This window comes from Lactuca virosa, chromosome 5, assembly GCF_052849685.1.
Source record: "Lactuca virosa cultivar CGN04683 chromosome 5, Lactuca_virosa_CGN04683_v6, whole genome shotgun sequence".
Classification (NCBI taxonomy): domain Eukaryota; kingdom Viridiplantae; phylum Streptophyta; class Magnoliopsida; order Asterales; family Asteraceae; genus Lactuca; species Lactuca virosa.
In genome coordinates this window covers 299,793,817-299,937,995 of record NC_136430.1, presented here as the reverse complement: position 1 = coordinate 299,937,995, position 144,179 = coordinate 299,793,817, and the positions used below count along the sequence as shown (strand labels likewise).

Below are 144,179 nucleotides of genomic sequence, written 5' to 3'. Positions count from 1 at the left end.
GTAGACATGTACTACCCGAGCTTTTGAGAAGACGGATCTGTTTTGAATCATGTCTTCTATCTTTTGCTATAACTATTTTGGTGTCAGTATACAATGATTGAACACATGTAAAAACTTATACTTATTAATGCAATGGTTGTTTATACTTTGATTACTATAATGCATGTGTTGTGATACTACAAATGAAGTAATCCACCCCCGGACGTTTCCGCCGTCTGGTTTTGGGGTGTGACAGATTGGTATCAGAGCATTGTTTATAGTGAACTCAGTATATCAATTCATAAAAGATATACAAACTATAAATACATAGGGGCTGAGAGCTCTGACTATAAGTATACTTTTAAAATTTAAACATTTTTACCAAAAGTATACTAACACTCATTCATACAAGAACAGTGTCACAGTCATAACAACATAAAAGTATTTGGATGTTGGACACTACAGTCAAACCTGGGCAGTTATGTAATCATATCTGAGATTAATATAGCCTGATCAACTATGTTGATTTGAGATACGGACAACATGTGCTTGGGAGTGATGGTAGTGTTGCAGCAAGTCTAAAACTTACCAACTACATATCCAGAAGAACCCTAGAACAGAACATAAAGTTAAAATACTATAGGAGTATTTTAGGCATTGTATACTAAAAACAAACTACATGAAAACAAAGGACTCCTGCAGGTAAATATATAAATACTAAGTGTATATATTACGATTATGTATAATTAAGGTTATATATAGACCTAGAATGTGTGATTTAGCTTAACTTCCATTTTCCTTGTTTGGATGGGGGGTAGAGTAGAATCAGTTATTCGAAGGTCTATTTGACCCAAATTATATATAATTAGTATATACTTTGTAGTTATAAATGGACCCAGTATGAGTTATACCATACAAATTACATTACCTGTTAACAGTAAGTTTCTTTTATGGAAACTTGAAACTATTTACTTGCTTTTATTTATATCAGATATTTCTTATATCCCTATTCTCATTTAGATAACAATGGATGGATTCCATCTACCCGGAGACCCGTACTTTCCCAATCAGGGAAATGGAGGATGGCTCGATGCAAAGCCAGAAGAGAATCCTGAAATTCCCTTAGATGAGGATTTTGAAGAAGATTTTCCTGAAGATACCGACTCAGGATCAGAAGCCTACAATCCCCCAACGGTTGTCCAGAGTCCCAATCCACGACAAAACTTCCAAGGCCCGACGCCTCTGTGGGCGGTAAACTTAGACAAGTGGAGTATCGAACAGGGTCAGAACCACCCTTAACAAGGAGACTAAAGCTTCTACAATCTGGACACAGGAGGCTCAATAGACAGAGCCCTCCCGGTGTTAGTTCGTCGTGTGGTGCGTAACGATGAACAAGGAAGAGTTGCTATCGACCAAGTCATGTAGGTTGATGCTGCTACTGGAGTCAACACTGTTCACATTCGCAACCTAGAAGACAGTCATTATGAGAGAAGGGATCATACTAATTTCTTACTAAGAGAACTGGCGTCATCCTAAGCCACAATTAGAGAACTGCGAGAACAACAAATAACATAAGAAAGGCGTATGTACGAAATAGAACGCCAGTTAGCCAAATCCAGGGACGGATCTAGTAGGAAGTAGATCATACTCTACTCATTCACTACTTACTCTTTTGGTTATAGTCTAAGTGTACGGATATGTCCTAGCGTTATTTTTCATGTTTTTCTCAGTACGACCGCGAAAATTTCATTTTCGGTAGGTCGGTTTGATGTCGATGTTTTCCCAGTACTTTGGTATATTGTAGACCTGCGTTAAGGTTAAATTTTCCAAACTCTATGTACTTAATATGCCAATACAATCGACATGCATTTTCATACTCTTTGAAAAATAACCACTCAAATTCATAATATCCTGTTGCAAGTTGTACTTATAGTAGACTTCTATTGCCAATTCTTTACAAGATTTATGTTGAACTAAGTGTTTTAGTTCAGAGTTATCAAAATTCCTATTCACTCTTGATATCTTACCATCTTTTCATCTTTTAACTTTTAATAGTGAAAGATGCCTCCACGGAGAAAACCAAGGCATGTCAATGTTAATGAAGCGCCAACACCACTTCCACAACCACCTCCTCAATTTGACGTTGCTATGTTTCAGGCAGCGGTCACTGCAGCTGTTGCAGCTGCTATGTCAGAAATCAACACTACTGGTGCTAGTGGGTCAGGAGTTGGTGCGCATCCCTCCAACCATGACGAAAGTCATGGGAACTCACGAGATTGTACCTACAAGGACTTTTCAAACGCCAAACCCAGGACCTTTAACGGGACTGGGGGAGTTATGGCGTTAAGGCAATGGATTGAGAAAACAGAGGCAGTCTTCGAGATCTGCTCCTGCCCGGAGGGTAGCAAAGTTAAATTCGCTGTCTGTACCTTTGCGGATAGAGCCCTAACGTGGTGGAACGGCCATGTTAAGTCACTGAACTTAGTAGTGGCTAACTCAATAAGTTGGGAGAACTTGAAGACAGTGCTGATGCGGGAGTACTGCCGTGGGGTGAAATTCAGAAGCTCGAGAAAGAGATCTAGGGTCTTACTATGGTTGGTTCAGACATAACAACCTCCACTAATAGGTTCTACGACTTAGCGATCCTATGTCCAGAAATGGTTGCTCTGGAGAGCAAAAAGATTGAAAGGTACATCTGGGGGCTGTTACCCTAGATTCATGGAAGTATTATTGTTTCCAGGCCTGTTACCTTTCACAGTGCCAAAGAGTTGGCACAGTCACTTATTGACCATGGAGCCCGTCAAAACTTAGTGGTTGCTACTCCAGAACAACCCAAGGGAAACAACAACAAGAAGAAAGCCTGGAATAAAAGGAAGGGAAAATCTTCTCAGGAAGCCTCGAAAAAGAAATAGTTAGTGGCAGTCCATGCTGCTACTATACCTGCTGCTGTTCCTGCTAACCCCACACAAACTAAGCCTTATGATGGTAATCTCCCTAAATGTAACAAGTGTAATTTCCACCACTACGGAAATTGCTGAGAAATGCAGTGTCAGAACTGCAACAGAAAAGGTCCAACTGCCCGATTCTGGAAATCACCACCCCAACCGATTAACCAAGTACCTTCCGCTGGAGTAGGTCAAGCGTGTTATGGATGCGGTGAAGTTGGAAATTACAAAAAGAATTGTCCAAAAGCTAACAATGCTGGTGTTGATGGAAGGCTACTAGAAATTGGTCACGACGAAGCTGTGGCAGACCCTACGGTGGTCAAGGGTATGTTTCTTCTCAACAATATTTATGCATGCATTCTATTTGAGAGTGGTGCTGAGAAGAGATTCGTGAGCCATAAATTCGAACACCTGCTAAAACAAAACTCCCAACCACTAAATGAAACCTTCACAGTAGAAATGGCTAACGGGAAGTCTGAATACACTAACAATATATACATAGGATGTACCCTTACCTTGAATAACTTTTCTTTCCCAATAGACCTTATGTCGGTCTCTATCAAAAGTTTTGACGTCATTATTGGTATGGATTGGTTGTGCTCTAACCATGCCGACATCCTATGTTATGAAAGAGCCATTCGCCTAAACTTGCCAACTAACGAATCTCTTATCATCTACGCTGACAAACCCGGAACGAACCTTCAGATCATTTCTTGTATAAAGGCTCAAAAGTACCTTCGCAAGGAGTACTGTGATTTCTTAGCTCATGTGGTAGACAAAAAGCAAGAAGTGAAAGACATCGCGAGCATTCCTGAGGTCTGCAACTTTCCTGACATACTTCCTGACGATCTCCCAGGAGTGCCGCCCGAACGACAAGTCGAATTCAGAATCGACTTAATCCCTGGGGCTACCCCTGTAGCCAAATACCCCTATCGTCTTGCACCTATGAAATGCAGGAATTATCCAGCCAGCTGAACGAACTCCTTAGCAAAGGCTTCATAAGACAAAGCTTCTCACCATGGGGAGCAGCGGTTTTGTTCGTGAAGAAGAAGGATGGATCATTCCGTATGTGCATAGACTATCGTGAGCTGAATAAACTTACTATAAAGAACCGATATCCTTTGCCTCGCATTGACGATCTGTTTGACCAACTTCAAGGTGCGAGCTACTTCTCGAAAATAGACTTAAGATCCGGGTATCACCAATTACGAATTTTGGAAGAGGGTGTTTCCAAAACAGCCTTCAGAACTCGTTATGGTCATTACGAGTTTGTAGTGATGCCATTCGGATTGACGAATGCACCTGCTGTGTTCATAGACTTGATGAACAGAGTGTGTCGTCCGTACCTGGAAAAATTCGCCATAGTCTTGATTGACGACATTCTTATCTACTGAAGAAGCAAAGAAGAGAATGGTCAACATCTTCGTCAAGTCTTGAAAACACTGAGAATAAAGAAATTATATGCGAAGTTCTCAAAATGTGAATTTTGGATTAGGGAGGTAGATTTCCTGGGTCACGTGATAAGTTCGGAAGGAATACACGTGGACCCTTCCAAAATCAAGGCAATCGAGAACTGGCCAGCACCCAAAACACCTACAGAAATCCGACAATTCTTAGGTCTTGCTGGCTACTATTGCAAATTTATTCAAATTTTCTCTCGAGTTGCTAAACCACTTACCACCTTGACACAAAAGAATGTAACTTTTAGCTAGGGATAGAAGCAAGAAACAACATTCCAAACGCTGAAGCGAGCCCTATGTAGTGCACCGGTCTTGTCTCTTCCTGAAGGGACATAAGACGTTGTAGTATACTGTGATGTTTCTAATCAAGGGCTTGGATGCGTTCTTATACAACGAGGAAAGGTTATATCCTATGCCTTGAGATAGCTAAAGACACCTGAGGTTAACTATACAACACATGATCTTGTGCTTGGAGCAGTCGTATTTTCTCTGAAGATATGGAAACATTACCTCTATGGCACGAAATGCACAATATTCACGGACCATAAAAGTATCCAACATATCTTTGATCAGAAAGAACTGAACACGAGACAACGACGGTGGGTACAGCTACTAAACGATTACAAATGCGAGATTCATTATCACCCTGGTAAAGCCAATGTAGTAGCTGACACCCTTAGCAGAAAATAATACTCGGGACGCCGAGTAAAGTCGTTGACCATGACAATCCATTCACATCTGTCCACACAGATCGGAGAGGATCAACTCGAGGCCTTAAAACCCGAAAATGTGGCAGGTGAAACCCTGAGAGGAATGGATAAGAACTTCGAAATCAGGAATGATGGAGTCTATTGTTTCATGAACCGGATCTGAACACCAAAGTTCGGTGGTTACAAAGACGTGGTTATGAATGAAGCTCACAAAACCCGATACACCAATCATCCAGGTTCAGACAAGATGTATCTGGACGTCAAGAAACTGTATTGGTGGCCTAACATGAAGGCCGAAATTGCTACCTTTGTGGCCAAGTGCCTTACTTGTGCCATAGTCAAGGTAGAGTACCAGAAACCTTCAGGTTTATTGCAAAAACCTGAAATCCCTGAATGGAAGTGGGAGCAGATTACGATGGATTTCATAACTATGTTACCCAAGACAGCGAGTGGTTATGATACTATTTGGGTAATCGTCGATAGATTGACCAAATCCACACACTTCTTGCCAATAAAAGAAAACGACAAGATGTAGAAGCTAACGAGAACATACCTCAGGGAGATAGTTAGACTGCACGGTGTGCCAATATCTATTATCTCAAACCGAGATAGCATATTCACCTCTCATTTCTAGCAGTCTTTACAAAACTCTCTGGGAACTAGGCCGGATATGAGTACAGCCGACCATCCACAAACTGACGGACAGAGTGAGAGGACGATTCAAACTCTAGAAGATATGTTGCGAGCCAGCATGATAGACTTTGGAAAGGCATGGGATACTCATTTACCCCTTGTCGAGTTCGCTTACAACAACAGTTATCACACTAGCATAAAGGCTGCTCCATTCGAAGCCCTCTATGACCGCAAGTGCAGATAACCTCTGTGTTGGGCTGAAGTGGGTGACACACAACTAGCTAGAGGTCAAGTTCCTGACAGTACTCTCACTGGTCCGGAAATCATTCGTGAAACTACGGAGAAAATCATACAATTCGGGAGAGACTTAAAGCTTCCAGAGATAGACAGAAAAGCTACGCTGACAAAAGGAGAAAACCTTTAGAATTACAGGTTGGTGACCGCGTCTTGTTGAAGGTCTCACCCTGGAAGGTCATGATACGCTTTGGAAAGCATGACAAGCTAAACCCAAGGTACATAGGACCATTTGAGATTCTTGCTAGAATCGGTCCAGTAGCTTACAAACTCCGATTACCTCAAGAACTAAGTAACATACATCTTATCTTCCATGTCTCTAACTTGAAAAAGTGCTTATCCGACGGGACTCTTGTTATCCCACTCGACGATATCGAGGTAAATGAGAGCCTCAACTTTGTAGGAGAACCCATAGATATCCTAGACATGGAAGTCAAGAGAACCAAACAAAGCCGTATCCCGATAGTGAAGGTTCGCTGGAATGCAAAACGGGGACCTGAATTCACTAGGGAGCGGGAGGATCAAATGCAACAGAAGTATCCACATCTGTTTCCCTAGTCTTTCTGTAACACAATAGTCCTAATTTCGGGATGAAATTCTCTCTAACGGGGGGATAATGTAACATCCCGTTACTTTCTTCTTGTAAAGTCAACCATAGTCAATCAAAGTCAAGCTTGGGTCTACTAAAGTCAACTTAAATCTTATTTTATCTTAAATAAGTTAGAATGATGTTTTATAAAGTGTTAATTGTTCAAGAAAGGAATTATAAGAGTCGAGAAACTTCACATTCTTTTTCTTTCTTCTCCCTTCGGATTGTACACTTCGGGCCGCAAAAGGTTCGCGGCCGTAAACTCCTCTGACTGTGAACCCTAGCAGTCGTAATCACCTTCTCGGTCGTAGCCGACTTCGGACCGTAAACGAGGTTCACGGCCATGAACCCTCGGATCGTGAACCCTCGCGTATATAAGGATTTCAGCTGACTTTTTACTCATTTCTTCACTTTCAAACACAATTTCAATCCTTTTCTCTCAAGTATCATCAAGCAAGAACACCCTCTCTCTTCAAGAACATTCTTGGATCATCCTTTCTCATCATATTCAGGTGTTAATGACTAGTTCTTCACAAGATCTAACAGGTATCAATTCTTGATCTTCTTATCACTTCAAGAACACCCTTCCATCTTCTTATACTAAGCTAAAATCCATTGATTTCACTAGCTTTCACGGAGAATGCGAAGAACACGAAGAACACCCGTTGGAAAACCTTTAAATCTCCTTAGGAACTTGTTTAGGATCATCAAGTGTTCATCTTTCATCAAGAACTCAGGGCCGTGAACACCTTCAGGGTCGTGAACGCTTCATGAGCCATTTGCCGTGAACGCCCCTCCTGATCGTGAACACATATCAACTTCCATTTTAGCTTCTGACACTCCTATTTGTAAGTTATACTTACAAATTTGTCCAATTTCTAAACATTCCTATGATTATATTAGCTAATTGGTTACATATATGCTATACAAATTACTATATAGGACTTGTTTTGCTACAGGATTATACTTGTGGAACAAAACATCCTATATCAAATCATCATTTGAATCACCCTCCAAAAGGTGAGTTCATACCCCCGTATTTTCATAGTTTTTACTGTTTTAAGGGGGGGGGGGGGAATACAAGTCTAACACAAGAATTTTGTGTTACAAGCAAATGGTTTCAAAATATCTTACCAAAATGGATTTCAATTGTTATTAAATCAAATGATTTTAAATTGTGTTTAATGTGACATCAAGTCATCAAAAGTATTTCAAAATGTTAAATTCTTTAAATGATTTTATAAACTTATATTTTTCCCCAAAAATCATATATATATATATATATATATATATATATATAGATATATATATATATATATATATATATATATATATATATATATATATATATAAGATTTAAAAGGTTTAGGAGTGATAAGTCACTTTGGTTCCTTTTCCTTGTTTGGATGTGGGCTTATAGTATCGGTTATTTGTCCGAATGTCGTTTAAATTTTACTTATATATATATATATATATATATATATATTTGTATATGTATATAAATATAAAAAATTCATTTCATTCAGTTTAAATACCCTTTGTAACATGTTAAGCAAGGGGTTGCATTCATGAACAGTTAGTACCAATTCAGAAATTACATATAAATTATAATAGGTATAATTTATGATACATAGAACATTAATTCACGATTCAAGTATACTAGAGTACAATACTTTACAAGAATAAAGGTTTGATTCAAAACTAATCAAGGGTATACATCTTTCAAGTACATGTTAAGTATACTAATTCAGGGGCATACTATCAATCATTTATTTCAGAATGATTGGGTTTTCATAACTATTATACATGTAACGTCTATATGGTTTTTATGAGTCAACAGATTCAGGTTGTTTATTCATTTAAACAATATAGTTAAAGTCCTGATATTATAACCAGAATCTCCATTCGGGGATCGAAACAAGTGTGTATAGATCTATATTGGGATTGACAACCCCACACTCAGACTGCTAGCTACAGCCGGGCATACACTCCTATGAGTGACAATTGTTATCAATAGTTTTTGATGCCTTCAAAGCATTGTTTCAGGCCATCTAGTCTCAGTATGGTTATAATAACTCATTAAAAAGATATTAACAGTAAGTTAGTGTATAATTAACTAAACATAAGTACATCTTCAAAGTACTAGTTTACAAGATACAATATTACATTACAGTTTACAATAACAGCTGGTGGAACCAGCCACACTCACAGTTATAGATTTTTACTAAAGGAATACAAATACAAAACATTGGTTTACATGCCACACAAACAGAACAATTTTATGTGATTAAAACCACTTTTCATATACAGCAGAAAATATAGGATTTTCTGGAACAGTTTACATATTCATAGAACAGAAAACATACTTTCAAACATAAATACTTATGCACTCATTCAACTTTATGTTGATACTCTCTTTTCATATTACTTGTATTCTCAGGGAATCAGTACCCCGAGCTTTTGAGAAGATGGAGCTATTTTGAGTCATGTCTTTTTCTTTTGTATAACTATTTTGGTGTCAATATACAATGATTGAACACATGTAAAATCTTGTACATATTAATGCAATGGTTGTTTGTACTTTGATTACTATAATGCATGTGTTGTGATACTACAAATGAAGTCATCTACCCCCCGGACGTTTCTGTCGTCTGGTTTGGGGGTGTGACATATTAAACTTAATTCATTATGGTGTTAACAAATTTTATTTGGTTTAAAACATTCCAAGATATTCTACATCCATTGTGATATTCCAAAATGCCCAAACATTATAATAAGTGTCAAAATTTTACATATATCATGAGATCTAAATTATATTATGGACAATAATTTATAAACATTAGCTAATTTATGAGCATAGGAGCCAAAATGTCATAAAATTCAATACAAGATTTTATATTTCACAAACATAACCCCTAAACCTTATAAATTATATAAATAAAAAAATAAATGCAAGAAAATACTCCTTCTGTCGTCAAAATCACGTTCACATCTCTTCCCCCAAGTCACCTCTTCCCTAACCCTAATCATTTTACTCATTCCTTCACTCCACCTATCTCTTTCTCTCTCTAAAATCTTCCCTCTTCATTTCCTCTTCAAATGACGGACCTAGAAGCAACATAACTAGGAGAGATTTGACATTCAATTCTTATTGAGTTCATAAGCATCTCTTTATTTTGGTGGACGATTTTGGTGTAGTATAACCCTAAAGAGATGACGAGAGAGATGAGCTATCCAGAGAGATAAAATCTCTCTTTTCTCTCTGTTCTTCTCTTTAAAACTCCCACTCTTTAACTCTATGAATTAGCTTCAAAATCCATGAAATTTCCAGCAAATATTCCTCATTTTATTCAAGAATATTCATCATTTGAAGTTGATCTTCAAGGAAAAATTAATTTCCTTGCATTTTGTTCACTTTCCTTTCAAAAATATCAAGTTTTCTTGTATTTTTCTTCTCCATAAACACTTTTCTTCGAGATTATTCACATGCATGTTCATTTATGTTGACTTTGATGATGATGGTGGTAGGATTTCACCCAAAAACAACATGCATGTTGTTAGAAGGTGAAATCCAATGATCAAAACCTAAATCAAAACCATCAACTTGAGTTTCACAAGTTTTAAAGATTCAAAACCACATGCATTCAAGTTTTTCATTTAGAATCATCATTTTGAGACAAATAAGTTCATTCATGGTCTTCAAATCATAATGCATGTGTTGAACATCAAGTTTAAAGGGTTGATTATCAAAGTACATTGTTAAGAATGCTCATAAAGGATTTATTCATAAATATCTAAAACTTCTTTCCCAGAATCTAAACAACAAAATAAGATGATTTGGAAATTTTTAGAAAATAAATCATTTTCTCGATTTATTGTAATTTTTGTCAAAAAATAGATCAAGAATTCACATAAAATATTTTTTATGGTCAATAAATTCTGGTAAATGTTTGAAATGACTTATACACTGATTAAAGACATTTCATGAATATTGGGGAGTTTTTGAAACTGTTTTCTATTTATCACCATTTTGAGAGAATAAATACACAAAAAATTAGAAAAATCGTGTTATACTGTTTGAAAATACATTTTATTATTTTTCCCAGATTATATATGTTGCATATCAGTAGTGCACAAATTTTGGGGGATTTTGTTAACTGATTGATATTTTTCATGAATTTATATCTGTCTAGAGAATTAAATATTGGAAAAATGGTTATACATATCTAAACTCCATGAAACCTTATCTGCAAATCCTTTAATATTCTTAGAACCAAAATCCGAAGTTTGGTAATTTTTATTAAATGTTTAGTATTTTTCATGATTTTATGATTATTCAAGAAATTAAAATGGTGGAAAATAGTTAGACAAATCGAAAATTCAAGAAAATTTATATTGGGATCTTTGACTTCAGTTAGAATTAAAATACAAAGTTTGGAAAATTTTGGAACTAAATTGATATAGTTTTTGAATAATTAATCATTGAAACACCACCTGAAATGTTAAATTTTGACATTTCAAAAATGGGGATTTCCACTTCAATTTGTTATACAACAAATTGATTCATAGAAATCTAAATTTCATAGAAAAATGTTTGTAAATTATCAATATCAAAATTTTGACACAATATTGGCGTAATTCTATTGTACAAGTTAAGTATGTTAGTGTTAGATTTCGATTAGACACTCACTAGTGTATACCATTATTGTAGGAATTGGTAGTGGTACAAGTGGAACTTAGATCAAGACATCATTTGCATCATCTCAATGCATTGTGAGTATTCACGCATCTCCCTATTTTTGGTTTTTATGTTTTGGGGTTGAAAAGCATGTCCGAAAAATTATTTATTGATCGTTGTACTTAAATTGATTTGTATCAAACTTAATTGTTATATTTTGCTATGCACGACTATGCAACTTGAAACATGAGGCCTTATCGTCTTAAGTCCCTTCCCTTACACTTTACTCCAACCATTAATTCTTTGAGCCAATGGTCATTATGGATAACACTATGAGGAATTGACAACTCCTCACTCGCCCGATTGCTGGAGTGCATGATACCATATTAATCTATGGAACGATAAGAATAGATATTGATAGGGCATAAGTCATAGGCTTGGTTGTGAACTCATTGTTTGCTCATATACATACAAACTTGTTACTTATTATAGCAATAAACTTTGTTTCTCATTATAACAACAAAGTTTTATTACTGGAAACTTATTTAGTTGTCTTAGCAACAAATTTGTTTGCTCCTTGTAGCAACAAACTTGATGCTCATTATAGCAATGAAACTTATTTACTCGTTTTAGTAACAAACTTTATTTCCCATGAGAATATGAATGTTGCATCTCATTTGGGCAACATACTATATCTCTCATGATGACAACGAATTTTGTTTATGAAAACTTATTTATGTTGAGAGAAAAACTTAAGTAACACACTTGAACAAACGTTAGAACAAGTAATAATGCGGAATGAAGTTTCAGTCAGTGGATCATAAAGCTCAATAATAATAATAAGTTAGAGTTAGATAGTTAGATTGTTAGATGCGGAAATATAAGGATATATAAATGACAACAAGTATTATATCAAGAAGACACTATAAGCTGATTCTTAAAAAGGATTACAGACAATCCAAGTTAGTAAATGAGATCAAGCTTAGTGATTAAGTCAAGCTGACTTGCTCCAAAGAGATAACGAACTTAATATTAGAATTTGAAGATCTTTTAGATGAGAGAGTGATAGAGAATGCGATATTTCAAGATAGAGATAGAAATGATCGATTGCTTGTTTCATTAAGAATGAGAGAACTCTATTTATAGAGTCTCAAAGATTACAAAGTTGAATCTATCTACTGGTTGCCATGCAAGGCACACTAGACAAAGAAGTGTAAAGACATAAAACAGATAAAACTAAAACTAAGGTTAATGACTTCAACTGCGGATGAAGTTCTTGATAGCGGTGTGGAGCTTGATTGCGGATCTAGTTGATAGCTTCGGATATCTTCAAGTTTAAGAGGGTCACTTTTATGTTTTAACAATTTCCCCTAAGTGACCTCTTCAACTTTCTGTTCATTTGTCGAGTTTGAGGAATTTGATGAGAATCCACCAAAACTTCCTGACTTCCCTAGCCAAACAATTCTCCTTGAGATTTCAAACTTTACTTCAGCAGTTGTGTGTTTTGACCTGTTGACTGTAGTTTGAGTGATCTCTGATTGCTTCCGGGTCATGCGGTTCAAGGCAATCATTGGAATGAAGTATTTTGTATCATCATTTAAACGTTTGAAAATGACTCCAAGATCTGAGAAGTTAGTTGCTCCAAGGGATCTTTCTTGGAAGCCTTCAGTTAGGACCGGAGCTGGTTCAAGAGGAGGGAGGTTGAACTTCTGAGCAAGTGCTGGGTAGATGTCCGCGTAAATTCTTGCAAAGTCACACAGTCTCTTTTAGAAAGGTATAGGCCCTTTCATACGCAGTCTTCATCTTTGGGTGCTTCTCACATTTGTTCTGAAATACCTTTGCAACCAGGAAGATTTCCTCTCGGTTCATGCAAGGGAAATCAAGTTGGGTTCGATGTAGTCTAAATTTCTTCTGGTGAGAGTATACTGGATGAATTCTGCTTTTATAAACTTTCTGGGCTTGTAGTTCTTGACTGCAGTGGGTCTGTCATTCGACCATATTTTCTCAATGGTAGATCCATGTTTGGCATGGAATCTGTTGAGTCTTTCAAATTCTAGTGGCAACCTCTGATCATCTGGGAGGTTGCGGTCAAACGATTCAAAGACGGTAAAGTACTTTGCATTGGGAGAGATGGGAATGTCCCAATAACCATCTGATGGAGGTTCCACAAAGGTGAGATATGGCTTGTAGTCATCATCGAGTAATCTTCGGATAGGATTAACCAGGGAATTAATAAGGGATTCATCCATAGTGATGTCGAATCCGTTATCTCTCCAAATCATTTCTGCTAACTTAGCTGTTCTCCAGTCAGCTTTCTTTTGTTTGGTTTTTGGAGAGTCGTATGAGTTTTCAGATGACATTTCTGGGGCTAAGTTTCTGAGATGAGGGAGAGTCTCCGGATGCTAGGAAGAAGGATGTTGAACATCTTTTTGAGGAGATTGAATTGGACTTATCTGAGGGGAGGGCACAGGAGTCTTTTGCGGGGTAGGAACTTTTTGTTGAGTGATGAGATTTGATAGGATTTGATGTTGACCGAAGTGAATGGGAGTTTGTAAGTGTTGATGCGGATGTGAATGTTGAGGTGAGATGTGGTATGAGCCATGGTCTTCACTTCCCCCTCTTGCGGGGTAGGAACACCGCGTTCCTCCTCAATCCATTGCTTAAGACCATCAATTTTGGCACAAACTTCAGTGAACTGAGCTTTGATAGCCTCACTGAGTTGTTGATTGGTGGGGATTGCATTGTTGAATAGCAGTTTGTGGATCTCCTTGGTAAATCTGAGAATCTCCTGGCCATGGAAGTTTGAGGATAAGGAGCGTCGGAGGTTGTTGATGGTTGATTGCAATACTGAAATAGCGGAATCATAAGCATTGTGAGTTTCCTCAACAAGCTTCTTTGAATGAGCATCATGACCCGCAATGACAGATTGAAGCTCAGTTTTGATTGTGGTCACTTCTGTGATGAGTCGCTCCACAGTGGTAATAAACTGTTGATGATCTACCTTCCGACTTGTATCCAAGGCTCGGATACCCATTTCAACCTTGAGAGAGATTCTCTCAGCAGCAAGTCGTTCTCTTGCTTCCAGACGTTCTATTCTGTCATTCGGAGATTGCGGTCCAGGCATATCTTCCGGTTGCGGTTGGCTGGATTTCACTGCGGCTAAGATCTGATCGATCTTGTTTTGCAGGCTTAGAAACTCTTTCCTGGAAACAACCATTTTCTTCTTCTTCTTCTTTTCCTTGGGCTTTGAAGTAGAATGATGGGATCCACTTGATTCTTCTTCTTCGTCAAAGATCATCATCACATCATCTGATCGTTCCATTTGGGTGACTTCATTCATATCAAAGTCATCAAGACCAAATGTAGGCCCGAAACTGACTTCGATTGCGGTTCCGTCATCTTGAGAGTCATGATCAACATTTTTTGGAGGGGGCTGGGATGAACCTGCACCATCTGGAATGGACTGAGCTTTGCGGATGGTCTCAACCATTGCATTCATCCATTCCTGAACTTTGACAATGTTGGTTACGGTGTTCGCGTTGTTGATTGCATCTGCCCAGTACTTAGCCACCATTTGAATTTCATTTTCTTTTTGCTGAAGCTGCTGTGTTTGCCTATCTTTTCGAGCCTGAAAAGGCATGCGAAAAGCTTCATATTTCTTGATACCAGACTCGGTAGTGGGACGATCCCGAGTGAAGGTATCATCAGATTCATAACCGTAAAAACCTTGATTTCGCACCGAGGTGTCCCTCGGGTTCACGGATCCTTACATATTTATGCTCACCATGCCTAAACACCTGTATGTAAGGTAAGCAGAGTAGGATTTCCTGAGCTTCCTCGGTCTCCTTGACCTGTAGTCAAGTTTGGCCTCAGCTCAGTTCTGGAAAGCACTAAAGAATTGTCCTGCGGTTGGGAAGGTGTATCAAGTGTTTGGAGTACAAAGTCAAGTATGGAGCACAAATCCTGTTCCTGCAAGAAATGAAGTTTGGAAGCCCTGGAGACCTTAGGGCGAGAAGAACCAATTAATTCCTCTTGGGATTTAGCTGGGGGAGAGTCTCCACGTTTTGATGAAGCATACACACTTACTGTGTCTGAGTGGCTAGGAAGGGTTGAAGCAACTGGGCCTGCGGAGACCCCAAAGATTACTGGAGTCTTTTGAGAGACTTCAGTATTAGTCCGGTCATGCATTTGGCTAGAACTTTGGTTGGTTTTGCGTTTCTTGAGAACAAGGATGGGGACTGATTCATCATCAGACTCATCTTCAACATTGACCACAGGGGTCTGAACTGGATCAGAGTCTTCATCTGAAGAGACAACGTGTCTGAGTTTACATTTCTTGGATGGTTCGACTTCTTTGGATGGAGTGTTTCTCTTGGACTTCTCTCGTGAGGTTTTTCTAAAAGAAAGCTTCTTGAGTCTTTTGGCTAAAGGAAGGTTAGAGAGAGTAGTGGAAGATAGAGCTGCGGTATGTTCAGGATCACGGGGTACTGTAGGGGCATGTATATTCTGGTTGGGTAGAGGCGCGGTAGAAAGGTATGGGTCAATACCTTCCGTAGCCTCAATGTGATCACTGACTATTTTTGTCTCAAGGCCAACAGTAGTCAAGTTATGTATGGGTAAACGTCTTAAAGGTCCAAAAACAGATTGATCTTTGGAGGGAGGGTACCTTTTGAGATCACGAGTGACGAAGAAATTGATGTCACTGCCCATGCTGATTTTCGCATCGCGGTGAAGGTCTGAAATACACAAGGACCAAAACCATGCAAAAGTTAGCTCTGTAGGAATTGCCCTCGGAGTTTCCTTAGGGATTACTGAAGGAAGTCATCCCATAAGATCTGACCGTAGTTGACGTCGTGGCCTGTGAAGATACTGCAGACGAGCTCCAACAGTTTGAGGCCCATGTTATCAGTGCCTCCAGTTCTTCCTGACAGATTGCGGATCACATAGTGACAGACGAACTGCCAGACCGCAGGGAGTTGGTTTTTCTTGAACTCTCCTATCCATTTGAGCTTCTTCTGGTAGCCCATTTGGTAGAGTGAGGAGATGACGTCCGTCACGCTGGGGGAGATGAACTTGGTAGAGGAATGAACCAGTAGATTGATTGCATTCAGAAACTTGTCTTTGGTCAAGATTACCAGGGTATCATCCATTAAGTTCAGATGAACTTCTTGCAGATTGTTGAGGGGACGGTACGCCGAGAATGCACATTTAAAGAGTGTTGAAATTGGAACCACATCAGTGAAGTAATCAAAGGGTCCAAACAGTGGGTGATTGGTGATGTAATTGATCATGAGTCGAATAGACTCATTGTAGGAGGAATGATCTTTAAAGATTGCCCTAAAGTTGCTTGAGGCAATGGATGGCGATTAGTTCCTTGTGGCGGAATCAGAACCAACAGGTTGAACGGAACCAGAAGCTTTGGATTGCTTCTTTGAGATGCCAGACTTCAGCATTTTGAAAAAGATTTTGTATAACTTGTAGAGAACGTGAGTGCAAGAAGGTGAAGAAGATGAAGATCGTCTTAAGAGGGTTCAGAAAGCGTAAAGCTCTCTTGGATGAGAGAAAAAGGTTTTATAGGGGCGGATTTCAAAAGTTTATTATTTTTACCCTATTGTGGCGGTTAACGATAAAAACCCTTGAGTTTTTATTTTTAATGAAAAGATTAATTTCAGCCACAAAAACGAGTGAAAACAGAAAAGATTAAATGTTTTTGATTTTCCAAAAATGTAGCATTTAATGAAGTGTCAGGCTCATTATCACACGTTTGAGGATCGTGTGGTGAAAGGCTTAAGTCCGTTGAATAAAGGTGGAATTGGAACATATTTGACAGTTTGGGGTAAGGTGGGTAAGACAGTTTAATGAAAAAGATTTCTTAAAGATTTCTTTTATTGGGAAACTGTTTTATTTGATTTCAAACCGAAAATAGGTCTGACAAAAGGATCATTTGAAAATGAGAACTGAAATGGTGATGTGCTATAGAAAGGATGTTTTTCTAATTTAATGAATGATGATTAAATATCACACAACGTCCTTTGGAATTTATGAAGTAGTTGAGAGTTCATTCAATGTGACTGCGGATTGGTCAGTCATTGCAGATTGATACATCAATGCTGAGAGATTTTTCATTGCGGTGGATGGTTTTCAGACTGCGGTAGAATGAACTGAGATAAACACTAGAACAAGATCAGAAATAACAAATAGTAAGGACCGTAGAAATATAGGTATGATATATGGTTGCGGTACACTAGGTATATTGCGGTATACAAAGTATACTGAATACATGTATGATAGATATATTTTGTTAGGACCGCATCGGGGACCAGAGATGGTCTACGATACCTATCAATTCAAAAAGAATTGCGGGTCCGAATTCATCATTCCTAACATTTGTAAGAAACTGTTGAGTTTTGTAGAGTCAAGTGCTTTTGTGAATACATCAGCAATCTCTTGATGAGTGTTAACAAAAATTAGTTCAATGTTACCTTTCAGAATGTGGTCTTTGATGAAATGATACCATAGTTCAATATGCTTTGTCTTAGAGTGATGAATTGGATTGTGGGAAATTGCTATTGCACTCTCTGAGTCACAGTAAATCGGTATCCACAGCATCCTGTATCCGTAGTCCATAAGTTGTGTTTTCATCCACAAGACTTGTGAACAATAGTTGGCTGCGACCACATATTCAACTTCTGCGATAGACAATGAGACACGGTTTTGTTTCCTTGATGACCAGCTGATGAGTCTTCCACCAAGAAATTGACAGCCACCTGAAGTGCTTTTTCTATCCAATCTACATCCAGCATGACCCGCATCAGTGAAAGCTTGAAGGCTGAAGTCATCCCCTGCAGGATACCAGAGGCTAAGTTCCTTGCTGCCCTTTAAGTATATGAGAATTTGCTTAAGTGCGATCATGCGAGATACTTTCGGATCGGCTTGGTATCTTTCATATACACCTGTTGCAAATACGATGTCTGGTCGGCTTGCGGTGAGGTACATCAAAGAGCCAATTATTCATCTATAAGTTTTGTAGTCTACTGATTCACCAGAAGAATCAGTAGAAATCTTATATCCGAAGGCCATAGGGACCTTGGCAGAGGAACAGTTGTCCATTGAGTATTTCTTCAGTAGTTCAGAGATGTATTTCTCTTGATGAATGAATATCCCTTTAGGGACTTGTTTCACTTGAAGTCCTAGAAAGAAGTTAATCTCTCTATTCATGCTCATTTGGAACTTGTTGGTCACGAGCTTTGCAAATTCATCCACCATCCCCTGATCAGTTGATCCGAAGATGATATCATCCACATATATTTGTATAGGCATAAGGTGATTACCATTTGCCTTTCTAAATAAAGTGGGATCAATTACTCCTCTTTTGTACCCGGACGAGACATGAAATTCGGAGAGAGTCTCGTACCACACTCTTGGTGCTTGCTTTAGACCATAAACTGTTTTCTCAAGCTTGTAACAGTGATCTGGGAATTCAAGACATTCAAAGTCCGGAGGTTGCTGAAGATAAACCTCCTCTTTCAATTCACCATTCAGGAAGGCACTCTTTACATCCATTTGATGTACATTGATATTATTATGAGCAGCATACACTAAGAAAATGTGTATGGCCTCCATCCTGGCTACTGGGGCGTATGTTTCATCATAATCAACACCTTTAAGTTTACTATACCCCTTAGCGACTAACCTCGCTTTGTTTCAGACAACTGCATCGGATTCATCCAATTTATTCTTGTACACCCATCTGGTACCAACAACAGTGTGACCTTTTGGCTTCGGAACGAGTTGCCACACTTTGCTTCTTTTAAACTCTTCCAGTTCCTCTTTCATCACAACTATCCAATCAGGCTCCATTAATGCTTCTTTGTTGGTTCTGGGATCGACCGAAGATATAAATGCTGCATAGTGACAATGATCAGATAAATTTACTGAGGATCGAGTTTGAATACCAGCAGATGGGTTGCCGATGATTTGACCTGGTGGGTGGTCCTTCGTCCATATATGTAGACGCGGTTGAAGATGATCAGCAGCTGCGGTGGATGGAATGTCTTCAATATCTGAAGAGTCTGCGACAGAAGAAGGCAGTTCCCCCTAGACTTATGAGCAGCCCGCTGAATTATCTTGGTCTAGGAAAGTGGGATTAGAGTTTTTTTGATCAAGTGAGAGAGGTTCCCCCTGGATTGCAAATGGGAGTTCCCCTTGAACCTGAGAAGGTTCCCCCTAGATTGTTGATAGAGTGATAACCCTTGGATCGGTTTTTGTGTCAATGTTTTCTATATCTTCGTCATCTGAATCTGAGGAGACATTTGATGGAAGAGTAATTCTACGGAGAGGGAGCGGAGCTGCTTCCTCAGGTACTGGAACCTCGATGGTTGTTACTTAATCCGGAGTGGAGCTTTCCCCCTCAACCGGCAAGGTGGAAGTATTGAGTGACACACCATCGGATAAAGTAGGTCCATGATTTCGATTTGCTACTGTTGGGCTTCCGGAGACACAAGAACTTCGGAGAGTTGAGCAGTCTCTACGGGGTCGAAAAGATCATCATAGTTTATTTCAACTATGTTTAGGGGACTAGAGGAGGCTAGGATATCACTTTCCAGGATTTCTTTGGTTTCATCTGAAGGAGCAGTGTTGCGGACGTAATAGTCATCGAATTTAACGTCGAAGCTTTCCACTATTAGTCTCGTGCGTCTGATGAGAACCCTATAGGCTACTTTGTTTGTTGAGTAGCCAAGGAAAATGACTTCATCCGACTTCGGTGTAAATTTGTTTAGATGATCCTTGTTGTTGATCAGAAAAAATCTACACCCAAAGATGTGAAAGAATCTGACATTTGGCTTGCGATTGTTAAGGCCCTCATATGGAGTTTTGTTGAGATGCTTGCAGACAATGCTTCGGTATTTGAACAAAGAATGTTGTGGCTACTGCTTCGGCCCAGAAGTAGAAAGGAAGATGTGCGAAGTTGAGCATAGATCTGGCTGCTTCTACCAGTGTTTGGTTTCTTCGCTCTACTACTCCATTCTGCTGCGGTGTGTAAAGAGTTGAGAAATTGTGACTGATACCTTTTGAAACCAAGAAACTGTTCAGAAGATGATTAGTGAACTCGGTTCCATTATCACTTCGGATGCGGCGCACTGGTAATTTGATTTGAAGTTCAATTTCTTTGATAAAATTGATCAGCATCTGTGGAGTTTCGGATTTGAGTCTCAGGAAGCAGACCTAAGTAAAACGAGTGAAGTTATCAACTATAACCAGTATGTATTTTTTGTGATGGAGACTGGCTACGGTAGATGGATCGCAGAGATCAATATGTAAGAGTTCCAGTGGTTCAGATATTGAAGAATCAATCACCATAGGATGACTTGCTTTTGATTGTTTGCCGCATTCACAGGCTGAGCAAAGAGTGTCGTTGTTGAATTTGAGAATGGGAAGACCTCGGAATAGTTCTCAGGTGAAGAGATTGTTGATATACCTGAAGTTAAGATGGGCTAGCTTACGGTGCCATAGCCACCTGACTTCGTATACTTCTTTAGACAGAAAGCACAGTTGCAGTTTCCCAATGATCAGAGAAACTTCCAAAGGATACATGGTCCCTTTGAACTTGGATTTGATCAAGCATGTGCTTCTATCACTTGTAATTATATAGTAGTATTCATTATCAAATTCAATCATGTGGCCTGCTTTACACAGTTGGCCTACACTGATGAGATTGTGTTTAAGACTTTCTATATAAGCAAACTTTTGAATAGAGAAGTTTCCTGTAGTAAGTACATCGTAGCCTCGCATTATTCCATTCACATTGTTGCCGAATGTGACGTTTCCACCATTGCAAATAGGCCTGAAATCTCGAAGGCATTCTAACCTTCCGGTCATGTGCAAGGAGCAGACACTATCTATTAACCACTCCTCTTCTTGATCCTCCTTGCACATTGCCTAAAAATTACACGGTTAGTTTGGGCACCCAAACAAGTTTGGAGCCTGAGGCGACTGGTGGATTTTCAAAAGATGCATGAACCGAGGCTGCAGAGACAGGTTTTATGTTAATCTTGAGACCTAAACCTGGGTGTTTGTGAACTTTTGAAGTGTTGTGAGATTTAGAAAAGTTACGAGATTTGACTGGAGATGATCCCTTTTGACAATGACATTTACATGAAAATTTTTTGTCATTTACCCTGACATTTTGCTTGGTCAGCAGTCTAAAGGGTGTGGGAACAGTTTTGTGACTAGTCCGAGAAGAGTGAGATCTGACAGAGGTGCTCTTGGAATTTGAAAAAGTATGATTTGAGAGTGTGTGAGCACGTGTAGATTTCCTAGGATATGATTTCTTAAAAGTTTGAGGTGACTTTAAAAGTGTTGGAGTTGGTAAAATCCCCTTCCATTTTGGATCATCTGAGGAATAAATTTGAAAACCATTGCTTCGAAAATACTTTACTTTCTTTTGGATTGTGTCAGAAGAGTTTGAAAATATTTTAGGAACTGTACATCCCTTTTTGTTGGTTTTCTTGACTGCAGAGTTTTTAGAAAAGTAATCTGAGAAAACAAGTTTTTTTGGACTCTTGGGTTTTGAAACTTTGATTTGTCTCTTGTTTTTTGAAAAAATTTCCCGCTTTTTACCACGAGATTGAAGTTCCTCTTTGAAGGCCATTTTGCCTGAGTTTTTGGAGAACCGCAATCATTGAGATTCAACTGCTGTTTCTTAAATCCACTAAAATGCTTTTGAACACGAGGACTTGATTCATCTGAACTATAAGGTTCAGGATTCTGGGAACATTGACCATACTCGAAATTTTCTATGGGCAACTCACGATGAATTGGCTGAATGGTCACTGAACTCTTAACTGTGGTCTGCGGTAAGGAAGATTTGACTATCGCAACATAAGTCTGAGTTGATTTCTTTGAGGGACATATGACCAGAGGCAGTTGGTCAGACTGCGGTTCAGAATTGCAGTGAGAGGTACTGCATTCTGAAGGCAGTGATAGGAAGTTCATGTGAACTTCGGGTTCCATAATAATTTCTTCATCAACAACTGACGAAGTCTGAGAGATGGGATAAATTGTGCCAGGGATAGGAATTTGATCACTTGAGTGACCCAAAAATTCAGGAAGAATTTCCTCAATAACACAATTATTACTTAGATTATGAAGTCGACCAAAATGAGTTTTCATGTCCTCGGGAAAGGTTTTGTCATTGACTAGAATTAGAACTCTCGGTCAGGAGGGACATAAAGTCGGTCTTTGTTAAACCGGGGTGAGGAATCCCTTGCGGTAAGATACCCATTGGACCAACCCTAATTATAGGTGTTTTCTACGGTTCCATTGTTCACAAGATTTTCAATAGCTTCACTTTCATTGAACAATTTTTCTATTAAAATATTTAAACGTACAATTTCGGTTTGAGCTAAATCTCTCTGATTTAATGCTATGCCTAATTGAGTTTCTCATAACATTCTTGCATCCTTTTCTAATTCTAAGTCCTTTTCTAGCATAGAAACTTTGAGTCTTTTGTCTTCTAATCGTCCTCTAACATGAAAATTTTTATGGCATGCAATGTTCTTCTCATCTAAGGCTTTGTTATAGTCTGAAAGGACGGCAGCACATGTGTCATTAAGCTTGTCAAGAAATGGTTGACAATCATGCATGCTATAATTAAGCGTTTGGATCATAAGTTTTACCTGCTTAACGATGCTCAGAGTTCCATCCTTTTCCATGTAGCAGTAATTCTTTTTTAGCTTGGTTGACCCATCCTCATGCGTAGTTGCCATCATGCAGATTTTGCCTTTACCCTTGATGTTGTTGATATCTTCATCCTCATCTCCGGATGACCACACTTGATGGTCTCTCTTCACTTGGGCTACATATGCCCTTACTTTCTCTCTTTCTTCCATTTCTTGAGCCATTCGGAGATAGAATGCTCTGTCTTTCACTATATTGGCTTTGCAATCTTTAGTAAAGTGGTTTTCCTTATTGCACTTGTGACAAATTACAACATCAGCTTTGTCTTCTGCTGAGGTACCAGAGTCGCTTGTCCTGACAGGCTGCGGTGCCTCTTTGGAATGAGTGTTTTGAGGTTGTGGTAATGGGTGAGGATTTTTGGGATATCGAGAGTGATTATTCTGAGGATTGAAGTTGCGGTTGAAGGGAGGTTTAGTAAACTGTTGATTTTTGCGGAAAGATGATGGTGGTTGTTGGATTAATGTCTAAGTCCATAACTATATTTGGTATGTACTTGACCCGACCCGGCATGGTCCATTTGGGTTGCACTTCACCGGCACAATTTATATGGATAGTCTTTTGAGAATAGTATATTTATGATTTATATTAATATATTATAAGTTCTAATATATTAATATGGAATCATATTATTTAATTAATATTGATCAAGAATTAATTTAGAATTAATTAAGTGATCAAAAAGAACTAATTAAATATGGACTCTTATATATATGGAATGAGCCAAGTTCATTTAGGTTGGGCTAAGCTTTCATGGATGGTCCATGGAGCTTTTAACCCATGGATCCTATGTAAATGAAAGGTCATGGGTATTAGGGTTTACATGGATGTAACCCTAATCCTCCATAATATATAAAGGGGTCATTGGCTCACAAAATTGGCACAAGTGTGTGAAAATAAGAGTGGGCCGATTTTAGTGTGCATACATATTCTCTCAAGTTCTTCCAAGGTGTTTTGGTGATTTGTGATTCCATTTGAGGCTTCCACACTATTGGGGCTAAGCTCTTAAAGCTTGAAGACATCAAGCTACATCAAAAGGTATGTCATCTAACTAGAACTTTGTAGTATAGGTGCTTCATAATATGCTCGTTAGGATGAAACCTTGGAATAGTTAATATTTGCATGTATAATAGAGAAAACATAGATCCAAGGTTTATAGGGTTGCATGTACACCATAGGAGTGTTAGAATGCTCAAAACCCAACAGTGGTATCAGAGCCATGGGTTGTTTTCTATTATATTGATGCAAATGTTTTATTTTCAAGTTGAAAAAAAAGGAAAAAAAAACATGACGTTTGTCAAATTTTAAGATAATTACTTGTTGTGTGAAAAACTAATTATTTGTAAAATTTGAATCATTTGCTATATGAGTTGAATTAGGTCAAATTTAGTAAAAGATAAAATGATATGATTATTTTATTAGTTTTAAAAGTTTGATCTAAATGTTTTAAGGAGTTACAAATTTTGTCATAAAATTTTGGAGCTCAAAAGTTTTTTTTAAAGTTGTGATCTTAAGTGTTTTGAAACCTCCATAAGTTATGGATATGAAAGTCTTTTTTTAAAAAAATTGATTTAAAGTTTTTGTGGAGTTACAAAATTTGGAGTTAATGTTTTAAAGAATTCCATAACTTGTTCTTAAGTTATGGAACATGAAAAGTTTCATCATAAAACAAGTATTTAACTCCATAAGTTATGGAATCCAAAGGTTTTCAAGAGTTACAAAACTTGCCCTCAAGTTTTGGAATTTGGAAAAAGCTTTTTATGAAAAAAAGAATTGAATTCTAAAACTCTTGGGTTCGTAACTTAAACAATTAATTAAATGGTTTTAATTTTGAATTTAATAATTGGAATTATGATGTTTTATTGAATAATTCAAATTAACTCTTATGGACTTTATTAATAGTTAATTAAAGCGTTTAATTAAAAGAGTATTATTAAATCCATAAATAAAGATATGGTTTGAGTTTAATTAAATTAAAAGTTTAGTTTAATTAATAGATTAAACCACCAAGTATTTTAAATGTCTAAAATACACCCTTATACTATTATAATATTAAAAGTTTAATATATTATATGTATAAGAGCAAGTCGTCTTACCAATAGTAGGCCTCATTCACGAAGCCGGTCTATAAGGGGGGTATAAGTTTACTGCCTATAAAATGGCAGTTTAAAGGGTGTCTGCTCTCACCCACCGCTTCCTTGACCGGTGGAGGGTCGTTAGCCGAACGGGTAGGACAAGGACTATAATTCTCCCTTCATTAAAAGTATTAATGATAAATACTAAGTAACTAAACTCTTAATAATACCCAATCTTAGTTACTTAGGAAAATGTGAATTTGGTGCTAACCCATGAAATTACACTTTGCACTTTGCTTAAGTCAGTTAGTGGAGCGTGTGTGGTTAACCGGCACACTAGCTTGATTTAACAAGGTAGGAAAAGGGTAACTTAATGTTTATCATAGTATCGGTGGAGCGTGTGTGGTTAACCGGCACATCGATTGAGGGGTAAATATTAAGGGTACCAAGTATATTTGCATGGTTATTCACACCTTGTTTTGTGATCCTCGGCATCCCAGTCACAAAACCTGAAGGGCACACTCGAGATTGAAACATGCCTTTGAAAAGTTCAATGAATCTCAAAAGAATCTAGGAGTTTCAAAACCAATTAAAACCTAATAATACATTTCGTTTATCTTGGTGGAAATTGGTGAATCGTCATTCACCTACCTTCAAATATTTTATAGCTTGGATTACGGCATCCCTCTTCCAAGTTATAAAATAGTTTGCTGGGTCCTAGCCTTAATATTTCATATTGGGTGTTATATTAAGGACTTTAGATCAACTATCTTGAATATCTCCCAAAAAGATTTCTGGTTCAGACATCTATGATCCTCCCAAATCTCTTGGAACTTCACTTCCTCCACCTCCTCCAATTATTCTCCCTAACCCACAACTTCAAGGTCACTCAAGCCCTATTGGCAAGCAAGGTCTATGTGTGATCGCATCTTGGAGATGAAGTCACATATTGACAAGCCGGGAGAGTTGGGTGTCAAACTCTTGAGAACGTTGGTGGTTCAATCACTTTCTAAGTCACATAGTGAATTCCTTTGGGACTACTATGAAACAGACTATGACATGACCCTTAATGATCTTATCTATTTGCTTGGTGCTGCTGAATCAGCAATAATTTGGAGCACTGGGAGAGCAAATTTGATTAGTAGATCAACTTCCCAAACTACCATGGACATTGACAATGGTAACATTGGATATCTAGAAAAGCCTTTTCTTCCCAAGGAAAGGGATTGACCATAGTCAACTAGGTTGACCAAATGGTAAAGAGAAAGGCTAAGTCTGCGATAGTCCCATGTACCATTCCCAAAGAGTCCCTATGTTTCTCTTGCCAAAGGAAGGGGCATTGATTGCGAAGCAGCCTATTTACTTGAAAGATCATAAGGTTGATCAAGTCAAGAAGATTGACCCTACTTCAGTTAAAGTCCACTATCTAACTCTGTTAAGTTTCTATTCTGAGATTCTTGTTACATGATGTGACTGGGTCACATGTTGATGTTTTAAGAATCAAAGAAAAGTGAAGAAACTTAAAGGAAGTATATGCTGATTCTGATCGTGAAGATGGATCTCGATCGCATGGTTCTGTGATCAGAATGTTGAGCTGTTGCTTAGGAGTTATGATATATTGCTTAGGAATAGATAACAACAAAGTTTTTCATGTGCTTTTGCACTGTAAGGATAGTTTTTCTGCAAAGTTTTTAAAATAAAAGAAAAAATATTTTGATTTTATTTATTTTAAAATATCCTTACAATGGCATTTGTGAAAAGGAAAAAAATTGTTGCTTATATGATTCCATCAATAGCAAGAGTGGAAATATGAATTTGATTCTTTCATTTGTGGTAGTGTCTAAATTTTCCAAATAATGAAAGATTCTCATCACCCAAGTTTCAGTTGGATAGAAACTTGGAATCATGCAAGTTGTATAGTATGATGAATGAGAACTTTCAAGCATTGGAAAATTAAGACTAATTACTTGTTCACATGGATGTGTGAGTCAAGTAAAGGACTAAGGGATCGAGTACACATTCTTGTGCACTGATCAAGCCCACCACAAATGTAACTTGAGTGACACATCTTAAAGAAGGTTTATTAACACTTGTGAAATGTAAGAGTAAAAGGTGTTCTACTCTTGTACATTTGAATTTGGTAAGTTGTGATGTTTTGGATAAAACAGAGACCAACTTAGGCCAATTGTGTTTAAATGTTTGTCTTGATTAGAATCCACACTATCTCTTGAATATTTGGCAAGAAAGTCTTATAGGTCAAGGAGACAGTGGGAGTCTAAAAGATCCTGAAAGGGTTTCAAGAAGTAATCAAGAATAAAACATGTATTTCATCACTAGCACACAACTAGAGGTTTATAACCTATCGTGTTGACATTTCTGTGCCCATTCCAGTTAAGTTGGCTATATATATTTGAGTTCTACATGTTCTCAATTGTTTGAATAACTACTTGGAAGCAATGGCAGGCCCTTGTGCTGCCAGGTGGCAAGAGGTTAAGATTGCACAAGTTCAATCCATATGAGTTAGGATTTGTCACTAACCTAGTCTTGTGATTATGGTTTGACAAATTCACATGGATAAGAACACATACACCATAAAATCTAAGTGTCATAAGGTTTCTCTCCGATTCATGAAAATGATGGTGAGGAAATTCTTTCACTAAGTAGATTTTAAGTAGATAGCAATTGTGATATTTGTAGTTCTCAAAGTCGTTAGTGGAGCGTGCGTGGTTAACCGACACACTAACATTGACTTATGAGAAATGACAAAAGGTCTAAACAATTGAGACTATGATTATGGCATCCCTTTTCATAGTTCTGAAATTGTTTAGACACACCTGTGATCTATCTAAGATAAGGTGTATGATTTTGATAAAGTCTTATCAAAGCAATCTAGTATCAGAAATCTGAACTTTGGTAAGAATGTCAATAAAGTATTGACTTCTAGAAGTCCAGCTGTTTTCTGGATACATGTCAAAGCTAGTGGGAGCATGAGTGTTATGCTAATAATCATCATGTTAGTGGGAGCATGATAATTATGATAAGTATTGCAAGTTAGCAATGTTAATTATAGAAAACAAAAGTTTCAATTCATGAGGTTGCAGGGGTTGAAAAAGTTGTTTTGCTATAATTAAGGGAGAGGATATTATACTTCATGTCAATTCTAAAAGGCTTAGAGTGAGATTTTAAGCTTAGATTGAGATTTTAATCATCTTTAGTCAAGAATATATATATATATGAATTTCATGTTGGATTGGTTCAACTTAAGGAAATTCTATATATTGCGTTCTCAAAATTCGATTATGATTACGGCATCCGTGTTCATAGTCAAATTTTGAGAAAATGGCAAACAAAAAATTATTATGGCAAAAGACTAGAACCATGTCTTTATGTGAAACATCATGCCTATTTACTTTGGGTACAAGATCGATTACATGTGCTATAATATTTACCCTTTCTGAATTTTCCAAATGCCTTGGGGAATTAAGGGGAACAATGTCTAGAATTAGATATGACTAAAGTGATTAAGAAATTGTCGAGGACAATCTAAGGTTTACCAAAGATTGGTTGCTCAAGGACAGTTGGAAGTATACTGTTTAATATTGGAAGGACCATATTGACATAGTCTGAAACGAGGCAACTCTTGTTCAGAAGTGGTAGTCAAAATGGGAATATTGAGTTGTCTTCATAGGTGGAAGCAATCTGTGTAAGGTTAAAGAAACTTAATGCAAGAAGCTTGTTCAAAGCAATGCGCTTTGAGTTTGAGACATCGTTTCCATGGAATTGATCTCCATTGGGATACTCTGTAATGATTGTTGCCAAGCCTTTGTGGCTTTGTGCATAATCATTACAAGAGGAACATTGAATATAAGTTTAAAATCTAAACAGATTTCGATAAATGATAGGAATTTGGAATTCTTACATTTAAGACAAGGATTTGGGAGTGTGAAAAGAGAATCATTGAAATTATGTTCAATTGATCTAGTTCACAAAGAAAAGGATCATAGACAAACATAGAGTTCATACTTGGTGTATGGCAATGCTATTGTTTAAGAAAAACATAGTGTACATGCTTGGTGCATGGGACAACTAGTGTTTTTAATTCAAGTATAAAGTTGATAAAACCGAAACAATGAATAATGAGTAATCAGTATGGTGATAAATAAAAGTGTTTATTTATATTCATAGGGTTTGATACCATATTTGATTCATTTATTCTTGTGTTTCACTTTGCATGTTTTGACTTCCAGAATAACTAAGTCGCTCTTCCTGAATGATTATGTTATTCAAACCATCCACAGTCGGTCATATGTTGGAAGTAGATATGAATCAAGACTGTCATGGGTTGGTTTGTAGAGGTCCAAGTTGGTGGACAAAGTGGTGCTACAACACTCATGAGTGCTCATAAGTTCTGAGTATTGGATTCAACCCACGCTCATTTGAATCACTTCTTGGATTTTATCACGAGTGATCATGAGACGATAATATCTTATATTCTTCAAACCTAGAGATATGAGTTGTTACTATGAGTTGGTTATACATTGATTGCACGAAAACACATTTGGTAACTCGATGTTATAAAACGTGCCTTTGTGTATGATTCAACAAGTAGTAGAACAAGCCATATGAGTCGAAGTTTATCCATTCCTTTTACCTTCGGGATAAAAGCGATATCTGTGGGCCCCTCGATGATTTAGCGATGACACATGTGAGTGCTTGGCCAAGCCAAGACTGATTTGATTTGTTCAATCAGTCAGTCATCATAAATCGAAAATCAGGAAACAACAAATGGACAAGGAGAATGTTTATAATCCATGTCTCAGTCCATATGATATCTAGAATGGAGGAATATATGATCCCTTTTCTAATGGACAAGTCATTGACAAGGTCAGAGTTCGACAGCGGCTTTAAGAGCTACGATTGCCAGTTAGGTTTTGAAGTCATACTCAATAATAGTTTTAGACTTATCCAAGTGGGAGACTGTTGGATTAATGTCTAAGTCCATAACTATATTTGGTATGTACTTGACCCGACCCAACATGGTCCATTTGGGTTGCACTTCACCGGCACAATTTATATGGATAGTCTTTTGAGAATAGTATATTTATGATTTATATTAATATATTATAAGTTCTAATATATTAATATGGAATCATATTATTTAATTAATATTGATAAAGAATTAATTTAGAATTAATTAAGTGATCAAAAAGAACTAATTAAATATGGACTCTTATATATATGGAATGGGCCAAGTTCATTTAGGTTGGGCTAAGCTTTCATGGATGGTCCATGGAGCTTTTAACCCATGGATCCTATGTAAATGAAAGGTCATGGGTATTAGGGTTTACATGGATGTAACGCTAATCCTCCATAATATATAAAGGGGTCCTTGGCTCACAAAATTGGCACAAGTGTGTGAAAATAAGAGTGGGCCGATTTTAGTGTGCATACATATTCTCTCAAGTTCTTCCAAGGTGTTTTGGTGATTTGTGATTCCATTTGAGGCTTCCACACTATTGGGGCTAAGCTCTTAAAGCTTGAAGACATCAAGCTACATCAAAAGGTATGTCATCTAACTAAACTTTGTAGTATAGGTGCTTCATAATATGCTAGTTAGGATGAAACCTTGGAATAGTTAATATTTGCACGTATAATAGAGAAAACATAGATCCAAGGTTTATAGGGTTGCATGTACACCATAGGAGTGTTAGAATGCTCAAAACCCAACAGTGGTATCCTATTGAATTGTTGGCTAACTAGAGCAACGGCGTTTTAGAATTCCACTTCATCATCGTATTCTGAGTCGGGTTCGTATGACTGCGAAGGATTGCCATATGCGGGAAAGTAAGATTGAGTGTGAGGTGCTTGTGCTACGAGAGCGAGTGGTCCTCTGAAGTCAACACCGTCTTTGAGTATGGTTGATTATTGTGCTTGTAGTTCACCATAGAGCTTGTAGAGAGATAGAGAATGAATTTTTCTATCTCCTTGGACGATCATCTTAGCTGTGGTCCAATGTCTACCCAAACCATTGAGAAACTGAAGATTGGCCTCATGGTTACTTCGGATGGTGCCAGCATTTGATAACTTTGTGACAATTAAATTGAACCTCTTGAAGGAGTCTTCCAGACTTTCACCAACATGAGCTTTGAAGTTGTTAAATTCGTTGAGTGCGGTTGTAAGCTTCTTATCTTGAGCCTGTTCTGAGCCTTCATACAAGTTCCTGAGTACATCCCATATTTCTTTGGCTGATTTGCAATTTATGATGATGTCAAAGTTCTTAGGAGCAACTCCACAAGATATCTCATAAAATGCAACAGCATCATTTTCCATCTTATCAAGGTCATCTTTGGTGGGACAATTCATGGCTGGTTGACCTCCTTCCAGTCTAGTTTGAGTGCCATCGTTTTGGACTGGAGTAAGAACAGGGACATGAGGTCCTTCTTTTACAGATCTCCATACATCTCTTCCAAGTCTTCATAGATACCTCTCCATTCTTTGAGACTAGTGATGATATTCGTTTGCCACCAGTATTGGAGCTCTATTTGATCCTCTAACACTGTTGGAAACATTAAAAGATATTGCTTGTGCCAGATTTCCTTGTTTTTGAAAAGATTTGTTTTTTTTAATTTGTTTAAGAAATGAGCTCCAGTGGTATAGAAGGCCTTTTAAAATCAGAGTTTTTGTTTCAAAAGCAACCACTTTGGCTCTAATACCAATTGTTGAGAGAAAAACTTGAGTAACACACTTGAACAAACGTTAGAACAAGTAATAATGCGGAATGAAGTTTAACTCAGTGGATCTTAAAGCTCAACAACAATAATAAGTTAGAGTTAGATAGTTAGATAGTTAGATGCGGAAATATACGGAAATATAAATGACAACAAGTATTATATCAAAAAGACACTATAAGCTGATTCTTAACAAGCATTGCATACAATCCAAGTTAGTAAATGAGATCAAGCTTAGTGATTAAGTCAAGCTGACTTGCTCCGAAGAGATAACGATCTTAATATTAGAATTTGAAGATCTTTTAGATGAGAGAGTGATAGAGAATGCGATATTTCAAGATAGAGATAGAAATGATCGATTGCTTGTTTCATTAAGAATGAGAGAACTCTATTTATAGAGTCTCAAAGATTACAAAGTTGAATCTGTCTACTGGTTGCCATGCAAGTCACACTGGATAAAGAAGTGTAAAGACATAAAACAGATAAAACTAAAACTAAGGTTGACGACTTCAACTGCGGATGCAGTTCTTGATAACGGTGTGGAGTTTGACTGCAGATCTAGTTGATAGCTTCGGATCTCTTCAAGTTTAAGAGGGTCACTTTTATGTTTTAACAATTTACTCATTTTTGCAATATTTTTTTATTTAAGGAAACTTTTATCAAAACTTTGATTTCGATTCATGAAACCAATTTTATTTTTAATCTGTGAACTCACCAACTATTTCGGTAGTTGACCGCTCAGTTTACATGCTTTTTCAGGAACTCGTCTATAAGATGGCACTTAGGGACACATCACTTTGAGCATTCGCATGTGTTGTATTTCAGTTACATTGTAATTTCCTTTTTAAAGTTGTTCAAACCCATTGTAAATTTGTAATTCTTTTTAATACTATGGTTGGTGTTGTCTTTATCTTTTGCAATGAAACCCTTTGTACTGCCACGCCCCGTATTTCCGTTTTAGCGGGGTGTGACACTCTTTCTCATGATATTTCAAAATTCCTACCATATGAGCAAGAGAGTAATCTTTGAACTGTTCATGAGCTTTGACAATTGATGCAATGTATTTCCATTCAGACCTTAATCCATTCAGAAAAGTTACCTTTTGTTCAGTTGGTTACCTACTCAAATCATGCTTAAGCATTCTACTCAACAAGTGGTTAAAATGACTAACAGTTTGATTAATCGTTTCATCAGTTTCTTCTTGAAAGATCCAAATTCAAAGAGACATGTAGTTTGAATGGAATGAGTAAAATATGAATCACAAGAACATAATTATTTTAACATATCCCATATTTCACTAGTACAAAAATGACCTACGGTCACACTTTCCGAAAAACGACGTGTGACACTTTTTCTTAAAAGTGTGGCCAAAGGTCACTACAAAAATTTAGAGATTGTTTTTGGATACATTTAAATTAGTTTGTGTGACCATTATATAGACAATCAAAACTTTAACCACACTTAATTATACCAAATGTGATAAATATTAGTCACACTCGAACACTGAGGCCATACGTCATAATCAGCCACAGGTATCGATTAAGATTGTCATACTTTTTTTATGAGAGACAGTAGATAAAAGTATCATCACATGAGTTAGTTCTTTGTGTGTCTATAACCTGGTGCCTTTTTAGCCACATAACAGACAAAGTAGCTAAAAGGTGATACATATGGTCACACTAAATATTTGTGTGTCCATAGGGCGGTTCTGTACTAGTTGTAGTTAGTTAACGCAAGAAAATAAAAGAAGTTAGTATTGGTTACTTATGGTCATGTACCTTTTATTATGTGTGTCAAAATATTATGAATGGGCTTTAAGAATAAAAAAATATTGTGTGTAGGTAGCATTTAGTTACGATTATAGCTATTATATGTGTCTATATGTAAATATAGTTATAAAAGAACAATAATGTCTTATCGTTATAATTAGGGGTCGTTCATTGAATATGTTACTTATGGTAATGTACCTTTTATTTTGTGTGTCAAAATATTATGAATTGGCTTTAAAAAGAACCAAATAGTGTGTGTGTAGGTAGCATTTAGTTACGATTACAGCTATTATATGTGTCCATATGTAAATATAGTTATAAAAGAACAATAATGTCTTATCGGTATAATTAGGGGTCGTTCATTGAATATGTTTTTTATGGTCATGTACCTTTTATTATGTGTGTCAAAATATTATGAATTGGCTTTAAAAAGAAACAAATAGTGTGTGTGTAGGTAGCATTTAGTTACGATTACAGCTATTATATGTGTCTATATGTAAATATAGTTATAAAAGAACAATAATGTTGTATTGAATAAGAGCTATAAGAAAGGACCGAATTGCCCTTTTTTCATCTATTCTTTTAATTGCACCAGATCATACACCATTAAAAATGAAAAGAATACAACTTATTTTAACAGAATAGTATGATAAATAAATGAAATGAATACAACTTAATTTGTTTAACATTGCATAACGAAAGTGCATTGCTATAACATGCAATTTATGTTATAACATGTCATCCACCATTACAGTAAAAAACAGAAAAAAATAACTTTGAGTTATAACAATATTACACCAGAATAGTTTGATGGTATAATATGGTAAAAAGATATTAAGGAAAGTACATCGTCATTTTTTGCCATTTTCTTATTCTCCAAGATGGTGACATATTATAACACAATGGAATCACTCACTGATTAGCCCTATCATACATATTCATTAGCTTTCTATTGAAAATCTTAATCTCGAGTAGACACCTTTTCTTCAGATCAATAACTACCCAATCTTCATTTGTCCTATAGTAGAGAATGTTCAATGTAAGTTATAAACTTGATATTAATTTTGGTTAATGGAATGTTGTTGGATTATAAAGTGTTGAAGTTCAAACTTGACTCACCTTTAGACAGTAACTAAATTTCTTATGATTTCTATCAATTCCATGTATCATGTTTTATTATTAATGAATCAGTAACCATAAAATTCATACAAGTTTGTTTCAATTTCAAGTTAATTACAAGCAACAATTCAATACATAAAGGGTATTTCAACATTTGAAGCATCTCAACCATCATAACATCAAGTTTCATATTTCAACAAAAAAGAAAATAATATCTGATTTGTAGAAAACATTATCATAATAGATTTTCGTGTGCATTTGATTCAGCTCAAAGAGAAACCACATATGATTTCAATATCAAGAAAACTCAACATCCACATCAGGAAAAGGGTATCTTATTTCAGAAAAAATAGAGCAAAACAACCATAATATCTTGAACTCGATTTCGGAGGAAAAAGAAAAGAAAAAAAAGCAACTACATATGGGCATCTGATAGTCAATTTTCAGGGGGAAAAAAAGGTTCTTAAACTCGATTTTCATATGTAAAGGAAAAGAAAACCCTCACCTGCAGAAGTTTACAGAGGTGGAGGCAGGGCTGTCAAATCTGCCAGAGGTTGAGGGGAAGCTAGTAGTAGCGGCGTTGCAGATTGGAGGGGGGCAGACGTGATATTGCAGATGGAGGAGAAAAGGGTAGGATAGAGAAGAAGGGGGTGTTGATGAAAGGAAATGAAAAAGAAGGCTCCCGTGTACGTATTTTGGAAAGAGATGATCAGCGCCTTGTGCGATAAATGATGCCTTGCAGTGGACTACCTTGGATGGAGATGATTATCGAATTTGGGAAGGAGACGAATGGCGCGTTGTGTAGCGCTGGGAGCACCTAACGTTGATTTGAAATTACCCAGAAAGTGAAAGATATCATATGTAATTTGTAGAGTAAAAAGAAAGGCGCCCTTCCTAGGGCTGGTTATTTGTACGTATTTGGCAGAAAGGTCAATTTTGGAAAATATGTAGTTTGACTGGAGGGAAATCAAATTTTTTAGTTTTTCGGAGGGAAATTTAAATAAAATTATTTATATTAAAAGGGGAACTAAGATTAATTAAGAAAATATTTTAGGGGGAAATGAAAATTTCATTCATGATAAATATACATTTTATTTTCAAATTTTGATTTATCGAATTGTGAGGTATTTTGTGATGACCATCATGTGGTTTCAATAGGGGTGGCAAGTCGGATGATTGTGTTTTTTTACACGAAATCAAACATATTATTTATTTTCAACCCAGACACGACACGACAAGATAGCGTGTTATTTCATTAACATGAGCACGATTCAATAAAATCACGAAAAACACGAATAACATAATATCATGACTTTTAAACACGACAAACAATAACATAAAACAATATAGAATGGTACTAAATATACACTACTTTTAAACACGGACACGTCATTGGCACGACGTTTCATGCTATTATCGTTTTATTATCATGTCACAAAAGGGATTTGTTTTATATGATCATACAAGTGTATGATTTTGTGGGTTTGTTCTATGTGACCATAGAAGATGACAAGAAAAGGTAAAATAAAAGGGATCTCACGGTTGGAGTGTGGTAGGGGTGAGGGTCGATTTAGTTTTGGTAGGTCAATAGCGGACCACCTATAATGTTGTTTTAACAAAAAGTGGTAACAAAAAATGTTAAAAGAATTATGACTTATAAATTGTGGCTTAGGGTGTATTACTGGCTTATGACTTTAACACTTAGGAAGTATGACTTATAAATTATGGTTAATGGCTTATAGGTTATGGATTAGGCTTATGACTTATGACTTATGGCTTAGGGCGTACAACGTAGGGCTTCGGGCTTGTGCATTATGGTTTATAGATTAGGGCTTATGGATTGAGGTTGTATTCTTGGGGTTTATTATTTAATGAATATGTGTCAAGGTTTAGGGCTTATGTTTTATAGGTTATGCCTTAAGGCTTGTGGCTTATGGTTATGGTTATGGGTAATGGCTTCGGACTTAAGGATTAAGGCTTAAAGGTTATGACTTATGTCTATGGACTCTCAATTCAGATTTTTATTATTTGGTTAGTATTATTCTTTCAATAAAAAAAATATTTAATACATTAGTTATTTACTAGACTCTCAATTCAGATTTTTATTTATGATAAAATTGAAAATTCCCTATTACGTGTATCATCAGCACCCCCGCCCCCACCAACCACCGCACCCACCACCATCACCACCAACACCACCACCACCATCACCACCGTCCCCACCACCACCTTCACAATCATCATCACCACTATCACCATTACCCATCACTTCCACCATTACCCGTCACTTCCACCATCACCCGCCACAACTACCACACCACCCACCACCATCACCATCACTTACCACTACCACCATCATCATCACCTGCCACCACCCATCACCACCACCTGCCACCACCCATCACCACCACCACACATCACCATTCACCACCCACTCATCTCCACCACCCACTTGCACCATCCGCCACAACCACCCCACCCCTACCAACCACCAACCACCACACCCACCACCCTACCCACCCCTGTCACCATTACCTGTCACCACCACCCACCCATCATCACCAACCACCTCCACCACCTACCTACACATCACCATCACTATCACCACCACCACCATCATCATCACTCGCCACCACCAATTACCACAACCACCCATCACCACTCACCATCATCACCACCCACTCATCTTCACCACTCACTTGCACCACCTGCCACAACCACACCCACTCCTATCAACCACCACACCCACCACCACCCGCCACCATCGTCACCTACCACCCTACCCACCCCAAACCATCACCATCACCATCACCATCACCATAACCATCACCATCACCTGTCACCACCACCCACCCATGACCACCAACCACCTCCACCACCTATCACCACCTACCCACACATCACCATCTCCACCATTATCATCACTCGCCGCCACCCATCACTAATCACCACCATCACCACCCACTCTATATGTGTCATCGCCACCACCACCACCACCACCTTCACCTCCATCATTGCTACCGATACCACCTTCACTGCCTCAAATACCACCGTCATTATGACCATCTCACACCACCACTAGCTCCTTCACCGTCACCGCCACCACCACCACCACCTCTGCTACCATCACCATTAACTCTACATCCACCTCTGCCACTATCACTTCCTCCCCTGCCACCACAACAAGTACCACATCATCACCACTACCTCCTCCTCCTCTACTACAGTCACCATCTCCATCTCTACCATCACCATCACAACCAACACCATTACCTTCGCCACCACCAACACCATCACATCCTCTAGCACCACTACCTCTTCCTACTCTGCCATCACCGCCTCTACCGCATCACCACTAACACCTTCTCCTACTCTGCCATAACTTCATCCTTTGCCACAACAACCACGACCACATCACCACCACCACCTTCTCCACATCTACTAATGTCACCACCTCCGTCGCCGCCATCATCTCTCTCACCAAAACTAAAACCACCACCGCCTCCAACTCCACCACTACCGTCACCACCACCACCACCCCCACAACTCCACCTCCACCTCTACCTTTACTGCTACCTCCCCCACCACCATTAATACCGCCTCCTCCACCATAACTACAACTCAATTTTTAGATACATATATTTCATGTTATCATTTTAAAATGAAAAAAAGTATACTGAAATTGAAAATATAAAAGAAAAACATATGTATTACTATATAATAAGATAAACTAAACTAAAAAACTCAGTTACATATCAATACAATTTAAAAATATATAAATTTACAAGAATCGGTGTATGAATATTTCATCTAACATTCAGTTAATATGTATAAATAATAATTAGTTGAATTATAAATAAGTGTAATGTTAATATATACGTGCAAAACCAATTTTCCTCAAATATTTTTATAATTTTAGTTCTCCCGCTCTCAATTTTATTTTGCCGCTGCTCCCTATTTTCATTTCCCCATTTTTAAACCCTAATTTTGTTTTTGCGTGGCTGGGAAACCGAAATCCACACACGCAGAAGAAGACATGTTTTCTTTAACCTCTCCCGTCTGCCTCTCTTCGTCAATATATCTAATGGATCACCTCAGGCCACTCAATTCTTGTTTTCTCTCTCTCGCTCTCAATATCGCCTTCGCTCTGCCTCCGTATAATTTTGCGTTTTCCTGAAAAATACGTAGCCGGAAAGATACAGAAGAAGTTTAAGAGATGTGCTTTAACAATCGATTAAGGGGCGGCCTCAAATTTTGTATCTCTCTGAATTATTGATTCCTCTCAAACACTATTTCTAACGTGAATATTCTGCCGATCAGACATCCAACCCTTCCTTCACGTAAAGATGTCATTAAAAATATAGTCGAGAATATATTTTTTTTCTCTTGTGGGGACATAGAGTATAGGCATCTAAATAAAGACTTTTAGGTCCCTGTCTCAGGCTTGGCAATTGGATGTATAAGAAAAATACAACAAACAAAGTTCTTGCCTCTTTCAAAATTTTATGAAAATGCCCTTATGTACCGTAAGTTACAAATAAAACTAACCTTTTAATTAAGATTGATTTGAATTTACTAAATGGTTAGAGTTCAGTTTACATCGTTTTCATTTTCTAATTTGGGCTTTATCTTCGTCGATTTATGCTAAATTTTGTGGTTTCTGATGTTTGGTTCTGCTTATTGATCGAACTTCTAGGGTTCTTGGATTTTGATTTGTATTTATTTGACTTCATTGGAGATACAATGGAGTTTATTGATGTAAGTGATTGAGGATCTGTAGTTTGTTGTAGGTTTGATTTTTTTTTTCAGCAGCAAAAATGGCTTGTATGAAGTTGGGATCCAAAGTAGATGCATTCCAGACACAAGGTCAATCTTGGTAATTTATGATTGGAGTGTCGTACTGTGAGATGGCTTCTTTCCTTTCAATTCAACTTTTGACTATTTTGCCCCTGTTGTGCTTTGGTGGAGTTTGACATCTTTGTTGTTGCTACATATATTTTGTAAGTATACCATGGGTTAGATGATGTTGGTATGTGCTATGGAAAGGCTAACCCTTGGCTTTTTTATTTCAAGATTTTCAATAATCTTTGTTCTCAACCCTTTGCTTTTTTGTTTCAAGATTTTCAGATTTTCTACTTTTAAACACATACATTACACATTTGCATCGACATTATTTCAAATAGTAAAAAATACTCATTTTTTATAATTTGAACTCTGGGCTTCAAGTCCAACTGTGAACCCCAAATTTCATGCCAACAAGTATTTCTTTATTCGATTTGTAAGCCCTCAATGTGTTTCTATGTAAATTTTTTAGCTTCCTATCAATATGATGATATCTTGAAATATAGTGATAGCAAGATTGCAGATTAAAACCTGAGTAATGGGAAATAGGGCGATTAGATAAACCTGCAAAGGAGGCGAAACACTCACCAAAAGAGACTCCAACTTCCCAGGTGAGTTTATTGATTTTATGTCAGTTGATTTTTAGAGTTGTGAATTGGGATAAGAATAGTGTGTATTTACGTTCTTTTTAGGTTCATGTTTTTTTTGGGTTTCATTTATCTTCGTGGGTGCAAAAGGAAAAAGGAAAAAGATAAAAAGCATTAGTGTCTTTATGTTGTGCTTTTTTTCATTGATTTCAAGGCATTGCTACTTAGGAGGTGCAAAGGTTTCAAAGGCTAATCAAGGAATCATGGAAGGGTATGTTGATTTTGCTTTGGAAAGATAATGTTAGTAAGTATTCATTATAGATTATATGTGTTGACATTTTTCAAATTTGATTTTTTGAGAGTGCATTGCTCTTTTTGTCTATATATCATTCATCACACCAGATTATTCAGGCCTTTTAACCTCTCTTTTGCCTGCAAACTTTTGTCAAATTATGCATAAAAAGGCTGGTAAGTCTGTAGCTAATTTTTTTCGCTTTTTGGAGCCCATCAAGTTTTCTTTAGGATTGTAGATAACTAAGAAGCTAACTTTGCACCTGTAGTGCATATTTTCATGTTTCTTTTGCAGTTTTACTGTATTTTTTTAATTAATTACATAAATATGCATAATTATTTAAACATTTGGGTCTAATTATTACTATTTATATTTCTGAAACTTTGGCAGAGTTCCTTTCAAAGGCTACAGGAACTGTTGTTGATCGAGTCTAGATGCATGGGATGAAGGTTTTTTTAAACTATTTATTGAATTAATTCGTATAAATCTTGATTAAAGTGTACAATTTTTTATAAAAAATTAGAACTTTTTATTTTATTGTAGCCTGGTCCGAATTCTGTTGGGATCTTTGCCACTTAGACCAAAAAAAAATGACACATCTGGCCCTACAAAGCGGGGTAACTCACCTAGTTATTAATATTATTATTCTGTTGGCTATTATATACTAGACAGTTAAAGAAATGTAAATTAACTATATTAATGTCTTTTTATTTTTATTTTACAGGGATAAAGGATAGTAAATTAATCAGAAAAGGAAACCAACTTACATATCATCTTATACCCTTCTCAAGAAGACAAGGAGTACATATCATCTGATGCCCTTCTCAATAAAACAAGGAGCAGTACCAATAAGATGAATGCCTAGTTATGTCTAGGTTTTGGTTTATGATATGTTTGCTTTTTTTTTACCATAATTTAAATACTTGCAATTACTACAATATATATATATTTTTTTGTATTTTAATTAGAAATTTAATGTGTGCATTTGGATTTCAATTATTACTAATATCAAATTATGAATTTTGATATTGTTTCTTATTGTTGGGTTTGGTTATTTTAATTTAAATTATTTTGATGTGTCTACAATGCAGAAAAAGTAACAATAAAAATTGAATTATTGTGGCTTTAATATAATTTTGGCCATGTTTTATAGGTTTTCAATGTCTCTAAAAATATACAATGGCTACTTTACATCATTTTTTAACGTGTGACTAAATGGTTAACAATAGCCATAATATACAAGAATTATGAGACTACAATTAATTTAAAATGATGTTTATTCTAACGTTTTTGTGACTAAGTTAAACAATAACAACATGAAAAACAATATATGTGGTAAATAAATACCATAATTGATTGTTGTTGAGACTAATTACTAGCAAATCGTCACTTACATCATTAATTATATGTGTCCATTTACCGAACATGGGCATGTTCACCATAATTATATGTGTCTAAAATATACCAAATAGTCTTAATACGATACCGAATAGTCTTTAATTTTAACAAAATGTGTGTCTTTATAATACTTATGATTGTATTTCACTTAATTGCATGTCTCTATATGATAGGTTATAGTCACAAAAATTGATTGTTTTTTGTGACTAATAATTAGCAATTCGCCACTGATGGAAGTAATTACATGTGGCCATTTAGCAAACATGGCCACACTCACCGTAAGTACATGTTAACAAAAGATACACAATAGTCTTAATAAAATTTAAATTGTGTGACAATATAAAAGAAAACAACTACACTAAAACATCATGAATGTCGCAAGTTGGTGATATACAGTCACCACGTTTACTATATAAATGTGACTACTAACGGTTTAACGCTTCAATTTTGGATATTTAAGGAACAAAATTCCGTACACATTTGCCACACTTTTATAATACGGCCACATGTTTTCATATCATACGGACGCTACATTTTAAAGTGACCATAAGACCCATACGATGGCGTCACCTTCCGTCACGCTTTCAGTGAAAAAATAAAATGTCACTATACGCATATGGTCACACTTTTTTGGTGTAACTGTAGGTCATTTTTCTTGTAGTGTTTATTTAGCCGTGGGAAGTGAACTCACCAATCAAAAAGTGTCTGGTGGAAGAGCAAACCTTAAGATTTTGGTTGCTTTCAGATTATTCTGCAACTTGCCTTTTTCATCTGATTCAATACCATCAACAATGATAACATCAAGTCTCTCTTGCGTTGTAACAATATCTTTTGTTTTCAAGTAAGTGTAAGCCTCTTTCGTGATTACTTTCCAAATTCTTGAACCATGTCTTTCGATTCCAAGAACATAATCTTTAAAATGTAATGCCCAAACTTCATAGTTTTTTGGAAAGAGAATTGGAATCCTAGTAGTAGATCCAATACTACTAGAAAGATTGAAAGAAAACGAGTATGAATGTTCTTTGGACATTTTTAGAAAAATTTAGAACAAACAAAAAATTAGAATCTGATGAGTAGTGAACAAAATGAAAATCGAAGAGAAAGATTTGAACAAAGAACTTAAGATCAAATTCTAAACGAACTTTGAAAAATGTAGAAATGATAAAAATTTCAAAGTAAAAATCTAAAGAACACGAAAAACTTCAAACAAACAAATTTGAAAATTAGCTCACAAATCACCCGCTCTGATAACACTTGACAAAATTTTAGGAACGAACTGATTCTAATAATACAACGAGATGATCAAAAGGAACATTATGAACACGAAAATGTAAATAAGATCAAGCTTTCATTAAAAAGTAAAAGAATAGTTTGGTACAAAAGTAGGGAACTATTCAGGAAAAAGATACTCTCCCTACTATGTAACTCTCCTATACATAGGACCTGAGATGAGAGTTAGAAAGGATAACACCTAAGTCAACAATTTAGAACTACGAACCTAAGTATAACTAAATATGCGAAATAAAAAACATACAATCGCGCAAACAAAAGTGAAGACTCTAAGACAATACAAATTGCAAACTCAATCACTTACAAACTTGACACAACACATAAATTCCGAACCCTAACAATAGTAACGCTCACAACGATTGGCCGTCAATTATTGACCTATTTTACCAATTGTTACATACTCCTCCCCCATCTCTCCCGTTCCACCTAGTTGTAGTCATCACATGACCACTCTCTTTTAGACTGGGTATCTTAAACCACGTCAATTTCTAAAACTTTATGCTACCTCTTATATCTCCCTTATCCCTCGGTCTACATCCCATGTCGTATGTGACCCTAATTGGAAATCTGCCAAGGATTCAAGTAATAGAAGCTCTCCAATCCAACAACACTTGGGATCTTGTGCCTCCTCTTCCTAATTCTAACATCATTGGTTGCAGATCGCTGTATTGTCACAAGTTTGACTTGAAAGGAAATCTTGATCGCTACAAAGGTCGCCTTGTTGCACAAGGCTTCTCTTAGCAACCCGACTTGGACTTTGATGATACTTTCAGTCATGTCGTTAAACTGGCTACTATCCATAATGCTCTCAGTATCACTATCTCCCGTCACTGCCTTATTCATCAACTTGATGTTAAGAATGCATTTCTTCACAGTGATCTCAATGAGGAGGTTTACATGAAACAACTTATGGGTATGTTAGTTCTCAATACCCAAACCATGTTTTTCCTCTCAGCATGGATTTATAGGTTCGAAACAAGCCCTCCATGCTTGGTACCACTGGTTATCCTTACTGCCTTTCATCCCTCCTTAATCATATCGCTAGGGGCATTATTCGTCTATCGTCTGAGTTCTCCCTGTCTGGCCTTCATTATCTTTCTTTCTTTCTCGGCATTGATGCTACTCGGTCTACCCAACTCCGGATCTCTTCCTATCCAAATCAGCTTTTGCTAAAGAGATCATCTCTCGTGTTGATATGAACTTCTTATGACCCATGTAGGACTCCTACACACTCCAATCCATGCTTTCCGCCGACGGTAAGTTAGTTGTTGATCCAACTCTGTATCAAAGTCTTGCTAATGTTGTTCAATATTCGACCTTCACTATACATGCACAATCCTCGTGAACCCCACTTCTATGAACTCAAGCATAATATTCGTTATCTTCAAGGTACGTTGTCGCATGGTCTTCGCATTTGTCCGTCTCATGTCGATTGATTGGTCTCGTACAATGGCGGAGACAGTAAGGGGGCTGTCGGATGCTCTGCCCCCTCCAATATTTTATAAAATGAATCCCACAATTAAATATTTAGCCCACATTGTTTTGTTTATTACTGATATGCAACCCCCTGCAATTTATTTAAAAAACAATTATTACAATGAAAAAACAATAAGGGTAATAGGGTATAAGAGTTGTAACCAAAGTTGAGCCCACATCATCACACCGCCTCCATCAAATTTATTTTTATTTTAACTGTTGATTTATATCTCATATATATAATTCATCAAATCTTGTTCATAGTTATTTAAATTGACGATCGCAAAGATAGTCCATTACAGTTTTTATTAGTCGACGACTATATTGGTAAACCCTTACAATTTTAATTCTCTAATCAATAAGCACGTGAATTTTAATTTTGTATTACATATTTTATTTTCTATAACTTGTAATTAAAAGTTAATTATGAATGATAATTTGGTTTATTATAATCATAGCATAAAAACCATCGATTTTTTTTTTTCAAAAATAAAAGAAGTGTGTGATCTATTGCACCCGGTTGGTGATAAAACTAAAGACGGTGTTCATATTATGCACCCACATGCCAAAAGAATGATAATATCGAAGAGCCGATCAATATGGAACTTGAAAAGAATGATGTGCCAAATTTTAGACAAGTAACATTAGCTTCTTTGATTCGTGATCCCAGACAGAGAACGACTTTTAGTTTTAAGATATTCAAGTCACCAACGTGATGATGATATTAGAAGATTATATATTAAACTTGGACCATACCAACTTCAAAAATCGAAGTATCGCTCCACTCTTAGTGATCCAAACGGTAATTGTGTAATTTTCTACAAACTTGTTTTAAAAACTTTCGATAGATGGAAGCCCCCCTTATACTAAAATTCTGGCTCCGCCCCTGGTCTCGTACTCTGCTACTGATTGGGTTGGTTGTCCACAAGTACGCCAATCCACTTTTGGGTTCCGTGTCTATCTTGGTGACAACATTATGTATCGGTCATCTAAACGTCAACATGTTGTCTCTCGATCTAGTGTTGAAGCCGACTACAGGGGGTTAGCAAAATTCACTGCTAAAGTTGCTTGGCTTCGAAACCTCCTACTCTGAATTGTCTTGTTGATCTTAAAAATAATTCCACTTTAGTATTTTGTGACAATTTCAGTACCATGTACTTGGCTTCTAACCTTGTTCTGCACCAAAGAACCAAACATGTGGAAATTGATTTACATTTTGTTAGAGATGCATTGCCATTGGTCATGTTCGCGTACAACATGTTCCATCTGCACACCAGTTTGCTATATATTTATGAAGGGTCTTCCTACACCACTATTTTTAAATTTCCAGAATAGTTTTATCATACGAGAGTCTTCGGACTGAGGGGGAGTGTTAGATAGTATTGTATATATTTTAAACTTCGATATAGTGTACGGCCATTACTATAAATACTATACTTATATATTGCAACGGGATAATACAGAAACTCAAAAATGTATTTTCACATAATTAACAAAATGAAATATTAGTTCATTACCTTCTGATAGCGGTTTTTAGTTGGGATGTGTTTTTAAACATTTTAAAATGATGCTTGCCATTATACAACACTATCCCTAATAATAAAATTTTAACATCACTTATGGGACTTAAGCGGGTGTTGATAAATACAGGACCAAAAATACAATAACAACCTCCCATAAGAATGTTGTTTGAAAAATAATAATAGTAATAACATTAGAATAAAGTAAAATCTTTTAGGGATCCGATACAAATATTATGAGATACAACATTGACCATTTTTTGCACTTTACTTTCTTTAGACTTAGAGCAAATCTATAGGTCCAAACCATGTTCAAATCCTTTAATGGTTTGCTATTTTTTCCTCAATCATTGTTGCTGTTGATTTATATCACCTTTATGTGGTTTTAGACTTTTATTTTTATTTTATTTATTTATTTATTTATTTTTGCTTTTAGACAGTTTCTCTTATTGGTAATTTGATTAATAACTAGATTATGTAATATCTTTATGTTTGAATTAAAATGATGAAACAAGTTGGAAATCCAAACAAGTATTGTAAGATGGAATTTCACAATTTTCTTTTACTTAAACATTTTTTTACCGTTGTTTAAAATCATTTAATCTCTTTAATAATTTTTTTTTGTAGCCCAATCTATCTACTCATGCTTATCTTCACACTGTCAACAAAAGGCCATGTTAAGTTTAGCTTCCCATACACCATTAAATTCGTCTTAAATTGTAGTGTAATTAATTTATCGCAAGTGGATCTAAAATGTTGAAGGGGGTGATTGTGCTCTATGGTTCTATAAATAGTTAAATAACGAAATCATTGTCAATCACTCAATTGCAATTCCCGCGTAAGAATTTATGAATTAGCAATGACTGTTATGATCACATCTGCATCATCCATAATTATGAACACTTTCACATACCCTGACATCATATCCAGCAAGTTCGGATGCACTCCAGGGGCCATGCATGAGCATGAGAACATTAAGTTAAAACATGCTTCTTCTTGGAGTCGACAATTTAAAGCTCCAACAAAGGTAAATTTGAAAAAAGTAGGTGATATGGATTGGAGCATTGTCGACCAGAAGAAAGAGTGTCCATTCATGGTTTCAGATCTTCATGTAGAAAGAATGATTCAAGATGGTTTTTTATTCCAAGAAAATTTTTGTATTGGAATATATGAAGTAGGGCCAGATCAAACAGCTTCCCTAGAAACACTAATGAACCATTTGCAGGTATATATATTCAGTTTGTGATTTCTTTGTACTTAGAATGGCAATTTTATTAAAGTTAGTAAGAAGCTACCAAAAAAAAAAGCAAGTTACAAATAAGAAAGAGAACTGATTCTTATGGAGATGTACCTTTTGGTTTGTCTATTTCTAGTTATGTACATGCTATTATTCACAATGTCAAGGTGGACTCGCAGGAAACAGGTATTAATCATATGAAGAAAACATGCGACTCATTTTCTTCTATATATGGTCATGATAGTTCACTATAATTCTATCATTTAATCATCTTCGTCTTTGAAGCTGATATATAGTTAAGTTTTGGTAGATCAATAAAATCCAATCTCTTTACAATTATTTATGTTGATCATTTTTAATATACTGATTAACCATTAGGAATTTATCATTAGGAACTTCATTATGTATACTGATCAGTTTACTAGCTTTGTGAAAGTCACATTTACGCTGAACCGTTAGGAATTTGTGATGTTGAGATTATTAGTTGGACCATGATGTACTCTCGGGGTGCTCAAATCTTCTATAGGGGTGATATTGTTCAGATTGATACTTGGAAAGCTGCGTATGGGAAAAATGGTTTGTGTGGTAATTTTACATTCCGTGATTGCAAAACAGGCGAGATATTAGTAAGAGCTTCAAGGTATAAATACATATATCAGATATGTAACATGATGTGACTTGAAAACTTGTTTGTTGTAGAACTTCTTTGTATTGATGATGGTATAGTACTTCTACTATCTTCTAGCTTGGTGGTGATGATGAATAAGAAGACAAGAAAGTTATCCAAATTTCCAAATGAAGTTCGAGCTAAACTCGAGCAAATCATTATGGATAAACCCCCTTTAGTCGAACCAGACACTAGAACATGGTCAAGAAGTGAGGAAAAGATTAATGAACACATTTGCAAAGGTTTAAAGGTGGGTCGAATTTCATCTACTTTGAACTGTATATATATATATATATATATATATATATATATATATATATATATATATATATATATATATATATATATATATATATATGTTATTTCCTACTTACACGATTTTCCTGATTCATTTTACACACAAATATCAGCCAAGATGGAGCGATTTAGATATTAACCATCATGTGAACCATGTGAAATATATTGGGTTGATCCTTGAGGAAAAATTGGCTTATCTTATTTTTTATGGGTGAATGATACATGAGTTATAATGACAGTTATTTGTTATTCTAGAGTGTTCCCAAGACCATTATAGAGAACTACGAGATTGATAGCATTACACTAGAATTCTATCGAGAGTGTACAAAGGACAACATACTGCATTCATTCACTTCTATATTGACGAACGACAATGACCAAATATCTAATTTTGACATTGTTGATTGCCAACATTTGCTTCAATTTGAAACTGGTGGTAATATAATGAAAGGAATGACTAGATGGCGGCTGAAGCATGGAAAGAGTAAGGACTTAGAGCATCAGTTAAATCTCCAACAATAATTACAATTAGAGCTGATCACCAGCACTCTGGCTTCATTATCCGAACACAATCTTTGAAACTCATGACATGGGTGTGCTTATTTTTAATAAACCTGTGCATTATCGTCTCTTTACAAACATAAAGGTACCCTTGTGATTATACATATGAACAAATAGATCTCCAAGGGTTTGTAAATCCATTGTTCCTGATAACTAAATGGTCTAGTTGTGCTGATTTTAAATTTCTAGAGGAAATGAGATGAAATAGAAAGAAATGATTGAACAAATCTATTTAGATTCTTATATTCGTTTTGTTGAATGCGTACTTACAAAATCCTCTACCTTATATAGCGGTCCAAAACAATGCCAAATCACCATTGTCATGGCACATTATCAACTTCGAAACCACTACATTTTATAAATTTATTCCCACTGTCAAAAAACATTTCACATGTTTATAAATGAGTCCAACCTATTAATTTATATTTTACCATAACAGCAACAAATATTATAAGCAAGGGCTAGCGGAAGACTAGCAGAAATACAAAGGTCTATAAAGAGGAAAAAAATACATAACATGAGTAAGAAATTGAAAGTAAAAAAACGTCGCCAGCTGAAACAAACCAAAAAAAAAAAAACAATTCAAACTCAAACTGTCAAATGATGAACCGCTAACTGATCTTGACTTCTGAGTATTTTCCAGCAAAGACAATAATTGAACTTTAATTGAACCGGGCCAGCGATATCGTAGGAGGAAACATTTAAGAATATAGGAGGCTGAAATACTCACATTGCAATAATATATTAAAATATAATGTTATACCCGAATAAAGTAATAAGAATAAAATTAAAAAAAAAATTCACAAGTAACATTTTTACCAAATAAACATTATATGGATGAGGTGAGAATGATAATTTGCAACAAAGTATTTGTAAAGATAAATTGCAAACCACAATCTCATGAACACAAGATTTAGAGTGGAAAAAAACCCCAAAAGAACGAGTAAAAACCATTATCAAAGAACACTATGCTAACCTCTCATCTGGAACGGGTTACAAAACGCTTAATGTTATTGTGTAAACGAAAAAAAAAGGATGATTAAAATTATAACATCTAACACCCCTTTTGTAATCAAAGGGTCTGCTTTAGACCTTGGTTCAGACATGCACCCTGTGCACCAAGGTAAAAGAAACAGAGGAAAACAGGAGGGAAAAAATGAGGGACGAAAGCAGAAAAAAAAGATTTCTGCACAAAACAGGCGAATATGAATTTCTTGGCGCCTATGCTTTATTAACTGAAAAATACTTGTTCCAGATGCATTTCAACGAACCCTACATGCCTTATTTATAATAGGATCAAAAGAGTTCCACTCAAACACAAATACTGAAAAAACAAATAACAAAAATTTTCCTATTTTACCCGTGGAACTGAAACCGTCCCATTTTTTCTGGATTACCCCAACATTTTCCCCTTTAATCCAGAAAGTTGTATCAGATTTGTTAGGTATAGAAAAAAACGATAAATGAAAACAGATATGAGAAATATGAGAGAGCACAAACGAAATCTAAGCACACAGAACACACAGATTTAAGTGGTTCAGACTGCCTTGCGATAGGCTACGTCCACTGTTGAACCAGAGAGAAATTTTATTCCACACACGCTTATCTGCTAGAATGTTACATAATTTTATTCCACACACGCTTTTCTGCTACAATGTTACAGATATGACCGTTCATAAATATATAAACAAGAAAATGTGACCTAAACCTAAAAGGCCAAGCCCGACTGAAAAAAAAAACACAAAAAAAAAAGCTCAAAAAATTTCCAGTCTTTAAAATTTCAGATCTGATGTTAAGTCTCCAGGTCTAACAATCTCCCACTTGGAGGCTTGATCATCCGTCAGCTGCCAAGCAAGTCCGTATCCTCTGTAACAGTTCTCTCTCTCTCTCTCTCTCTCTCTCTCTCTCTCTCTCTCTTTCTCTGTGTGTGTGTGTGTGTGTGTGTGACATCCCCATTTTTATGGCAAAAAAAAACCGATTTGTTTATGCTTTATTTTGAAAATCATAGTATCTTTTAAAGAAATACGTTGTGGAATTTGTTCCCAGAAAAACATGATAAATATGTTATCAAAGTATTTCCGAAGAAATGTATTTTATTCCTTTTAAAACGTTGGGATGACATCGTCAATACAGAATATAAGCATAAACAGACCTTACATTCATTTACACTAGTGATCTACATCTCCTTAATCTCTCAGTGTAATGTAGTTTCATATCGACACTTGTGATACAAGTAAACTGAGTGGGTCAGGTTGGGAAACCTGGTGAGTACATAGGGATTTCAATCCCACAATTTTATATCATATATATATTTTAGAACTCACAAGTATACAATTTCACCATTTATAAACAACTCTTACCCCACCCCGTCAATCCTCTTAACGACACTGTCCATACTCTCGGATCTAAAATTTACCTTTTTACTTAATCCATACTCCCAGATCTAATCCATGCTCTCGGATCAACAACTGTCACTAGGGGCAATTGTCTATGTCTAAATCCATACTCCCGAATTTAGAGGTTACTAGGGATTTAGAGGGGTTTGGGGAGTCTTCGGGCGCTCCGTGGCTTTCCTCTAGCACCTTGAGGTTACTAGGGATTTAGAGGGGTTTTGGGAGTCTAGAGAGAAGTTAGAGAGAGAAACAAAGGCTTATGGTGTGAAGAAAATATGAAGAATTTATCCTTTATTTATTGGGGTTTGATCATAGAGTAGGCCCTAAGTTTCGTCCGTATCTTCCGCGTACGAGATCCGTTTCTACGTTCTTTATATCCACATGTTGGTATTTATGAGTGCTACAACTTTCATTTAGACCTCGTCGGCAAATTCTCATTCTATCTCAGATTTACAAAACTGTATCGAATTCGCCGCACTCAAAGTGTAAGGACTAAGTTTTGCCCATATCTTTCGCATACGAGCTCTGTTTTTTACTGTCTTTTTTATCGTTGAACTCCTATTAACGATATCTTCATTTCTCATTTAGATTATTTTGGCTAAAAATCGACCGATCTAAAATTTGAATTTCGGGCTGCACACTCCTTTGCCAAATTTTAGAAAATTCATAACTTCCTCATACGAAGCCAGATTTGGATTGTATGTTCTCTCTCTGTCTAGTATGTATGTATGTTCTCTCTGTTTCTCATAATAGTATGTTCTCTTGTATAATGTATAGTATGTACTAGCTGTATTGTATGTTCTCTCTCTGTCTAGTATGTATGTATGTTCTCTATGTTTCTCATAATAGTATGTGTTGACTCATGTATGAACTGACTCATTGTATGTTTCATTGTTCTAGTAATAGTATTAGTAACTTCCTAAACTATACCTATTATAGTTTACTAGCAATGTTGTTTGTATGAATGAACATGTTTGTATACCTTTGCTACCCAAAGGTATTGAATTGAAAGAAGGAACTTTTATATCTATATACATATACATAATATATAACTAGGATTCAAACGACCTTCGGACAAACAACCGATACCCTAAGTCCACAACCAAACAAGGAACAGGAGGTAAGGTGAGCTATCAGTCCTAAGTCCTTTCAATCCTACTTATATAACTATATCTATATAGATACACATTTAACAAAATATAAGTTTAAAAGAGTTTAATAAAAGTATTTGACATGTAAAATAGTTTATAAAACAGTTTGAAGTAGTTTGTTTTATAACACAGTTTGAAAAGTAAGAAATCCACTTGTTTGGTAGTTATTAATCACATATGATTGATATAATAACTATAATAGTTCAACTTGTATTCCCCCCCCCCCCCCCCCCCCCCGTAAAAGCATTTAAAATCATTTAAAAGGTTGATTAAGGGGTATGAACTCACCTGTAGTGAGTAGTTTGGAAGAACGGATGGTATAGGATGCTAAGTATCAAGTGAAGACTTGAGCACACACACAGATCCTATTTAACATATAATGACACATATATGTATCCAATTAGTCATTTAACAACTAATTAATCAAGTTAAGACACCATAGAACATGGAAAACACTTTGATTCAAGTGCTATAAGTACCAAGGATTTCATCTAAGGGTTGTAGGGCTTTACTTTTGAGTTTATGGTCCAAGGGTAAACTCTTCATGAGTTTACGGTTTAGGGTTTACGGTCCTAATGGGTTTACGACCGTAAACCCATGGTAACTTCTACCATTTGGTGTTTTAAGGTCTTACAAGTCAAGGTTAAGCATACTATGATCAAGTCCAAGCCTTAGGAAGTAATTGTGACACCATTGCACAACCTTTTAGAGTTTACGGCCCATGGACCATTCCTCATGAGTTTACGGCCATAAACTCATGTGTGCTTGGTTCTTTTGTTTGATTAAGGTCCTATACTCCACAAGGAGGTGATCTAGACTTGTATCCAAGGCTTAGTAAGGGACTAGGGCTCACAATGGCCCTTTCATTAGAGTTTACAGCCCAAGGAGATTGCCTTGGCCATAAACACTTATGATCTTATGTTTCTTGTTGTTTTCTAGTTGTTTAACAAGTGTATCAAGCCTATAACAAGCTAAGGTAAGAGTACTTACAATATAGAAGCTTGTAAGGGTGTTAAATGTCCAAGAACACTAGTGTGTGTTCTTGGTGAAATGAAGAACACTTGAAGATCTATCAAAATGAAGAGATTTCATGGATGAAATCATGTAAGATCACTAGATGATGAAGGATATCAACTAATTAAGGCAAGAAACACTTACAAAGTTGAAGATCAAGAAGGAAAATCGGATGCTACTTGAGAGAGAATGAGTTTCTAGGCTTGAAATGGTAAAAAAGTGTATAAAATGACTAAGTGTCATGTTTATACTCCTTAGAGTTTACGGCCGTAAACTCCATGTTTGGGCCGTAAACTCCAAACTCTTGGAGTTTTGAGACTTTATTGATGCACAATAAACCCTAGAGTATACGTCTTATAGTTTCCTTTTTGAAGGTCTAAGCTGTAGAACACTCAAACGGACTCTAAACAGCTCAAAAGTTAGCAAAAATAAGACTGACTTCTATTGAAGTGAATGGTTGTACAAAATAGAAATTTCGGGTTGTCACATCATCCCCCCGTTAGAAGGAATTTCGTCCCGAAATTAGAGTTTAAGCAAATAAGCAGTTACAAATAACTAAGTAAAAAGACGAGGATATTTCAGTTTCATCTGATCCTCTCGCTCCCAAGTGAATTCAGGTCCTCGCTTGGCGTTCCAGCGAACCTTCACTATCGAGATACGGCTTTGTTTCGTTTGCTTGACCTCCCGGTCCATGATCTCCACAGGTTCTTCCACGAAGTTGAGGCTCTCGTTGATCTCGATCTCGTCGAGTGGGATTACAAGAGTCTCGTCGGACAGACACTTTTTCAAGTTCGAGACGTGGAAGGTAGAATGTACGTTACTGAGTTCGCGGGGTAAGTTAAGTTTGTAAGCTACAGGGCCGATTCTAGCGAGAATCTCGAAAGGCCCTATGTATCTTGGATTTAGCTTTCCACGCTTTCCAAAGTGTATTAAGCCCTTCCAGGGTGAGACCTTCAATAGAACACGGTCTCCCACCTGGAATTCTAACGGTTTCCTTCGTTTATCTGCGTAGCTTTTCTGTCGGTCTCTAGAGGCTTTCAATCGTTCACGAATCTGAACGATCTTCTCTGTCGTTTCCCGAATGATCTCCGGACCCGTGATAGTGCTTTCAGGAACTCGTCCTTTAGCTAATTGGGCATCACCCACCTCAGCCCAACACAGAGGGGATCTGCACTTTCGGCCATAAAAGGCCTCGAATGGAGCAGCCATTATGCTCGTGTGATAACTGTTGTTGTAGGAAAATTCGACAAGGGGTAAATGAGTATCCCATGCTTTCCCAAATTCGATCACACAGGCTCGCAACATATCTTCCAAGGTTTGGATAGTCCTCTCACTTTGTCCGTCGGTCTGTGGATGGTAGGCTGTACTCATGTCCAGCCTAGTTCCCAGGGAACTTTGTAGCGACTGCCAGAACCTCGAAGTGAATCTACACTCTCTGTGCGAGATAATGGATATGGGAACACCGTGCAGTCGTACAATCTCCCGAATGTAGGTTCTTGTAAGCTTCTCCATCTTGTCTATTTCTTTGATAGGCAGGAAGTGTGCAGACTTGGTCAATCTGTCGACGATGACCCATATGGTATCAAGTCCACCCGTTGTCTTGGGCAACTTGGTTATGAAGTCCATAGTGATCCGCTCCCACTTCCATTCCTGTATCTCCGGCTGCTGTAGTAGACCTGAGGGTTTCTGGTATTCAACCTTGACCTTGGTGCAAGTAAGGCATTTACTCACGAAGGTAGCAATCTCTGCTTTCATGATAGGCCACTAGTATAGCTTTTTAAGATCCAAATACATCTTATCTGAACCCGGGTGGACGGAATAACGAGTGTTGTGCGCCTCGGTCATGACCAAGTCTCTGAAACCACCATGTTTCGGTGTCCAGATCCGATCCAGGAGATAAAAAGCTCCGCCACCCTTGACTTCCAAGTTCTTGTCCACCCCTCTCAGGGATTCACTCGCCACATTTTCAGGTTTCAAAGCGTCGAGCTGAGCCTCCTTAATTTGCTTGGACAAGTGCGAATGGATAGTCATAGTCAATGATTTGACTCTACGACCAGAGTATACTTTCCGACTTAGGGCGTCAGCTACTACGTTAGCTTTACCCGTATGATAGCGAATTTCGCATTCGTAATCACTGAGTAGCTCGACCCACCGTCGTTGTCTCATGTTGAGCTCCTTCTGGTCGAATATATGTTGTAGGCTTTTGTGGTCTGTAAAGATAGTGCTTTTTGTACCATACAGGTAGTGTCTCCAGATCTTCAGAGCAAACACAACTGCTCCTAGCTCAAGATCGTGAGTGGTGTAGTTGACCTCATGTGTCTTCAGCTGTCTCGAGGCGTAGGCGATGACCTTACCTCGTCGCATCAGAAAACAGCCGAGCCCTTGATTTGACGCATCGCAATAGACAACGAAGTCTTCTATCCCTTTGGGGAGGGATAGTATTGGTGCGGTGCATAAAGCTTGCTTGAGCGTTTGGAACGCTCCCTCCTGTTTTTCTTCCCAGTCAAAGGCCACACCCTTCTGGGTCAAAGTCGTGAGAGGTTTTGCAATTCGTGAGAAGTTCTGAATGAACCTGCGATAGTAGCCAGCGAGGCCTAGAAATTGACGAATTTCGGTAGGCGTCTTTGGTGCTGACCAGCTCTCAATGGCCTTGATTTTGGAAGGGTCCACGTGTATTTCCTCTTCGCTAACCACGTGCCCTAAGAATTCGACTCTTCGGATCCAAAATTCGGATTTCGAGAACTTCGCATAGAGCTTCTCCGAACGCAGCGTTTCTAAGACCTGTCGCAGATGTCGACTATGCTCCTCCTTACTACGTGAGTAGATAAGTATGTCATCGATGAAGACGATGACGAACTGATCCAAGTAAGGACGACACACCCTATTCATTAAGTCCATGAATACTGCGGGCGCGTTTGTTAATCCGAACGGCATCACTACGAATTCGTAGTGCCCATAACGAGTTCGGAAGGCTGTCTTCGGGACATCCTCCCCTAGCACTCGTAGTTGGTGATATCCGGATCTTAGATCGATTTTTGAAAAGAAGTTCGCCCCTTGCAGTTGATCAAATAAATCGTCAATACGAGGCAGAGGATAACGATTCTTGACGGTCAGTTTGTTGAGCTCCCTGTAGTCGATGCACATACGAAACGATCCGTCTTTCTTCTTGACGAACAAGACTGGACCTCCCCAGGGTGAGAAGCTTGGTCTTATAAAACCCTTGCTGAGCAGTTCGTTAAGTTGACTGGACAGTTCTTGCATCTCTGCAGGTGCTAAACGATAGGGTGATTTGGCTACTGGGGTAGCCCCTAGAATTAAGTCGATTTTGAACTCGACTTGACGTTGCGGAGGTAATCCTGGGAGTTCTTCTGGAAAGATATCGGGAAAGTCGCGTACTACTGGAATGTTCTTAACGTCTTTCGTTTCTTGGCTCACATCTACCACATGAGCAAGGAATGCGCGACATTCCTTTCGCAAGAATTTCTGGGCTTGAATGCTCGAGATGATACGAAGGTTCGTGCCGGGTTTGTCGCCATAAACTGCCAGAGTTTCGCCAGATGGCAGATTAAGGCGAACAGCCTTTTCATAACACATGATGTCGGTACGATGAAGACTCAACCAATCCATGCCGATAATGACGTCGAAACTTTTAATTGAGACAGGCATGAGGTCGATCGAAAATGAATGGCTATCTAGAGTTAGGGTACACCCTATGTATATACTGCAAGTGCTCTCCGTCTTTCCATTAGCCATTTCTACAGTGAACGGTTCTTTAAGTGCTCGTGATTTTTGCTTAAGTAAATGAGCAAATTTTTGGTTCACGAAACTCCTCTCTGCTCCACTATCAAATAGTATGCATGCGTAAGAGTTATCGAGGAGAAACGTACCAGTAACCAATGTGGGGTCGGCAACCGCCTCCTCGTGGCCTATGGCCAGAACTCTTCCCACTCCACCGGCGTTCCCTGCTTTCGGGCAGTTCCTTTTGTAGTGGCCCGCCTCGCCACAACCGTAGCAAGCTTGGCTCACACCAGCGCCGGGGACTTGGGTGATTGGTTTTGCTGGAGCCTTGCAGAAGCGGGCAGTGTGTCCCTTCCTGCTGCAGTTAGAGCACTGCATTTCACGACAGGCTCCATTATGGTGGAAGTTGCACTTGTTGCACTTTGGCAAACTTCCAGCGTACTACTTCACCGGAGCAGCAGTGGCAGGTGCTATCGCAACATGAATTGCCACGACCTGCTTCTTTTTGGTAGCCTTCTTCTTTTTCTTGTCATCCCAGAACTTCCGCTTGGAATCAGCGGTTTTGGCGGGTTCTGAGATGGTCAGGGTTGTTGCGGTCGGGGTACGAACCCCATGGTCAATAAGCCACTGTGCCAACCGCTTGGCACTATCGAATGTAGTGGGGTTTGAAGCCAGGACATTCCCTTGAAATGGAGGCATCAGCCCCCATATGTATCTCTCTATCTTCTTTCTCTCTGTATGAACCATGTTGGGACAGAGGGCCACCAGCTCGCAAAATCTGGCGGTATAGGTCACAATGTCAGAGCCTTTCATGGTTAGGCTCCACAGTTCCTGCTCCAGCTTTTGGATTTTGCCCCTCAGGCAGTATTCTTCGATCATCAGCTCTCTCAAAGCTTCCCAGCCCATAGCATTAGCCACTATGAGAGATAGTGACTTGACATGGCTATTCCACCATGTCAGGGCTTTTGCCTCGAAGGTGCACGCAGCAAATTTGACTTTGCTTCCTTCCGGGCATGAGCAGATCTCGAAGATCGACTCTGTCTTTTCGAACCATTGCGAGAGGGCAATGACTCCGCCAGTCCCTTTAAAGGATAATGGCTTGCAGTTAGTGAAGTCCTTATAGGAGCACTCTCTCAAGCGCACAGGAGCTTCACCATGGGTAGAATGAACAGGCGTTTCCTTACCACTGGCGTTGGTGGAATGGTATTGAGCCATGGCTGTAGCCACAGCCGCAACTACAGCAGCATTCAGAGCTGCCGTATCGATTTGAGGAGTAGGTGGTGTTGCAGTTATCGGAGGATCGCGCCTCGTTGATCGGCGTGGAGGCATCTTTTAACTATAGGTTTAGAAAGATGAAGATATTGATAAGAATTTAATAGGGAGAATGTGATGAGAATGACTCATGGACTAACTCTCCATAGCCCAACAACACAATTGAATAGCACGATTGAATGTAGATTTAGTACTAAAAGATGATAGCATTTGGATAATAATTTCCATGAGATTAGATATCTGTCAATAATACTGGTATTACAGATGTAACAAGTTCGGGAAAAATGACCTAGAAGTAGGTCTTACATCAAACCAAGATGGGAAAATTTTGACAGAACTACGACCTAATCAAGACCTAACAGGTCTAAGTTTTATAAAGATAGGAAATTAGACTAGAGTTTTTACGTAAACTAAGTTATATCCAAAAGAGAAGTCGAGGAGACTCTATCGGCGACGAGAACTACTAGAGTGAGTTCTTGACTCTGACAGAAGGCGTTCTATGTCCCTCATACGCCTTTCAGATCTTGCTTGCTGAGCTCGAAGTTCCCTGACTTCGGCTTGGGATGCAGCTAGATGTTGCTGTAGAGTCCCATTGGTTATCCTAACCCTTTCCATAGCTACCTCGAGTTGGCGAATGCGGACCGTGTTAATGCCAGAGTTGGCGTCAATCTCCACCATTCGGTCGATAGTTGCTCGACCTTGCTCGGTGTTCCGAGAAATCCTACAGACCATGATGGGCAGGATACGATCAGCTGAACCTCCCTCAGTGAGGTTGTAAAAGCTTTTGTCCCCATTTTAGGGAATGGTTTGACCCTGTTCCTGACTCCATCTGTTCAAGTTTGTGGCCCACAGAGGTGTGAGTCCTTGAAATGCTGGACGAGGGTTTGGGTTTGGAGCTACTGGGGGTAGGTTGTTGACTTCTGGCTCTGAGTCAGGACCATCAGAAAAGCCTTCAGCTTGGTGATCATCCAAAGGGATTGGGTGATCATCTTCTGGCTCTTCTCCCAGCCATCCTGCATTGCCTTTGTTGGGATAGTATGGGTCTCCGGGAAGATGGAATCCAGCCATATTATCTACGCGAGAAAAGGGATGTAAGAATTTAGCACATAAGTAGTTTATAGCAACACAAAATACTCCTATAGTATTTTAGGTTTATGTTTTATTCTAAGGTTTTCGTTGTGGTATTGTTGGTAAGTTTTTAGACTTGTTGCAACCTCACAACCACACTTAGGCACATGCTAGTCACTCCTCGGATAATATAGTTGATCAGGCTATATCTTCCCAGATTTGACTATATGTCTCTAAGTCTACTTGTGCTGCCCAACAATCGTAATACTTTTGTTCTGTCCTAGTGACACTGATTTTAGTATGAATAAAGGTATGTATACTTGGTTAAATATTTTATTATCTAAAAGTATAAACTCTTTATCAGAGTATTTTTAAATCTCGCTGTGTTTATAGTTCGTATATCTTTTATGGGTTGATATACTCGATTCACTATAAACAATGCTCTGATACCAATCTGTCACACCCCAAAACCGGAACGTCGGAATCGTTCGGGGGTGGAGGACGTCATGTATAGTATCACAACAATGAATAGTAGTAAACAAGCAACAACATCATCCATTGCATTAATAATATAATTTAATACAAGTGTGTTCTGCGAAGTGTAATAGACACTAAAAAGGTAAATCAAAATAAAAGATGAGTCTTGAACGAGCTCCATCTTCTCAAAATCTGGCACCGGTACCTGTCTACTGGTGACCTGAGAATACAAGTTATTTTGAAAGAGTTTATCAGCTTTAAAGCTGGTGAGATCATAAGTATTTTAGTGTCATTGTTTGTATGAAAGTGTTTGTAAGTATGTGATGTATAAGTTTGTAAATGTTTGTAAATGTTTGAACTCTCCTAGAAAACCCTATGTTTTCTACTAATAGTAGCCTTCTACCAAGGCATCAAATGTTTGTATGAAAATGTTTGTAATTGTTTGTAAATGTTTGAATCTCCTAGAAAACCCTATGTTTTCTACTAAAAGTAGCCTTCTACCAAGGCATCAAATGTTTGTAAAATGTTTCTTGTAAGAGTATGTATTTTCCCAAATCTGACTATCATTAACCAAAAATATAGTTTTTACATTATTGTTCATTGTGTGAAGATCACAAAGTGAATACAATGGGGAAATAAAATACTACTGTAGTGTTGTATTAAGTAACTACTGCTGTACTAACTACCTTAAACCAATTGTTATTTAAAGTACCATGTGATATGCCTGTACCATACTACCGACTAGAAACACGACGATGTAAGACGTCGGAAGGAATGACGTTTGGCACCCGTAGACTTGCAAGTCCCACTGTAGCGAGCAGCAAGGTGTACGATAGTCAATCCAGTATAGATCTATACACAAACTCAACGCTCTCCACTTAAGGAGATTCTGGATACAAAACGAGCCATGACATGTGATGCCATGCCCCGTTACGTGGCTCACATAACTGTAGTAGTGTTCTTGTATATGTATTGTGTGTACTAGTTGTATTGTATGTTCTCTCTCTGTCTAGTATGTATGTATGTTCTCTCTGTTTCTCATAATAGTATGTTCTCTTGTATAATGTATTGTATGTACTAGCTGTATCGTATGTTCTCTCTCTGTCTAGTATGTATGTATGTTCTCTCTGTTTCTCATAATATTATTTTCTCTTGTATAATGTATAGTATGTACTAGCTGTATTGTATGTTCTCTCTCTATCTAGTATGTATGTATGTTCTCTCTGTTTCTCATAATAGTATGTGTTGACTCATGTATGAACTGACTCATTGTATGTTTCATTGTTCTAGTAATAGTATTAGTAACTTCCTAAATTATACCTATTATAGTTTACTAGCAATGTTGTTTGTATGAATGAACATGTTTGTATACCTTTGCTACCCAAAGGTATTGAATTGAAAGAAGGAACTTTTATATCTATATACATATACATAATATATAACTAGGATTCAAACGACCTTCGGACAAACAACCGATACCCTAAGTCCACAACCAAACAAGGAACAGGAGGTAAGGTGAGCTATCAGTCCTAAGTCCTTTCAATCCTACTTATATAACTATATCTATATAGATACACATTTAACAAAATATAAGTTTAAAAGAGTTTAATAAAAGTATTTGACATGTAAAATAGTTTATAAAACAGTTTGAAGTAGTTTGTTTTATAACACAGTTTGAAAAGTAAGAAATCCACTTGTTTGGTAGTTATTAATCACATGTGATTGATATAATAACTATAATAGTTCAACTTGTATTCCCCCCATAAAAGCATTTAAAATCATTTAAAAGGTTGATTAAGCGGTATGAACTCACCTTTAGTGAGTAGTTTGGAAGAACGGATGGTATAGGATGCTAAGTGTCAAGTGAAGACTTGAGCACACACACGGATCCTATTTAACATATAATGACACATATATGTTTCCAATTATTCATTTAACAACTAATTAATCAAGTTAAGACACCCTAGAACATGGAAAACACTTTGATTCAAGTGCTATAAGTACCAAGGATTTCATCTAAGGGTTGTAGGGCTTTGCTTTTGAGTTTATGGTCCAAGGGTAAACTCTTCATGAGTTTACGGTTTAGGGTTTACGGTCCTAATGGGTTTATGACCGTAAACCCATGGTAACTTCTACCATTTGGTGTTTTAAGGTCTTACAAGTCAAGGTTAAGCATACTATGATCAAGTCCAAGCCATAGGAAGTAATTGTGGCACCATTGCACCACCTTTTAGAGTTTACGGCCCATGGACCATTCCTCATGAGTTTACGGTCGTAAACTCATGTGTGCTTGGTTCTTTTGTTTGATTAAGGTCCTATACTCCACAAGGAGGTGATCTAGACTTGTATCCAAGGCTTAGTAAGGGACTAGGGCTCACAATGGCCCTTTCATTAGAGTTTACGGCCCAAGAAGATTGCCTTGGCCGTAAACACTTATGATCTTATGTTTCTTGTTGTTTTCTAGTTGTTTAACAAGTGTATCAAGCCTATAACAAGCTAAGGTAAGAGTACTTACAATATAGAAGCTTGTAAGGGTGTTAAATGTCCAAGAACACTAGTGTGTGTTCTTGGTGTTCTTGGTGAAATGAAGAACACTTGAAGATCTATCAAAATGAAGAGATTTCATGGATGAAATCATGTAAGATCACTAGATGATGAAGGATATCAACTAATTAAGGCAAGAAACACTTACAAAGTTGAAGATCAAGAAGGAAAATTGGATGCTACTTGAGAGAGAATGAGTTTCAAGGCTTGAAATGGTAAAAAAAGTGTATAAAATGACTAAGTGTCATATTTATACTCCTTAGAGTTTACGGCCGTAAACTCCATGTTTGGGCCGTAAACTCCAAACTCTTGGAGTTTTGAGACCTTATTGATGCACAATAAACCCTAGAGTATACGTCTTATAGTTTCCTTTTTGAAGGTCTAAGTTGTTGAACACTCAAACGGACTCTAAACAGCTCAAAAGTTAGCAAAAATAAGACTGACTTCTATTGAAGTGAATGGTTGTACAGAATAGAAATTTCGAGTTGTCACAGGGGGGTGTCGGATGCGCACTGGACCGCGACTTCGGTCCAATCAGAAACTGACACGAGACGACACGCGGCAGCCTCGCATGCGAGGGGACGTGGCCGGTTCCCAGCCTTGCGAAATTTCCCGGTTTTCTATGATTTCTCGATTTTTGAGCCAAAAACTTCTGAAATTCATAACTTTCGCATACGAGCTCCGTTTTTACGTCCTCTATATGCACGCGTAGGTAAAATTATACTGTACGACTTTCATTTAGACTTCGTCGGCTAATTTTGATTCTATTTTTAATATTATTATTTTTAACAGAACGGGACAGGAAAATCCGTTAAAAATTCATAACTTCTTCATCCGACGTCCGTTTTTGTCTGTCTTTTTACCGTTGTACTACTATTGATGAGACCTTCAATTCTCGTTTAGGTTGTGTTGGCTAAAAATCACTCGATCTTTATTTCGAGTTTTTAGCTGTATACTACTATACTGAAACTTAGAAAAATCATAACTTCCTCATACAAAGTTAGATTTTGACGTTCTTTTTATGAAAGTTCTCGGTTTAACATAATCTACAACTTTCATTTAGATTGTTATGGCTAAAAAGCCTTTTAGAAAATTCACTTTTTACACTGAACAGTGTTTTGCCGGTTTTGTCGCGGATCTTCGATTGGTCATAACTTCTTCGTTACAACTCGGATTTTAGTGTTCTTTATATTTTTGGAAATCTTGTTACAATCTCTACCACTTTTTTCATCCCAATCGAGATTTTTTAATTCTTTATTTTTGAGGGTCAATTATGTAAATGTACATAGTATGTTAAAAATTCTCATAATTATTTTAAAAAGAACTACAAGTTGACCTATATTATTACATAGGTTTGAAATAACGGTTTGTTACATTATCCCCCTGTTAGAGAGAATTTCGTCCCGAAATTAGCATTACATATAGACTAGGGAAAAAGATGTGGATATTTCTGTTGCATTTGATCCTCCCGCTCCCAAGTGAATTCAGGTACCCGTTTTGCATTCCAGCGAACCTTCACTATCGGGATACGGCTTTGTTTGGTTTTCTTAACTTCCCTGTCTAGAATCTCTACGGGTTCTTCCACAAAGTTGAGGCTCTCGTTTAACTCGATTTCCTCGAGTGGGATCACAAGAGTCTCGTCGGATAGACACTTTTTCAAGTTCGAAACGTGGAAGGGAGGATGAATGTTACTTAGTTATTGGGGTAATCGAAGTTTGTAAGCTACATGACCGATTCTGGAAAGAATCTCGAATGGTTCTATGTACCTTGGATTCAGTTTGTCACGCTTTCCAAAGCGTATCATGCCCTTCCAGGGTGAGACCTTTAACAAGACGCGGTCACCAACCTGGAATTCCAAGGGTTTTCTCCTTTTGTCAGCGTAGCTTTTCTGTCTATCTCTGGAAGCTTTATGTCGCTCCTGAATTTGTACGATTTTCTCAATAGTTTCTCGAATAATTTTCGGACAAGTGAGACCACTGTCAGGAGTTTGACCTCTAGCTAGCTGCGTGTCACCTACTTCAGCCCAGCACATAGGGGATCTGCACTTGCGGCCATAGAGGGAATCGAATGGAGCAGCCTTTATGCTAGTGTGAAAACTGTTGTTATAAGAGAATTCAACAAGTGGTAAATGAATATCCCATGCCTTTCCAAAGTCTATCACGCAAGCTCACAACATGTCTTCTAATGTTTGAATCGTCCTCTCACTTTGTCCGTCTGTTTGTGGATGGTAGGTTGTACTCATGTCCAGCCTAGTTCCCAGAGAGTTTTATAAAGACTGCTAGAAATGAGAGGTGAATCTACTATCTCGGTCTGAAATAATAGATATTGGCACACCATGCAGTCTAACAATCTCCTTGAGGTAAGTTCTTGTTAGCTTCTCCATCTTGTCGGTTTCTTTTATGGGCAAGAAATGTGCGGATTTGGTTAATCTATCGACGATTATCCAAATAGTATCATAACCACCCGTTGTCTTGGGTAACTTAGTTATGAAATCCATTGTAATCCGCTCCCACTTCCATTCAGGGATTTCAGGTTGTTGTAATAAACCTGAAGGCTTCTGGTACTCTACCTTGACTTTAGCACAAGTAAGGCACTTGCCCACAAAGGTAGTGATTTCGGACTTCATGTTAGGCCACCAGTATAGTTTCTTGAGGTCCAGATACATCTTGTCTGAACCTGGATGAATGGAGTATCGGGTTTTGTGTGCTTCATTCATAACCATGTCTATGTAACCACCGAAGTTTGGCGTCCAGATCCGGTTCATGAAATAATAGATTCCATCATCCATGACTTCGAAGTTCTTATCCATTCCTCTCAGAGTTTCACCTGCCACGTTTTCGGGTTTCAAGGCTTCAAGTTGAGCTTCTTTGATCTCTGTGGACAGATGTTAATGAATTGTCATGGTCAACGACTTTACTCGGCGTCCCGAGTATTCTTTTCTGCTATGGGCATCAGCTACTACATTTGCTTTACCAGGGTGATAAAGAATTTCACATTCGTAATCATTCAGTAGCTCCACCCATCGTCGTTGTCTCATGTTCAGCTCTTTTTGATCGAAGATATGCTGGAGACTTTTATGGTCCGTGAAAATTGTGCATTTCGTGCCATATAAGTAATGTCTCCGGATCTTCAGAGCAAATACCACTGCTCCTAGTTCAAGGTCATGTGTTGTATAGTTGACTTCATGTGTCTTTAGCTGTCTTGAGGCATAGGATATAACCTTTCCTCTTTGCATAAGAACACATCCAAGCCCTTGATTAGAAGCATCATAGTACACTACGAAGTCCTCTGTCCCTTCGTGTAGAGACAAGATCGGTGCACTGCGCAAGGCTTGTTTGAGCGTTTGGAATGTTGTTTCTTGCTTCTCTCCCCAACTAAAAGTTACACCCTTTTGCGTCAGGGTGGTAAGCGGTTTAGCGATTCGGGAGAAATTTTGGATGAATCTGTGATAGTAGCCAGCAAGACCTAAGAATTGTCGGATTTCTGTAGGTGTTTTGGGTGCTGGCCAGTTTTCAATTGCCTTGATTATTGGAAGGTTCCACGTGTATTCCTTCTGAACTGACCACATGACCTAGGAAATCAACCTTCCTGATCCAAAACTCGCACTTTGAGAACTTCACATAGAGTTTTTCTGTTCTAAGGGTTTGTTATACTTGACGAAGATGTTGGCCATGTTCCTTTTTGCTTTTTGAGTAAATAAGGATGTCGTCAATGAAGACTATGACGAATTTGTCCAGGAATAGACGACACACTCTGTTCATTAGGTCCATGAACACAGCAGGTAGATTCGTCAATCCGAATGGCATCACTACAAACTCGTAATGACAATAACGAGTTCTGAACAAGGTTTTGGGAATGTCTTCCACCAAAATCTGTAACTGGTGATACCAGGATCTTAAGTTTATTTTCGAGAAGTAGTTCGCACCTTGAATTTGGTCGAACAGATCGTCAATGCGAGGCAGAAGATATCGATTCTTGATGGTAAGTTTATTCAGCTCGCGGTAGTCTATGCACATGCGGAATGATCCATCCTTCTTCTTTACGAACAAAATCGGTGCTCCCCAAGGTGAGAAGCTTGGTCTTATGAAACCTTTGCTTAGGAGTTCGTTAAGCTGGCTAGATAATTCCTGCATCTCATAAGGTGCAAGACGATAGGGGGATTTGGCTACAGGGGTAGCCCCAGGGATTAAGTCGATTCGGAATTCGACTTGTCGTTCGGGAGGCACTCCTAGAAGATCATCGGGAAAAATATCGAGAAAGTTGCAGACCTCAGAAATGCTCGCGATATCTTTCACTTCTTTCTTTTTGTCTACCACGTGAGCTAAGAAAGCACAGTACTCGTTGCGAAGGTACTTATGTGCCTTGATGCAAGAAATGATCTGGAGGTTTGTTCCGGGTTTGTCGCCGTAAATAACAAGAGTTTCGTTAGTTGGCAAGTTAAGACGATTGGCTCTTTCATAGCATAGGATGTCAGCATGGTTAGGACACAACCAATCCATACCTATTATGACGTCGAAACGTTTGATATAGACCGACATAAGTTCTATTGGGAAAGAAAAGTTCTTCAAGGTAAGGGTACATCCTATGTATATATTGTTGGTGGATTCGGATTTCCCATTAGCCATTTCGACTGTGAAAGTTTCATTTAGTGGTTGGGAGTTTTGATTTAGTAGGTGTTTAAAATTATGGCTCACAAAGCTCCTCTCGGCACCACAATCAAATAGAATGCATGCATAAGTTTTGTTGAGAAGAAACGTATCCGTGACCACTGCAGGGTCTGCCACCGCTTCTTCATGACCCAAGGCTAAAATTCTCCCAACTCCACCGACATTTCCAGCTTTAGGACAATCTCTCTTGAAATGCCCCATATCACCGCATTGGTAGCATGCTTGACCTACTCCAGCGGTAGGTACTTGGTTAAGTGGTTGAGGTGGTGATCTACAGAATCGGGCAGTATGCCCTTTTCTGTTGCAGTTACGACACTGTATTTCCCGGCAATTTCCATTATGGTGAAAATTGCACTTGTTGCACTTGGGGAGGTTACCAGCATAAGGCTTAGCTGGTGCAGGGTTAGCAGGAACAGCAGCAGGTACAGTAGCAGCATTGACTGCAACTAGCTGTTGCTTCTTTGAGGATTCCTGTGAAGACTTGCCCTTCCTCTTGTTCCAACCTTCTTGTTGTTGTTGTTGTTGTTTTTTCCCTTCGGTTGTTCTGGTGCAGCAACCACTGAGTTTTGATGGGCTCCGTGGTCGATAAGAGATTGTGCCAGCTCTTTGGCACTGTCAAAAGTAACAGGCCTTGAAGCTAAAACACTTGACTGAATTTGGGGCGACATTCCCCAAATATATCTCTCAATCTTTTTGCTCTCCAGAGCAACCATATCCGGAAAAAGAATTGCCAAATCACAGAATCTACTGGTATAGGTTGATATGTCAGAACCAACCATTGTAAGACCCCAGAGCTCTTGCTCGAGTTTCTAAACTTCCCCTCGCGGACAGTATTCTCGCATTAGCATGGCTTTTAAGTTCTCCCAGCTTATCGAGTTAGCCACTACCAGAGTCAGTGACTTAACATGGCCGTTCCACCATGTTAGGGCTCTATCTGAAAAAGTACAAGCAGCAAATTTGACTTTGCTACCCTCCGGACAGGAGCAAATTTCAAAAAATTTCTTCTGTCTTCTCAATCCATTGTCTTAAAACCATCACTCCTCCAGTTCCATTAAAGGTCCTGGGTTTGGCGTTCGAGAAGTCTTTATAAATGCACTCTCGCGAGTGCTCATGACTCTCGCCATGGTTAGAAAGATGTGCACCAGCTCCCGACCCACTAGCACCAAGAGTATTGATATGAGACATGACAGCCGTTACAGCTGCCGTGACCGCTGCTTGAAACATAGCAGCGTCGAATTGAGGAGGTGGTGGTGGAGGTGGCGTCGGTGCTTGATTAACAGTGTTACGTCTTGGATTTCTCCGAGGAGGCATCTTTTACTATAAGAGTTAAAAGATAAAAAGATGATAAGATATCAAGAGTGAAATGAATTTGATATCTCTGAACTAAAACATTTAGTTCAACATGAATCTTGTAATGAATTGGAAATAGAAGTCTACGACAAGCACAACTTGCAACAGGATGATATGAAATTGAGTGATTATTTTTCAAAGAGTATGAAAATGCATGTCGATTAAATTGGCATATTGAATACATAAAGTCTGGAAAACTTGACCCTAAACAGGTCTACAATATACCAAATTCTGCGAAAAACATCGACATCATACTAACCTACCGAAAATAAAATTTTCGCGGTCTTACTGAAAAACATGAAAAATAACGCTAGAAGATATCTATAGACTTTAACTATAACCAAAAGAGTGAACAAAGAACGAGTAGAGTATTATCCCTTTCTTAATCAAAAGAAAGGATGAGTAGAGCATCTCCTACTAGCGACGGGTATCACTTGGACGAAACCTCAACTCAGCCAGTTGACTCTCCACAGCAAGCAGATGTCTTTCATACACTGTTAGGCGTGCTCGAAGCTCTATGACTTCAGCTCGAGTTACAGCTTATTCTTGCAGTAAGGCTTCATTGTCTCTCATTGCTCTATCACGAGCATCTTCAAGACGACGAATGCGGACTGTATTAATTCCCACATTGGCATCAACTTTCATGATCCGGTTGATGGCTGTCCTACCATGTATTTCATTTCGAGCAACCCTGCGGACCAGAATTGGCAGGACTCTGTCTGCTGAGTTTCGTTCGCTCAGGTTGTAGAAGCTTCTGTCTCCGTTGTATGACATGGGTTGACCCTGCTCTTGACTCCATGTTTCCAAGCTTTCCGCCCACAGAGGCGTCGGGCCTTGAAAAACCGGACGAGGGTTGGGATTTTGGGCAACTGGTGGTGGATTATAGGCTTCTGATCCGGAATCATTGTCTTCGGGAAATTTTTTTGCAAAATCATCATCTAAGGAAATTTCGTGATTTTCTTCTGGCTCTGCATCTTGTCCTTGACCGGGGAAGTACGGGTCTCCGGGTAAGTGAAATCCCGCCATTGTTATCTAAGCGAGAATAGGGATAAGAGATATGGAATATAGTTAGTAACGATAGATTAAGGATACAAGTTTCTACAAGAGAGACCTACAGTTAACAAGTAATGTATTCTGTATGACTTATTCTAGGTATTACTATAACTATAAAGTGTATACTAATTATATATAACTTGGGTATATTCAACCTTTGATTAAATGACCCGGCTCTAAATCCACAACCAAACAAGGAACATGAAATGAAGCTAGACCACTTATTCTAAGTCTATATAACTTTAATTATATATAACTATAATATGCCCTTAATATTTATAGTTCTACCCTCAATTGTTCTATTGTTTTCACATGTTTGTTATTAGTATGTAGTGCCTAAAATACCCTATAGTATTTTTAATATTTTTGTTTTGTTCTAGAGTTCTTCTGAATATGTATAATTGGTAAGTTTTAGACATGCCGCAACACCATTATCACTCCCAAACACATGTTGGTCATATCTCAAATCAATATAGTTGAATAGTTGATCAGGCTATGTTAATCCCAGATATGATTACATAACTTCCCAGGTTTGAATGTAATGTCTAATATCCAAATACTTTTAAGTTCTTATGACTGTGATACTGTACTTGTAGGTATGAGTGTTAGTATACTTCTTGTAAAAATAATTAAAATTTTAAAAAGTATACTTGTAGTCATAGCTCTTAGCCCCGATGTATTTATAGTTTGTATATCTTTTATGGATTGATATACTGAGTTCACTATAAACAATGCTCTGATACCAATCTGTCACACTCCTAAACCAGACGGCGGAAACGTCCGGGGGTGGAGGACTTCATTTGTAGTATCACAACACATGCATCATAGTAATCAAAGTACAAACAACCATTGTATTTAAAAAGTGTAAGTATTTACATGTGTTTAATCATTGTATATTGAAACCAAAATAGTTATACAAAAGAAGAAGATATGACTCAAAATAGCTCCATCTTCTCAAAAAGCTTGGGGAGTACCTGTTTATTGTTTCCCTGAGAATACAAGTAATTTGAAAAGAGAGTATCAACATAAAGTTGAGTGAGTGCATAAGTATTTATGTTTAAAAGGGTGTTTCTGTATCTTGAATATGTAAACTGTTCTAGAAAATCCTATATTTTCTGCTGTATATGAAAAGTAGTTTTATTCCCATAAAACCGTTTTATTTGTAAACCAATGTTCTGTATTTGTATTCCTTTATGTAAAACTTGTAACTAAGAGTGTTCCTGGTTTCACCACCTGTTATTGAAAACTGTAATGTACTATTGTAGTTTGTACTTTGTAAACTGGTACTTTGAAGATGTACTTATGTTTAATTGATTATACACTAACGTATTGTTAATATCTTTTTAATGAGTTAGTATAACCATACTGAGACTAGATGGCCTGAAACATATGCTTTGTAGGCGTTCAAACTGTTGATAACAATTGTCACTCATTGGCGTGTATGCCTGACTGTAGCTAGCAGCCTGAGTGCGGGGTTGTCAATCCCCATATAGATCTACACACAACTTGTTTTGATCCCCTGACTGGAGACTCTGGTTATAATATCAGGACTTTAACTATGTTGTTTAAATAAATTAAACAACCTGAATTGAATGACTCAAAAAAGCATATAAACGTTACATGTATAATAGTTGTGAAAACCCAATCATCCTGAAATAATGATTGATTGTATATTCCTGAATTAGTATTTTTAGCATGTATTTGAAAGTTGTATATCCTTGATTTGTTTTGAATCAAACCTTTGTTTCTTGTAAAACGGTGTATTCTAGTATACTTGAATCATGAATTAATGTTCTATGTATCATAAATTATACCAATTATAATTTATATGTACTTTCTGAATTGGGGTTAACTGTTTTTGAATATAACCCTTGCTCAACATGTTACAAAGGGTATTTAAACTAGATGAAATAACTTTTATATTTACACACATATACAATTATATATAAGTATAATTTAAACGACATTCAGACAAATAACCGATACTTTAAGCCCACATCCAAACAAGGAAAAGGACCCAAAATGAGTTATCAGTCCTAAGCCTTTTAAATCTTATTTATATAATTATATATATAAATATGAATTTTGGGGAAAAATATAAGTTTATAAAAGAGTTTAATATTTTGAGTATTTTTGATGACTAAATGTCATTTTATCACGATTTGAATCATTTGTTTGTAACACAAAAATTCTTGTGTTAGACTTGTATTCCCCCCCCCCCCCCCCCTTAAAACAATAAAAATTATGAAAATACGGGGGTATTAACTTACTTGATAGGTGGTGATTTGGATATCGTTTAGTTTTCTGGAAAGGAGTTTATTTGAAGAGAAACTGGCTTTACTTGGACAGAGTTTCGACTGGAGAACGTTGCTTTTCTCTGGAATCTCAGGGCTTCGAGGCTTACTTAGGGTTTTAGATTTGATACCGGGGCTTTGGGGGTTGTAGGTGAGGTTGTGGGAGTGAAAGATATGAAAGTGTGTGAAATTTAGTGTAAAAATAAGGTAAAACTGGAGAGTCTCGCAGGCCTTTTATAGGCCGAAGTTCCGACCGAAGGGGAGGAGTCAGCAGGCGAGGTGGCAGCGAGGGAAGAGGGACGCGTGGCTCGGCTCGCAAGCGGATACGGGTCCGAGCTCGGAGGCGCCACCGTGCGAGGGGTGTCGGATGCGCACTGGACCACGACTTCGGTCCAATTAGAAGCTGACACGAGGCGACACGCGGCAGCCTCGCATGCGAGGGGACGTGGCCGGTTCTCAGCCTTGCGAAATTTACCTGTTTTCTATGATTTCTCGATTTTTGAGCCAAAAATTTCCGAAATTCATAACTTTCGCATACGAGCTCCATTTTTGACGTTCTTTATATGTACGCGTAGGTAAAATTATACTCTACGACTTTCGTTTAGACTTCGTCGACTAATTTTGATTTTATTTTTTATATTATTATTTTTAACTTCTTCATATGACGTCTGTTTTTGTCTGTCTTTTTACCGTTGTACTAATATTGATGAGACCTTCAATTCTCGTTTAGGTTGTGTTGGCTAAAAATCACTCGATCTTTATTTCGAGTTTTTAGCTTTATACTGCTATACTGAAACTTAGAAAAATGATAACTTCCTCATACGAAGTCAGATTTTGACGTTATTTTTATGAAAGTTTTCGGTTTAACATAATCTACAACTTTCATTTAGATTGTTATGGCTAAAAAGCCTTTCATTGAAAATTCACTTTTTACACTGAACAATGTTTTGCCGGTTTTGTCGCGGATCTTCGATTGGTCATAACTTCTTCGTTATAACTCGGATTTTAGTGTTCTTTATATTTTTAGAAACCTTGTTACAATCTCTACCACTTTGTTCATCCCAATCGAGATTGTTTAATACTTTATTTTTGAGGGTCAATTATGTAAATATACACAGTATGCTAAAATTTCTCTTTATTATTTTAAAAAGAACTACAAATTGACCTATATTATTACATAGGTTTGAAACAACGGTTTGTTACACATACTCATTTCGTCGGACTCGCTTTGATATGACCACTAGGGTCGGATTAACAATCATCTTCTTAGTCATTGCCGAAACGATGGTAACGACATACTTGAACAAAACATAATTAATTACTAGCTTCTTGGTAACCGTGTGACTTTCCCTGATCCAAGTGCGAGTCCCGTGCTTCCGGTAGTATAGGCCTCTACTACCTTTCATACCTACTCATACTCGTCTCAAGTATTGTCTCGCAGTTCTTCAAGTCATTATCACAAAAAAAAATTAACACATACAAATGTGTCCAAATAATCATATAATTTTCCCTAGACTCTACTAGGACTTCTTCCATGCGTATCTTCAATAATCAATTATGCTTCAACTCGGTTGGTGATGTAAATGTTAGACGAATGGATAACTTCATGGATTATACCAAAAATCTTTCTTTCTGCTAACCAAAAGTGTACTTCTCCCGTACTAGACGTATTATTTATTAGACACATTATAAAGGAAAGATATCACTCTTACGATATCTTCCGATAGGTACCATTCAGTATCGTAAGCCTTCTCATTTTCTCCAATTACTCAATTCACTACGAGTCTTCAGCATGGTGTTCTGCATACCAAAGCAGTCGTTTGGTGTATCGAGACAAGAATATATAGATAAAGGAAGGTTTAGACACGTATTCCTCCTTATTACTTCGAAAAATTACATGCTAGTTCTAATATTGTAATTAAACGTTTAGAAATCTGAACACACAAAGTTTCCAGATCCGGTCGGCAACAGACCATAGATCCGATCAAATGATAGCATCATAAAGCATCGCAAATCATTTAGCACATAAAAAAAATTTAGGCATCTTACCTAAATGAGCTAGTGCTCGTGTATATTCAGGTGTACTTCCTAAAATATATTAGACACACTCCTCACGATCATCGCTTAGCATTCTAAGTTTAAGTCTAGAAATAAATCCTTATTCCTAGTTCGCTTAAACTAATGCTCTGATACCAACTGTGACATCCCCATTTTTACGGCCAGAAAAGACCGATTTGTTTATGCTTTATTTTGAAAATCAATGTATATTTTAAAAAAATATGTTGCGGAATTTGTTTCCAGAAAAACATGATAAATATGTTATCAAATCATTTCCGAAGAAATGTGTTTTATTCATTTTAAAATGTTGGGATGTCATCGTCAATACAGAACATAAGCATAAACAGACCTTACATTCATTTACACTAATGATCTACATCTCCTTAATCTCTCAGTGTAATGTAGCTTCATATAAACACCTGTGATACAAATAAACTGAGTGGGTCAGATTGGGAAACCTGGTGAGTACATAGGGATTTCAATCCCACAATGTTATATCATATATATATATATATATATATATATATATATATATATATATATATATATATATATATATATTAGAACTCACAAGTATACAATTTCACCATATATAAACAACTCTTACCCCCACCCCGTCAATCCTCTCAACGACACTGTCCATACTCTCAGATCTAAAATTTACCTTTTTATTTAATCCATACTCCCGGATGTAATCCATGCTCTCGGATCAATAATTGTGTCCATTCCATACTCTCGGACTAGGGAAAATTGTCTATGTATAAATCCATACTCCCGGATTAATGACAAATAACTATGTCCTATCCATACTTGCGGACTAAGGATAACTTACTATGTCTTAATCCATGCTCCTGAATTAATGACAAATGACTGTGTCCAATCCATACTCTCAGACTAGGGACGAATGACTATGTCTAATCCATGCTCCCGGATCAATCACATAATTTAAAGTTCTATTCTCCCTGTATATCTCACTCGTACTTATAAGAAGATACTACCCAATATTCCTCATAATTAATTTAGGTTTACTCTTTATCCTAAATTATCATATATTATCAGGTATGCTCTTTAACACGTATTTCAGGCAACATCAAATATTTCACACATGAACATATATTTAATACTTCAATCAATACTTGTATTAAAATCATGTTCATGAAAGGGACTATGCACTCACTTGTTAAGGTGGTTATTCCGAACTAAGACAGCGCTTCGCTTCTTAAAAATAATTTCCTTCAACGAAACCTAGTATTATTACCACTAGATTTTAGTCTAATATTTATTGCGACTAATTATTAGTCTAGATTCATCATTAACTCAGAGTCTTTCATGATCTGTCAAGTAAGGAACAACAAGGTAGGATCATATCGGAGGTAGGGTCCGTTTGGTATACAAAGTATACTATTTGGAAATCCCACTTTAAACACCTCACTAAATCACAGCGTAGACGTCATCCCCGTAAGTAGATCAATCAGTATAACGACTTTGAATCACTGATAAATCTTATTTATAGGTTCATAATAATGATATTAAATTTAAATATAAGCTATATTTAAAGTAGGGTAGGCGTATCTCACTTACAACGGGTTTTGCTAAAAACAGGGTTCCGCAGGAGCAGGGTTTCTAAGCCGAAAATCACTTTTTCTCGGAGCCTTCGGGCGCTCTGGGGTTTTCCTCTAGCACGTTGAGGTTACTAGGGATTTATAGGGGTTTTGGGAGTCTAGATAGAATTAGAGAGAGAAAGAAAGGCTTATGGTGTGAAGAAAATATGAAGAATTCATCCTTTATTTATAGGTGTTTGATCATAGAGTAGGTCCTCAGTTTCGTCCGTATCTTCCGCGTACGAGATCCGTTTTCTACATTATTTATATCCACGCGTTGGTATTTACGAGTACTGCAACTTTCATTTAGACCTCGTCAGCTAATTCTCATTCTATCTCAGATTTACAAAACTGTATCGAATTCGTCGCGCTCGAAGAGCAGGGACTAAGTTTCGTCCATATCTTTTGCATACGAGTTCTGTTTTCGACTGTCGTTTTATTGATGAACTCCTATTAATGACATATTTATTTCTCATTTAGATTATTTTGGCAAAAAATCGACCGATCTAAAATTCGAATCCGGGCTGCACATTACTTTGCCCAATCCTAGAAAATTCATAACTTCCTCATACGAAGTCAGATTTGGACGTTCTTTTTATGAAAGCTCTCAGTTTAACGTATACTACAACTTTCATCTAGATATCTAAGGCGAAAAAGTATTATCAAAAATTCACATTTTACGTTACGCGGTGTAGTGCCGGTTTAGCTATAAAACTTCGACATGTCATAACTTCTTGGTTATAACTCAGATTTAGGCGTTCTTTATATGTATGGAGCCCTTGTGACATATAATATAACTTGGTTGTGATTATTTATTATAAATAATCTTCCATAAAAAAGTCATTTTTGACGCTCATTGTCTCTAAATTGACTAGTCTGAATCTGCGGGCATTACACACACACACACATACTCTCTCTCTCTCTCTCTCTCTCTCTCTCTCTCTCTCAAGTTCCTCACTACAAAAATATGTCATTTAGTGGCAAAAAAAAAAGTGGCACTAAAAACCCAAAAAATGTCACTAAAGCCTTCTCAGAGAATGAGCGGAATGCATAATAAGTGTCACTAGAAATGCTCCCACTAAACCTCTTTAGTGACACCTTTTACTTTTGCTGCTGCAGTTTTTAGGCTTTTCTTGGCACTTTTTTATTTGGCACGGTAGAAGAAAAGTTTTGTGTGACACATATTTTTGTGCCGTTGAATGCTCATTTTATTCAACAATTCTTGCTATTTTTAGTTATACATTTGAGGATTTTAATGACACTTTTTTATTTTGCACATTTTATACGGGTAAATACTCATGAAATTTTTATACGTTAGTTTACTTATATCTAAATTTTTTTATCTATAATATCAAATAAAATAAATAATTAAATTGCACTACACAAAAAATAATAAAGCTTTCATCTATTAGACGAAACAGAGATTTTCTTTTTTCACTCCGATACAACGAACAATTCTATTCCATAAATGATTCAATCATAACAAACAAACACTACCTACAAGAAAAATCAAATGTTTTTCCAACCTTGTGAAGATATTCAATAGTCCTCTGTTTGACTTTGACTAAGCCATAATGATCATTATCAAGCATATCTTTTGCAGTTTTAAGTCCAATTCAGCTTCTTCAATTGTTGTATGTCATGGAAAATCATCAAGAAGCTCAAGTTTAACACATGAGCTAGTATATCCTGGTTATTGAGCTTGCATTTTTTTCAATATTCTATAAAAAACATTTTACTAAATGTTTAAAAAAGTCTCATATGAAAAAACATGGTACATTTATTTGTCAAAATTTTAAACTTTATAAGAACTACACATAAGGACCGAAATTGCAAAAACCAGCTATAATCTGGGACCAAAAATGTAATTTATCATCCACCTAAAGTGTTAATAAAAATGCACCTTAATTCCCTCTATGATTGTTTCCAAATATTTGGAGGGATTCCAACATCTTGCATTCAAGGGCATCCACGTCAACATCTTGCATCTTTCACATGACCTTTTTTATTAACTTCTAGTCTAAACTTCAAAATCATCAAAAACATCAAGTTGGTTTCCATTATGACATTCTGACCCTGGTTCAAAAGACAAAACAAGATTAAAGAGAGGGGCTCAAGCGTCATTCAAGGTGAGGATACCTGGAAGTGTTTTTCCATCTAGAAGCTCCAAAATGGCACCGCTACCTGCCCAGATATGGCTAATCTTGTCACTCCCTTTCCATTATGTTCCACCAGTTTCTTCGTAATAGCCTAGGACCAAAAAACCTATTCACACATCATCACTTACTTGGAAAAATTATGCATTTTGGATGCTTTTATCAAGGGTATTATAGTAATTTGACTAAAGATTAAAAACAATCTTAGAGGGTAGTATGTATGTGTACCCATATAGGTCCATTCCAAATTACATTTTAGATAGTATCCAAATGTCCAATCCCATCCAGCCATCAAGAATACTATTGGTCGAAACGATTTGTAATTGAACAACAACTACGCCCTTTTACCATATATTAAGGAAAGAGCAATCTCAGGAAAAAAGAAAAGGAGAAGGAGAAAACAAAACCTTACTGTAGGCATTTGTAGCAAACCTATCATCAATTACAACATCAATATGGAATATTTACAATAAGTTGATTCCTTGACAGATCTCAGCAAGATTTTATCTTATAAAATTGTTTATTTTATTGAATATAGGTATCCAAAACAACACCCTATAAAAGATCAAGTGTGCTTACATTATTGTGATATCATCAGAAAAAGTCATGGGCTGTATGGATCCATTAAGAATGTTTTTGTTTAGGTCTCTGAAATATTCAATTTTCATCAAACTAACAACTTACAAATAATTTTGCCAAATATCTATAAAACATTTAATAATTATTTCATGCTTACATATAAGCAAGATGTGTTATCCTGATAAGATCATGGATTAGTCCCTGAAATGTGCACTTCCTTAAACTCCTGCCACACCCAAAACCAAATCAAATTTATCAAAAACTATGTAAACTCCTATTTAAGTAAAGATTTAAAAAATTAAATTAGATTTACAACTTCAATAAGTGAAGCATGTTGCCAAAAGAGGGAAGTATATTTCCTTAGGATATATTTTAAAGTCCTAAAAGAAAAGATATAAAACATATTATGAGATATAAATTTGTTGTAGGGAATAAATTTCCATTATATTCTTATACACGCTTTTATCAAGGAGTAAGATTTCAAATAGAATCTGAGGACAAACAGATGAAATATATGACTAGGTCCAAAGGAAAGATAGCAAGAAAAAAGTAAAAAAATTGAAACATATCAAGCATGTGATAAAATCAAGATACATTTCAATTGGGAACAAAATTAGAGATACTAAACACCAACATCAATCATCCATTTCTAGCAGTGTGTAACATCCCGACTCCCAGGTTGTAACAAACCGTTATTTCAAATCTATGTAATAGTATAAATCAATTTGTACTTCTTTTTAAAATAATAAAGAGAAATTTTAGCATACTATGTACATTTACATAATCGACTCTCAAAAATGAAGTATTAAATAATCTCCATTGGGATGAACAAAGTTGTAGAGATTGTAACAAGGTTTCCAAAATATAAATAACCCTAAAATCCGAGTTATAACGAAGAAGTTATGACCAATCGAAGATCTGCGACAAAACCGACAAAACACTGTTCAACGTAAAAAGTGAGTTTTCAATAAAAGGCTTTTTAGCCTTAACAATCTGAATGAAAGTTATAGAATATGTTAAACCGAGAACTTTCATAAAAAGAACGTGAAAATCTGACTTCGTATGAGGAAGTTATGATTTTTCTAAGTTTCAGTATAGCAGTATACAGCTAAAAACTCGAAATAAAGATCGAGTATTTTTAGCCAATACAACCTAAACGAGAATTGAAGGTTTCGTCAATAGTAGTACAACGGTAAAAAGATAGACAAAAAGGACGTCGGATGAAGAAGTTATGAATTTTTAACGGATTTTCCTGTCCCGGTCTGTTAAAAATAATAAAATTAAAAATAAATTCAAAATTAGCCGATGAAGTCTAAACGAAAGTCGTAGAGTATAATTTCACCTACGCGTGCATATAAAGAACGTCGAGAACGGAGCTCGTATGCGAAAGTTATGAATTTCGGAAGATTTGGGCACAAAAACCGAAATATTCTAGAAAACCGGGAAATTTCGCATGCTGTACAGCCGGCCATGTCCCCTCGCAGGCGAGGCTGCCGCGTGTCGCCTCGTGGCCGCTTGCTGATTCGACCGAAAGCGCGGCCCACTCCTGTTCCGACGCGTGGCATCGCGCTGGCTGCTTCCGAGCTCGGCCTCGTGGCCCCCTGCGAACCGAGACACGCGTCCCTTCTCCCCCCCCTCCCTTCGGATCCGAGGCTTCGGCCCTATATATATATATATATATATATATATATATATATATATATATATATATATATATATATATATATATATATATATATGCGAGATTTCTCGGTTCCCACTCCACTTTTAGCTCATTTTCACATCTTTTTCAATATTTTCAACTCCACAAACCTACTTACAACCCCCTAAAGCCCCGATATCATATTCAACACTTAAAAGACATACCGAGACGCAAGAAGTCAACAAAAATAAAGTCTTTCGGTTTCTAAATACGAACCCTCGCAATGCCCAATTTTCAGAAATAAAGCCTTTTTAGCAACGAAGTGCTACTCAATTCTTCACGACTATCAAGAGAGGTCATACCCCCGTATTTTCATAATTTTCACAGTTTTAAGGGGGGAATACAACTCTAACACAAGGATTTTTGTGTTACAAACAAATGATTTCAAATTTGGATAAAATGACATCAAGTCATTAAAAATATTTCAAAATATTAAACTCTTTTATAAATTTATATTTTTCCCAAAAATCATTCATATATATATATATATATATATATATATATATATATATATATATATATATATATATATATAATTTAAAAGGTTTATGACCAATAACCCACTTTGGTTCCTTTTCCTTGTTTGGATGTGAGATTATAAGAATCGGTTATTTATCTGAGTGTCATTTAACCTTTATTTATATATATACTTGTATATGTATATAAGTATAAAACCTATTTCATTCATTTCAAATACCCTTTGTAACACGTTGAGCAAGGGGTTGCATTCATGAATACTAAGTATCCATTTCAGAAAGTACATATAAATTATAATAGGTATAATTTATGATTCACAGAACATTAATTCACGATTCAAGTACACTAAAGTACATTGTTTTACAAGAACAAAGGTTTGATTCAAAACTAATCAAGAGTATACATCTTTCATATACATGTTAAGAATACTAATTCAAGAATATACCATCAATCATTTATTTCAGAATGATTGAGTTTTCATAAACAATATACATGTAACGTTTATATGCTTTTTATGAGTCATTTGATTCAGGTTGTTTATTTATTTAAACAACATAGTTAAAGTCCTGATATTATAACCAGAATCTCCGGTCGGAGATCGAAACAAGTGTACATAGATCTATATTGGGATTGACAACCCCGCACTCAGACTGCTAGCTACAGTCAGGCATACACGCCTACGAGTGATAGTTGTTATCAACAACTTTCAACGCATTCATAACGTTCGGTCAGGCCATCTAGTCAGTACGGTTATAATAACTCATTAAAAAGATATTAACAATACGTTAGTGTATCATTAATAAAACATAAGTACATTTTCAAAGTACTAGTTTTACAAGATATGATTTACAGTATTACATTACAGTTTACAATAACAACTGGTGGAACCAGGCACACTCACAGTTACAAGTTTTACAAAGGGAATACCAATACATAACATTGGTTTACAAACAGAACGGTTTTATGTGATTAAAACTAGTTTTCATATACAACAAAAAATATAGGATTTTCTGGAAACAATTTATATATTCAAGAAACAGAAAAACATTCTTTCAAACATAAACATTTATGCACTCACTCAACTTTATGTTGATACTCTCTTTTAAAATTACTTGTATTCTCAGGGAACCAGTAGACAGGTACTCCTCGAGCTTTTGAGAAGATGGACCTATTTGAGTCTTGTCTTCTTCTTTTGTATAACTATTTGGTTTCAATATACAATCATGGAACACATGTAAATACTTATACTTTCAAAATACAGTGGTTGTTTGTACTTTTGATTACTATTATACATGTGTTGTGATACTACAAATGAAGTCATCCACCCCCGGACGTTTCCGCCGTCTGGTTTGGGGGTGTGACACAGGTATAAAATTTAAAGCTTTATATATTCATATTTTAGACCTACTCGACGATTTGGCTGCCCCGACTCGTCGTGTAGAGACGAATCAGGGCACGTGGTTTATGGAACCTACTCGACGAGTTGGTGGACCCCAACTCGACGAGTAAAGGCTGTGCATGAAAACACTAATTTTTAGGGTTTGCCCCCTATTTAAAGGACCTTAAGTCCCTCTTCCGGCCTCCTTACCACCTTTTCACATCCAGAAGCAAACCCTAAGTGAGCTAACCCTATTTTTAGAGTGTGTGAGGCTAAAAGTGTGTGTTTGGTGTATTTGTTGAAGAAACTTGAAGGTTGAGAAGCTTGGAACGAGACGGAGCTTGTAGAGCTAGAATCTACATCATTTTGGCTTTCATTTGAAGGTAAAAAGTCATTACGTTGATCATTCTCTTATTAGATCTCTTCATTCAAGATTTTAGGGCCATTTCTAGCTTAGTCTTGGAGTATTTCTGATTTTGAGCACGATTTGAAGTTGTAACTTCAGATCTGGACTCCTCTAGGCCCTTATGGACATAAAGCCTCGAGCTTTATGAATTTTTGGCCCTCCTCCATGTCCAAAACCTCTTCCTAAGGCTAGTTTTGAGTGTTTTAGGTTCTTGAAGCCTTGCATGCACATAAAGTTAGCAACTTTATGTGGTATCCTAGTCCTAAAAGGCTAGAAGTGTAGTTTGCGTCCTTGGAGTCGACTGGAAAGGGCTGAACACGTTATGACATGAAGAACTCGACGAGTTTCATAGTCAACTTGACGAGTTGGACGAGGGTTTCCCGCTTTCTAATTTTGCATGAACTCGACGAGTTAATGAGGTAACTCGACGAGTTGATTGGAAACTCGACGAGTTGACTCGGGTTTTCGGTTTTTGAGTTCTGAAGGAACTCGATGAGTTGCTAGATGCACTGGACAAGTTGGGTGAACAAGGACTGCTGACCTTGACTGTTGACTTTGACCAAGGTTGACCAAGTTTGACTTTAAGGGTATTCTGGTAATTTGGTTCTTGATAGAATTGGTCATATGATGATTGTAGGTGTTTGTCACACCCCCGAACGAGACGGCGGAAACGTCCGGGGGTTGGGTGACTTCATCTTGTAATATCATCACAGTGATTATAAATGAATCAAAGACAACATCATCATCGTACATAAAACATAACAATCATCATAGTTTTACATAAGTGTGTTTGTTCACAAATAACATCCCAAAAGTATTAAATGTCTGATGAAAAAAAATTACAACAAAAGTACACAATTCCTTGATGACCGACCTGATTAGCGAGTCTCTGAGAATACAAGTTATTTGGAAAAGCGTCAACATATAAAATGTTGGTGAGTTCATAAGTATGTTTGTATGAAAGGTTTTGTAGTAGTTTGTAAACACCAGAAAATCTGATATTTTCTGTAAAAATGGTTTGTAAGTTTTGTTTCAAATCTTGTATTAGAGCATGTGTGATCTTGTCTGACAATGTATGAAAAGAGTTTTCCCAGAAAATCCTATATTTTCTGTATAAATGAAAAGGTGTGGTCTAGACCCTAAGACCCGTGTAATGTAGTAAATGTATAGTTCGCACAATGTATCAAGAGTATAGTATGTATATATTCCGTAAATTTATTTGTTTGTTATTCTCTATGTGAGTTGCTATAACCATGCTTGATATGACTGATATGCCTGTCATGACGTTCTTCAGGCATCGCGTTAGGTAAGACATTTGTCACCCTAGACTGGCCTGTCTAGCTGTAGCGAACAGCTCAAGTGCGGGTATGTCAGCCCCATATAGATCTATACACAAATTCTCGCTCTCCCTCCAGGAGACTCCGGTTATAACTACAGGACTTATGGTGTACACTAGGTAGGTACGGACGAAGGCGTGTCTCACAAGAGCGTTAACTAAGTTTACGCGGATATTGTATCCTGTTGTTTAACGCTTAAAGTAATGTTTCAAGTATGTATTTGTTTTTTATTGCAAAACATTGGTGATAAAAATACATTTTTTTTATCAAAATGTCGAGTATTTATTGCTATCGGCCCAATTAACATAGAATGTGTTGTGATGCTCAATATACATGAAATCGAGTATAACAACCCAATAAACATGTAATGAGTATATAAGGCCCAATAATCATGAAATGAGTATGTAAGGCCCAAAAATCATGAAATGAGTATATAAGGCCCAATAAGTATGTAAATGGGTATTTGAGGCCCATTTTCGTTAAAATGACATTTTTGGCCCATTAAACCGGAAATTTACAATAAAGACCCATTTTTGTTAAAAATGACATTTTTGGTCCATGAAACCGTGAGTTCCCAAATAACGCCCATTATTATGGAAAATTTACACTTTAGGCCCACAATAACTGTGAGTTACCAAGTTAGTCCACTAAAATCGAAAATGGCACTAAGAGCCCTTTTTGTTTACCTTTATTGACAAATATGGCCCTTTTTGTATTCTTTCTTTATTTTTCTAGCAACTTTACCATGTTTAATCTTTTCAACATTATGTAAAGTTACTTCAAGTAGTTAGTTTACAAATATCACAAGACTTGGAAGATATTTCAAATTTTTGTGAGTGTTTAACATGTTTTCATGGCATAATCACAACCTATCATGAAAGATACACACATACATGCATAATACTAAGATAAATCATAAAACTAGCTAGTATTCTCCCCCAAAAATGTAGTAAAACTCAAAAACTAGGGGGTATGAAGCTCACCTTGGGTAGAGAGGAGGTGTAGTGGAAGTGATGAGGTGAAAGTTTGGAGCCTAGAACTTGGAGTGTTTGATGAATCTCTTGGAGGCTTTGATACCCTAAGGTTGTTAACACATAAATTTATGTGTGATTAGGAAGAATTTCAACAAATAATGTGTAAAAATTCTTAGCTAGGCACGAAATACTTACAAGGATTTAGAATAGATTGTGAAGAAATAAGGTTCATAGAACTTGGCTTTGAATTCTTTGAGAGTGTTCACGGACTTCTCAGTATTTGAAAATGATTTTTGTGAAATGGGGAGTGGGGTTTACGTTCCTTTTAAAGGATAAGGAGATGATGTGATATTTTCTTGGATTACTAATGGATAAAGCTTTGTTATTGGTGGTTAATACATGTTTTACTGGGATTTGCATGGGAAAGTGGTGAATGACATTTCAAATCCTCCAAGTCTAGGTGTAAACACATGTGTTTACGCCCCATGTGTGGTCCACCAAGGGTGTTTACGCCCAAGCCTTGTCTCTTTAAGGGGGTTACGCCCAAACATCCCATCATGAAGGAGTTTACGCCCTAACATCAAATCATGTAGGAGTTTACGCCCACACATCTCATCATGGAGTATTTATGCCCAAGACACTTCAGCCTGGCTTTGGTCCATTAAGGGTATTTACGCCCCAAAGGGGTCCACTAAGGTGGTTCATGGTCTTAGCAACTTATTTATGTTGGCCTTATAATTCAAATGTTCAAGATTGTAACATATACACAAGTCTTTATGTCTATACCATGATCCTTATTTGATTTTCTATAATCATTAGGGCTTAGGGTAATATGAATTTCAATTATATATCATAGTTGTGTCATAGCTAAAACACTTGCATATACAAGACTCTTGGACTTCGTTTTGACCTGAAACTTCTATTTGTGACATCATCCCCCTGTTAGAGGGAATTTCGTCCCTAAATATTTTTGTACGCTATCCTTAAGAACTAGAAAAGAGGTGAGGGTATTTCATCATCATTTGGTCTTCGAGTTCCCATGTCAATTACGGTCCGCGCTTTGCATTCCATCGAACCTTAACAATCGGAGTGCGACTCTGTTTTGTACGCTTTACCTCTCTATCCATGATTTCAATCGGCTCTTCGACAAACAGGAGATTCTCGTTCACCTCGATCTCCTCCAGGGGAACAACGAGGGTTTCATCTGATAGGCACTTTTTCAGATTCGACACGTGGAAAACAAGGTGTATGTTGCTAAGTTCTAAAGGTAACTGTAGCTTATAAGCTATTGGACCAATCCGGGCAAGGATCTTAAATGGTCCGATGTATCGTGGATTCAGTTTTCACCACTTCCCAAATCGGATCATCCCTTTCCAGGGAGAGACCTTCAACATCACTCGATCTCCGACTTGAAATTTCAGAGGCTTTCGCCGTTTATCAGCATAGTTCTTTTTTCGGTCTTTATCACACCCCGAAACCGGAACGGCAGAAACGTTCGAGGGTGGACGTCATGCTCAGTATCACAATACATGCATCATAGTAATAAAAGTAACAACAACCATTGCATTAATATTAAAGTGCTTACAATGTATTCAATTCACAAAAGATTGAATCCAAAAGTAAATAACAAAACAAAGACATGAAGCTACTATGCTCCATCTTCTGAATCCCGGTGCGCGTACCTGTCTACTAGTTTGCTGAGAATACAAGTTATTTTTAAAGAGTAGATCAGCATTTAAGCTTGTGAGTTCATAAGTATTTTTTTTATAAAAAGTACATTCTAAGTTCTTTAGAAAAGTTCGACTGTTCCTCCATAAAATCATATATTTTCTGATGTGATGAATGATAAGTAAAAATGACTCTTACAATTCCTTCTATGAGTACTTAATGAATACAAGTTATATACAATCCAGATCAAACAGACAATGAATTGTATGGATCAGCCCTAAACACACAACCAAACAAGGAACATGGAATGAGGCGGAAGTCACACATTCCATTGTTTGTTAGATCCTCATTGTATGTAACCCTGATGTATTCACCAGGTGCTTACGGAGTTAACTGTAATAGTTCTTTGACATTTGATGAAAATATTCTTTAAGAAAATCATATATTTTCTTTAGTAAAATGATAGCCACAATAGTTCCTTTTATAATCACTTAGTTTATACTAGTTATATATAATCTAATATCAAACGGACAGTCAAATGTGTGAATCTACCCTAAGCCCACAACCAAACAAGGAACAGGAAATGAGGCGAAAATCACACATTCCACTGCCTATCAGATATTAATTATATATAACTCTGTTGTGTAAACTAAGGTATTATAGAATTAAACATTTAAGTTCCTTTATGTTATACTAGTTTAATAAGAAGTATTAAACCTTTTCTAAATGAGTTTCTATTTTCACTAACTCTATTGTGAAACATTGTTTTCGGTAATGAATGTTATTGTTTTCAGAAAGTTCTATCGAAAACTGTTTACCTTAAAAGAACGATGTTTACCATAGAAAATCCTATATTTTCTATAAAACTGACTGGTTGTCTAAGTTGTTCCAAGATCGAAAAGTACAGTATAATCAATATACTTACTTTAATGATATCTAGTTTAGTTGATAAGTTAATACATACGAGTTATATATAACCGAGATCGAACAGACAGTTGAATGGGTGAATCCGCCCTAAGCCCACAACCAAACATGGAACAGGGAATGAGGCGGAAATCACACATTCCACTGTCTACCGGACATCAGTTTTATCTAACCCTATAGCATATATTGAGTAATCACATAGTTAATATCCCTTGAGATTGTTTAAGAAAGTATATTACTACGTAAATATATCGATGTTTTCTACTTGTGAGTTCTTATGACCATACTAATTGATACAACGTGAATCGGACGCCAATATCGTTTATGACGTTTGTCACCCGCAGACCTGCCAGTCCAACTATAGCTAACAGTAGAGGTGAGGGATTGTCGGTCCCATATAGATCTATACACAAACTCATGCTCTCCCTCCAGGAGACTCTGGTTAATAAGGTGAGACTTCCACTGGTAGTTATGTAAGTACATGAAGACATGTCTCACAAACTAGATCAACGACTTTACAAGTAATAATGTGAAAACCTTTTTATAAATAACAGGTAATTTTGTAAAAAGATCCCTTTGTTCCATAAACTATACTTATTATAGTTTATAAGTTTATTTCCATGTTTTAACCTGGACTTTGTAAAATAGTTTATATGATCCATAAACTGTACCTATTATAGTTTATAAGTTTATTTCCATTTTTTTTTAACAAATTTCACGTTTAAATACATATTGGTGGTAAGAAAAACATAATAAGTAAATTATATTTTAAAACACAACATTCCTTGTGTTTTACTTGTATTCTCCCCGTAAAAACATTGAAAAAGCTAGGAAAAATATGGGGGTATGAACTCACTTGATAAGTGGTGATTTGGGCAGCGTTTCGTTTCTATAAATGATCTTTCTCGAAGAAACCACGAGTTTCTGATAAAAACTGGGCTCTATGCGGGCAGAGTTTCGACAGGAAAATATTATTTTCTCGAGGACTTCGGGGCTTCGGGCTTTCTTCGGGTGTTAGGGGTGTTCCCGAGGCTTCGGGGGTTAAAAGTGGCTTAAAAGGGTATTTAGAATGAAAGGAGATTTGATTTTTGTAAACCAAACCCGGAGACCTCACATTCCTTTTATAGTTGGCTGAAACCTCGGAGTACGCTGGGAGTAACTTCGGTACGCTGGGCGTACAAGCTAAGTGGTGCGTGTTCGGAACCCAGGCCTCGGACGTGGCTGATGCATGTTGATGTGTGAAGGAAGGGAGACGTGGCCGGATGCTGACCTTGTCTCCGAGTACGCTGGACGTACTCTTGTACGCGGGGCGTACTCCTATTTTTGAAACTTCAAAAATTCGTAAATTTTGCATACGAGCTCCATTTTTGACGTTCTTTATATCCACGCGTAGGTGAGACTATGCTCTACAACTTTTGTTTAGACTCCGTCGGCTAATTTTGAATTTATTTTTAATGTTAAATTTTTAACAGGTCGGGACAGGAAAAGTGCATTAAAAATTCATAACTTCTTCATCCGACGTCCATTTTCGTTTGTCTTTTTACCGTTGAACTAAAAATAACGAGATCTTCGATTCTCGTTTAGGTTGTGTCGGCTAAAAATCACTCGAAGTCTGATTTGGATGTTGTTTTTATGTAAACTCTCGGTTTAACGTATTCTATGACTTTCATTTTTATTGTTAAGGCTAAAAAGCGTTTTTTTGTAAACTCACTTTTTACGACACACAGTGTCGTGTCGGTTGTGTCGCGAAACTTCGATAGGTTATAACTTCTTCGTTATAACTCAGATTTCGGTATTCTATATCTTCGGAATCCTTGTCACGACCACTATTACATTGAATTGAAATAAGAGGTTGTTACATTATCCCCCCGTTAGAGGGAATTCCGTCCCGAAATTGAACTCCTTAAGTGGTTACTCATGAACTAGAGATAGGTGGGTACTTCGGTTCTATCTGATCATCTGTTCTGATCGGTAGAGAGTGTGCGAGTTTGGCTTATTTGACTACGTTTATCCAACTGGTAGGATGTCCACTCGTAGCTCTGAGCAGCTTTTGTCCTGAAGTTCATGGTAGAACTTATACCTGATCTATCCATCATTGTCTCGTGTATACAAGTCGTATATAATTTAAGATTAAAAAGACGGTCGGATGGGTGACTCTGCCCCAAGTTCACAACCAGACAAGGAACATGAGATAGGGCAGAATCATACATCTTAAATCTGTAAAATCTTATTTATATACCACTCTCGCGTATACACTTAGCAGTGATAGGTTAACCGCATGGGTCCTTAGTCTCTGATCTCGAACTTGACTTGCTGCACAAGTGGTATTCCTGGGAGATCTACTGTGGATACCTCGGGAGGGTTAGGGACTTTCAGAATATACTTGGTGGGTTTCTAAGGACCCATCGCATGGGTACTTCTAAGTTTTGAAGCGAGAGATTCTACAAAGGTTTGTGTTAACTTTGTCATTATCAGTTGAAAGGATTTCGTTAAATGGTTGTTTAAGATGAAAGGTCTTTACGTGGCACAGGAAGTTGGCATGGTGAGGACCAAGCCAATCCGTTTCTAAAGACGACATCAGAACTTCTTATCGTAATAGATATTAAGTCGATTTGGAAGAAGTGATTTATTAGAATGATGAAATATTCTATGTATATGTTTTTAGTGCTTTTAGTTTTATCCTTGTTATTACTACTGCGAACATTTTGTACCGCATTTAACGAGTATTAGCAGTACGAGTGTTCTGATAATCGAAAATGATGAATTTTCATAAAATAATCTCTACCAGGTCTTTCTATAATTGCTTGGTGTATACAAGTCATATATAATTATGATTGGAAAGACAGTTGACTGAGTGACGTTGCGTAAAATCCACAACCAAACAAGGAACAGGAAGTGAGGCGGAATCACTCACTCTAAGCCTAAAAATCTTAATTATAAATGACCCTAATATATACACTAAGCCATCATAGCTTACCTGCAAGGGTTCTTAGTTTTTATATGAATGATGTGTCTTGTTCGGACGAGAGTGTAATTTATAATTATTTATAAAAAGTTTTAAGTTTTAAGTATTTTTATTGGGAAAATTTACCACTGTTCATAGGGGTTCCGGGATAGTCTCTCCTACGGTAATCATCAGTATTCTTCCACCTTCGCCGGAGTTCTTTGTTATTGGACAATCCTTTTTGAAGTGTCTAGTTTCGCCACACCTATAATAGGTCTGACTTACTCCAATATCGGGGACCTGGGAGATTGGTTGCACCGGTGCCCTACAGAAATGAGTAGTGTGCCCCTTCCTGTTACAATTTTTGCAGTGTAACACTCGGCAGGCTCCATAATGATGGAAGTTACACTTGTTGCATTTTGGGCGAATCCCCGCATATTGTCGTGCTGGCGTTGGCGTGGCAGGGGTTGTAACAGCATGAGCAACAACAATCTGTTGTTTCTTATAGGGCTCTTGAGTTGGTTGTCCCTTTTTCTTCTTGCTCCCAGACTTTCTCTTATTGTCGCCCTCTTTTGTTGGCTCAGGAATGGGGGTCATTATTCCTTGGCGAACCCCATGGTCTACGAGTGTATGTGCCAAACGCTTGGCACTGTCAAATGTGAGAGATTTTGCAGCTAACACGTTTCCTTGAATCTGAGGAGATAGTCCCCAGATGTATCTCTCTATCTTCTTGCTCTATGGGGTAACCATCCCGGGGCATAGTACCGCTAGATCACTAAATCTATTAGTGTAGGCTACTATGTCTGAACCTGTCATGGTAAGCTCCCACAGCTCTTGCTACAACTTTTGTACTTCGCCTCTCGGACAGTACTCCTCTATCATAATTGTTTTTAGGCTTTCCCAACCCATTGATTTTGCCACTGGTAGGGTCAGTGACTTAACATGACCATTCCACCATGTCAGGGCTCTATCGGATAAAGTGCAGGCAATAAACTTGACTTTGCTCCCTTCTGGGCACGTGCAAATTTCGAAAACCGATTCTGTTTTCTCGAACCATTTCATTAGAGCAATGACTCCTCCATTTCCACTAAAGGATTTGGGTTTGCAATTCATGAAGTCTTTATATGTACACTCCCTAGGGTGTCTGTGGCTATTTCCGTGGTTAGATGGGTTGGCACTACTTCCCGTCCCATTGATACCATTTGCGTGGATATGAGACATGACGGCTATTACGGAGGCAGTCATCACAGCCTGGAACATAGCAGGGTCATATTGTGGAGGTGGTGGTGGTGGATTTTTTGTCGTGTAGTTATTATGCCTGATATATCTACGAGGCGACATCTTTCTGTAATAAAGTTTAAAGATGAAAGGTTGGTAAGATATAGATAGTGGTTATAAATTGAATGACATAAGAACTAGGTTATTGTAGTTTAAGTGTATCATGCTCCGAAAGTGTTTTGTAAACAATTCATAACAGGAGTCTATGTAAAATAAACTTATGAATTTTCCATAGTGACTACCCTCACTGAAGTTTCGTGACTTGATTTACAGTTACTGGTTGTGATGAAAGACGTTATAAATTTAACATATAGTGTGAGTAGTGTAATCACCGACTCACTAGTTTATATCAATTTCTTATTTATTGGTGTCATGCATACGGTGCTCTCTAGTTTGTTTCTTAATAGGATAAGGTTTGTTAACGATATTTCTAGTGTCTTTCTCTTCGTCCGATCCTTTCCCGGAATCCTCCTCGTGAACCCTCTTTTGGTTCTGTCTCGATTCCTCTGTTGGCTTATTGCGATGTCTAGGTGTGTCAGTTGTGCGAGAATGGTTGTGTCTAAAGAATCTACGAGATTAATAAAACATTTTTATTAAAAATAAATTTTTCCGAAAATGATCCTTACCGGGTCTTTTTATAACCACGTAGTGTATACAGATTATATATAATTCAGATCAAATAGACCTTCGAATAAGTGATCGTACTCTAAGACCACAACCAAACAAGGAACAGGAAATTGAGTGAAAATCACCAATTCTAAGTCTATAAAATCTCAATTATATATAACCTTATGTATACACTCAGTAATTATAACCTTGCCAATAAAGGTCTTTTAGTTTTCACATAAGTTAGTTATTGTACTTAAAATACTCCTATAGTATTTTAACTTTATGTTTTGTTCTAATATTTCTTTGTATATAGGTTTGGTAAGTTTTAGACTCGCTGCAACACCACTATCACTCCCAAACACGTGTTGGTCGTATCTCAAATAAATATAGTTGATCAGTCTATATTTATTCCGGATATGATTACATAACTGTCCAGGTTTGACTGTAGTGTCCAACATCCAAATACTTTTGTTTCATTCTTCTTGTGATACTTGTTCTAGTATTTATATGCATGTATATATACTTTTATAAAACACTGTTATATTTTAAAATATACTTTTAGTCAGGGCACTTCGGCCCCATTGTATTTATAGTTGTATCTTTTATAGGTTGATATACTTAGTTCACAATAAACAATGCTCTGATACCAATCTGTTACACCCCCAAACCGGAACGACGGAAACGTTCGGGGGCGGAGGACGTCATGCTCAATATCACAACACATGCATCATAGTAATCAAAGTAACAACAACTATTGCATTAATATTAAAGTGTTTAAAATGTATTCGATTCACAAAAGATTAACTCCAAAAGTAAATAACCAAACAAAGACATGAAGTTACTATGCTCCATCTTCTGAATCCCAGTGCGCGTACCTGTCTACTAGTTTCCTGAGAATACAAGTTATTTTGAAAGAGTATATCAGCATTTAAGCTGGTGAGTTCATAAGTATTTTTGTTATAAAAAGTACATTCTAAGTTCTTTAGAAAAGTTCGCCTGTTCCTCCAGAAAATCCTATGTTTGGTGATGTGATGAATGATAAGTAAAAATGACTCTTACAATTCCTTCTATGAGTACTTAATGAATACAAGTTATATACAATACAGATCAAACAGACAATTGTTGAGTATTATGTATTGCGTCATTGGGCCTGTTTTGTTTAGTCCGTTTGTATAAACTAGTTGGGCCTGTCCACTCGTATTTATTGCTAGGGTTAGAGTATATAAGGTGCACGCATGCATCGTATTTTGAACAACTATGATATTATCTTTGTAACCCTGTTTTACGCCTCTACAGAAGTAATTCTTCATCGAGTTCTTATGAGGCGTGACCGTTAATCATTCAGCATCAGTTTGATCAATATCGTGTTCTTATTCTTTACCTGTTTGAATCTATTCGATCCTTAAGGTTTTAATCCTATCAATTGGTATCAGAGCGGGAGACTGTGTAATCTATATGCATCTCTTCTATTTATAGAATTTTAGGGTTTCCGTTAATATAGGATCTAACTCAGTCGGCTTCTACATCATTCTGACGACTCAAAGAGATCTTGATATTACCCTATAAACAATCTTTGTTTCTAGGTTTGATTCTTTACAGGTATCAAAAGGTTTTTCACCATGCAACACGACGATTCCAACATCAACTCCTTGAATATCTCAAGTAGCATTGGATCAACAACTAGGATCCCGATTCTTTTTCCTCACGAATATGAAGTCTGGGCGCTCCACCTTGAATACTATGTTCTAGGCTCAGATGATAATGGTTATCTGATTTGGGAGGCAATCACTCTAGGTTCGTTTGTTCATACAGAGACCAAAAGAAAAATCAAAACCCAAAAAGAATACAACCACCTGCTCCTTCATGTGAAGGACGTACCTCAAGACGAGAAAGAGAAACTCATAAGCAATATTAAAGCAATGAGAATCACCAGATTCACTTTGAAAGCAGATACTTTCCGTCTCGTGATCTCTTGTGACACAGCGAAGGCCATTTGGGAATTCATTCAAAAGCCTGAAGAAACACTGACTGTCACCTTCAATCGATATAATCATCTTCTCAGCAAAATGATGAAGCATGGGATTGGAGTGAACTGATCGAGCAAAAGGTCACGTTCATGAACGGACTGCGATCAGAGTGGAAGGCAGTAGTGTCACCTGTTAAAGCGCATGAACAGTTCAAGAACTATACTCTTGCGAAGCTTGATGGTATTCTGAAGGCACGAGAGAATGAAGTGACGAAAGAAGCGAAGGTGGTTTCTGGAATGGGGTCTTTAGCCTTGGTTGCGAAGGGCAAGACAATTGCTGATGACGGATCTGGATCAGATCACTCTAAGCATGAGCTCTAAAACGAAGAAGCCCTAAGAGATTTGCTAGGAAGAAGTTTCCCTCAAGCAAAAATAGAAACTGACAGGGAAGCTATAGCTCGGATAAAGTGAAAGAGGAGACCATGAGTGGTTCTCAGAAAGAGGAAGAGAAGAAGGAGAAAAAGGTGGTTGGTGACTCCGGATATGATTGTAACTATTGTCAAGGCAAAAACCATCTTGCCAAGGAGTGTATGCTGCGAAGGCAGAATGAGAAGAATGAAGGAAAGGATGAGGAAGCTTACCATCTGAGAAAGCTGGAGGAGATCAAGAGGAAGAAAACTAATGATAACTCTATGCCTGTGTTGATTGTGCAGGAAAATATGGCCAAAGGCGAGTTTGGAGGAGTAGAAATCTGGTCGACAGACTCAGAAGATGACGAGGTTCGTAAGCCCACACATGGAAGGGCATTCGTAGCGAAAGAAACAAGTTCGTAGTTCTCAGGAAGATGTTTGATGGTAATTGGTGGAGATTCGTAGATGCAGGAGAGTGCTAGTGGAAGTGAGAGAAGTGATGATAGTTGTTTTGCCGCACGACCTGTTCCGAAACAAATCAATGAGTGTGAACAGCTGATCAATAAGGTAAACTCCATTCTCGAGTCTCTTAATATTCCTGTATCTAGATATGAAGCTGAGTTAAACGACTTAAAATTCACCTTTTCAAGTATAAGCGATAGTCAAAAGCGAACCCGGTTGACAAACTCTAATCTGACTGATAAATTGAGCAGGGCTACATCCAAGAGTGATGAGAGGCGTATGTGGATTCAAAAGATCGAGTCGGATTTGTCTAAGTCGAGGGATGAATCTACTTATTTTCAAAGAGATAATCTTATGCTTTTGAAACAGCGCAACATTTTTTGTTTAATTGCAAAACGACTTTACTTTAATATCACTCAACTGCACCTTCATTGTGAAATTGGTACAAAAATCCACAAGATGATTTTGTCTTTTCTTGAATTAAAGGAAGATGAAATAGACGCACACTGCTACAAATGCAAATCCATTATTTCATTTGAAGAAACTTCTGATGAGTACAAATATGGACTTGAACGAATTGAAAATTACATTAAGTCCAAGGATCATAAAAATATGTTGAAACAAATTTTGGATGAGAATGATAAAAAGCAGATTAAATCTGATACTATGCAGAAATTTGACTCATTGAATGCCAAGTTGAGTTCAGAAAACAAATTGAATGTTGAAAACACTTCTGAATTCGATGAGGATAGTGATACGGGTGAAATATCTGTAGAGGAAGAGGTTGGCTACTCGGAATTTGTTAAAAACGAACCTCAACCTGCGAAAGCTCTTATATCTGAAAATTCAGTTAAGTTCGCAAGAATTTCTCAAAATAAACCAGAAATTTTTAAGGAAAAAGCAACTATTTTTCCAAAGGTAAAACTACTCCCAATCAAGTTTTTAAAGTTAATGGAGTGACCAAAACTAAAACTGTCGAATTAAAGTCCATTGTCGACGAGGATAACAAGGATGGTTGTGACGAGTACTTCTGGTCAGCTCCAATAGATAATGCTGACGAAACTGTTGGCTTATCTGAAAGGACCTCATGGAAAGTGAAGGGAAGATACGTGGCTGAACCAATAAACAATCGCTAGGCATTTGCGAAAGGTGGCCCAAGTGGGTCCAAGGAAGTTTGCAGCAGACCTAAATCAGTGAAGAGCGAATCTGATGAGAGAAGAGGAAAACCAAATATGAACATTCACAAGTCGTCTAAACAACTTGTAGATCAAAACCGACAACGAAATGAGAGATATAAAAGAAATCTCAATGAAAGGAAGCAATTTTGGAAATCCCAAAATACTGACTATGTTCGCAACGAAAGAAGGATTAATCACAATGTGAAAGCTCCTTCGCAGGTAAATCCTAGTCGATGTTCACATTGCTACTCTCACAATCCAAGAGACTATCAGCAAAAGGGTACTCCAAAACCCTTATTCACAAAGAAACCAATGGAGAGACTAAAGCCTTATCACTCTCAATCCACGAAGGCTACACCCAACGACATCAAAGGCAAGGGAAAGCTAGTTTCGGAGCCGAAAGTTACAACCAAGAAAACGAATGCTAACCCTAAAGAAGCTGAAAAGAATTCCGTTAAGAATCAAGTTAATAACAAGCAAAAATCTTCTGGTTCTAAAGAAACGAACTTAAAAAATAACAAAATCAAAGTTTTTTCCATCAAACGAAAAAATGAACCCACGCTCATAAAACGAACATATTTGGTTAATCTTGACATTACTTTTCCTCTTTCCGAGAAAGGCTCACAAGGACCCAAGAAACTTTGGGTTCCTAAATCTGCTTGACTTTTGCAGGTAATTCGTGATGAACAGTTCGACACTGAATGGTACATTGATAGTGGCTGTTCGCGTCACATGACAGGAAGGAAGGAGGAGCTACGAGAGCTCAGGGCTCTTAAGGATGGTAGTAATGTAAAGTATGGGAAATCACTGAAAGGTGTCGTTTGATGACGAAGGATCAGAAATCACTGAAAAGAAGACAAAGACTGTTCTCTTAAAGTCACAACGAAAAGGTGAAATGTATCCATTGAATTTGAACCCAATACGAGGGAAGCCGGCCATTTGCTTGCTTACGAAAGCACATTCAGATGAAAGCTGGTTATGGCATAGAAGACTCTCACACTTAAATTTCAAATACATCAACAAGCTCGTTCTTGGTGATCATGTACGATGACTTCCTCTGTTGAAATTCGACAAGGATCATTTGTGTGCATCCTGTGAAATGGGAAAGCAAAGTAGAAAAAGTCATCCAACTATCGTAAACAATAAAGTCATCGAACCTTTGGAGCTTCTACACATCGACCTTTGCGGGCCTTCTGCTATTGAAAGCGTTGGTGGTGGTAAGTATATTCTAGTAACTGTTGATGATTTTTATCGTTTCACTTGGGTGTTCTTTCTTAGACAGAAATTTGAAGCAACGTCAAAGCTCAAAGATTTCATCAAGCAAATCGAGCTTCAACTGTGAAAGCTGGTTCGGAACGTTCGCAACGACAACGGACTAGAATTCAAAAACCAAGCATTTGAATAATTTCTTACTGAAAAGGTAGTCACACATAAGTTCTCTGCTCCTTACACTCCACAACAGAATGGTGTAGTTGAAAGACGAAACTGTTCCTTGTGTGAAGCTACACGAACCATGCTAACGTTCGCATGTCTACCACTCTACTTTTGGGCAGATGCAATTGCTACCGCCTGCTTTACCCAAAACAGATCCATCTTAAATAAGCGATTTTCAATTACTCCATATGAAATTTTAAATAATCGCAAACCTAATGTCAAGTTTTTCCACGTCTTTGGTTCCAGGTGTTTCATCTTCAACTCTAAGGAACAACGGAACAAGTTTGATGCGAAAGCTGACGAGGGTATATTCTTGGGATATTCACTGACCTCTAAGGCATATAGGGTTCTCAAAAAACGATCAAAGAAAATCGAAGAAACCTATTATGTCATGTTTGATGACAACTATCTGAAGAGGATTCAGTCAAACGAAAGTCAAATACATGAAATCTTTCCTAAGCCCAGTCCTGTCGTTATTCCCATTTCCAACCTATATGAGGAGTTCATGTTACTGTTTGATGAACCTGAGAAAGCCATCACATCTGCAGCCAAGGCAGTTGCTATGGTCATAAAGCTTCTTAGCTAGCCTTTTCGCACTATCATAAGTCTCAGGGTTTGCTGCTATTACGTTCCCTTGGATTGGAGAGGTTAGTCCCAAATGAACCGCTCAATCTTCTTTCCTTCTGAGGTGATCATACCCGGGCACAGAAGTGTTAATTCACTAAATCTTGAGATGTAAGCATCGATGTATGAGTTTTGTACTGTAAGATTCCATACCTCTTGCTCCAGTTTCTGTACTTCCCCACGTGGACAATACTCTGGCATCAACATTTCCTTGAGCTCCCCCCATGGCATGGCATTTTCTACTGGGAGTGTCATAGCCTCCACATGACCATTCCACTATGAAAGCGCTTGGTCGACAAACGTGCAAGCTGCAAATTTCACCTTGCATTCTTCAGGACATCCGCAGATCTCAAAAACCGACTCCATCTTTTCTATCCATCACTTTAAAGTTATTATGCCTCCAGTACCATTGAATGTCCGAGGTTTGGCATTTGAGAAGTCTTTGTAGGTACAAACTTTTGTAGGACCTTGGTTCATTCCTTGGTTCGATCTTCCAGTTCGTTGACCGTTACCGCCACCATTGTTCCCAGTTTGAATGTGTGCCAAGGCTGCTGTGACTGCAGCCGAGACTGCTGCTTGGATAGTGTAACACCAGTCAAAATAGGTCAATAACAATCACATGTGATTATGCCAATCATGTAATGTGATTTTGTTAAAATAGTAATATGATAAACTTACTATGTAATTCATGTTAAAGTATGAAATCTCATACATAATTTATTATACAACTCAAAGTATACGTCCATACGATTCCAAAGTTATAGATAACGTCTAAATCTGACTTCGCGTGAAGAAGTTATGATAAACCCTAACACTATAAATCTCTATAATAAGATGAATTTAAAATAGACTTAGAATTAGATATTGGAGTCTAAAACAAAGTTTTAGTACTCGGAAATGCCTACGCGTGAATATCAAGAACGACAAAAACGGAGTTCGTATGCAAAAGTTATGACCTTCCGAAGATGCAGCTGTCTAAGGACATGACATGTGGCAGAAACCCTAGCCGCCTTAAGTCACGACGTGAAAATAAAGTTCACGACGTGAAACGTGTCAGGGACACTAATCTGGGCTAGAAAACACGTGTTAAAGCTACCGGGTGACTCATGGATGTTCATGACGTGACCCAAGGTATGTCACGACATGAAATGGCCCAGAACAGCCTATAAATAGCGATCAAAGCTCATTCATTCCTTACACCAACTCTTTTCCCTCTCCCTCATTTCCGAAGGCCGTTTTCCTTCCCGAGCCTGACTACGACGAGCCTCTGACCGTTTAGATTCTATAGATCACGCTACTAGGGTGAGTTTCACGGCCCCACTTTCTAATATTTCGGGGGAAAACGCATGCTAAATATTATATATACGTTATTATTATGTCTATATGATAGTATATTAGTATCAACGTAGATAGTTATAATAACCGGGATATAGTTATTTCGTATCTGAAAATATACAACTATCATAAAGTTGGTAGCATGTTATTGTTATAGTAGTATACTAATGTAGATCTTGAGTTATACTTACGATTCTATATATATTTTGTGTGCGATATAGTTCCAGAGTTATACTCGGAAGTTCTGTATGTAATTGATAAGTATGTTATTATTGTTGGTTTTATGTCAAGATAAAACCAGGTATGTTATATGTTGTTGTTATTGGTTTTATGTCAAGATAAAACCAGGTACGTTATATGTTGTTGTTATTGGTTTTATGTCAAGATAAAACCTGGTTTTTAATTCTAGTTATAGCTATTATACTGCCTAAGTATTATGAATATTAGGAGTAATGTTTAAAGCATAGTCTCATAACTTAGGGTTTTAGACACGAATATGATTTTACTACTAGAACTAACGGAACTCGACAAGTCTACATGAGTTATTGTATTCATCAACCAAGATTGGAAATCTTAGGATAAATCCTCTGACCTGTAACCGTTAATCCCGTGTGAGCGAGGAAGTCGTGTATGAATAAGATACAGGTTGACAACCCCACTCGTGGTTGCTAGCTACAACACAACGGTGTGCGAGTGACGAACTGTCCTTTTGTTTGTTTATTGTTCCGACGTTGATGAAGCGTGTGGAACTTATCTTAAGATGCGAAACTTGTAGCATCAAGTAGAGGGTTGAAACTAGTCATATAGCCGCGGTTACGGACTCATGGTAGCAAATTGTAGAAGCATTATACTTTGTCATTATACAAGTATTAATGTTAAGTATAAGACTCCCAAACACTTATACTCTAAGTACAAGAAACTGGTAGGTATAGTACTAGAATATTAAGTAGATAATTATACCTAACACACATACTCGTATAAAATTGAAATAAGATTTATACGTAGCGGTTTTACTCGTATAGAATTGAAATAGATTTATATGTAGCGGGTTTTACTCGTATAGAATTGAAATAGATTTATACGCAACATTCATTTGTATGGAATTACAAACACTTATATTCATAGTATATGAGACTTATAGGTAAACAACTTATTTGGTAAGTAAACTTTTATACCTAGGATATATATACTAAACTTTGGAGAGTCAAAATGATACTTTCAAAACTATACTTTTGAACTTGGAAAATGTATTAATTTTATATGGAGTCAAAACCTGTGGACTCACCAACTTTAAGTTGACGTATTTTAAAATGCATGTGTTTTCAGGAAGTTGATAACTATGATACGAGAAATGACGTTACACCGCCCGGTGTTTCTGCCGACGGCCGGGGTGTGACAGATAGCAGCAGAGTTCACCTCTGGTGGAAGCGGTGGTGGCGGTGCCATGTTGTTGTTCCTACGAATGTATCTTCGAGGCATCTTCTGTCATGGAACAAAGAGATGGTGAGTACATAGCAGTTTGTGGCTTCGTGTTCCTTTGGTACATAACGGTTTCGGTGGTGCGGTTGTGTATATGAGTGAATTCATACAAATATCATAAAAAATAGAACACATAACAGATAACAACACACAAATAAAATATACAACTATTTCATTAATGATATATTATTCGTAGTCCACAGCATGAAAATTTTCCCCTTTTTTTGTTTTAAAAGGCATACCGTACATAGAGAAAATATATAATCCGACAGCATAACGGCTTTATGAGTAGTGTAGTCACTTAATCATAAAGTCGGTCCTACATACAATAGTACATAAAAGAGATCCATAACAATAGTGGTACTGGGTGGAGCTGATCCTAGTCGCGGCGGGAAGTGTATGGTGGTGCTGATGATGAGGTGGACGCACCCTGAAGTCTGTCCAGATGATGCTCGGTGGCACGTAGCTGGGCCTCCAAGGCTGCCTGTCTCTCCTGATAGTCCCTAGCCACCTCCTGAGTCAGTCTCTCTGCGTGTTCAACCACAGCCCTCATTGCAACCATCCGCCCGACGGTTGTCTGTGCCTGCTCACCTACATCTCACGTCCTCCTGACCATCATTGTTAGGGCTCGATCCGTAGGTCCGTGACTAAGGTCGTAGTAGTCCCGGTTCATGCCGAATGGGAGACGCACTCCCTGTTGCCTGCTCCATCTCCAGATCTCATGTGCCCATTGGGGTGTGGGGCTGTTGGGACCCATCCTAGGCGGGGGCACTCTAGCTACATATGGTGGATTGATGACTTCGGACTCCGTGTCCGAGTCATCTGCATCATCCCCGTCGGACTCCTCCTCCTATGAGTCCAGTAATGGTTCTGTTGGTCCCTCTTCGGGTTCCTCCTCAGGTTCCTCTTCTGGTTCCTCTTCTGGTTCCGGGTCCAGCCATCCTACATTCCCCTGTTTGGGGAAGTAAGAATCTCCTGGGTGATGAAATCCAGCCATAGGGTCTGCACAGAACTATATGAATGCAGGAAAATAGATAGCATGCAAGAATACTCCTATAGTATTTTAATTGTTTATGTTTGAGGTCCATAAAACTTTTTGGATATGAGGTTGGTAAGTTTCTAGATTCATTTCCCACCATGATCACTCCCAAGCACATGTTGGTCGTATTTTGAATAAATATAGTTGATCAGGCTATATTTACCCCCAATACGATTACATAATTGCTCGGGTTTAACCGCGATGTTCAACTCCTCTAAAGACTTTTATTGTTTCTTATTGTGTCCATACCCTAAAATGCACACATAGGTATGTATTTTATTTTAGTTCAGAGTATTTTAGTCCCAATGTATTTATAGTTGCATATCTTGTATGATTAGATATGCCAGTTCACTATAAACATTGCTCTGATACCAATCTGTCACACCCCCGAACCAGACGGCGGAAACGTCCGGGGGTTGGGGCGACTTCATCTTGTAATATCATCACAGTGATTAAAAATGAATCAAAGACAACATCATCATCGTACATAAAATATAACAATCATCATAGTTTTACATAAGTGTGTTTGTTCACAAATTACATCCCAAAAGTATTAAATGTATGATGAAAACAAATTACAACAAAATTCCACAATTCCTTAACGACCGACCTGATTAGTGAGTCCCTGAGAATAAAAGTTATTTTGAAAAGTGTCAACATATAAAATGTTGGTGAGTTCATAAGTATGTTTGTATGAAAGGTTTTGTAGTAGTTTGTAAACACCAGAAAATCCGATATTTTCTGTAAAAATGGTTTGTAAGTTTTGTTTCAAATATTGTATTAGAGCATGTGTGATCTTGTCTGACAATGTATGAAAAGAGTTTTCCCAGAAAATCCTATATTTTCTGTATAAATGAAAAGGTGTGGTCTAGACCCTAAGACCCGTGTAATGTAGTAAATGTATAGTTCGCACAATGTATCAAGAGTATAGTATGTATATTCCGTAAATTTATTTGTTTGTTGTTGGGTATTAGATGTTGCGTCATTAGGCTTATTGTATTTAGTCCATTATGTACACGGTTTTGGGCCTGTCCAGCCGTCTCATTTATTAGGGTTTATGTATTTATAGTGCATGCATGCACGACAGGATGTTAACGTTTTTATCTTTGGAAATCTTTTGTAAACCCTAATCACGTCTCTACAGTAGAAGTTCTTTGTCGAGCTCTTCTGAGGCGGTGAAGCTTGAATCATTAAGCATATTTTGATTCATTGTCGTGTTCTTCTTTGCATACTGTTTTTGAATCTTATCGATCTTTAAGGATTTTATCCTAACAATTGGTATCAGAGTAGGAGACTGTGTAATCTATACGCATCTCTTCTGTTAAAAAAAGCTACTAGGGTTTCCGTTAATATTGGATCCTGTTTAGTCGTCATCTCTGTGTTCTTGACGATGTGATCCCAATATTACCCTAAATTTTTACACGTCTGATTCTTAAACAGGTTACAAAGATCTTGTTAAAATGTCGCACGATGATTCTCAAATCAATTCCATCAGCAGTATATGGTCAACAACAAGGATTCCCATTCTCTTTCCCACGACTATGAAGTCTGGGCACTTCACGTTGAAGATTATGTTCTAGGGTTAGAAGATAATGGTTATTTGATCTAGCAAGCTATCACTATTGGTGCTTTTATTCACTCCGGAACAAGAAGGGTGATTAAAACTCAAACTGATCTCAATCGACTTCTTCTTGATGTCAAGGAAGTTCCTCAGAATGAGAGAGAAAAACTACAAAGCAAGATCAAAGCAGTGAGAATCATCATATTCGCATTGCAGGCTGATACCTTTCGTCTTGTTAGTTCTTGTGACACAGAGAAAGCCATATGGGACATACTTAAAGAGCTTTACTCAACAGATGATGATCTGGAGCATTCTACTCAAATGCTATTGCTTTCTGAATTTGGTGCTTTTGCGCAAAAGGCTGAAGAAAATCATAGTCAAACGTTGAATCGCTACAATCATCTTTTGAGCAGGATGACAAAACATGGCATTGGACGTGAAATCATCGAGCAGAAGGTAATGTTTATGAATGGGTTAAGGTCTGAATGGATGGTGGTGGTATCAACGACGAAAGCACACGAGTAGTTCCGAAATTACACGAAAGCGAGGTGACAAAAGAAGCGAAAGTTGTGTCTAGCATGGGAACGTTGGCACTGGTTGCAAAGGGGAAGACAATTGCTGAGGATGAAGATGAGACTAATCTTTCTGACACTAAGCTCAAAAATTAAGAGTTCGCTCTGATGGTGTCGAATCCCAAGACATTCACAAAGAAGAAGTTTCCCTCCAAAAACCGAAACTGGCAGGGAAGCTACAGTGCAGAAAAAGCGAAGGAGGAGAAAGTGAATAGCTTCTAGAAGGAAGAAGAAAAGAAAGAGAAATAGCTTGCAGGTGATTCAGGCTATGACTGCAACTATTGTCATGGCAAGAATCATTTAGCTAAAGAGTGCATGCTGAGGCGATTGAATGAGAAGAAAGAGTGAGAGGATGATGAGGCCTACCATCTTCGCAAGCTTGAGGAAATCAAGCAAAAAAAGAAAGCTGATAAATCGATGCCTGCTTTGATTGTGCAGGGTAATAATGATGATGATGAGTTCGGTGGAGTGGAGGTATGGTCCACTGATTCAGAGGATGAAGAGGTTAGAAGACCCACTCACAGAAAGAGCTTTGTGGCGAATGAAGAGGATTCGCATGTGGGCGGAAAGTGTTTTATAGTGACAAATGACATGTCACAAATGCGAGGGTATGCAACAGATGGAGGACAAGAAGAAGTGAATGGAATAAAGGAAGACAACTGCTTCACTGCGAAGCCAATTCTTGCACAAATCAGTGAATGTGATCAGGTGATTAATAAGGTACATTCCATTCTTGAATCTCTTAATGTTCCGTATCTAATTATGAAACTGATTTAAGCCATTTTAAAATTCACCTTTTAAAGTCTAAGTGAAAGTTTGAAATAAACTCGGCTATCAAACGCTAACATAACCGATCAAATCAGCAGGGTGTCGTCCGAGAGTGAGGAACGAAGGATGTGGATAGATAAGATAGAGTCTGAGCGTTCTAGGTCTAGGGACGAGTCTATTTATTTACAGCGAGACAATTTAAAGCTTTTAAAACAACGTAACATTTTTTGTTTAATTTCTAAGAGGCTTTATTTTAATATCACTCAATTGAATTTGGATTGTGAAATTGGTAAGAAAATTCATAAAATGATCTTGCCATTTTTGGAATTAAAGGAAGATGAAATTGATGCTCAATATGAATCCATCGTCTCATCGGACGAAACATCAGAGGCTTATATGCTTGGACTAGACAAAATTAACTCATACATTCAGTCCAAAGACCACAAGGACATGCTACAGTTCCTCGATGAAAATGAAAGGTTAAAGATCAAAACCGAAACTGTACAGAAATTTGATTCATTGAATTCGAAATTGAGTTCAGACAATAGATTAAATGTTGAAAATGTTTCTGAATTCGATGAGGACAGTGAGATGAGTGAAATATCTGTAGAAGATGAGGTTGACTGTTCGCAATTCCTTAAAAATGAACCTGAAAAAGCGAAAGCTCTCATTTTATAAAATTCGGTTGAATTTGCACATCTTTATCAAAATAATCTAAAGGTTCTAAAGGAAGTTGCGACTGTCTTTCCAAAGGTCCAACGACACCTAACCCAGTCTTTGCAGTTAACGGCGTAACTAAATGTCAAACTGTTGAACTAACATCCTTAGTAGAAACTTATAATGCTAATGGGTGTAATGAGCACTTCTGGTCCACCCGATTGACAATGCAGACGAAACAGTAGGTCTATCTCAGAAGACCTCTTGGAGAGTTAAAGGGAGGTATGTAGCTGAAACTTTAAACAAGGTTAATACCACCTATGAAAAGGGCAGTTCCAGTGGAACCAAGGATAAAGTCACTGATAACTCCTCAGTTCAAGAAAACAGTCCTGTGCGAAAGACAAGGGCAAAAGCGAATGTTCACAAATTTGCTGAATAGTTTGCAACACAAAAGCGTCAACAGAACGCAAGATATAACAAAAATCTGCAGGAACGAAAGCAGTTTTGGAAGTCAAGAAATCCAAACTATGTTCACCATGAAAAGCGTTTCAATCCTCAAGGGAACGTTGGCTCAAGTGCTAGCTCTAAAAGCCAAAATTCCTCTTCGAAAGCAAAAGGCTTCTCATCTCGTAAGTCTCACAACCCTCAGGATCCAAGACACACAATTCATCACAGATACTCTGTCTCCAAACTTGCCTATCCTTCAAATCATAAGTCATCTCCCAAAACCACCTTCGTTTCCAAATCTAGAGCTTCGCACTCTTCCACCTCCTCGCGACACGATAAAGGGAAGGCGAAGGTTGTTTCAGAGTCCCACACTCCTTTTAGATCTAAGGAGAGAAGAGCGACAGTTTGTTAAAAATCATATTAAAAACAAACAAAAATAAAAACAAACTAACTTGAAAGAAGCGAACCAAAAAGATAATCGTATCAAGGTTTTCACAATAAAGAAGAAAGATCAAATAACCTTAATAAAACAAACTTTTATGGTTGATCTCTCTATTACTTATCCAATTGTTGTAAAAGGCTCACAAGGACCCAAACACCTTTGGTTCCTAAATTTGCTTGATTTTTGCAGATTATACCTAACGAACAGTTTGACACTGAATGGTATATCGACAATGGTTGTTCGCGTCACATAACATGAAGAAGAGAAGAATTGAGAGATTACATGGAACTGAAGAATGGTGGTCTCGTGAAGTTTAGTAATAATTCACTTAGGGAAATCAAAGGATATGGCATGATAACGAATGGCGAATTCTCGATTCGCAAAGTGGAATATGTTGAAGGATTGCAACACAACTTAATAAGTGTTTTGCAGTTGGTGGTTGGTACTGGGTTAAAGGTCTCATCTGACGATGAAGGATCTGAAATTATCGAAAAGAACTCGAAAACAGTGCTGCTTAAATCAAAACGCAAAGGAGAGACGTATCCATTGAATATCAATTCGATTCGAGGGAAGCCTTCTATCTGTCTACTCACTAAAGCTGCTTTAGACGATAGTTGGTTGTGGCATAGGAGACTTTCGCATCTCAACTTCGAAGATATCAACAACCTAGTTCTTGGTGATCATGTGCGAGGTCTTCCTCTCTTGAAATATGACAAGGATCATCTCTACGCCACCTGCGAAATGGGGAAGCAAACCAGGAAAAGTTATCCAACTAAAGTGAACACGAAGGTTCTTGAGCCACTCGAACTGCTTCACATCGATCTATGTGGCCCATCTGCAATCGAAAGTATCGGCGGTACCAAATATATTCTCGTTATTCTAGATGATTTTTCTCGTTTCACTTGGGTGTTCTTTCTTAAGCAGAAATCTGAAGCAACTCCGAAGCTCCAAGAATTTATAAAATCGATTGAGTTACAACTGCGAAAGGTGGTTCGCAATGTTAGAAGCGACAATGGTCTGGAATTTAAGAACCAAGCGTTCGATGCATTTCTCACTGACAAGGGAGTATCTCACAATTTTTCTGCTCCCTACACTCCACAGCAAAATGGAGTCGTTGAAAGACGAAATCGTTCGTTGTGTGAAGCAGCCAGGACCATGCTTTCATTCGCTTCACTGCCTATTTACTTCTGGGATGATGTTGTTGCCACTGCTTTCTTTACACAAAAAACGAAAACCTAACGTCAAGTTCTTCCATGTTTTCGGTTCCAGGTGTTTCATTTTCAATTCAAAGGAACAACGGAATAAGTTTGATGCGAAGGCTGATGAAGGCTTTTTTTTGGGATATTCACTAACATCGAAAGCATATAGGGTTCTAAACAAACGATCCCAAAAGATTGAAGAAACCTATTATGTCACCTTTGATGATAATTACTTAAAGAAGAGACAAGCGGATGATAGTCAAGCTAAAGAGATCTTTCCTCAATCGAACCAAGTGACCATTCCATCGGCCAATCTCTATGAAGAATACATGCTTCTATTTGACGAACCTGAGAAGGCCATCACATCTGAAGCAAAGGCAGTTGATAATAAGGTTGACAAATTGGAGAAAATAATTGATGATGCTGCGAAAGAAATGCACAATCAGCCATCAGCAACGAATAAGCCTCAAAACACGAGCACTACAATCGAGGGGGAGAATTCTAACTCCACTGCACGTCCTCAGGAAGAGCTTTTTACTCCACATAAATCGATTGATCCATTCCAGGTGGAGGATTCACGTCCAGGTGTAACCCATGAAAGTCCAGTCAAGAGGGAAGAAGCGAATCTAATCTTTGAATCTGTCTCATCATTCGAGCAGGAGAATACAAATGCGAATGATGATACGGACGTTCAATCAGAATTTGAAGACGTGAATGCTGAACTAGATCCATCTTATGATCCAAATTACCCTACACTAACGAAATGGACCACAGATCATCCAAAAACACAAGTGATTGGTGAATCATCTGCAGGAGTTCTTACAAGATCTCAATTAAAAGAAAAACAGACTGCTTTATTCTCTCAAGTGGAATACTGCATGTTGAATTCGTTTGTCTCCAAGATAGAACCTAAATCTATCAATACCGCTCTCGATCACTCTGATTGGGTACAGGCAATGCAAGACGATCTCAATGAGTTCGAAAGAAATAAGGTTTGGAGGTTGATTCCCACTCCTCAGGATGCATCTGTGGTTGGTCTGAAATGGGTGTTTCACAACAAAATAGACAAAGAAGGCAATGTTATAAGGAACAAAGCGAGACTCGTGGTTAAGGGATACTGTCAGGAAGAAGGCATCGACTACGAAGAAACCTTCGCTCCTGTTGCAAGGTTGGAATCTGTTCGCATCTTCTTGGCATATGCAGCCCACAAGAACTTTGAAGTTTTGCAAATGGATGTTAAGTGTGCTTTCTTAAATGGAGAATTAGAAGACACCGTATACGTGGAACAACCACTGGGTTTTGTGAATGAGAAGTATCCTGATCACTGCTATATATTGGACAAGGATGTCTATGGTCTGAAGCAAACTCCAAGAGCCTGGTATGAAACTCTCACTCGCTTCCTTAAAATGTCCAAATTTAAACAAGGTTCGGTTGACCCAACCTTCTTTCGCAAGAAAGAGGGTGACCACTTAATGATCGTCCAAATTTATGTTGATGACATCATCTTTGGCTCTACGAATCCTAGCTTAACAGCTGAATTCAGAAAGTTGATGGAATCTAAATTTAAGATGAGCTCTATGGGTCTGATTAACTTTTTCCTTGGTTTGAATATAAGACAGGGACCAGAAGGCATTTTCATAAATCAAGAAGCGTACACGAAGGCCTTACAATTTAAGTTCGACATGACGGGAGACTCTAAAGTGAAGGTTCCAATGACATTCGGAACGAAACTGACACCATCTCTGGAAAAACCAGCTGTTGATATGACTCTTTATCGCCAAATGATAGGATCTCTAATGTATCTACCAGCTAGTCGATCAGATATTATGTTTACCGTTTGTTATTGTGCTAGGTTTCAAGCTAATCCACGCGAACCTCATATGGTGGTAGTTAAGAATATCTTTAGATATCTGAAACGAACCTCTTCACTTGGTATATGGTATCCAACGAAATTAGGTTTCTTCGTACAAGCGTTTTCAGATGCTGATATTGGAGGATGCGGGTTAGATAGAAGAAGCACAACCGGAGGATGCCAATTTCTTGATGGCAAGCTTGTCAGCTGGCAGTCCAAAAAGCAAGCATGCGTCTCGTTGTCAAGAGTCAAAGCTGAGTACATTGCTGCTGCATCTTGTACGTCTCAGGTCATATGGATTTAGAGTCAATTATGAGACTATGGCATGAACATGAAGCGAATCCCACTCTATTGTGACTCCGAAAGTGCAATTCGCATCTGTCACAAACCAGTACAACACTCAAAGACGAAACACATAGCACTGAGGTATCATTTCATCAAAGACCATGTAGAAGATGGCAACATTGAGATTCATTTCGTTCGGTCCGCAGACCAATTGGCTGACATATTCAAGAAAGCCTTGCCGGAAGCAGCCTTTAATAGAATACTCCAAGGTCTAGGAATGATGGAAGCTGAGTCAGTTCCAAAACCATGTTCGCTTTCAAAGTAGCCCGTTTGCTTTTGGGTTGACTGTTCTCTTTCACTTTTATTTTTTTTGACAAGTGAAATAGAACAAACGCTCGTTCTATTTCGTTTCCGATTTTTTCGGTACATGAATTGAGACGAACTTTCGCCCTATCTCGCGCCTAAATTTTTTTAAGCGAACACTCGTGGTCTGATCTTTTTGTATATTTTGTATATTAGGATTTGTCGTTTCGTTTCATCTTTCACTAAAGCTTTCAAATATACATAAAATTTTAATTTGTTTATGGTTTTCTCTTCCAAATTTAAAATCCAAAAATATATTATTTTTTATTTTGTTTTCATTCTTTTTCAGAAATTATCAAAATACAAAAATATTTTCTTTTCTTATTTAATATCTTTGTTTCTTTGAGTGACATTGCAGTTTCGATTGCAAAAATGAATGATGGGGCATGTATAATTTCAATATCTTTGTACTAGCTAAGTGTCTCTAGAAGCATGCTGATGCATGTTGACCGAAGCCTCAATAGACATGTGACAACCGTCAAATTTCGGTCAATTCAAAGTCAACAAGTCAAACCGGTCAACTCCAATAACCCTTGTATGCTAGGGTTTACGTTATGTAATCACTATACAATTCGCTATTTTAATGAGAAATCATCATTTGGAAAGTTCATGTGTTTGATTTTCCTTAGCCTTAACAAGTGCTAAACAACGAACCAAAGCGATAAAACACTATTACACAATCATCGGGATTGTGTAAGACACTAAAACACGGTTTAATGGGGTTTACGAACCTTGCGTTGTGAAGCCGGACACTCAAATTAAGCACAAACGAAACCTCTCTAAATCGTTTTCACTCTATCTCTTTCTATTTGAAATCTCTCCCAAATCTCTCCCAAATCTCTCCCAAATCTCACTCAAAAGTTACTTTAACTTTTTGTAATCATTTGGGTCATCTCGACCCTTGACCGGGTCAAAAATCGCTTGAAACGGAGTAAAAACGAGTAAAATAGCTTTAAGGATCCGAAACCTAAGCTTCTGGACCGAAGCCTCGCATCCGAAGCCTCGCATCCGAAGCCTCGCATCCGAGGCCTCTGATCCGAAGCGAGGGTCCGAAGGTCCGAAGCGAGGGTCCGAAGGTCCGAAGGTCCGAAGGTCCGAAGCCTCGCAGACAGCTCCTTTTTACCGGTTTTTCGACTACGACTTCGTTTTAACTCCGTTTTTCATTATTTTAACGTGGGATTTTCACCCAAAACTTTATTTTATAAACTAAGGCCCCAAAATATATAAATCTCCAGGGTTTTTATAAAATATATTAAAAGAATTGGTGATTGAACTAATTATTGAGGGAATATTTGCTTTTCCTTAATTTATGGCAAAAGCAAACCACCACCACCTCACTCTATGATTAGCCATTCTTTCCCACTACCCCTTGTCTCCTTAGTGGACCTTTACAGCCAATCTCCAGCTCTTCCCACGTTCTAAGAGCTGGAGGATTGATCCTCTCTCCTCATTCTCCATAAAACTCTTTCATTCTACACTTAGCAACCAAGAACACTCTCCAAAATTCTCTCATCTTTTCTCTCAACTTCAAGAACTTCAAGGCTTTCTCCAGGGATTTCTTTCTTCAATTAGTAAGTATCTTCATCATTCACATAATTATTAAACTCCATTCTACTCAAATCATTGATATCTTACACAAGTTCCATCTTATTCGGTGTTAGATTTTCGAGTCGTCAAGACATCTTCTTAGTGTTCTTGGGTTGAACACTTCCTCTCTCTCACTTTCATCTACTGAAACCACATAAGGTGAGTTCATACCCATACATTTACATGTTTTCTTAAGTTTTAAGGGGGGGAATACAAGTAAAATCATCAAGAACACAATTAAACTTTTCCTAACAGATTACATCAGAAAAGATGGACGTTAATCACGGACTGTTTTGATCAACTTAAATATTTTAGTTTTCAAAACTGTTTCAGGTGCAAGTAGTTCAAACTCTTAGCTTTAAAATGGCTACTTGCACATCTCCATATGATTTTTCTACAATTTATGGTGATTTTTACAAAACTGCCTGTCATTTCAGAGGCAAACCCGGACCAGTCTGTGATTATGAACATTTTCACCTCTGTTAGAGATCACTAAAAATCATGATAAAATTTACGAACAAACTAGACTCATATTCCAAACTCTCAAAATTTGCGGATTTGGATTTAGAGCTTTGATGATTTTTCTATAAATTTTCTAAGAACGGTAACAGAAACTGTTTTTAACGAAAAATTGCTGTCAATTTCATTTCACCTTGTAACATGTTGAGCAAGGTGTATATCTTTATGTGATTATATGTTACTGCAATATATGACATTTTATCTTAATATTTAGACACACATCAGTTTACAACTGGATTTGGTCATATAAAATATAAAGAATAACAAGTGATTATAATCAAAGTACAATCGATACATTCAAACATTAAATAAACTATTTTGAATATAGTTTGCATACATTACCACGTACTACCCTTGGTTGATAAACTATAATAGGTATAGTTTATGATACATTACATAACACATACATTTAAAAAGGGTACATTTATACAAAGGATATTTTCATTAAGCAAGGTACGGCCATACGGTACCAAGTTTTCATAACACGTAATTCCGTTAATGACTTTGTGAGACATTTACTTCAAATTACCATTAAGTCATGTATTGTAACCAGAGTCTCCTTGAGGGAGAGCGTGATACTTGTGTATAGATCTATATTGGGTTTGACAAACCCACACCTAAACTGCATGCAACAGTTAGACCGATAGGTCTGGGGTGACAAATGTCATAACATTTCCGACGCCTGAAGAACGTCGTTTTAGGCAACCTTGGTCATAGTATGGTTATAATAAACTCACATAAAGTATTAACAAACATTGGAAATTACGGGAACTTCATTAAAATTTAACGAGTTTATGTCGATTTAAACTTGCATTGTTTTACTATAAATATGACAAATTACTTGTACATTTCGGTCTTTGGGTTTTAAGACTACATTTACACATTAAGGAAAATATTGGATTTTTCTAACACAAATACTACTTTTACAAACGAAAAGCTTATGAACTCACCAACCTTTGTGTTGACACTTTTTCAAACAACTTGTATTCTCAGGAAATCATTAAACAGGTAATCAAGTGCTTTTGAGGATGGGACGCTAAGGCGTCTACTATTTCATATTTTATCAACATATTGTAATTGATTCGTAAACATGTAATTCATACAATGATGTAATTTTTTTTCAATTATATATATGTTGGTTGTGTTTTCTTGAATTACTATTACAATTGCTGTTATGATACTATACATGAAGTCCTCCACCCCCGGACGTTTCTGCCATCCTTGGTTTGGGGGTGTGACAGATTGGTATCAGAGCGCAGTTTATAGTGAATTGAGTATATCAAACCACATAAGATATACAAACTATAAACACAATTGGGACTAATAGTCTCTGATTTGTGCATTTTCAAATAAATATACTTTTAGAAAATAAATGATTTTTTTTTTAAAAGTATAAATACATGCATACATGCTCATATAGTGTCATAACTAGAAGAACATAAAATAAAAGAAGAGGAGTTGTACATTATGGGTATGCCTTGGTATATGTAAATCAAGTCTGGGAAGGATATAGCCTGATCAACTATATCTGTCCGGGAATTGACTTGCATATACCGGGGGATGGTCAGGATGGACAACAAATCTAACAAACCTAATAACAGACTACAAAGGATACTTTAAGGACTCAAAACTAAACATTTACAAATACTATTGGAGTATTTTGTGTTACTATAATAAATTATCTGATAATTAAATAGGTCTTTATTTATAAATTAATAGCTGCTAAGTGGATGCGCTAAGGTCATATGTAACTAAGATGCTATAGACTTAGAATTTATGTATCTTTGTTTCACTTCCTGTCCTTGTTTGGTTGTGGTCTTGGAGTTAGGGTCATCTATTCGAAGGACTATTATATCTTAATCACATATGACTGGTATGCACTTTGCAACTAATTAAGTAACCGATAAAGATCATTTTAAAATATAATATATTAATTATGTCCCGACTAAATTAGTATGCACTTTGCAACTTATGACAGAACCATGCCGCCAAGAAGAAGACCAAGACCTTCCAGCAACACAGCAACACCTCCTCCGCCGCCGCCTCCACAGTTTGATCCCCCGATGTTCCAGGCTGCAGTAACAGCAGCCGTAGCGGCCGCAATGTCGCAGATAGGGACCAACGGAGCTGGTGGTTCGGGATCGGGAGCTACACACTCTAACCACGGAGACAGTACGTGGCGTGCAAAAGAGTGTTCATACAAAGACTTCACAAATGGCAAACCCGACAACTTCAATGGAAGCGGGGGAGTCATCGCGTTGATGCAATGGTTTGAAAAGACCGAAGTAGTCTTTCAGGTGTGCTCTTGCCCCGAAGCGAGCAAAGTTAAGTTCGCAGCCTTCACCTTCACCGGCCGGGCCCTTACTTGGTGGAACTGCCGGATTAAGTCACTTACTCTCGAAGTGGCTAGCTCCATAACCTGGGCAGAACTAAAAACGTTGATGATGAAGGAGTACTGCCCGAGAGGTGAAATTCAAAAGCTGGAACAAGAACTTTGGAACCTCAGGATGACGGGCTCTGACCTTGAAACCTACACCACCCGATTCAATGAATTGGCTCTCCTCTGCCCAACAATGGTTACTCCGGAGGAGAAAAAGGTGGAGCGATACCTTTGGGGACTGTCTCTCCACGTGCAAAGTAGTGTCCTGGCTTCAAGGCCAACTACTTTTGACAGTGCCAGGGAGCTGGCACAACAACTTGTTGACCACCGAGCCGGTCATAATACTACAACCACCACCACTGATAAATCAAAAGGAGGAAACAACAAAAGGAAGTTCTGGAACGAAAAGAAGAGCCAACCAGCACAGGACCCCGCTAAGAAGCAACAAATTGTTGATGTCCATGCTGCCACTAATACTGCCACTACTGCTACCACTCCAGCACCACCGAAGCCATATGCGGGAAAACTACCTAAGTGCAACAAGTGTAACTTTCACCACAATGGTGCTTGTAGGGAGATGCACTATAACAACTGCGACAGGAAGGGGCACACTGCTCGTTTCTGTAAAGCGCCGGCTCAACCAATCAACCAAGTCGCCAGTACGGGGGCAACCCGGACCTGCTACAACTGTGGAGACGCAGGTCACTTCAAAAGAGACTGCCCCAAAGCACAAGCCCCTAATGCTGTTGGAGTAGGAAGAGTCCTGGCAATAGGACATGGGGAAGCAGTCGAGGATCCCACGGTGGTTACCGGTACGTTTCTCCTAAATAACTCTTATGCATGCGTACTATTCGATAGTGGAGCGGAGAGGAGTTTCGTGAGCCACCAATATAAACAGTTACTTGAACAAAATCCCCAATCACTAAAGGATACTTATGTAGTAGAAATGGCAAATGGGAAAGTAGAACGCACTAGCGATATATACTCAGAATGTACTCTCACTCTAGGCAACCATACATTTAAAATTGACCTGATGCCGGTCACCATAAAAAGCTTCGACGTAATCATCGGGATGGATTGGTTAGTTCCTCACCGTGCCGACATTCTATGTTACGAAAGGGCCGTTCGCCTCAATCTACCAAATGACGAAACCCTTCTCATCTATGGTAACAAACCTAGTGCGAATTTACAAATCATCTCATGCATCAAAGCCCAAAAGTATCTCCGGAAGGAGTACCACGCCTTCTTAGCCCATGTAGTAGACAAGAAACAAGACGTGAAAGACATCAAAGACATCCCCGAAGTGTGTAACTTCCCGGATGTGTTCCCAGAAGATCTTCCTGGTGTACCACTCGCACGACAAGTCGATTTCAGAATTGACTTAATACCCGGAGCTACCCCCGTAGCCAGAGCTCCATACCGCCTCGCACCATCAGAAATGCAAGAGTTGTCCAGTCAGTTGAACGAGCTTTTGAGCAAAGGGTTCATCAGACCAAGCTTCTCACCTTGGGGAGCACCAGTCCTTTTTGTAAAGAAGAAGGACGGATCCTTTCGCATGTGCATCGACTATCGGGAACTAAACAAGCTCACCATCAAGAACCGATATCCTCTACCCCGAATCGATGACCTTTTCGATCAACTCCAAGGAGCAAATTTCTTCTCAAAGATCGACCTAAGGTCAAGCTACCATCAGCTACGAGTTCAAGAAGAAGATATTCCTAAAACTGCATTCAGAACTCGCTATGGGCATTACGAGTTTGTGGTGATGTCCTTCGGTTTAACAAACGCACCTGCGGTATTCATGGACCTAATGAATAGAGTGTGTCGACCCTACCTAGACAAGTTTGTAATCGTATTCATCGACGATATCTTGATCTACTCGCGAAGCGAAGAAGAGCATCGCCTACATCTACGCCAAGTGCTAGAGACACTAAGAGCGGAGAAGCTTTATGCTAAGTTCTCTAAGTGTGAATTCTGGATTAGAGAAGTGGATTTCCTTGGACATGTGGTAAGTGAGAAAGGCATACATGTGGATCCCTCCAAGATCAAGGCAATCGAGAATTGGTCAGCACCCAAGACGCCAACCGAAATTCGATAGTTCCTTGGGCTTGCTGGCTACTACCGAAGATTTATACAAAACTTCTCCAAGATTGCGAAACCACTCACCACCTTGACGCAGGAAGGTGTGATATTCAAGTGGGAAAATAAACAAGAAACTGCTTTCCAAACGTTAAAACAAGCCCTATGCAGCGCACCGATCTTGTCTCTCCCAGAGGGAACCGAGGACTTCGTAGTGTACTGTGATGCTTCGAATCAAGGCCTCGGATGTGTGCTCATGCAGAGAGGGAAGGTTATCGCGTATGCATCAAGACAGCTTAAGACGCACGAGGTTAATTATACTACGCACGACCTGGAATTAGGATCAGTGGTATTCGCTTTGAAGATCTGGAGACACTACCTCTACGGCACGAAATGCACTATCTTCACTGATCACAAAAGTCTTCAGCATATCCTCAATCAGAAAGAGCTCAACATGCGACAGAGGAGATGGGTGGAGTTGCTGAATGACTACGAGTGCGAAATTCGTTATCATCCGGGCAAGGCCAATGTAGTGGCCAATGCTCTAAGCAGGAAGGAGTACTCGGGCCGCCGAGTAAAATCCTTAACAATGACAATCCATTCCCACCTGACCATACAAATCAAGGAAGCTCAACTGGAAGCTTTGAAACCAGAAAAGGTGGCAGGAGAGACATTAAGGGGAATGGATAAAAACTTAGAAGTCAAGGATAATGGAGCACGTTATATCATGAACCGGATTTGGACACCGAAGTTCGGTGGACTCCGAGATGTCGTCATGAATGAAGCACACAAGACTCGATACTCCATCCATCCCGGGTCGGATAAGATGTATCTGGACCTCAAGAAATTATACTGGTGGCCGAACATGAAAGCTGAGATTGCTACCTATGTGAGCAAGTGCTTGACTTGCGCTAAGGTCAAAACCGAATACCAGAAACCATCCGGGCTATTACAACAGCCGGATATACCTGAGTGGAAGTGGGAACGAATAACCATGGACTTCATAACGAAGCTGCCTAAGACATCGGGCGGGCTTGACACAATATGGGTAATTGTAGACAGATTGACCAAATCAGCACACTTCCTACCAATGAAAGAAACCGACAAGATGGAGAAGCTGACTAGAACGTACATCAGAGAGATTGTACGACTCCATGGTGTGCCGATATCCATTATCTCCGATAGAGATAGTAGATTTACCTCACGGTTTTGGCAGTCTCTACAAAAATCATTGGGAACTAGGCTTGACATGAGTACGGCCTACCACCCACAAACCGACGGACAGAGCGAGCGAACCATTCAAACGTTGGAAGACATGTTAAGAGCTTGTGTGATAGACTTCGGTAAAGCATGGGATACCCATCTACCGCTTATCGAATTCTCCTACAATAACAGCTATCATACTAGCATCAAAGTCGCTCCATTCGAAGCTCTTTACGGTCGCAAATGCAGATCACCCCTGTGTTGGGCTGAGGTGGGGGATACACAGCTAGCTAGAGGGCAAGTCTCTAATAGCACCCTCACTGGCCCTGAAATCATAAGGGAAACCACAGAAAAGATCGTTCAAATTCGAGAGAGACTGAAAGCGTCTCGCGATCGGCAAAAGAGTTACGCAGACAAACGACGCAAACCCTTGGAATTCCAGGTGGGTGATAGAATACTACTAAAAGTTTCCCCTTGGAAAGGAATGATACGATTCGGCAAACGCGGGAAACTAAATCCAAGGTACATCGGGCCATTCGAAATCCTTGCTAGGATTGGGCCAGTAGCATACAAACTTCGATTACCTCAGGAACTCGACAAAGTACATCCCACATTTCACGTGTCGAACCTAAAGAAGTGTTTGTCTGATGAGACACTCGTAATACCACTCGACGAAATCAAAGTTAACGAAAATCTCCACTTCGTGGAGGAACCAGTCGAAATCATGGATCGGGAAATCAAACGAACGAAACAAAGTCGTATTCCCATCGTGAAGGTACGTTGGAACGCTAAACGAGGACCCGAATTCACCTGGGAACGCGAGGATCAGATGAAACAAAAGTATCCACATCTCTTCCCAAACTCTTGAAATCCCAGTCAAAATGAAAATTTCGGGACGAAATTCCTTCTAACGGGGGGATGATGTGACAACCGTCAAATTTCGGTCAATTCAAAGTCAACAAGTCAAACCGGTCAACTCCAATAACCCTTGTATGCTAGGGTTTACGTTATGTAATCACTATACAATTCGCTATTTTAATGAGAAATCATCATTTGGAAAGTTCATGTGTTTGATTTTCCTTAGCCTTAACAAGTGCTAAACAACGAACCAAAGCGATAAAACACTATTACACAATCATCAGGATTGTGTAAGACACTAAAACACGGTTTAATGGGGTTTACGAACCTTGCGTTGTGAAGCCGGACACTCAAATTAAGCACAAACGAAACCTCTCTAAATCGTTTTCACTCTATCTCTTTCTATTTGAAATCTCTCCCAAATCTCTCCCAAATCTCACTCAAAAGTTACTTTAACTTTTTGTAATCATTTGGGTCATCTCGACCCTTGACCGGGTCAAAAATCGCTTGAAACGGAGTAAAAACGAGTAAAATAGCTTTAAGGATCCGAAACCTAAGCTTCTGGACCGAAGCCTCGCATCCGAGGCCTCTGATCCGAAGCGAGGGTCCGAAGGTCCGAAGCGAGGGTCCGAAGGTCCGAAGCCTCGCAGACAGCTCCTTTTTACCGGTTTTTCGACTACGACTTCGTTTTAACTCCGTTTTTCATTATTTTAACGTGAGATTTTCACCCAAAACTTTATTTTATAAACTAAGGCCCCAAAATATATAAATCTCCAGGGTTTTTATAAAATATATTAAAAGAATTGGTGATTGAACTAATTATTGAGGGAATATTTGCTTTTCCTTAATTTATGGCAAAAGCAAACCACCACCACCTCACTCTATGATTAGCCATTCTTTCCCACTACCCCTTGTCTCCTTAGTGGACCTTTACAGCTAATCTCCAGCTCTTCCCACGTTCTAAGAGCTGGAGGATTGATCCTCTCTCCTCATTCTCCATAAAACTCTTTCATTCTACACTTAGCAACCAAGAACACTCTCCAAAATTCTCTCATCTTTTCTCTCAACTTCAAGAACTTCAAGGCTTTCTCCAGGGATTTCTTTCTTCAATTAGTAAGTATCTTCATCATTCACATAATTATTAAACTCCATTCTACTCAAATCATTGATATCTTACACAAGTTCCATCTTATTCGGTGTTAGATTCTCGAGTCGTCAAGACATCTTCTTAGTGTTCTTGGGTTGAACACTTCCTCTCTCTCACTTTCATCTACTGAAACCACATAAGGTGAGTTCATACCCATACATTTACATGTTTTCTTAAGTTTTAAGGGGGGGAATACAAGTAAAATCATCAAGAACACAATTAAACTTTTCCTAACAGATTACATCAGAAAAGATGGACGTTAATCACGGACTGTTTTGGTCAACTTAAATATTTTAGTTTTCAAAACTGTTTCAGGTGCAAGTAGTTCAAACTCTTAGCTTTAAAATGGCTACTTGCACATCTCCATATGATGTTTCTACAATTTATGGTGATTTTTACAAAACTGCCTGTCATTTCAGAGGCAAACCCGGACCAGTCTGTGATTATGAACATTTTCACCTCTGTTAGAGATCACTAAAATCATGATAAAATTTACGAACAAACTAGACTCATATTCCAAACTCTCAAAATTTGCGGATTTGGATTTAGAGCTTTGATGATTTTTCTATAAATTTTCTAAGAACGGTAACAAAAACTGTTTTTAACGAAAAGTTGCTGTCAATTTCATTTCACCTTGTAACATGTTGAGCAAGGTGTATATCTTTATGTGATTATATGTTACTGCAATATATGACATTTTATCTTAATATTTAGACACACATCAGTTTACAACTGGATTTGGTCATATAAAATATAAAGAATAACAAGTGATTATAATCAAAGTACAATCGATACATTCAAACATTAAATAAACTATTTTGAATATAGTTTGCATACATTACCACGTACTACCCTTGGTTGATAAACTATAATAGGTATAGTTTATGATACATTACATAACACATACATTTAAAAAGGGTACATTTATACAAAGGATATTTTCATTAAGCAAGGTACGGCCATACGGTACCAAGTTTTCATAACATGTAATTCCGTTAATGACTTTGTGAGACATTTACTTCAAATTACCATTAAGTCATGTATTGTAACCAGAGTCTCCTTGAGGGAGAGCGTGATACTTGTGTATAGATCTATATTGGGTTTGACAAACCCACACCTAAACTGCATGCAACAGTTAGACCGATAGGTCTGGGGTGACAAATGTCATAACATTTCCGACGCCTGAAGAACGTCGTTTTAGGCAACCTTGGTCATAGTATGGTTATAATAAACTCACATAAAGTATTAACAAACATTGGAAATTACGGGAACTTCATTAAAATTTAACGAGTTTATGTCGATTTAAACTTGCATTGTTTTACTATAAATATGACAAATTACTTGTACATTTCGGTCTTTGGGTTTTAAGACTACATTTACACATTAAGGAAAATATTGGATTTTTCTAACACAAATACTACTTTTACAAACGAAAAGCTTATGAACTCACCAACCTTTGTGTTGACACTTTTTCAAACAACTTGTATTCTCAGGAAATCATTAAACAGGTAATCAAGTGCTTTTGAGGATGGGACGCTAAGGCGTCTACTATTTCATATTTTATCAACATATTGTAATTGATTCGTAAACATGTAATTCATACAATGATGTAATTTTTTTTCAATTATATATATGTTGGTTGTGTTTGCTTGAATTACTATTACAATTGCTGTTATGATACTATACATGAAGTCCTCCACCCCCGGACGTTTCCGCCATCCTTGGTTTGGGGGTGTGACAAGACACAATGTGAAGACTTAATGAATCGAATCTACCATTCGTTTCTTCCAATCAAGGCTGTTAAATTCACATTAGTCGCAAGCTACCTTATTGTTCTCATCTTGAGTTAAGAGTTATCTGCTTGGTCACATTCGCATAGCAGGGGTACATTTACTTCTCTGGAGCCACCTTCACTTTTCTCCATTTTCCTTTATACTCATAAATATAACCCTTGAGGCTCTCAGCTATACCACTGAGTTTATGGTTACGAAACATATGCGTTAATGATCTTAGCTTCGTTCACCACGAACTGAGTGAAACCCAACATTCAACACACATAAATGAATTCACGGTGAACAATTAAAAGTTCTAGCTTTCACCAAGGAAATGACGTAACTCCACCTTTGTGGATTGTACCACGAAATCTCTTTTTCTTTTTGCGTGATCTTTATGAATTGTTCTAAAACCAAGAGTTTTCTACCCATAAGATCCAGTTTTATTTTTTTTGAGATTTCTAAAATCACCCAGTCACTGAAATAATAACAAACCTACTTATGGTTATGGCTACACCGGTCACACAAGTACTTCATCTAACTTTCGTTCTTATGTTAAGTTTCGTAGTTTGGTTTGAAGATGAAACCACCTTTTCTAGCCTAACTTTAAAAGATGCCTTTCATTTTTTCTTAACAAACAAATGATCATAATTCAACGGGAAACCACACAGACACTTCTTAGTCTCTCTTGACTTAGAAGGAAGAGATTCTTGCCCGGGATCCACAGTTTCGTGTCCTTATTGACATCACTTACATCCCACAGCTATAATTTGTTTTAGTTCCTTTGCCTTGGCACACTCTGGCACGAAGATCTTTATGATTTTCCAAAAGTCTAGTTCGTGACATTTATGGTATTTTTCAGTTTCGCAGATACTTGTGAAGTTTGTTTCTCAAAAGTGAAAGGAGATTATCCAACTAAAAGAATACAGGGAATTTTCAATGTTGGGGATAACAGTTGTTGACGCGACAATTGAAGTTAAGATTTTCAAAATAAAGGCGCGTAGAAGTTAAAATGGTTCCCATTCTCACGCCGCCTGAAGTCACCTGACACCCTGTCAGCCGCTACTGTTATCACATCAAACTTTTCCAGGCGTCAAATCAGGGATCGTCACGCAATCGTCGCTTGGTTTATCTCTTTCAGTATAAAAGGGGCTTTCGATCAACGATTCAATCTTTACCACTCTCAAAGATTTTACGAACCCTAAAAGGCGATTTTTCTCACAACTGTTCATCTTCTTCTCTGACCTGCAACAATGCCTGACTCTTCTTCAGTTCAAGAACAATCTGCTCAGTTATCTCACATCACCATCAAACAGAATCAAAACTTGATTCTCGATTTGGCTCCATTCAAATACGATGCATTCATGTTGCCGATCGTCGAATGTCTGAAGTACTCGCCATTGGTCACTGCCCTAACCAAGTTCGAGAGTGTTCTGATGTCGCTACTGTCAAAAGCTTATTCTTCAGCATCTTATGTCAAGGAGGAGGAACGGATTACCTTTGAGGTACTTGACAAGAAGACTTCCATCACAAAGGCTAGGTTTTGCTCTCTTCTAGGGCTTGCCTATGACGATTCAATGGTAAACCCAGATTCGATCTCCACTGCTCAAATCTTCGACATGTTCTATCAGATGGGGTACATAGATCTCATCACCTCCATCACCAAGTTCAAGAAATCTAACCTTCCTCTCCAGTGGAATGGCCTATTTACCCATCTCTTCAAGGCATTTTCTGAACAGGTAACTGGTTTAGATTGCACAAGCAAGTCCTTCATGACGATCCTCTATGGCCTCTACCATGGCATTAACCTAGATTATGGCTCCGTTTTATCGGCTCAACTGGTGTAAAGCACAAACTCCACTATTCGACATAGTGAAATTTCCCGTGGTCGATTTTAAATCATCATGGTACAGCGCGCAATCGCGAAGTTCAACATTCAAGTCATGGCTGATTCTCTTATGTCATCGATTGCAACCTTTCACACTACCAAGATAATCGTTGCTGACACCTCCAAATTCTCTTTTGTGGGTTCAATTCCTGAATCCATGTATAGGTGTGTGTCTGGGGAAAGAAAAATTATTGGGAAATACAAGAAGCTTAAAGTTTTAAGACCCATAGTCATCACTCCTGAGATGCAGCTTACTCTTGATGAAGCTGATAAGGTCAAGAAAGGGGGAAACCGAAGCATCCGAAAGAGGGTCCATCTGCCATCCCTCATGTTCCCAAAAAGCGAAAGAAAAAAGGCAATTCTTCCAAGCCAGCTCCCTCTTCTCCAAAACGAAAGCGAGTCAAGAAACTCGTTCGTAAAGCTCGCATCCCTTCCTCATCTTCATCGAAAAGCGAATCTGATGATGCAAATCGAGGAGAATCTGAGGATGATATCAACCAACATGACCAAGAGGTAAATTTCTCTATTCCACCATTACCTAGTTCCATATCTATTCTTATCACAATTGCTCCTTGCCCACCTCCTGTTACCACTCAACCACCTACTTCTATTCCTCAACAGTCACCTATTTTCACTGACACCACTACCACTATGACTACCACTACAAGCAAACCTCCTATTAATGTCAACGCATCTGATGCGTGGGCAAAGACTTCAGGTTTTGCAACTACTTCTACCACACCTCCCATTTCTCCTCAAACTCAACATGATTCTGAAGACTTTCTCAGGGCTAATGGACTGAATTTTGACACCTTTCACTATAGTCCCTTCTCGATTCAAGAAGAGAGTGATGATGATGCCCTTATCACTCAGAAGCATACCAAAGATCTAAACTCCAAGCTGGATACTCTTATTTCCTCCTCTACTGCCTCCTCAAGCCAAGCCTATTCTAAAGCAGCAGTTAAGAGTATGCTTAATACTCTCATAAAAGAACTTGCAGCCAATCTCGCAAAAGCAAACAAGGCGGGTGAGGACTCCACTCTTTCGTGTCAACAAACGACCGTAAAAGTTGATAAACTAATCACAGAAACCAAGAATTTTATGACAGAGCTCCACACTGCAGCTGAATCGAGTTCTTCCAAAGGGAATAATGAGCAAACAAAACTAAGCACTTCGCTTCCCACTGAACGGGAGAAACTGGAGCAGATTCATACAAGTATCTCCGCTGATAACACAATGTTTCACACTTCTATGTCTTCACGGCTTACCCAGCTCCAAGAGGAACTAGTTGTTGAAAATAAGATAATGGACGAACTTGTTCTCCGCACCACTCAACTCAAAACATAAACCGTCAAACTCAAGCAAGTGAACAAAGAAATCGAGGAGCTCAAGTCTGAACGAGAAGTTATGAAAACATGCGTAGGAGATGTCAATTCGCTACTCTCCAATCTCCTTGAGGCACATGATTCTATTTTGACCATTAGTGTTCGCAGACACTTGGCAGATAAGCTTCGTCCTGCTTTTGCTCTGCTTAACAGACTAGAAGGTGTTTCTGAGGCACATGTCCCTCCGAAACAAGGGGGAGAAGCTGAAAACGTCCAAACTACAAAGGCAAGGGAATCATCAAAGAAAAACGAACCGAATGTTAATGTAGCTTCGGGCTCAAAGGGAAAAGATCCAATGATTGATGTTGATGAATATAATGAAGAATATCAACTAAAGAGAAAGGCTCATGATCATGAGTTAAATGAAATTGCTCGCATTGCGAGAGAAGCCGGAGAGAAAGAAAGAAAAGAAAAAGAAACTCATGACGCTTTGGAGAGCAGAAAAACGCTCTTTTCATTGTGCACGTTGGATCGAATGTTGCATGAGGTAGTTGAATTCCCAAGTGTTCACTGGTTGGAGCCAGTTACTTCTTTTGATTTGGTAAACATGAAGGATTCTCAGTTCGACATGCTTATAACACGAAAAGAATTTGTCTTTCATTGCTTTGATTCAATTGCAACAGTTCCTTCTCCTGATGCGAAAGTGGATAAAGCCTTATTTGACTTTTATCTCGCTTATGCCAAGCCTTAAAATCTGACCTGGAGTGCTCAGAAATTAACAACAGTCAAAGTCTCAGGGCCAATCACTACAGGAAGCTTTTTGAATGCGAAGTTCAAGGCAACAAGAGGCTCATAAAATATTATGCACGAATTCACACTTGCTGATCTGCCCAATCTTAATCCTCATGATTGGATTCTGTTGCTCAACCTCCTGCTGAATGAAGAGCAAAAATATGTACCCATTCTGGCTCACCTAAAGCAAATTTTGATTTCATATATATATATATATATATATATATATATATATATATATATATATATATATATATATGAAGTGGAAAACCTTGATGTCGAAATAGTTGTTGTTGTGAAACGAAAGCCCACTGTCAAACTGATTGGAAAAGCAAGTGAGATGAGTGAAATGCGTATGGGTAAGATTGATTCAGACCACTTGACAGTGATGTTTCAGCATGGGACTGGTGCTCCTGGAGCTTTCCAAAAATGCCTCTTTTCTTTACCCGACAAACACTTGTTCTCCACGTCCTGCTTAGAACACATTTTGGAGATCGTTAACAAGTGTAGCCTGAATGATGCTGCTGCGAAGAAAAACTACAATGATATGATTCGGTGGTATATCGCCTTTCGCAGTACTCTTCTCGCTGTGATACCCAAACTCTCCAAGATGATTAAGAAGACTCAGTTGTGAAGCATCTCTCGCCTCAATTGACGCAAAGGGGGAGATTGTTGGGTATTAGATGTTGCGTCATTGGACTTATTGTATTTAGTACATTTTGTACACGACTTTGGGCATGTCCATCCGTCTCATTTATTAGGGTTTATGTATTTATAGTGCATGCATGGACGGTAGGATGTTAACGTTTTTATCTTTAGAAATCTTTTGTAAACCCTAATCACGCCTCTACAGTAGAAGTTCTTTTTCGAGCTCTTCTTAGCCGGTGAAGCTTGAATCATTAAGCATATTTTGATTCATTGTCGTGTTCTTCTTTGCTTACTGTTTTTGAATCTTATCGATCTTTAAGGATTTTATCCTAACATTTGTTATTCTCTATGTGAGTCGCTATAACCATGCTTGATATGACTGATATGTCTGTCACGACGTTCTTCAGGCGTCGTGTTAGGTAAGACATTTGTCACCCTAGACTGGCCCGTCTAGCTGTAGCGAACAGCTCAGGTGCGGGGCTGTCAGCCCCGTATAGATCTATACACAAATTCTCGCTCTCTCTCCAGGAGACTCTGGTTATAACTACAGCACTTATGGTGTACACTAGGTAGGTACGGACAAAGGCGTGTCTCACAAGAGCCTTAACTAAGTTTACGCGAATATTGTATCTCGTTGCTTAACACTTAAAGTAATGTTTCAAGTATGTATTTGTTTTTTATTGAAAAACAGTGGTGATAAAAATACATTTTTTTTATCAAAATGTCGAGTATTTATTGCTATCGACCCGATTAACATATAATGTGTTGTGATGCTCAGTATACATGAAATCGAGTATAACAGGCCCAATAAACATGTAATGCGTATATAAGGCCCAATAATCATGAAATGAGTATGTAAGGCCCAAAAATCATGAAATGAGTATATAAGGCCCAATAAGTATGTAAATGGGTATTTGAAGCCCATTTTTGTTAAAATTGCATTTTTGGCCCATTAAACCGGAAATTTACAATAAAGACCCATTTTTGTTAAAAATGACATTTTTTGTCCATGAAACCGTGAGTTTCCAAATAAAGCCCATTTATATGGAAAATTTACACTTTAGGCCCACAATAACCATGAGTTACCAAGTTAGTCCACTAAAATCGAAAATGGCACTAAGAGCCCTTTTTGTTTACCTTTATTGACAAATATGGCCCTTTTTGTATTCTTTCTTTGTTTTTCTAGCAACTTTACCATGTTTAATCTTTTCAACATTATGTAAAGTTACTTCAAGTAGTTAGTTTACAAATATCACAAGACTTGGAAGATATATCATATTTTTGTGAATGTTTAACATATTTTCATGGCATAATCACAACCTATCATGAAAGATACACACATACATGCATAATACTAAGATAAATCACAAAACTAGCTTGTATTATCCCCAAAAAATTTAGTAAAACTCAAAAACTTGGGGGTATGAAGCTCACCTTGGGTAGAGAGGAGGTGTAGTGGAAGTGATGAGGTGAAAGTTTGGAGCCTAGAACACTTGGCGTGTTTGATGAATCTCTTGGAGGCTTTGATACCCTAAGGTTGTTAACACATAAATTTATGTGTGATTAGGAAGAATTTCAACAAGTAATGTGTAAAAATCCTTAGCTAGGCACAAAACACTTACAAGGATTTGGAACATATTGTGAATAAATAAGGTTCCTGGAACTTGGCTTTGAATTCTTTGAGAGTGTTCACGAACTTCTCAGTATGTGAAAATGAGTTTGGTGAAATAGGGAGTGGGGTTTATGTTCCTTTTAAAGGATAAGGAGATGATGTGATATTTGCTTGGATTACTGATGGATAAAGCTTTGTTATTGGTGGTTAATACATGTTTTACTGGGATTTGCATGGGAAAGTGGTGATATCAACTCATAATCCGTAAACACTTCAAATCCTCCAAGTCTAGGCATAAACACATGTGTTTACGCCCCATGTGTGGTCCACCAAGGGTGTTTGCGCCCAAGCCTTGTCTCTTTAAGGTGGTTTACACCCAAAAATCCCATCATGAAGGAGTTTACGCCCTAACATCAAATCATGGAGGAGTTTACGCCCACACATCTCATCATGGAGTAGTTTACGCCCAAGACACTTCCTAAGAAGGTGTTCACGGCCTAGCTTTGATCCATTAAGGGTGTTTACGCCCCAAAGGGGTCCACTAAGGAGGTTCATGGTCTTAGCAACTTATTTATGTTGGCCTTATAATTCAAGTGTTCAAGATCATAACAAATACACAAGTGTTTATGTCTACACCTTGATCCTTATTTGATTTGCTATAATCATTAGGGCTTAGGGTAATATGAACTTCAATTATATATCATAGTTGTGTCATAACAAGAACACTTGCATATACAAGACTCTTGGACTTTGTTTTGACCTGAAATTTCTAGTTGTGACAGTGTCTAAGTTTGGAGCTGTGTTTAGGGAGTTTGACATTATCATTCAGTGCTACTCGTGAGACGAGTTTTCCTTACTATACTCAAGGGTCTAAGGAACCAAGGCCAACCCTTTGGATTGTTATCCTGCTTTGTTACTGTTATGATCTATTAGATCGGTATCCTAGTAGATAGGATGTTTCTATGTGGTTATGATATGTTAGATCGGTATCCTGGTAGATAAGATGTTGCTATGCTTAGTGATCTGTAGATCAGTTTGACTGTATGTAGACTGTTATGTGATTATTTGATATGTGTGCACATGTTTGATTGGTGGTTGAGGCATCTGCTTTGTGCATGAGCCAACAGACTGGGGCATTCCAACCTGATGGTTGTGGGCCGAGAGTATTCCATCCCGAGGATGATTGGACTTGAGAATGTGGGCATTCCAACCGATGGTTGAGGGCCTCGGGCATTCCAACCCGCTGGTTGATTGGGCCCATAGTATGCAGTTATTATATGCGTGTTATTAGTCGTGCGGGTATTTTGGCGGAAGTCACTAAGCTTCAGGCTTACAGTTGTTCATTTTGTTTCAGGTACTTCAGATGATCGCGGGAATTTGAAGGAGTGATCGTGCACCTCCTCATATTTTATGATTTTGATTTCTAGGATACACTGACATGAAATTATTTTGAAAACACTTTGTAATAATTAATGGTTTTTGAATAGTTGAAAAAGTTTTAAATTAGCTTAAATTTTATGGATGTTACAAGTTGGTATCAGAGCCTTGGTTTGAGTGAATTGGAGGACCGCTCGTGTGAATCCAGTCTCAAACCAAGGAAAAGATTTTCAAAATTATTTTTCAAATGGTCTTCAAAATACTAAAGGAGGATGCGACGTGTATGATCAGCCGGAGCTAGTAAGTAGACCTCAAAATACCGTACTGTTATTTGATATTGTGATATGTTAGAACAACATGCTAGTTATAGGCTAGGGATCTTTAGGAATTGCATGATAGAATTGCCTGATTATATGATGTCTGATAGCCTAGGGTGCTTCTTATATGAAATTGACATCATTACTGTAGTTGCTTAGTGTATGCATCACGGTCGTACATAATTAAGATCTTATAGCCTGACAATGTTTGGTTTGGCCTTATTTCCTATTCTTTTTTGATGAAGGGCTTATGGTAGGATCAGGTATTCGAAATTCTATAGGGTCGAGTGTTATGTATGGCTAGCATACACGAGTGTTGCAGTGTTGGTCGATGTTTCATGGATGAGTTGTGCGGGGTCAGTCGCCCAGTTATGAGATATTTAGCCTTCCACTAGGAGTGAGGATTGAGCGCTCGACTATGATTATGTATATTGTTAGGGCATTGTGATGATACTAGAGACAAATATGGGTAGGTGTGGAAGGTAGTATGGGCCCATACTACTGAAAGCATAGGACCCATACATGTAGCACGGAAGTCACAACCCTAGGACTTTGTTGGGAGTTAGTTCCCCGTTATTATATGGAATATCTGATATCTTCCTGGTATATTTTCAGTATGGTAGTTATGAGACTATTTGTGACCGGATCCGGGTCAGGATCAGGAGATGGCAGGCAGGATGGGCCCGCGTTGACAGAGGATCGCGTCAGGGATATCATCAGGGAGGAGGTGGTTGAGATAGTCCGAGGTCATATTCCGGAGATGTTCGGGTGTATCAAGACCGTGATGATAGAGTACTTTGATGAAAGATATGCAACCATTGCTGAGACGGCTGCTGTTGCAGCTTCCGCAGTCGTGGCGGCTGCAGGTGCGGGGGCAGGTCAGGCTTTCCAGTACCGGGACTTCGATAACACGAAGCCCCCGACTTTTGATGGAGTCCAGGACCCTATCACAGCCATGAGGTGGCTATCTAAGGTGGAGGGTTGCTTCTTCACATGCTCATGTCCTACTGACCAGAGGGTCAGGTGTGCTCTGAACCTGCTGAGGTCTGGAGCAAAGGACTGGTGGAGATTGATGACAGGGTCGTATTCGGATGAGTAGAGGGCTGCGGTTACTTGGGATCGGCTCAGGGATATGTTCCGTGCTCAGTACATTCCACGGGTTGAGCGAGAGCGGCTGGCTCAGGAGTTTTTGGATTTGAGGCAGGATGCGGAGTCGGTAACGGAGATCAACCGTATGTTCATTGAGAGGGCGATGTTTTGCTTGGAGTTTGCTTCCGAGCAGGCTCAGATGACACGTTATCTGAGCATGCTCAAGACTGATCGGGGCTTTGGGGGTTGTAAGTAAGTTTGTGGGAGTGAAAGAGGTGAAAGAGTGTGAAATTTAGGGTGAAAATGGTCTTGGAACCGAGTAATCTCGCACATATATATATATATATATATATATATATATATATATATATATATATATATATATATATATATATATATATATATAATATATATATATATATAGGCCGAAGCCTCAGATTCGAAGTAAGGGGGAAGGGACACGTGTCTCGGACAGGTGGCGAGGGGGAGGCTTCGCATCGGACAGGTGGCGAGGCGCGTCGGCTTCTCACTGGGCCGCGACTTCGGTCGAATCAGGAGAGGACACGGGGCGGTCTCGCATGCGAGGCGATGTGGCCGGACACGCACCATGCGAAATTTCCCGGTTTTCAAGGATTTCTCGATTTTTTTGCCCAAAACTTGCGAAATTCATAACTTTCGCATACAAGCTCCGTTTTCGACGTTCTTTATATGCACGTGTAGGTAAAATTATACTCTACGACTTTCGTTCAGACTTTGTCGGCTAATTTCAAATTATTTTTAATATTATTATTTTTAACAGACCGGGACAGGAAAATCCGTTAAATTCATAACTTCTTTATCCGAAGTCCGTTTTTTTCTGTCTTTTTACCGTTGTACTACTATTGACGAGACCTTTGATTCTCGTTTAGGTTGTGTCGGCTAAAAATCACTTGATCTTTATTTCGAGTTTTTAGTTGTATATTGCTATACTGAAACTTAGAAAAATCATAACTTCCTCATACAAAGTCAGATTTTGACATTCTTTTTATGAAAGTTCTCGGTTTAACATAATCTATAACTTTCATTTAGATTGTTAAGGCTAAGAAGCCTTTTATTGAAAACTCACTTTTTATGCTGAACAGTGTTTTGCCGGTTTTGTCGCGGATCTTCGATTGGTCATAACTTTTTCGTTATAACTCGGATTTTAGTGTTCTTTATATTTTTGGAAGCCTTGTTAAAATCTCTACCACTTTGTTCATACCAATCGAGATTGTTTAATACTTCATTTTTGAGGGTCGATTATGTAAATGTACATAGTATGCTTAAATTTCTCTTTATTATTAAAAAGAACTACAAATTGGCCTATATTATTACATAGGTTTGAAATAACGGTTTGTTACACTACTGTACATCTTCATTTTCCCATTACATTCACATAGTGATCTTCTCACATAAACGGTAATGTAAACTATTTTCTGGTAATAATAGTCATACTTAGGAAAAACGCTCACTTTTACAAAAGAACAAACATACAGAACAGTCGGGTCTTGGTAGAAGACTACATTACATTATAAGTAGAAAATATAGGATTTTCTAGGAGGTATACAAACATTTACATCAAACACTTACAAACATTTACATCAAACACTTACAAACACTTTCATCAAACTTATACAAACAATGACAATAAAATACTTATGAACTCACCAGCTTAAATGTTGATCTACTCTTTCAAAATAACTTGTATTCTCAGGTCACCAGTAGACAGGTACCGATGACCAGGTTTTGAGAAGACGGATCACGTTCAAGACTCGCATTATATTTTGATTCATATTTCGGTGTCTTTCAAACTATACACAGAACACACTTGTATTAAATTATATTATTAATGCAATGGATGATGTTGTTGCTTGTTTACTATTGTGCATCATTATGATACTGTACATGACGTCCTCCGCCCCCGAACGTTTCCGTCGTTCTGGTTTGGGGGTGTGATTCATAGGGTAGTAAGAATCGCCTGCCAACATAGGGAATGAATCTTCTTGCTACTCATCTGTATCTTCCATGATTATCCATTCTCGAGAATGAGCCATGTCGAATTCCTAGTTTGAATCACAAAGTATTTAGTCTATCAAATATTACTTCCAATTTGAATAGTCCATATGACCTGATCATAATAAAATGTAGGTGCGCACCTACACCTAGTTATGATAGGATCTATGCATATATAAACTTTAGTTGTAATATTTGATCTAGATCCTTGAGATCAAAAGCATTCCGGGTGTTTTAGGTGTATTCTTATCAAGGTTTGAGTCTTTATATATTACTCAATATTTATTATTTGTTGTATTCACGCTTTATTAATTACTGTTTGTTACTTCAGGTGTAGCTGATAAGGCACCGGCCAGTCAGGACAGTTGAAAAGGCAGGATCATTTCAGCATATAGCCAATCTGAAATCTGAAAACCCAAAGCGACATGTTTATCCTGTCACCACTCCCGTAAGTAGTCCTTCAGTAGACTAATTAATAATACTTTTTATTATAGGTCAAGGGATATACCCATACCTAAACCTAATAGAGTAATCCCTATACTATAGTCGTTCTTTCCAAAGAAAGTACTAGTTATATATAGTCAGCATACCCCCAACCGGCGGCGGAAACACCGGGCGGTGTAACGTCATCTTTGTATCACAGTTATATAACATACATTGAACAGTACTAAAGAATTTTATAAATTACATACCTTTATTCATGATCGAAAGTTACATTATTATTGTTTTCTAGTATTTATTACATAGTATCTGACTATTGCATAAGTCTCAACGGATATATGTTCCATACGAACAGAAAGGATAATAGTAAAACTTCTCCTGTTCAAGAAACATTCAGCTTATCAAGTTCCTGAAAACACATGCATTTTGAAAATACGTCAACATAAATTTGGTGAGTCCACAGGTTTTGACTCCATATAAAATAGTACTTTTTCCGAGTTTAAAAAGTATAAAAACATAGTATAAAAGAGTTATCCTGACTCATATCTATCTCTAACATATAGTATATATATCCTAGGTATAATAATTTACGTATTAACTAAGTTATATACCTAAAATATCCATATACTTAAATCAAGGAAAGTTACTACGTATAAGTCCTATTTCAATTCTATAAGAGTATATATACTAGGTATAACTATTACTTAATAAATAAGTAAAATACCTATAAATTCCTTTTACCTAGAGTATAAGAGATTGGGAAACTTATACTTAACATTAATACTTGTATATCGACAAAGTATAATGTTTCTAATAATTTGCTACCATGAGTCTGTAACCGTTGCTATGACATACACGAACTCTGACAAAAAGATCCCACCAATGGTTCCACGAAGGATTTCCACCATTGATGCCATAAAAGATTATGCCCGGGCTACCACGAAGGATTCCACCCATATAAATACACCGCGCGCTTCATCGACGCCGGATAAATAAACAAATAAAAGGATAGTTCATCACTCGCTAAATATTGGGTTGTAGCTAACAACAACGAGTGGGGTTGTCAACCCGTATAGTTTTATACACGACTTCCTCGCTCACACAGAATTAACGGTTACAGGCCAGATGATTTCCCCTACGATTCCCAATCATAGTTGATGAATATAATAGCTCATGTAGAATTTGTCGACCTCCTAAAGTTTTATCAACAAAAGCATATTTGTGTCTAAAACCCTAAGTTACTAGACTATTCTTTTAAACATTACTCCTAATTTCATAATACTTGGGTAGTACAATAGTTATAACTTGAAGTAAAACCAGGTTTTATCTTAACATAAAACCAACAATAGCAACATACTTAACAAGTATATACAGAACTCCCAAATATAAATTCAAGGCAATATTAATAACATACCAGGTTTTCTTTTGACATAGAACTAATAATAACAACAAATTTAACAATTAATATATGTATATATATATATATATATATATATATATATATATATATATATATCGAATATAACTCTGTGGCTATATCACACATAATATATATAGAACTCTCGAATATAACTCAGGTTCTACATTAGTATAATTTATAATAATAACATCCAAACAAGTTTACGATAGTTGTATGTTTTCAAAATATCAGATATAAAACAACTGTATCCTGGTTAATATAACTATCTATGTTGATACGCATATACTATCATATAAACATAATATTAACTTGTATACAATATTTAGCATGCGTTTTCCCACGAAAACATTAAAAAGCAGGGCCGTGAAACTCACCCTAGTAGAATGATTTTATAGAATCTAACTAGAAACGGTCAACGGTTCGTGATCGTCGGGTTCGGGATGCGGAATGCCTTCAGCAAACGAGAGAAAAGAAGAGATTTAGGTGTGAGAATGGTTAGGGTTGAACTTGCTATTTATAGGCTTCCCAGACCCTCTCACGTTGTGAGAAATCATTTCTCACGTCGTGAGGTCACTGCATGACCTCGTAGACTTGCCATTTGCATCCCTAGCTTCGGAAGGTATCCGTTTGACTCCTCATGTCATGAGAATCAATGCTCACGTTGTGAGCTTTAAACTTATCACTTCGTAGACTTTCCATATGTATTCTAGCATTGAGAGGTGTCCTGGAGCACTCTCACCTCGTGAGAATACATGCTCACGTCGTGAGCCATGGCAGATTAGGGTTTATGCCACGTGTAATGCGCTTAGACTACTACATCTTAGGAAGATCATATATTTTGCATACGAACTCCGTTTTTGACGTTCATTATATCCACGCTTAGGTATTTCCGAGTACTATAACTTTCTTTTAGATTCCTATAGCTCACTCTCACTATATTTTAACTTCTTCTTCTTTTAGAGATTTATAGTGTTAGAGTTTATTATAACTTCTTTATGCGAAGTTAGATTAAGATTTGTTAAAATCTTTTGGAATTGTATGGACGTATATTTGATTTATACTATAAAGTATGTACGAAAGTTCATACTTGCATTATAAATTACCATGAACTACATAGTAAGTTTATCACATTACCTGTTTGACATAATCAGATTACTTGATTGACATAATCACATTACTTGATTGACATAATCACATGTGATTGTTGTTGACCTATTTTGACTGGTGATACACCTTTTCATTTAAGTTTTAGGATAACTCATTTTCATAGTCATCTTAATTTTTAGAAATAGGAAAAAAAATCAAGTGTGGGTGTAAATTCAAGAGTGGTAAAAATTATTAAGGCAAAATAATGTTTTTGGTAAAAAAAACCTCGAAACCACATGGAAAATAATTTTGTCCTGATGCTTTTTACACAACTTAAAACTCACGACATGAGGTTTACACCTCATGAAGTGAGCCATAAAAACACGGGGGACCATTTTATAAGTAACCTCAAACCTTTGACTTTACTCCCGTTTGTTTAAACGTACTCACACGAATGGAAACGTTTCGGTCCCCACACTTGATTCTGCCACTTATTTTTCTTCAAAGTTTGCTCGATTTTGTGTTTAATGTTCGATTTCGGTTAAGATTACTTTAGTTTGCCGTTATAAAGACCGATAGCAGATTTGGCTTCGAACTGTCGACACAACATTATTTTTTTATACCACGTCGTGATATTTGGGAAATGAGCTTTTCTATTTATTTTAATTGCTTAATTTGTGGTATTTTGTTGGCTTTGTTTTGCTATTAAATTTTATAGATATCATGGGACCAAGACATGCATTTCCCCAAGAACAAGAACCTGTTGATGTCCGTAGCCTACACCCGCTTTATAGGTTCCCGCAAAACATTTCACAATCGAAGTTAAACAATTACTCGAACAAATTGGGTTGGTTATACAATATGGAATTTACTCTAGCACCCGTGGTTGACTAGTCTTGGCTTGCTGGGGTTCGAATGGTGCTAGAATTGGAAAGATTTTGGCAAAAGTAGTATGTAGGAAATGGGTTTACTTTTCAATGTAATGGGTGGCACAATCTATTCTCAATTCAAGAGCCAGTTTATAGAGAATGTTTTGTGGAGTTCTTTGCTACAATTAATTTTGAAGAACGGAAAACTGAACCAAAATTCAACCGAGCTCTTGCATTTCGGCTGGGAGGTGTTTATAGAGAATGCAACCTTCTAGAGTTTGCTTGGAGGATGGGATTATACACGGAGGCCGAAACACAATCGCCAAATTTCATTTTATTTTTATAGGATTGTGTTTGAGATTTCACTACCGGGATGATTGTTTTGCAAATTTGGAGGACCATTACAAAACATGAATATAGTCCTCAAGATTCTCGTGAAGTTTATATTCGATCACCCGTTCATCGATTTTTGCATTTTTTGATCACATTCACCATCAATCACAAGCACGACGGTGACAAGGTAATATTCCAAAATCTTTTCCACCTTTGGAGCATTATCACACCGGGAATATTTTGTGATCTCCCTTATATGTTGGCAATATTCTTGGGCACTCAAGCGGTAAATTCTAGGGTCGGTAGTCCAATCACAGGAGGCCATTTGGTTACATGACTTGCACGCTCGTATGGAATTTTGAGTCCAACTTTTGTTCGGAATTTGACACACTTCAAGGATTATGATTTAACAAGTAAATTTTTGGGTCTTATGTGTGTTGTGGTCAATGTGGGTGGGGGATATCTCATACCCCCGAAAGATGAAGAATGTGAGAGCACGAGGAGAAAGGAGGTCACAACAACAACCTCAACCATTTGAGGGTGGGGTACCAACCGACCCGTTTCAAAGTTCGGTTAGTACTTATTTGGATAATCTTCATGGTGGTGTGAATTATCATAACGAAGCCAATGATGTTTTATTTTCACACTTTCACATTGAGAGACCACCCACCATGCGACCTCGCTATCCTTATATTCTGAAATGGGAGGAGCTTTGGTCGCAACAGGGAGATGGAGTCGGGCCGAGTGGGACGAGAGATGATGGAGATGATTATTGATATTTATCCTTTTTATTTTTAGTCATTTTTTTTTCTTTTCTTAGTTATTTTGGTGTGTTTTATTTTATGTGTTTTTATTTTTGTTTGGCTTAAACTGTCACACCCCCGAACCAGACGGCGGAAACGTCCGGGGGTTAGGTGACTTCATCTTGTAATATCATCACCGTGTATATAATTGAATCAAAGACAACATCATCATCACACATGAAATATAACAACCATAATAGTTTACATTAGTGTGTTGGTTTACAAATTACATTCCAAATGTCAAATGTATGATGATAACAAAAATACACGAAATCCACGTGTTCTTGATGATCAACTTGCTTAACAATTTCCTGAGAATACAAGTTATTTTGAAAAACGTCAACATATATAATGTTGGTGAGTTCATAAGCATATTTGTATGAAAAGTTTTGTATCATTTGTAAACACCAGAAAATCCGATATTTTCCGTAAAAATGGTTTGAGCGTTTCATTTCAAATCTTGTATTATAGCATGTGTGTTCATAGTTGGAAAATGTTTCAAGAGAGAGTTCCAGAAAATCCTATATTTTCTGTTTTAAGTAAAATGTAAGTTATAGTGTTTGTTTTCCAGAAAATCCGATATTTTCTGTCTATAAAAGAGTTGTAGTCTTTAAATCCATAAGACCCGAGTGTTGTAGAAATGAATAGTCCGTACATGTATCAAAAGTATAGTATATGTATTCCATAAACTTATTATGTTTGTTAACCTCTATGTGAGTTGTTATAACCATACTTGATGTGCCGGATATGCCTATCGTGACGTTTATCAGGCGTCGCTTGTTTAAGGTAAGACATTTGTCACCCTAGACTGGCCTAGTCTAGCTGTAGCGAACAGCTCAGGTGTGGGGTTGTCAACCCAGTATAGATCTATACACAAACTCTCACTCTCCCTCCAGGAGACTCTGGTTATAACTACAGGACTTAAGGTTGTACACTAGGTTGGTACAGATGAAGGCGTGTCTCACAAAAACCTTAACTAAGTTTACGCGAACAGTGTATCACATTATTTACCGCTTTAAAATAATGTTTCAAATATAAATTTGATTACAAAACATTGGTGATGAAAATACCATTCATTTTTATCAAAATGTCAAGTATTGCTTGTTATTAGCCCGATTAACATAAAATGTGTCGTGTGGCCCAATAAGAAAATCAATGGGCCTATAAGGCCCAACAAACATGAAATGAGTATACAAAGCCCAATAAACATGTATTTGAGTATAACAGGCCCAACAAACATGGAATTAGTATAACAAGCCCAATAAGCATATTACGGGTATAACAGGCCCAACAAACATGAAATGAGTATAACAAGCCGAGCCCAATTTGAGTAAAAATGTCGTAAAGAGCTCATTTATTATGAAAATGATTGTTTTAGCCTGAGTAATCCAGATTTTGAGCCCACTTTTCTTAGAAATGACCTTTTTGGCCCAAGTAATCAAGATTTTTCAATAAAAGGCCCACGTTTGTCAAATTTTAATTATTTGGCCCACTAAGACCAGAAATTTACAATAAAGGCCCATTTTCATTTCAAATGACATTCTAAGCCTAATAATGACCGAAAGTATGTAAATGAGGCCCATTTTGATAAAAATGAGATTTTAAGTCCATTAAGGCCAAAAATTTACATTTTATGCCCATGAAAACGTGATTTTCCAAATACAGCCCCTTTTTATGAAAAATGACCATTTTAGCCAATTAAAACCGTAAAGGCCCAAAAGAAGCCCATTTTGTCAAAAATAACACTTTTGACCCCTACAAAAACTATGAATGTCTTAAAACCCCATTTTATCCAAAAATGACTCTTTTGGTCCTCTTAAAACCGTGAGTTATCACAAAAAGGTTCACTTTTTGTTTATTTGGCAAAAATGACCCTTTTTGCGGTATTTCTTTATTTTTCTAGTAACTTTTGCATGTTAAGACTTTTTAACATTATGTAGAGTCACTTCAAATATCTTAGTTTACTAACATCAACATGATTTGGTAAGTATTTCGAGTTTTATGAAAGTTTAACAAGCTTTCATGACATATTCACACCAAATAACATGAAAATACACACATACATGCATAAATACTTAGATCTAACACAAAACCAACTTGTATTCTCCCCCAAAACATAGTAAAACCGAAAACAAGGGGGTATGAAGCTCACCTTGGTGATGGATTCGATTTTGATGAAGAAATAAAAGAGAATGAAGGTGTTTTCGGCCTTCGAGTGTCCCTTTGGGAAGAATTTTGAACTTAAGAAGTTCTAGGAAGCTTAAACACGAAATGAAGGTAGTTATGATAGTAGAGCCTTAACACAAAATGGAATAATTCAACTTGAGTTTATATGATCTTACCACAAGTATGAAGCTTGAAGTGATCCTCTTGCACACTCCAAACTCACGAATTTGAAGAGGTAAAATTGAAAGTGTTCTTGAGAGTTTAGAGAGAATTTAGAACTGAAATGAAGTTTGAAATGGAGGGTGGAAGGGCCGAGTTTTAGATAGGAAGAGAGAGGAGAGAAATATCTTGCCTTGAAGTATGAGATTCTTAGATGTATGTGAGGTTAGATGCATGGATATCCTCCATGCAATAAGGAGGTGTCAAGTATTTAGATTAATTCAATTTTTCTTTTTCTTTTTATTAAAACCGAGAATGAGGTGAGGGAAGGAAAGAAATTTGAATGTTGGACTCATATTTGATTATCAACCGAATTTGTGTAGCCCAAAAATAAATTTTTCAGCCTATTGGGCCCACATACTCGTTTTCGGCCCAAATGAGTAAAAGGAATGGGTATTCGATACATGAAAAACAATTGAATGGTTTTCGACCAAATAAGGCCCATGAAGAGTATTATGGCCCAAAGTAATATTGTTAAACGAATGTGGGTCCAACTAGGGCCCAATTGTGGATTCTTGACCCAAAAGAATCAAGTGTGTGGGTTTACTGGCCCATTAGGCCCAATAAATGCATCCTGGCCCAATAAGAGTTTGAACCGGGAAGTTAGGGTTACATCCCAAGGTTGAGTGTATGCAGCGTATTGGATTAGGTTTGGAGCTTCACGAGTGAGTTTCGATTCGAATTGTTGTTGTTGAATGAATAACATGTATAACATCATACATAAAGGTTATAAGATACATCAAAAGTTAACTATACATAGACAGAAGTAGCTGGCCCAAAATGCAAGTTGTGACATCATCCACCCATTAGAGGGAATTTCGTCTCGAAGTTCTTTTGAAAGTTGATCTTAAGATCTAGAGAAAAGGTGAGGGTACTTTTGCATCATTTGATCTTCGCGTTCCCATGTGAATTCCGGTCCGCGCTTAGCATTTCATCGAACCTTCACAATCGGAATGCGGCTTTGTTTTGTACGCTTCACTTCTCTATCCATGATTTCAACCGGCTCTTCGACGAACAGGAGATTCTCGTTCACCTCAATCTCATTCAGGGGAACATCGAGGGTTTCATCTGATAGCAACTTTTCGAATTGGACACGTGGAATACGGGATGTACGTTGCTAAGTTCTAAGGGTAATTGTAGCTTATAAGCTACCAAACCAATCCGGGCGAGGATCTCGAACGGTCCGATGTATCGTGGATTTATTTTTCCCCGCTTCCCAAATCGGATCATCCCTTTCCAGGGAGAGACCTTCAATAGCACTCGATCTCCGACTTGAAATTCCAGAGGCTTTCGCCGTTTATCAACATAGCTCTTTTTTCGGTCTCGTGATGCTTGGAGTCGTTCCTTGATTACTATTTTCTCCGTCGTTTCCTGAATGATCTCGGGGCCTATAAGAGTGTTATTCGGTGTTTGCCCTCTTGCCAGCTGAGTGTCTCCCACCTTAGTCCAGCATAGTGGTGACCTGCATTTCCGTCCATACAAGGCTTCAAAAGGAGCAACCTTAATGCTTGTGTGATAGTTGTTGTTGTGTGAGAACTCGATTAAGGGAAAATGGGTATCCCATGCTTTGAGAAAAGCAATCACACAGGCTCGGAGCATGTTTTCAAGTGTTTGAATGGTTCGCTCGCTTTGGCCGTCGGTATGGGGGTGATAAGCAGTACTCATATCGAGCTGGGTCCCCAGTGCCTTCTGGAGCGACTGCCAAAATCGAGAGGTGAATCTACTATCTCTATCAGAGATGATGGATATCGGCACCCCATGCCGCCTTACCACTTCTTTTATGTAGATTCATGTTAACCTTTCCATCTTGAATGACTCTTTTATTGGTAGGAAATGGGCGCATTTAGTTAACCTATCGACAATCACCTAGTTAGCATCCAATCCATCTGCTGTCTTAGGTAATTTGGTTATTAAATCCATCATAATCCTTTCCCAGTTCCACTCGGGGATTTCGGGTTGTTGCAATAATTCCGAGGGCTTCTGATATTCCACTTTAACCTTGGCGCAAGTGAGGCACTTACTCACGTAAGTGGCAATTTCTGCTTTCATGTTTGGCCACCAATATTGTTGCTTCAGATCCAAGCACATTCTATTGGCACCGGGGTGGACTGAATATCTTGTCTTGTGCGCTTCTGTAACGCCCGTAGATCCGGGCTAGTCAATTTAGAGATAATAGGGGTCGAAAAAGACTTTTTGACAAAATATTATTTAGAATAAATAATCTTAACCAAGTTGTATAATATGTCTCAAGAGTTCCGTACATATAAAGAACGCCGAAATCCGAGTTATAACGAAGAAGTTATGGCTTGTCGAAATTTTTCGGCAAAACTGGCATGGCACCGGGAGGCGTAAATAGTGAATTTACGATAGAGGACTTTTTAGCCCTAGTGATCTAAACAAAAGTTTTACTATTTGTTAAACCGAGAACATCCAAAAAAAGAATGCCCAAATCTGACTTTGTATGAGAAAGTTACGATTTTTCTAAGATTCGGCTTAGCAGTACACGACCCGAAACTCGAATTTTAGTTCGAGCGGTTTTTGGCTTACGCAACCTAAATGAGAGTTGAAGATATCATTAATAGGAACTCAACGGTAAAAAGACAGACGAAAACGGAGTCCGTATGAAGGAGTTACTAAATCTTCGCGGTCATTTAACAGTCTAATCTCCTCCTACTATTAAATTTACGATCGGTGGAGAATTGGCCTACGGAGTCAAAAGGAAGGTTAAAGATCTTTTTTTTACCTACGCGTGGATATAAAGAACGTCGAAAACGGAGCTCGTATGTGAAAGTTACGGGGTTTAGAAGTCGGCAGGGTGCTGCTGCAAAAGGGGTGACGTGGCACAATGTAGGCCACCCACGTTCTGCCACCAGAATGATGACACCTAGCCTGGACTCAACTAGTAGAAGTACCAACTCGTCGAGTAGGGTTGTTTCACAGCCTATAAATAGAGGTGCCGGGTTCAACACTTCTCTCACCCCTTCAACCTTCACTTTCTCTCTCTAAACTCTCTCTCTAACTCCCCAAACTCCCCCAAAAGCCTAGGAAACTTCCCTAGCAATTGAAGAAAGCCTCGGAGAGCCCGGAGTCTACAAGAAAACGAGTTTTTCGGTTTGAAACTCTGCCCGTGCGGAGCCCGGTTTTCAAGCGAACTTCCCGGTTTCGTCAAAGAAGATTATTTTAAGAAGCGAAGTGCTGGCCAAATCACTCTGTATCAGGTGAGTGCATAGTCACTTTCATCATACACATAAATATGAAGTATTTGATATAAATTATGTGCTATGTGTATATATGTGTTATCTGTTTACCTGAGATGTTCGCTGGATGAAAGATCTATACTTCTTTCTTTCAGATCTGAAACTTTTCCTTCAGATCTACACTTTCTCATCTCATATCTAAACTTTTTTTTCAGATCTAAACTATATACTTTGAGATCTATGTTGGATGAAAGATCTGAACTTCTTTCCTTCAGATCTAGACCGTATATATATTTTATGCTTTGAAAGTTATGTTGGATGAAAGATCTGAACGTCTTTCCTTCAGATCTATACTTTTTCTTCAGATCTAGACCGTATATATATTTTATGCTTTGAAAGTTATGCTGGATGAAAGATCTGAACTTCTTTCCTTCAGATCTGAACTTTTTCTTCAGATCTAGACCGTATATATATTTTATGCGTTGAAAGTTATGTTGGATGAAAGATCTGAACTTCTTTCCTTCAGATCTGAACTTTTTCTTCAGATTTAGACCGTATATATATTTTATGCTTCGAAAGTGATGCTGGATGAAAGATGTAAACATTATTTGTCAGATCTAGACTGTATAAATATTTTATGCTTTGAAAGTTATGTTGGATAAAAGATGTAAGCTTTATTTTACAGATCTGGACCATGTATGTATTTATATCTACATAATATGTTGGGTAAAACATGGGTAGATGAAATATGAGTTGGATGATGAGTTGAGAGGTGATATAGACCATGAGGTAAGGCTGAGAGGTGGACGATGTGAGAAGCCTTGTTCCCAAATGCTGGCCACGTCATCTAGCAAAGTATGGATGACAACCACAGACTATTCTAGACAGTCCAGTGGAACACTAGCAGGCTCGCAACCTATAGGTGTTGTGAACGATGTGTTCACCCGGTGTACT

The 144,179-nt window shown here is 37.7% G+C and overlaps 1 protein-coding gene across 4 annotated transcripts; it reads left to right on the top strand.

Annotated features, from left to right (window-relative positions):
• The first annotated feature begins 46,952 nt into the window (after positions 1–46,952).
• On the top strand, positions 46,953–49,109 carry LOC145116577 (palmitoyl-acyl carrier protein thioesterase, chloroplastic-like). Of its 4 annotated transcripts, XM_079052908.1 has the most exons (4): positions 46,953–47,345; positions 47,494–47,997; positions 48,103–48,274; positions 48,577–49,109. In XM_079052908.1, exons 2-4 carry the CDS (start codon positions 47,849–47,851, stop codon positions 48,841–48,843), a joined length of 588 nt encoding a protein of 195 aa, XP_078909034.1. In that variant the 5' UTR covers positions 46,953–47,345; positions 47,494–47,848; the 3' UTR covers positions 48,844–49,109. The 4 variants fall into 4 exon arrangements, with proteins under 4 accessions (XP_078909034.1, XP_078909033.1, XP_078909036.1 ...); XM_079052907.1 differs by having other exon boundaries at positions 46,953–47,997; XM_079052910.1 differs by having other exon boundaries at positions 46,953–47,997; positions 48,561–49,109.
• Positions 49,110–144,179: the final 95,070 nt, after the last annotated feature.

What these genes read in the sequence shown, in the direction of transcription:
- LOC145116577 (XM_079052908.1), top strand. Translation starts at nt 47,849, where the DNA reads ATGATGTACTCTCGGGGTGCTCAAATCTTCTATAGGGGTGATATTGTT. An exon ending in ATATTAGTAAGAGCTTCAAG is followed by an intron (nt 47,998 to 48,102) that starts GTATAAATACAT and finishes ACTATCTTCTAG; the next exon opens with CTTGGTGGTGATGATGAATA. An exon ending in ACATTTGCAAAGGTTTAAAG is followed by an intron (nt 48,275 to 48,576) that starts GTGGGTCGAATT and finishes TTGTTATTCTAG; the next exon opens with AGTGTTCCCAAGACCATTAT.